Genomic DNA, 140,031 nt, shown 5'->3' with positions numbered 1-140,031 from the left:
TATCTTTTCAAATATCGTAGTTCACTGGTGTAAAGTTAATTATTATTTTGGATGGTTTCCCAGTTGAATACTACTAATATCTTATCTTAAGATGTGGAGTTTGTTTAAGAAGTTCATTTGCATAGCATACTTCACAGGTATGCGGGGAACATCTTGGACATAAAAAAGGTCACGCTAGTCAATGATTAAACAGGAGCAGGTCATAGTGACTACAATAACCATCTTGATTTATTATTTTGTATGTAGGGGAGGATGGGGTGAGTGGGTGGTGGGGGGGAAGGCTGGCAAGGGTAAGTCAAGACCTTGCATTCAGTTTTTTTTTTTTCAGGCAAGACACAGAATCAGAAAATGAAGGCTTCCTGTGTCAGTGTTTAAGCAGCGGAGGGAAGGAGTGTGCCTGACCCTGGACAGTGTGTTCTGGTCAAGATTTCCAGCTCACACCAAACTGGAGCTGCGTGAGCTCTCAAAGCACGCCGTGGTTTTCACACTCCACAGCTTCCCAGGAACACCAAGGCTAGGACAGGGTTACTGCAGCCGTTCTTACATCAGGCCAAACACATTATTTGTCAAATTTGCCAGTGCTTGTTTTCAACACTGTAAGCATTTGGCTCAGACACACACAGGTCACATCTCTCATTCGGGTGTACAGAGGCGTGTGGCAGGGTTCCCAAGTGGAGGACATGTGCATGAAATGCTGCTTCACAAAACAGGTGAAGGGGTTATCCACTAGTGAAACGTGCATTTCATTTTCCTCTGGGGTAAACAGCAGACTTCAGCCTTGGTACACCGAAGACCAGAGTTTAAATTCACTGGGTAAACACAATGCTCCATTTACTACTACTACTATGAAGAAGAAGAAGAAGAAGAAGAAGAAGAAGAAGAAGAAGAAGAAGAAGAAGAAGAAGAAGAAGAAGAAGAAGAAGAAGAAGAAGAAGAAGAAGAAGAAGAAGAAGAAGAAGAAGAAGAAGAAGAAGAAGAAGAAGAAGAAGAAGAAGAAGAAGAAGAAGAAGAAGAAGAAGAAGAAGAAGAAGAAGAAGAAGAAGAAGAAGAAGAAGAAGAAGAAGAAGAAGAAGAAGAAGAAGAAGAAGAAGAAGAAGAAGAAGAAGAAGAAGAAGAAGAAGGCTGCACCACTCTTATGGAGGGTAATGGAACCAGTTTGTTATCAGTTAACACCAGTGTTTATTCAACAAGGGGACACTATTGAGAGACAGCTGTTATCAACTAAGTAATCTATATTTAATAGCCATTTAAATCTGTCCAGAAAGCAGGGCTCCGGCCAACACAACACGGGTGTTGCTTGAGATTACCATGAGATAAGAACCGATCGCTGACCTGTCCCCGGGGAATGACGTGACCTACTGAGTCACTGGCACCTCCTGGATGACCCACATTATTGAATATTGACTGCAGGAATTCCATCCTCATTGACAGAAACAACAGCATCAGCATTGTAACCTGCTGTGCCCCGTGCCTTCCTCCAGAACATTGTTTCCCGAATTGTGCAATGCCGTACTGCATAGCTTGCTCATAATGCTCATTCATCACCGAACCATAGAGGGTAACGGGTTCACGGTGCACCTTTTAAAATGACCTGCTGCCTAGACTATTAATCTTGTTAGCTATGCGGTGTGATGACAGACGAGCACAACGTAGACAACACGAATTCTGTTTTAGTTAAAGGATGCGCTCCTGTTTGTTTTTTTAAAGTCTTTCTCAACAGTAATTCAAATCAGAAGAAAACTGATCATTCTATATCCTTTTAGTGCATGACGTTTTGATCGATTTCGAGGAATAAAACGAGGCGGAAAAAAAAAACTGTATCCGACCCCATAAGAAAGTCTTCAACTTCAGCGAGGTAGCTGTTTCTTACACGGTCTTGTGTTATCACCATTGGTAGAGACACCTTTCAACGCAATATCCAATCGCTTGCTTTACGAATCCAGGACAATTAACATAAAGAAATGTAGATAGTATCAGCTCCATGTCTCCGTTTACGTGCAATTAAATGCACGAGGTTTTCCAGAGATCTATCTATCTATCTATCTGTCAATCTGTCTATCTATCTATCTATCTATCTATCTGTCTATCTGTCTATCTATCTATCTATCTATAGGCTTCACGTAAACAAAAGCACACTCATTTCTGTTTCTAGTTGTATAGTTGTAATAAATTGGATCAATAAAGTAGCTGCTATCAAGATGTGTATCACACCTGCAGTGGTGAAATCTCAGTTAATTAAAGAGCATGAAAATAGCTCAGCTACTTACTGTTTGCAGACTTTAGGGTTAGCAGATGCAAGATACTTGTATTTTGCATAGGTATAGATAGCACCATTACACGTGTTTGTTGAATTATTATTTAAGATAGTTTTCACACTGACACGGATTGCTTCTGCACTAGTGCTCTACACCGCAAGAAGATAATATATGTATATATGAAGATAGTATATGTACAGATATGTATATACGAAGATAGTATATGTACAGATATGTATATACGAAGATAGTATATGTACAGATATGTATATATGAAGATATGTATATGTGGAGTTTGCATGTTCTCCCCGTGTTCGCGTGGTTTTTCTCCGGGTACTCCGGTTTCCTTCCACAGTCCAAAGACATATGCTGTCCAGGTTGATTAGTCACTCTAAATTGCCCTCTGTGTGAGTGAGTGAGTGTGTGGTGGCCTGCGATGGACTGGCGTCCCGTCCAGGGTGTAATCTCGCCTTGCGCCCTGTGTATGCCGGGTTAGGCTCCGCCTCATCGCAACGCTAGGAATAAGCGGTTAATGATAACGGATGGATGGATGATTTGATCTGGGTATGAGTGAGTCGAAACGAACAGAATATAGTCTGTCAAACCAGTCTTGAATAATAGCGTTAAACATACCACCTGCTGGCAAGAACGACACATTGCACACATTGTTCGCAATAACGTGTCCTGTTTTAAATGGATGCTTTTTAAAATGTTTATTTAAATGTGTTTATTATTATTATTATTATTGGTTTATTTACACCAGTTTGGGTCCGCATATATGTTGATGCCATTTTGACTCGCATGCGCACTTCGAATACAATCAAAACACGAACAAACATTTACCTTTCTTTTATGGCACAAAATCTGCTCAAAATATAATAATGCACATAATCTATAATCGAAGAAGAAGAAGAAGAAGAAGAAGAAGAAGAAGAAGAAGAAGAAGAAGAAGAAATACAATTAAGAAATAAGCGATTGCGGGATATGTCTGCATAATCTACAGTGAAAAAACAATGCTGATAGAGTCGCAAAACATTTCAACTGTGCTCTATAAAGAGTTGCGTTGTTAGGTGAGGGGTGTTGAACGAGCCAATGCTATCCAGACTTTTTTTTTTTTTTAACAATTGATTTCCATTCTGCTGTCATATAGCCATTCCTGTATTACTTGTTTGTGTCAGGACATTGTGTGCGTTCAATGGTGTTTACCCGGTATTGCAGGAAGATCCGCATTTGTGGATGTCAGTGACTTGGTTGAAGTGGGTACGCACCGGGACCCCCTGTTATGGACAAAGAATGTCGCGACTAATCCTGACAAAATCCGTATGGTGTTCAATTTTAAGACTTCAATCCTGAAAAAGATTTATACAGTATAACTATATATAACTGTATAAATGTGTTTAATATGTAGCGCAGGCTACAATACACGCTTTTGGTTAAGAGGCTGTTCAGAACTTAGATCCTTTTTTTCAGGATATTGAAGTGCTTGTGTGTGTGTGAGTGAGAGAGAGAGAGAGAGAGAGAGAGAGAGAGAGAGAGAGAGAGAGAGAGAGAGAGTGCGTGTGTGTGTGCGCGCGTGTGTGTGTCTTCGCGCATCTAGTCTGAAACAGTTGTGTTTATAATCTGTTTATAATGTTTCCGTAAAATGTATGTTTCAACTCCTAAACATTTGGTTTCACAATGTAATATACTTCTAAGGATCTATAATCTTTTGTATATATGTCAAGTTGCTGCACAGAGTCTTAACATAGTAGGAACATTCACCTTTAAACTCAAACATGTAAAAGTGTAGCCTATTGCAGGTGCGTTTGCTTGTGCTGCGCCCTCGCTGCTATCCGAGAATCTCAGAGGTGCCCTGCTTACACAGCGACACGCTTTACCCACAAGCTCGGGTGTGTTTATAGAAGTGAAAAGGGCAGGTGATGAAGCTTCTCTTGTTTGCACTCTGTTAATGTCCTCACAGCTCGTGGGGTAATCAGCCAGATAAGAAGCTAGAACTTTGCCCTGCCGTCATTAACCACTGTAGCTGTTAACTTTAATGACTCCTTAAATCAAAATGTCACATATCCTAATCTGTAATACCGTTTGCATATAGTGATCGATGTATATATATATATATATATATATATATATATATATATATATATATATATATATATATATATATATATATAACACGAATAATGTGAATTGTAATTCTAAACATAAATGAACGCACTTTTTCCTTGTTCATGTACAGTATGTTGAATCGAAGGAATACACAAACTTTTATGCCACTCGTGCAGCATATAATTTTATTTTTTTATTTAATTTTAATTTCTTAGCGACAATTAAAATATGACTATCCAGTTCAGTACGTACAGCATGTCTATCTATAATCATCGGCTGCCTGTAGTGTAGTAGATGTACCATTAGGCGCTGTCCAGCGCGACCCAGCTACTGAAGAGAATCAGCAGCGCGGCCCAGCTACTGAAGTGAATCACAGCGTTCTGTACACAAGTCCTCCGTTACTCTGCGCTCCAGCTCCAGCAACAGTGAAAACGGGGTTAATCCGAGCCCACAAGGACTCGTGCAGCGGGTGCTGTCGCTAAAACAAACACATATACTAAACTCTCGCTATTGCAACGGAAATAATCTCTTTACAGGCGCTATCAAATCTTTGCTCTGGTACGAAAATAAAACGCAATTGAAAAAAGGTCCTGTATTGTATTTGATGTATTTGTACACGGACATTAAACAAAGCTGAGGATATTTATCTCTGCTCTCAATCAAAGGTATTTTACATGTTCAAGTACCAATTAAAGAAAAGCGTGAGAAATGAACCCCCATAACCTTAAACCCTGTGAATCACTTCTATTGAGAATCAACCTCTCTGTTTATAATATTTGTCTTCCAGATAAGAACACAATAAAACATATTAAAATTACATCACGATTCCATTACAGACAGTAAGTAGGCGGCCCTATAAACTGTAACTGAACATGTGCGTCATATTAATGACTGAATGTGTAAAAGAAAGACGGGGGATGCATGCTTTAGCACAATGCCATAACCATTACAACATTATTTTAAAAAAGAAAACATCATTAATCAATTACATTTTTATTTATAGATAAACACAGCTGTACTGGCTCAAGCATGCATTCGTTACACGATTTATTTATTTATTTATTTTTGCAAAGTCAATGAAAGCAGTGTCATGAGCATACAGAACATCCAACGCCCAGTCAGGCAGGCAGGGCACAAACCATAACCTTCAGGCAAGCCACAGACTCAGCAACCCTTGCAGTACTAAAATAATACTAATATATTAATAGCTACACACTTCAAGTACCATTTAGACAACTACAGGCTATAATTTATATATATATATATAAAACTGTATCAAAAACAAAACAAAAAGTATCTACCTTTGTAAGGTGCTGCGCCTGGAATGCAATTTTTTCAAACAGCTGCACACCAATGGAACTCCATCTAAAACTTTGCAATGCAGGCATGGAAGTAACTGAGGTCCCCTATTTATACTGCCATCACTATCATTGAATCAGTGATGCCATCTGCTGCTGTTTAGCACCTGCTCAAAAAGTCAACTTAGTCTCCAACCCCTACTTCAAATGAATAATATAAAATCAAAACAACACATACACAGCAGATCACAGCCACATCTCTATCATGTTGAGTTACTGACCATGAAGCCCAGACCAGTTAATGCACTGTGTGACTCATACACAGCTCACCACAGCCACATCTCTCAGTCATATGAAATTACTAACAATGTACTTGGTACAAAACCCACATATAAATGTTTCTAATTATACCTTTTATTAAGTTCATAGAAAGTGAGAGTTCAAGCCATGTATCTTTGAAGAGAATACATTGATTGGACTACACCTTCACATGGGGTCCATGCACGTGTTTCATTGGTGTGTCTGTGAGGTCAGTCGTATTAGTACACTGGCCACTAATGGCTGTGCCCATGATGAAGGACTAATTGACTGGAATGTCCAGGGCAAGCTCTCCTACACTTTAGCTTTGATGTTTTGAAGAACACAGACACGGATCAGAAGCAGCTTTCAAAGTCCCGTCGTGGCTTTGGAAGTGCCAGGACAGGGCTGATTTGTTCTGATTTTTAAGATTTTTATCCTGTTTAGTTCACACGAAGGGTGTGTAGTTACAGATAACATTTTCATACCCTAGGCGAAGGGTTTTAAGTCTGCAGCATTGGGGTGCAATGCTAGGTCTGTTTTTCTTGTTCAGTGATGCTTGAATCAATACCAATTACTTTCAAGGGAATCTTCAAGGGAAAACAAACAGAAAACACAAAAACGGGTCAAATTGACTAATCTGCTTTTAACTTAAACTCTCTATTTAATTCAGATAAACAAACATGGATTGCCCCATGCATGAGTTACCCGACAGACCGTATAGTTCATATGAAATGTTGCGATCTGAGCAGGACGGCTGCAGCGTATCGCCGAGTAGCCTAGTTATTTTTGCACTGTTGTTTGAAAAATGCGACTACATAGCCTACCAGAAAAACAAAACAAAACATTATAACCAGTGGGTGAAACAATATTTTTCACACTCCGTCTTCATTGTTTTTTATCTTGAACAGTAACCTATTTGATTTGTCACCAATACTTTAATGTTTAATGTTCCCTGCGCATTTTTTCCGTGTGCCGTGTCTGTGTGTGCTCTCTGGATAAACAGTAGACTATTGTATTGAAATTGACGTGGCAACTGGTTTTTAAAGGGCGATTGCATTTTAGTTTTTTAAAAGAATGTGATCACATACCATGTGTTGATTCAGTTATGACGTTTCTAAAATAAGCTAAGTAAAAAATAGTACAGCTGACCTTGTTTTTTTTCCTTCCAAAACTGATAAAGTAAACACAATCCGACAACTCGATGAAAAACAGCACAAAACAGACACTGCCTTCCTCACCGATCCTGCGTTCCTGGCAAGATCTCTTGATTCGCTGGAAATAATTGTGAAAGCTTATGATACAGAGCGCACGTTGTTTAATATCATATCAGCGTTCACAAACACACCACAGACCTGTTTTTACTAGGCTATAATATAAAGCCATCCGTTCTTTATTTTATTGCATACATTTGGTCGTGTTAATTGTTTTATTTGTGACCCGCTCATTTAATACTACTACTACTACGACTAATAATAATAATAATAATAATAATAATAATAATAATAATAATAATAATAATAATAATAATAATAATCATTTATTGAATTTATGAAGCGCTTTTCAAAAATCTCAAGGCGCTGTACAACAGTAACAAGAAACCCAACAAAACAAAAACAAAATCAACACCAATACATTTTTTTAATTGTCTGATTTAACGTCTTTTTTCTTTCTTTTTTAATTGCATGCATTGTACTGTTTGTTTTTTATTTCTGTGATGTCTGTATGGTCTTTATATGTTTTATTGTAAAAGAGCTTTGGGGTACTATATTGTAGTTAAAATGGGCAGAAGTGTTAGGCTAATATTGTCCGTTTTCTATGCTTTGGTTTTTATCTGCGCCCTGCGGTTTCATGGTCTTTTTTCTACGGCTTAGCATGCAGCAATCATATTTATTCGATTGGAAGTATACTATTAGTGTGTAGGCTAGATTGTGGTCATTTTGAGGACTTGTCTTATTTGAAAGAACTGAACGAGTTCCTTTGCTGTACTGCATTGTGACTTGACTGTGCTGTGTGAAAGGATAGTGTGTCATTCTGCAGTGTTGATACCAAGCTTTTTCTATTTTGTGGATGGAATATCCTCCACTTTTAAATCATCATTGTCTAGTAATCCTAAACATTTTTAAACATTATAGCAGACATTTAGGGCATGGTTGTCAAAGGGGGCAAAATAAGAACTAGGTCGCAAAGTGATTTTTAAAACTTAATTTGGGTCACTAAACATAAGGGTTGATATAAAATGTGTCATGTATCCACCTGTTGAACCCTTAAAAATATAAATAACTTGAATTAATTACATAAATCAGGTAATGCAAATCATTTTGCGACCTAGATCTTATTTTGCCCCTTTTGAAAATCAGGCCCTTATTGTATGTAATATATATATTTATACATCCGGCATTAACATTTTAGAAAATTCAATACTGCACCGAATATAGCCTTGCAATCAAATAATATTTCTCATGAACAGGCAAGGATAGCCCTCCTAGTTTAGAGAGTGAGAGTCTCCTTTTCTTTATTCTGGGCTGGGAGCCTTCCATAGAAAATCAACCGAACAGAGAGATTGGCAGCATTTTCCAGTTCAGCATCTTCTACTATTAATTTTAATTATTATACTGATTATTGGTGACTTAAAACTTAGTTCCAATCTTCACATAATATAATGATTTACATGTAAATAAATATTCTAACATGATTTATCAAGCAGGTGGGTAATGTATTTACAGGTTCCCTAACAATCCAACGTAGTTTCAGTAAGCTGAAATTGATCAAAATGATTTCCGGACCTCAGTGAGCCAAGAACGCTTGTCCAATCTAGCCATTATATCCATTAAATTTGTATTGGCCAACTCTCTGAACTATGACCATGGCATCAATGACTTTGCATCACTGAAAGTGTGTCAGTCTATCTATCTGTCTGTGTCTATCTGTGTCTGCCTGTCTGTCTGTCAGTCTGCCTGTCTGTCTGTCAGTCTGTCTGTGAGCAGAATTAACCCATTAAGTACCTAATTACTCAAAAAAAATCAGAAAACAAGCTGTATTTATGTAATTTGATACATTTTAAATCAATAAAAAATGAAATCATTCATTTTGTCTTCAAAATGCCACATCCTATTTTGAGGGCAGTCAAGTTAGACGTGCCCGTAATCAGAGCAGTGAAATTTCACGCTGGCTATGAAGCTCAACACAGAAAATTAAGCTTTATCATCACTGTGGGTAGAAAAACACCAAGAAATGTGTTCTTTTTAGGCTTCGGTTTCCTATTATATATTGAGGGGTATTAAAGCATCTAAAGGGCTATATTTGCAGAATTAACAGCTACATTTAGACGTAACTTTTGCAGTTAACAAACTTAGAGTAAGTTATCATAACAATACAGTTAAAGATAACTTTTTTTTTTTTAAGTTGGTTGCCAGTTAAAAATGCTCCAATAAATTATAGAGCTGTTTGTCCTCAAATAAGGACAATGGCACTTAATGGGTTAATACAGTTATCCTAGTGTCAGAGAACATTTTGACAGCATTGAGGTCAATTTGGCTTCAGGCTGGTGATCCCTATTTTTATTTTGAGGGTTGAAACTCTACTGCCCACCATTTATTGGAACAGAGGCAATTACTGAGTTTGAATACACAAAGCACTGACCTTATCTTTAAGAATTAGTGATCAGCATTTGAAAGAAAAGACCTAAATATAAGGCAGTCCTCACCTGACCATGACCTGGTCACAATGCGCATCAGCTATTTTGTCATTGCACACACATTTATTTCGGTACAAACTGGGTGAGGTGAACAGTCTTGAAATCCATCGACTCAGGCATCTACTATAACAGCCATAGAATGTTTTTTCTTTATTTTATTTAGCATGTTGCCAACACTATCTTTATAGGCTTCAAACATCTGATAAGCAAGTGTACACAAAACTGAAGTTACCTTTATTATTATTATTATTATTTATTTTTTTAATTTTTTTTTTTTTTTGCTTTTATGTCCAGGGCAGCGTGTTGTCAATCACAATGTCAGCCCCCTATTATTCCATAAAAGCTGATAACACTGCTGCTTGCAAACATGGACTTTGATTTCCTGCATTCCTACACTCCTTCATTCTGTGCACCTGTCCCTGCTAGATATGCAAACCAGGAAGAAGCATTGAACCTGCCAGCCCTCAAACTCTACTATTTAATCAGAGTCTGTGCAAGCTCTCCACAGCCATGTAGAACATGCTCCACGGTGTGTGTGTGTGTGTGTCTGTACGCTCTTATAAAAGTTTACCCTGGTAAATATCTTTTCAGCCTGCCCATACTTTTCCAATATGTATACTGTGCATTTACAATATTACAATACTGATTTGCTATGTTTTTTTTAATATGCTTCACCATACTGTACCTCTGTTGTTTACAATGCTTACTTATGCTTTACCATGCTTTCACTATGTTTTATTACACTTTGCTGTGTTTTTACTAGGGAACACTTTTCCAAGGGCGTGCCCCTGGTAAATTCATATCTACACAATAAAACAAGTATATCACTAACGTACATGCCACGCCATGCTGTAACTGTAAAACTAGAGCTATCAGTATAATGAATAAGGTGATGACCATAGACTACATAAGCAGCACAGTAGAGTAAAGAATAAGAATTAGGAATGAAGTGTTACATACAGACTGATGAATGAACGGACATAAACTACATCTTTTAAGCATTCAATGCACTTGTCTCAAAGCAAAACTGTAGTTTTAAGACCATAATTGCAGCATTCTAAATTCTGAACATAGTTTCTTAACTGGTGTGTTCTTGTTCTTTGTTTCTTGTTTCAGTCAGCAGTGCTGTTGACTTTTTTAAACTCTTCTGTGACTAGTATTACAGGATTTATCTGCCTTCCTCACTGATCAGTTAACATCCTGCCCAAGTGTATGATCTGCTCCCCCTTGTGGCTGCCGAGTGAACTGGTTCTTTCAACCACTCAGGTGACACCCCTGTGACATCAGCAACGCTCTATGCAGTACCTGCCATTGCATGTAAATCCACCTGTATGACCCTGAGATACTCGAAAGGTCAATGTCATTCTTCCATGTGAAGTTCAACAGGTACAAGAACTTCAGAGCTGAATATCCTTTTTAATATTGCAAAGTTTCTTTCAGATCAAAATGATGTGCAGATAATAAGACTTTCCTTTGGTTTTTAATCAATAGGAGTGAGTGAGGCAGCTGACATTGGAATGGGATTTCCATTGGTTTCCTGCAGTGAGAGAGACACAAGAAGCTGCGAATACACTAGTCATGAAAAGCAGGATCTCATGTCCTGCCAGGGAGATCACTGCAGTCCATTCCTCCACCGGGGAGATTTGGTTTATTAATTACAGGTAATCTGTCTCCTGAGCTCCCCTGGCCTGTCGTGTTGCACATTTTGACATGTGTGATCTTCTCAAACGGAGAGGAGTTTACAAGATCAAATTACAGCACCTGAGATGCAGCGATAAACGGCAAATTATGGGTTTAAGAGGTAGGTGCTGCTCGCGTGTTACTCAACTGTTCCCAAGAATGTGGTTAAACAGGCCTCCCATTGTTCCAGCAATAGACAGGACCTTTCTCTTTTTCACATTATTACCTTCTGAAGGAGCACCAAAAGAGCAAGAGGGCATTGGCAGCCTGTGCTGTTGCTGTAGAAGCATCAGCCCCACAAGCAAAGAGAAGCGTATCCTCAGGTATCAGAGAAGAGTTTACTGCTGGGAGGCACGACAGCAATTCTTAATCAAATTGTAAAACGATTCTGGGCTCGGTGAACGACCAGAGTAAACAGCATGAATAAGTCAGAACTATTACCATTAAGTCAACAGTCAACAGGCCCCAATCTCTCAGCTTAATAACTGCACTGCAGCAGTTTCTGCTTCTGGGTTCTTATCAAGGTGTGTTCTATCATGTTCTAATCTAGACTCCAGACAGCCTTGGTTTATCTTAATAACTGCACTGCAGCAGTTTCTGCTTCTGGGTTCTTATCAAGGTGTGTTCTATCATGTTCTAATCTAGACTCCAGACAGCCTTGGTTTATCTGCAACCCACAGCAGGGGTGTCCCTCCTGGTTTTTGTTCCAACTGTACCCTAAATTACTTAATTGGACCAATGAAGTGCTTATTAGAAGCTTAATTATGGTCAGATTGTAAACAGCCCCCAAAGAATCCCACTTGGCTCCAAGTGTCAGAAACTGAAACATGTTGTGCCTTTTCGGAGACATTTAAATATGGTTTTGAAAGACATTTATCAAGATTTGAATATCTCGCTTAGATTTAAATTAGAGGGGGCTGATTATATTATTTTTGCTACTATGGAGGCAATGAAATGTTTCAGTTGCAGTGCAGAGGGGTATATTGTTAAAAAACTGACCAGAAAAGCACACTGAGACAGGTGGTGAAGAGAGAGGCGAAGGTGAGAGTGAGCGTGGAGAGAAAGAGAAAAAATAGGCAGCCTGGGGTGCAGTCCAGAGACACAAAGGTTGCAAGTAGCAGTGGCCAGGGTGCAATTGCTACTAAAGAATCTGTGGGTAAAGTGCAGCAAAAAGCAGCTGAAGGAATTGATAATCAGATGAAAGCGACAGAGGTAACAAGTGATAAGGCAGATAGTAGTGCTGAAGAGCCGAAAGCTCCATCTGAAGTCATTGATGGAAAAAAGGTGAAAGGCAGCGATCAGCAGAAATGTAAAATAGAGACAGAGGGAGAGTCTGTTGGACCAAAAGGAGAGGTAAAAAAAAGTTTTACAGGCAGAGGAAGGAGAGAAAAAACAAGACAAACCAGATAAAAAAATGAGAATCAGGAAGAGAGAATGGAGGAAGGTGGTAAAGAGAAGGGTTTTGAATTTAAAACACCAAGGAAAAGAAGTCAAAAAAGAAAAGCGACAAATGATAATGTATGTAAAAAGGCAAACTATGCAGAAGATAGTGGAGAGGCACAGACTTGTGTACAGTCCGAAGTGAGTATTGAGAAGCAGTGGAGTGTCAGTGTTGCAAGAACACTGGAGGACAGCTCTGAGATCGAAAGCGAGGAAGAGGGGAGTCTTTCTGACTGCTCTCAGGTCTCAGAGTCTTCTTTCTCAAGTTCTAGAGCAAATCAAGGAATATCTTCAAATGACGAAAGGGAGGAGAGGTATAAATGTTGGAGAGCATTTTTCAAACATTGAAATGTTTTTGCTATCAGCAAAGTACAGCCTACAGAAAGAATCAGGATCCGGGATATCTGAACAAGAGGGGTGGTGTTTAAAAAATCTGATTGCCAGCAAACAGTATAAAAAAATAATAATAAAATGTCTATGTTTTTGTGTTTTCTTTTTTCTGTACTTCGTTTCTCTTTCAATCTAAAATGAATTCTTTAGCATTTGGATCGCTAATTGTTAATGGCTGTAGAGACGAACTGAAAAGAGCAGCGTTATTTGAATATCTTAATCAGAAAAAGCTAAAAGTAGCATTTTTACAAGAAACACATTCTGACATTAGAAACCAGGCAGATCGATTCACAAATTGGAAGGGTGAAATTGTACTCAGTCGTGGATCAAATTTAAGTGTTGGGGTTGCAATTTTATTTTCAGAGTTTTTAAAGCCTGTTTGGATTAATACCACTGAAATAAAAAAAATGTTCTGTCAACAGCATAATGCTAATGTCACAAAGAGGTTAATTGAGACTCTGGAAGAGCTGGAGAAGGACGTGTTAGAGCTTCAGGGAGCTCTGCAGTCTGATCCCAATAGCAGGTCAATTCAAGATCTCAAAAGTAAAAAAGCAGCTCACTGAGCTGCTAAATGTCAAGGTACAGGGGACACTGGTGAGGTCTCGGGTGCACCACAACATAGTGCTCAGCATAAAACCATACACTGCCTGAGAACACCGGCAGAGGAAGAACTAAGGGAGCCCGGAGAGATCCGATGTTGTGCTATGAGTTTTTACTCAGAGCTGTTCACAGCGGAGGCTGGAGGGCAGCCTGAGGAAACCCAACATTTCTTGGATGCTCTGTCAAGGATTCCTGAAGAGGTGAAAGAACCTTTGGAACAACTATTGACGATGCAAAAGCTCTCTGACACTCTAGCTGGGCTGAAAGGAGGAAAGTCTCCTGGTATGGATGGTTTGCCCATTGAGTTTTTTAAAGCTTTTTGGACTGTGTTTGGAACTGACCGGTATACAGTTAATGCTGAAAGCATTGCGAAAGGGAAGCTGCCTCTGAGTTGTAAGGGAGCAGTGATAACTCTGCTCCCTAAAAAAGGTGATTTGTGTGACAAAAACTGGAGGCCGGTGTCCTTGTTAGGCGCCGACTATAAAATCATCTCCAAAGCCCTCGCTAACAGGTTAAGCTCTGTAATTGGTAAGATCATTCACCCAGACCAAACCTATTGTGTGCCAAATAGATGCATTTCTTATAGTATTTTTTTTAATTTGAGACAAATTGGCTGCCTCTGAGCTCTTTGGTTTCCCTGCAGGGCGTATCTCTCTTCATCAGAAGAAAGCCTTTGACAGAGTCAACCACAATTATCTTTGGAAGGTATTTGAAGCCTTTGGGTTTGGCCCGGGATTTATATCCCACATACAGTTCCTGTACTGTGACATTTTCAGTTTGCTAAAGATCAACGGGGGGCTGAGTGCACCTTTCCCAGTCCACCAGGGTATCAGGCAAGGCTGCTCGCTATCGGGTCTATTGAACCCCTTACTAACAGACTTCAGGAGGTTTTAACTGGACTCTCCATTGCAGAGAGCTCTGCTCCAGCAATAAAAGTCTCTGCTTATGCAGATGATGTTTCTGTGCTCATTACAAATCAGACAGATGTAAATAACCTGTATGAAAGCCTAAAACATTTTGAAAAAAATATCCACTGCAAGAGTTAATTGGCAAAAAAGTGAAGCTTTTTTAATAGGAAAAAGGACGGGATCTGGGACCCCAGTTTTACCGGGTGAGGAATGAAAAAAACAGTTAGGAAAAACTGGGAAGGGATTTTAAAAAAGATAAAAGGGAGCTTGAGGAAATGGCAAACTCCAAATGGAGAAGCACAGAGCAGTTGGCTTCAACTCTGGAGATACGATCTGTCAGGATCACTGGGGTGCTGTTTTCTTAGATAAATGCAGCCCTAACCAGTGAGCAAAAGGAAGTTTTAGAAACTGTTTTCTCTGAGCATAATTCTGACTCACCTGAGACCCCTTTCTCCTCTCTATTGATTTCTCCTTCAGTAATTTTGGATGGAGAAGATGATGATTGCCGCTTGTTAAAAACCAAAAAATTGACAGTATGAAATGTGTGTCAAAATAAACATAATGGACAAAAGACTCTCCGGACACACACTGGAGAGAGCGGCTAGAGGTAGAGGAGCTGGCCAGACAGGCCTGGAGGAGCCTCTATAAATCTCCATTTCCTAAGAGGTCAGGAGACCTGCAGTGGCGGCTCTTACACACGATCATTGCTGTTAACTCATATCTGTGCATACTGGATCCTGCACAATCAGATAAATGCCCTTTTTGTGATCAAAGAGATTGTATTCCATGCTTTCGCTTTTTGTAATAGATTCATTCTGTTTTTTTGGTTTAATGAAGAAACTATTTGTGGATTTAGGTTTCAGTTTCTCTGAACAAATTTAGATTTTTAGTTTCCCGTACAGTAAGGGAAGGAATTTTTTTTTATGTCAATTGGCTAATTTTCATAAAACCTGCTATTTTAAAAAGCAGGGAGGCTCAGATTGCTTGCCTTGGTGAAACAGATGCTATTACTGTTTATAGAATGCTGGTTATCAGTAGGATTAAACTGGATTTAAAATATTACAGTATGAACAATTATTTAGAAATGTTTGCTCTGAATTGGTGTATTGGTGATGTACTTTATGAGATAGATGGCGAGATTATAAATATATTTTTGCAATTATTAAAAAAAAATGTATTTATTATTTTAAATATTTGGAAATGTAATTGTGTAACTTGTTTAAATGTTATTTGTCTTTTAAAACTTGTGTGGCATGCAGAAGCCATAGAGGACCGTTTTAAGGGTGTAACATCAATTACAGTATTGTCACTCACTTCATTGTTTTTGGCGGGTGTTTTTTTTTTGTGGTTTTTTTTTTAATATGCATTTCCTTGTCTTGAAAACAAGTGCGTACATTTGTAACCTATTTTAAATCTGAATTCCACTCTTTACAATGCTATGACGTGATTATGAAGTTTAAAGTTCAACTTGAAGGTTGAGGCAGGGTCTATACAGTTCAGTTCTCAGCAGGGTCTACATGGTTCAGTTCTCAGCAGGGGTTCAGTTCTCAGCAGGGGTCTACACAGTTCAGTTCTCAGCAGGGGTCTACACGGTTCATTCTCAGCAGGGGTTCAGTTTCAGCAGGGGTTCAGTTCTCAGCAGGGGTTCAGTTCTCAGCAGGGTCTACACAGTTCAGTCTCAGCAGGGTCTACACAGTTCAGTCTCAGCAGGAGTTCAGTTCTCAGCAGGGTCTACACGGTTCAGTCTCAGCAGGGGTTCAGTTCTCAGCAGGGTCTACACGGTTCAGTCTCAGCAGGGTCTACACGGTTCAGTCTCAGCAGGAGTTCAGTTCTCAGCAGGGTCTACACGGTTCAGTCTCAGCAGGGGTTCAGTTCTCAGCAGGGTCTACACGGTTCAGTTCTCAGCAGGGGTTCAGTTCTCAGCAGGGTCTACACTGTTCAGTTCTCAGCAGGGTCAGACGTTATAAAAGGAATGGTAATGTAAAAGAAAAGCAATTTAAAACATACTGTAATATAACAATGATAAAACAGTAGTCCAGAATAATGAAATTGGTGTAGAAATGTGTGCTATACAGGAGACGACCATGCTAACTCTTTGTTGGGTTAACCAAATTATTCTATATTCTGTACATAAGCTGTATTTATGTAATACCACACATTACATTTAGACTTACATTTTGCAGTTAACAGAATTAATAATATAGTTAAAGAGAAAATTAAAATAACAGGTAGATGCCAGTTAAAAAAATGTTCCCAAAAAATTACTAAGTAGCTTTATATGAGGACAATGGAACTGAATGGGTTGTCAAGATGTTTTTTTTTCTTTTTTCTAGAGTTTGATTTAAGAACACGTTTGAAAAGTGTTCCTATGTGCTGAATTCCTTCCACGCTAGTCATCTTCACCAGCTGGTTTCTGGTAATGATCTGGAATGGATTTATTTGATGTTTTGACCACTTCTGCTGAATGTCTTCTATTGTGTTTGTGTAGTATGCAACATAGGGCATTATTGAAGCTAACCTTTTTTGTGTCTATTTCAGGTTCATATTTTGGGTTTGTTAATGAAAGTGACACATGCACATTGCAGATGTGTTGTAACTGGTTAACACTTAACAAGTGTCATTTGCTGAGTGCCATATAAATCAAAGTTTCATTGACAACTAGTGCATTGCAAATCCATTGTAACCCTGTGACAGCAGCCTGCTTAGTATGTACAGTAATTGCTGTACAAACACAAGGCTTTGCCAGTTTTGTAATACCAGTGAAACACAACACAAACAGATCAGGTTGATTAACAGTGACGGTTATAAATAAGTGGGTAAGCACCACCTGTACACATTAAGTCAGGTGCTGCACTGAGGTTTTCCTTGTATCATTGTTTCCATGGCTTTTTCTTTTTCCTTTTCTGAGGTACTAGGATTCATGCAAGTGAATTCCAACCACACCCGGACTCTGTTTCCATTGCCAATGTACACTGCATTGGCTCAACGTCACCTGCCTGCTGTGTGGGGGCTATTGAACCTGCCCACCTGTCAAAAGGTGAGCCCTGCTTAACATTCCATCACAGTTCAAAAGGACACTTGCAAAATTACAGGATTTAGAACTGGCTGCTTTGTGTAAACACAAGAGAAGCGGTCCGGAGGACTTAACAAAAAAAAACAAAAAAAAAACTGTAATTTATTAGATGCAAACAGGTTAGTTGTTTGTTGTTTGCACAGCATTCTAAATGCAGCACACACAAACTGGAATACAAACAAAACGTTTCAGTACAACAGAGCCCCAAGAGAACACTCTCTGTGGAATCTGCTGCACAGCCCCGATTCTGTGGGTTGTTCTGCATCAGCCTCTATTTCTGTTTCTGCTTACACCACTCTTTTACCAGGTGCCCAAACTATTTCATCGACTGATTGAAAAGCGGTTTCAAATTGTATTTTTTGCTCTTCTGCAACTGTGACTATTGACTACAGTAAATGTAAATTCTGTATACAAAATGAGAGGGAGCAGAGATTACAGCTGCCGCATCTTGTCTTAGTGAGCTGAGTGAAGCCAAGTATATGCCATTAACTAGATTACTGGTCTTCAAACCGGTTTTCAATCCGAGGTAACCTGTCTGAGACCTCTTCAGCAATTACTCACCAGTAATACCCAGGAGAACAATAAACACGTATTTAGAAGGAAGTACTTTCCACCACAATTCAAAACCTAGAATGCATTAAAAACATAAATGAATAACAATCAGCATTACAATGCACATTCCACACCTTCATCTCTGAAGTTTTATTCATTGTTATGGACTATGGAAAGGTCTGGCTTTGCTGCCAAACGCAGCATGCTCTTTGGTAGTCTTTGTATGGAATGTACCTCTCTGTGGTATTGGTACTGAAACCCCTTCACACGGGTACAGAACCTGTCCAGACATTGATCCACTTGCCCCCGACACGCCTGGCTGATTGTGGCTGTCCGTTCTGTATCTAGTTTCAGTTTGTACAGACCCTTTGATGTGGAATGTGGAATTCTTGACCTGCCAGTGCAAATCCAAAATCTGAATGTGTCCCCATCGGTCAAGCACTAATAAATGTGACTACTGCTACTAGATAAAAAAAAAACTGCTACTACTAACACTACAACTACTACGACTACTGGCAGGTCACACTTTTTCAGAGCTCCTCCTGTAGTGCATTAAAAACAATTAAAACAGTTATTTAAATTTTTTATTTTCAACATTTTTATTTTACTTTTTATTTTTTCTAAAGTAGTAGGGCACCTTTTTGGTTAAAAATCTTTTGGTTTTAGTGGTTGGTGTTTTAAAAAAAAACACTGTTTTTTTTTTCTTTTGTTCTCCCTGCACTTGCAGTTTTGGTTTTTAATTAATTTTTAAGAACCCGGAGGGGAAGAACCCGGGAGGGTGGAAGAAGGTGGTGCCCTTGGGGTAGATCCCATCCCCGACACGCAACAGGGCCACGAAACTGGTCCCCACCCCACCACTGAGGGGCCGGTTCTAGTCATGGTCACTGAGGGGGCGCAGGAGGAGCCCCGGAAAAAGCAACTACCTCAGGCTTCCCCCTCTAGTGGTGATGAGGGTCCCGGCTCTAGTGTTGTTGCTGAGGGGGAAACAGCAACATCGCCTGAGGAGGTCCTGGGCTCCGCAGTGATGACGGAGCCCGGTCCGGTGACCGCCACAGAGGGAGGGGAAGAACCCAAGAGGGTGGATCCCCTACCTCCGAGGACCGAGTACAGGCCTGAGACCGTTCCTCAGCCCTCTAAAGAGGGGCCCAGACTGGGGACGGAACCATCATGTTCGGCAGTGTACGCTGAACATCGTGCCAAGCCATCTGTTACACCACCGGATCCAGGACAGAGATGCTATCGTTCACCTCTTGAGCGTGTACGCTCCTTCCACGGGTCTCTGATTTCTCCATGACCCCCCTCCACTCCATGTTGAGAAGAACCCTGTACGCGATGGTGCTCCACACTCTCCATTTCCTGGCTCTTGCTAGACTGGCCATCTACAAGACCAGGAAGCATAAGATCACTGGAGAGGGTCTCTGACTGTGGAGCCATGTTCAGGGCACTGGTCCCGTCCCGGGTTACGTTGGAGCACGCCCATGCGGAGTCCGCTGGTAACATGACATCTTTTGTCGACCAGTGAGCTCTGGGGGGCGTGCTCTGTACCACCTCCCTTTTTGTTATAAAGATTTAATTTACAGTCCTTTTTTGACCGGTTTTTCTGTTTGTTAGTTATTGCCCAGTCTTGTTAGCACCCCTTTATAGAGGTGCTAAACTGAATTTTTTCTCCGGCCGCCTTTGGGCGGCCGGTGCACCGGCTGCCACTGGGCAGTCGGTGTAGTCCGCCCTCTGGGTAATAAATAGGACTACTACTACTACTACTACTACTACTAATAATAATAATTAAGTATGAATGTTTGTGTCACAGCTTTATTATGTGAAAGAGAGACACGTTGTGAGTTTTCATGGTTTACCATGGCTTTACACTGTACATTTTGCATAACACATTAAAAATGGTTTAAGTCTATTAAAACATGTGTGGCATCTTATTCATTGCATGTTAACTGATCATGTTTGTATTAATACTGGATGCATAGCGTCTCATTGTATTTATATATTCCCTTATACAAGCAGATGTGTGTGTTCCTGCATTCCTGACACTCAAATCGCAGGTGCAAGTGTCCTCTTCTGCAGCCAGTCCACGCTCTATTAACGCAGTTCAGTCTGATTACCTGAACAGGGTTTGGATGAGGTTCTGTGCCGTCTGTTGTAATGTGTTAAATCTCCAGCAGGTGGTGCTGTGATATCCTGAATAAAAACTCCAATAACACTATGACAAGTACAGTACAATGAACCAGCACGTTTACCTTTGTTCCACACTGAAATAGCCTGAATTACACCAGACAAGTGTTCTGTAGTTTTACTTTCAGAATCCCTATAACCAAACAGCTCTGCAACGCATCCCATTTTGTGTTCCATTTCAATAAGTGATAAACCTTTATTTTATCAATTAGTACCCTGTACCGGTACATGCTGAGCTAATGCTGCTGCAAATAGCAGCCATGGTTGGCACTGTACGTCAGTCATAGTCCTTGTGAAACACCCCTGGATGCACCTAAATCCAAAGGCATTCCTTTAAAACAAAAAAGGAAAGTACCCATTCCTCCTAAATTCATACTAGTTTCCAGTCATATTTTAAATAAAAAAAATAATATATTGCAGATTCGTCCTACAAAGGCTGTTCCAGTCTACCTGCTAAAGAACACAGCTGCCTCTTTGATTGGATAAGGCAGGCAGGGGAGCAGTGGTGAGTATGTCTCTGAGCTGGGGCCCCGTGTTGCTGGAAGTCTAGTTTAGGTCTCACGTGAGTCCAGCTGATTTCAGTGCCGTAGTTCTTGGTTGTGGAGAGGTGGCTGTGCCACCCCAGCTGTGAGGCTCCACAGCTCAGGCAATGCACCACTTTCTCATTGTCCCGGTAGGTCACACAAACCCTGCAGGACATGCAAGGAGAGGCTCCTCTTCTGGATTTCGTGCTGGAGCTCTGTGTAGGCTTCGATGCGACGCTCGGCCTCGTTTTCTTGCCCGCCTCCTTTCTCGCTGGACGCCGATCCACGCTGATGTCCGAATGGGAGGAGGAGCTGTCTATCAAGCGGACCCCTGCAGCCAAGGTCCTCAAAGGGAGGGCCAGGCGTAGCACCTTCCAGAATTTGGACTGGGGGCTCTTGGATTTCTTCCCCTTCCACTTGATGAAAGCTGTTTGTTTGAGCTGCAGGAGCTCCGTGCAGGGGGTGCCGGCGGGTTTGTAATGGATGACGATGATTTTGGTGTCACCTGTGTTTTGGCAGAGAACCCCGAGTCTGAACTCCAGCATGCTGATGCTCTTTTCATTCACGTAATCTGGACTCAGGATGATCATCAGTCTGCGGCTACGCTGAATAAAACTCAACACTGCCTCTGCCGCATCTAAAGAGACAAGCAGACGAGAAAGCATTCAGAGTCCCCTGCTTTTTCATTCGGGACTCTCTTGGAAGTGATAATAAATAAAAAAACAAATCTGTCTGGAAGAAGCACATATGGTTCTACACAAGCAATGCATATTGGGATGAGAATGGAGAACAGGAGTATGTATGGGTTCTAAAGATCAAGGCTAGGGTTAGGGGAGACTGGTAAAACTCTCATTTTGTGTGCAGAATATCCCTGGTTGGTTCTATCCATTCATAGTACACAGTCGTTTCCACAGTATGTAATGCCTCAGTGAAAAAGTGTAGTACACTCTATATGGAAACCTGATACGCTAACTATTAATTGAAACTCTTTAACATTCTGTAGGTAAAGTCCCTACTGACCTCTTAGTAAATGGAAATGGATCAAAATAATAATACAAAAACAGAGAAAGAAAACATGAAAAAAACAGGTTAAAAATATATACAATTCTTTATTCCCCCCATAAAATTACAAAATGAAAAATATGATACAAAATATGCAAAAAAACAAAAAACAAAACAAAACATATGTATCCAATATGCAAGTAAATATCAACAGAAAAGTTGACAAATGAATCACATTCAATGTGCTGAAATCATAAACAAGTCTTCACATGCATTAAAAATATATATTTTACCCGACATAAAATACAACTACATAAAAATTAAAGTGGCATTTAAAAGAAATGCTGATCTTAACAGCTGCCCTTTCCATGACAACGTGGTCGTAGCTCTTCAGTGTTGTGGACTCCAGCGCCCCCCTAAGGCGCATGGTGGTAGCCACAGAGCAGCGCTACCCATCACTCTGTGCCTCCATCTGCTAAGATTTCTAGCTCTGCAGCGGGTGGACTTAGCACAAGATAAACACTTTCCGCACTGCAGTATTGAAAACCAGCTGATAACAAACAAACAAAACATTCCCAGAGCTTTACACTGACATGTGCCCTTCAGGCTAGAAGGAAGAACCTTTTCTGAGGGGTAGTTTCTCGGGTGAGCTTTCTCTTCACCGGTAGCGCTACGTGGAGCTGCTTCCAGAACCTGCAGCGGAGGTCAGTGGACTTCTCCCCCTTCCATTTAATAACCGTCAGCGCTGCCCGGGCGCGCTTCAGCTCCTTCACCTGGCCAGCAGCTTTCACTGGTCTGAACTGAACCAGTATGACCCGCACGCTGCCAGACTGGGCCATGTTATCAAGCCCAGCCTTGAGCTCCAGCAGAGCCTGGGTACCCTGGCGGAGGTAATTGGGGCTCAGGACAACAATGAGACGCCTGCTTCTCCGGATGAAGCCCAGAGTCTCGTCTGTGATGGCTGAGGAACAAGGCATTGAAAAGTTAGGTTTTGTTTCATGCTTTCAGCCACAGGAACTGTTGCAAGGAAGCGAGGCTCCTGCTCTCGAACTGTAGTGTGTCGGAGTATCATTAAAAGAGAATGGAGAGTGGGCATGTTTTTGAAATTGCTGTTTAAATGTTTTTTTGTGATAGTCTTTGTTTTCCCTGTTGCTTGCCTTCCTGTAACTAAGGAATACACCTCAAGGGTTATCAATACTGTACTGAAAGCATGTGTGACATTAAATGAAATCTCTGATTGAAAAAAGAATTCCAACACTGCATCATTTCAAAACTCAAAATATATTAAAAAAATAAATAAAAGATGCTAATAATGTTTGCAATCGCATCATCACTATGAAGGGGAATGTTTATGTGATTGGCTGGCTGAGGAGCTGCTGTGTACTTACTGCCCCCAGGTAGACTGTCCCTGTCAAAGATGCACACTTTGTAGCCAAACTCGTTTTCCAGAACGGAGCGCAGCGTGAGCAGAACAAACTCCTCCTCTTCTGCGTTCCGTGCGTAAGAAATGTAGATATCATACTCCTTTCCATCTGCCAATGAGAAGCAAGACAGCTGAGAAACACAGGCGCGTTATACACCCGGGGCCAAGGCACCTTTCCAGAGAATACAGCAATTACAGCAGATGGTTTCGTGAATACCACACCCCGGGCTCTATTCACAGATACAGTTGAAGTCAAAAGTTTACATCCCCCCCAATAGAAAATTTATAATTTCTAGAAATTTCTCAAAAACAGATAAATGTTTTGCAGCAAAAGTTTTGCTGTGTGAATGAGGAAAAAAATGTTACAAGAAATTATTTATTTCAGCAAATTTTTTTTTTTTGCAAAACTTCAAAAATGCTAACTCAAAAGTATTCATACCCTTTGATGCTATGACAGTATTGTCTACAAGGTGCTAGAAATTTCAATATGATAATGCAGAACCTAATTCTAGAAAAGTCTAGAAAATGCTGGATTGTAGTTGAACATTCTTAGAGAGGGTTAGGCATAGGATGATTTCTGTCATTACCAATAAGTCAATATGGGAAAAAGTAAAGAGCTATCTGAAGACCTTAGGCAGAAAATTATTTATTGTCATAAAGCTGGAGGAGAGTACAAGAAGAATTCCAAGCATTTGAGTATCCCAATTTCAACTGTTGTTTCTATTATCAAGAAGTACAAGACTCATGGTACTGTCACACCGCTCCCTCGGTCTGGAAGAAAGAAGGTTCTTTCACCAAGAACAAGCAGAAGAATTGTGAGGAAGGTTAATAACAATCCGAGATTGACTGCCAAAGATATTCAAAGTGAATTGGCTACAAGTGGGGCTGGGGTTTCCATTTCAACCACAGGTTGAGTATTGCATGGTGAAGGTCTCAATGGTCGCAGGCCAAGGGAAAAGCTACTCTTAGGAAAACGTCACAAGGACAATCGCTTAAAGTTTGCAAAACAGCATTTGAATGATAGATATGAGTTCTGGTCAAAGGTTTTATGGAGCGATGAAACAAAAATCAAGCTATTTGGTCACGCTGATAGTCGTTACGTTTGGAGAAAGTCTGGTGAGGCGTACAAAGAAAAGAACACCATACCAACTGTCAAGCATGGAGCTGGTAATATCCTTCTATGGGGCTGTTATTCCTCTGATGGCACAGGAAACTGAGTTCCAATACATGGTAAAATGGATTCCATAGCGTACCAAAAGATATTGGCCAATCATCTGAAACCCTCCGCTTCAAAACTTGGTTTAAAACGCAACTGGACGTTCCAACACAACAACGATCCAAAGCACACATCAAAATCTACTTCAGAATGGTCAAAGATGAATAAAATCAAGGTTCTGGAATGGCCTGGTCAAAGTCCCGATCTAAATCCGATTGAGAATCTTTGGTACGAGTTGAAGAAGTCTGTGCACAAGAGAAGTCCTTGGAATTTGAATGAACTGGAACAATTTTTCATTGAAAAATGGTCCAAAAAAGAAATCACTAAACAATCATGCCAAAAGCTCATTGACAAATATCCTAAACGTTTAAAAGAGGTTATTATTGCTAAAGGTGCCTCGACAACTTGTCGGGGTATGAATACTTTTGAATTACCAGTAGCATTTTTTGAGTTTTGCAAAAAGCAATTGCTGAAATAAATCATTGCAGACATCTATTTCTTGTAACCTTTCTTCCACATCCACAGAAGCAAAACTTTTGCTACAAAAGATTTTTCCTAGAATTATTATATACATGCAGTGACTATTAAGGAACAGCAGAGGGCACCACACTCAATGTTTTTTTTCCCCCTCAAACAAGATACTATCGCTGTATACTTAAGGATGGTTAAGAAGCAGGGTCCTTTTCCACCTTTTTAACTGGCACCACAGTTCAACCCTACCTGTGACAGTTTCATCTGTTCCGAAGTGAGCCCGATACAGCAGGACCAGCTCCAGCCAGTACACATGATAGACGATGAAGAGCGAGATCATGAGGAACAGGGTGACCCCCAGACCACAGGCCAGTTCTACTGTGGGTATGGGAGCTGCAATGCAGGAAAGGGATACTGCATTACACAGTACCAACATACTGACCGGTGCAGTCAATACAGAGATCTTAAGTATTAATATACTGTGCTGCTTATTAAGGCACATTTTAATAACATCTTATAATTCTTTTTTATTTATTTTTAATAAATAAAAAATGGCAAACGCATATGTTTTTTTCAAGTTTTCAGATGTATTTATTTAACCAGGACAGAAGCCTGTAAATTATTATTTATTTCTTAGCAGACGCTCTTAGCCAGGGCGACTTACAATTGTTACAATATATCACATTATTTTTACATACAATTACAATATTTTTTACACATTATTTCACATACAATTACCCGTTTATACAGTTGGGTTTTTACTGGAGCAATCTAGGTAAAGTACCTTGCTCAAGGGTACAGCAGCAGGGATTGAACCCACGATCCTCCGGTCAAGAGTCCAGAGCCCTAACCACTACTCCACACTGCTTTAAAATATATATATATATATTTAAACCAACTTGCAGCTACAGAAACAAAGCTATTACAAAGTGTCACAATCCTAATTGCGCATGTTTGAAAATCCTGGCTCAAACCCTGGGGTTCAGTCAGCTCATGTGCACCCCTTACTTGTCAATGTCAAGTTGGCCTGTCTGTTCACTTCTCCGAGGACGTTTCGTGCGAAGCAGGTATAGTTCCGCTTCACATCCTGCAAGCTGAACTCCTTGATTTGCAGAGTCTTTGTTATGGTCTTATCCTCCAGTTCTGTAGACTCAACACTGGAACAAAATTCAAGACAGGCATTTGAAAGGCAATCACTCCTAGCCGTGGCTTCCAATCTACAGCAAAGATGATCCTGGTGACAGCACAAACCTGGCTAGGAAAGAATGCATAGCAATCTGGTCCCTGGCCACAAAACATTCAAAGCAGAACAATGAAACTGCAAGTACATGCTGAGTCATTGTAGGTGTGTAATAATGACATCTCATCATCCAAAGCGTAGCACACCCTAGCAGAATTCTAGAGTTTAACAGGATCTTCATTTTTGAGATTTATGTTTTTAGTGTAGTGTCTCTTAAGCTGAGGGGAACACAAAGACACTTTTTCAGAAACCGTGGCTTGAAATCTGGTTCCAGGAAACATAGTTTGAGCCAACTGTATCAAACCCTGTCTCCCCTGGTGTGCCGTGCAGTGCAGTGGCCTGAAACTACGTCTCCTGAAACCACGTTCCAAGCCGCAAAGTGGCTTTGTGTCCCCCTCAGGTTAACTGATGTTGTTTTGCACAGTCGGAGCTCAGGGGGGGTTTGTATGTACTGCTCTCTTGTGCACTAGCACTCTTCACCTTCTATGTATGACTTGTACAAGGCACATTGTAATCTAAAGGCATGCACAGACCTGGTGTAGATATGAACCCGCGGATCTGTGAAGGCTTCCTCTCTCTTCCCGTCGATGGTCCACCACACCTCAGTCTCGGAGTTCATCAAAAAGTGAAAGAACACCTGGCAGGACAAGTTGGTCAGGGCACCTGAGATTGAACAGAACATCAAACCAACGAGGTATTACTGGCAGGAAATGGGGCAACACGCAGCCTTTTCACCACTCCTTTAACCAAATCCAACTGCTAAGGTGGTCACTCCTCATTAACATCTACTGAAATGTAAGTTACTGGTTGTCACAGGATGTTATTTGCCACAATTACAGTACACGGCTAGTGGGATATTTCTATGAAGGGAGGAAGGATTGTGAACTGGCTTTGAGCTCCATCACTCATAGCTATGCAAATGAAAGAACCACTCTGTCATACAATGGTAAAAACCTGATCCTCTGTGTCATTTAAAGCCAAACACATGACAAGCTTTCATAAGGTTAAAGAGAATAATAAATCATAGATTTTTCTTTTTTTTTTTTTTTTTTTACCCAGTTTCACAATAATATGGCGTTGGTCGTTAGGATTGTGGATGACAGGTTTCTTTTGCAAAACAGATGAGCCTAGAAAAATAAATATGGAAATCAACTTACAAGATCAATAAAACAAACCTAAAGTCAGGATTTTGTCCAAAAAACATTTATCGCTACTTAAATACTTTGGAGGTTGAAAATAATAAATGAACCATCATTGTGTTTCTCCATGCTCGTTAAGACGTATCACTAATGAAAAGTTTCAGGAATACATTATTCCAATATAGAAAAAACTAAAAAAAAAACCTTACTCTTAATAAAATAAAGTCATAAATATTCAGGGATATTAGATCTGTAACTGTAAGGAGGCTGTGTGGTCCAGTGGTTAAAGAAACGGGCTTGTAACCAGGAGGTCCCCGGTTCAAATCCCACCTCAGCCTCTGACTCATTGTGTGACTCTGAGCAAGTCACTTAACCTCCTTGTGCTCCGTCTTTCGGGTGAGATGTAGTTGTAAGTGACTCTGCAGCTGATGCATAGTTCACACACCCTACTCTCTGTAAGTCGCCTTGGATAAAGGCGTCTGCTAAATAAACAAATACTAATAATAAAGTGACTACAACACTAAAAAGGTAACATTATTCACTCTGAATAAATGCAAGCATCATAAAAACGTGACATCTTACCTACTACCTTAACAAATATGGTCCTTGTTAGGGTGGAAGTGGTTCCATTTGCAGTGTAGTTCACAATGCAGGTGTAGTTCCCAGCATGGGTTGTTCTTATTATGTTAAAATGTATTTTGTTGTACACGACTTGCCTCTCACTGTAGGACTCCACTGGTAGACAGTTCTACAGGATCAAAAAAAAAAAGGTTACCAGTTACCAGTTTAATAAAGTTTAGCTTATCATTCTAGGTGCAGCTACACACCTCCCCATCACCCACTGTACTGTACAAAGACACCTGTAATCAGTCTGAATGTGCCTAGTTTTAATGCAGTCCTGCAAGTTTATATAAAAGACCGACTTAAACGTAGTACTGGGATGAACAACAGTGAAAGTTGTGACTGTATATCCTATTGACCCGATTCCCCTTATAAAAGGTAATTCTACACCGCAGTTTTGCTTTTCCCATGGTTATACTATGCATTTGCCCTGGTTTGCCAAGTTTATTAATATGCTTTACCGTACCCCTCTGGACACTACCATGCTTGCGCTGTGCTTGTACACTATGTTATGCTGGGAGTGGCGTTGACCTCCTGTGTAATAAGGTCCTTACTCTGTACCACATGATTGGAGGCTTTTCTTGTGCCGGGTAATACCCTTCAATATCGGGACAGGACAGCTCTTCATCCTGCTCCAGGGGGATCATTATGCTGTCAGGCTGGACGTGTGAGCTGACACAGGAGCCAGGATCCTTCTGAAGGACGATCAGCGGAACAGCGATCTTGTAGCAGTGAGTGTTGTTTCTGAAAGGCAAGAGTGTGACAAAACTCGGGGCATGAAACCAGCTGTGCCCGATTACCTGCACCAGCCCGGACTTCGTTATTAATATTACAACGCTAGTAAGAAACTTGGGTAGCAACCCTCTCATAAAGATCCAGAGCTGTTTATTTCTTGTTGTGAAATATGAATAAAGAACAAAAGGTACCACTGTGTATTTACATTGCAGTTACTGAGTAAATACATACTTACACATAATTACAATGTTATTGTTCTTTATAACAATGTACTTTTATGTGCATTTCTTAGCATGATATAACCCTAATCCTAACCCGAACCCTAAACCTTACCCTAACCCTTTTCTGATACAATTGTGTACTTACATGTATCGTGCAAAAAGATGCACAAGTTAAGTACATTGTAACTATGCATAATAGCATTGTAATTCTGTGTAAGTTACACAGGTATTTGCTAAGTAACTACTATGTAAATACACAGTAATTAGAGACACGATGTTTAGTGAATGAACTCACCTCAGCATGCAGATGTAGGCTCCGGTGTCGTTTACGGAAGTGGGACGGAACCACAGTATGTCCCTTTCTTTGCTGATCCGGTGGTCTTTGAGGCGGAAGTTGATGGGCTCTTCCAGGTCCTGGTTCTGTCTGGTCCAATACCAGACCAGAGTGAGTCCTGTCGCCTGGGCGGCGCTGTAATTATACTTCATGGTGTTGGAGAACAGCGGACAGCTCAGCCTCCCGGTCTCCCCCTCGTACACCTGCATGGTCCCATACGTGCCCCAGTCATAACAGCTGTCTGAGACAGAGGAAGGATGCAATCCAGTAAACACTGACTGCGACCAAGATCACATACATTATTTTACTCTTCTATGCTTTTATTTTGTATTACTGTTGTTATGATTGTTTTTTTGTCCTGTTTGAATTACTTATTGATTTTATAATTTGAATTCAAATAATGAATTACTTTGTTGTGCTAACCAAGGTTTTATGATCCATTTCCTAAACAACACAAGCCAAATTATCTCTGTTGAAGATCTTTTGTTTTTTGCATGTGTTGTAGACTTCCGTATGCAGATATTTCAAAGACAACGCTGAATGATGACAGCTGCTGCTGCTTATTCCTGGTGCCCAATCACTTTGTGTGCTTTTGTTCAAACTCCAATGGCCTCTATGTAATCAGACCATGTGACCTAATGCAGGGATACCAGGATGTAGCAATTTATCTACTTTTGAATGAAATGAAGAACCAAAATGAATTTTAAAGCTTTGGTTGAGCCTCTTTTAATATGCTATGTGTCAGTACTGTACAGTGTTTTCTATGTACAGTCATACACTCGAGGAGCAATCTGAATGACGGGGGCTACTTAAACCCTCGTCGAGGAGCTGGGTTCCTACACTTACCCAAGTGGCTCTGATTAATCATCTGCTGTGGCCGATGGTGTCTGGCTAAGCTGCTTTGTGTCAGATCCCCAATGCCATGATTTATGAATCGCCTGCAGCTCATTTAATTGCTAGCAGACAAGGCAAATTGTTCCAGCAGTCATTGCTAATTACCACAAGACTCCGAAGTGGTTTGCAAACAAATCTATAACCTCGGAATGGATAAGAGGGACAGGGACAGGGATTTGCACTGCATTCAGAAGTGGCTTGATGCACATATGGATTGTGATGGATGAACTCCATTCTGCACACATTCCCTTGAGAACAGGGTGGCTGGTAACCATTTAAATATCAATACTGCAGCGAAACCATTTACTTTCTCCTTGGCTCATGCGCAGTCTGCTTTCTAGATTTGACTGGCTGGTTTTATTAAAGTGCAGTGGGTTATAACATTTATTATTTTCTCATTGTTTAATTTCTTCCCTGCTTGACATCCCATTGTGTGTGTTCTCATTCTCCATTGTTGTTTAAGCTCAGGTGTCTATTTATTCTCCAGGCTATGCAACAAGGGTGTTGCTTCCGAAAAGGGAGCGTGCAACTGTATGTTGCTCCCTTTCCTAGTTAGCTAGTGAATGGAAAGTCTGTGCACAGCAGCACACAATTAGACCCAATGGTTTATAAAGGATGTGTTTTTGCTGTGATAGTTGGTAATCAACAATGTCGAACGATGCAGAACAAACATACAGTAATAGGAGATTAAAAGGTAATGAAAATGTAGATTATATAAATAAACTATTTAAACCGCAATAATAATAATAATAATAATAATAATAATAATAATAATAATAATAATAATAATAATTGCTGAACAATGATGGTCATTGATTTTCATGCCAGTCAAGTTGGTTCTTTTCTAAGGAAGCAGGGTGAGGAGTATGGATGAGATGACATTTCTTGAAATAGTATCTGATATTGTTAACCACCAGAACTGTGCAGAGGAACTGCTTTCAGAATTAGGTCATTGAATATGTCAGAGCGTTCCAGGAAGACACGTACTAAAAACAAACACTGCCCCAGCTGCCTCACCAGCACACTGTATTCAAACACAAAATACTAAACATTCAATTATTAAAACCAGTTTAGAAACGCAAACAAAAGCAATGATACCAAATCAAGTTGATATAGTGCCTACACAGAAAGCACATTTGATTCTATATTTATTCAAAGTCTTTTTAACTATTGTACACATGCATTCTCATAAGAGAGTAACAGTACTCGACTACAGGGCTCCTTGTGATGGCTTTTTCAATCCGTTACATTCCCAATATGTCAAAGTTTAAACATTTTTAACAATAATGTTAAAACGATTAGGGAACTAAAAGGAATCCAACACCCCTAGTCCCAACAGACACATCCTTCACTGCTTAGCTTCGAAACAGCAGTGATGTTCAAACAACGCTGCCCTGAATTAACGGGTGCCTTTTTAGTAAAGATTCCTCTGAGCCCGACAGTGCCTCTCCTCAGGGGCCTGTTAGATTGCTAATTCACCACCTTTACGATCACATGTTCCAGTAAGCACAGGAAAAGCCAGGGCACAGTGGTTACATTAACAACTGCAGTAAAACTAATGGCCTGACCCTGGGACCAATCCAATTCACTTTACTGCTTGACGGAAATCTTAGCTGAGATTCATTAACAGACAGTTCAGAAGTGGAGTGTTATTAACGGCTCAATGAACACAGCGGATCATTCACTGCACAGTTATTCAAGTACAAAGGCAAGCTCGGCATTCACTGTTGATTCACATACTCAAGAACTGACAAGCCCATATGCTCCCCACCGTTCCTTTTTCTTATTTAAAACAACAGCGATAAGATACGTTACCTGACCCATTTTACTATGAGTTTAATAAGACACACCACATGAGCTTGTTACCTATGCACACTGTGACTAATCAAGCTCCTAGTAAAACCTGGAATGAGTGAAACTGTTATGCAATAAGGGTCTTATATCCTTAGCTATGTGTGCATATCTATAGGGAAGCTACTATTCCACAGAACAGCATGTAATTGCATTTCTGGGCTGGTCTGTTTTGCAGGGGTTGCGAGTTCTAGTAATTGCACTGTGCGGAGTCTATAAATTAGCCTTGCTGTTTCAAGCTACACGTGTGTGTGCGGCTGTGCACAATATCATTCCAAATGAATGCCGACTGCAGCTGTCCGTTTCTCAAAGTCATGAAACTTCAAAGGCACAAACAGTCCTTTGTGTTTTATCCTAAAATAGAAGAATATATTTGAAGGTATTTTAATTCCTGATTTAACATATTTAAAAGGTTGTACAATTCGGGTACATTCATGGTTTAATTCCTAGGTGTACTGTAAATGTACACCGTCCTGACAGATAATATTCTATTTATTATCCGATCTGAGCCGTAGACACAGGAAGGATGTTACATAAACCTACCTGCTCAACCACAAAGCTTTATGAAAAAATTGCAACTGGCTCTGCAGATGGGTATAGTGATGTGGAAACCAAAGATAAAGACTCATCTGGTCTAGCTGTATTCAGCAGCATTACTCTCACAGAAACATTTACGATCTCTCATCTCTTCAATAATTTCTATTTGTGCCAAATCCAAAACATGACATGCTTTTAGCCAGCTAATTAAATTATACTTGACAGCTTTTTAAAGAGCCTCCCAACAGTATGGCATCTTAATGCCTTAATAAATGGAGGCAATTGATCACGTTCAACCCATCATGACACTCACTGACCTGCGGGGCGGGGTGCAGTCAGCCCCGCAGCGAGACTGGAACTCCCTGTAGAGGCTCCAGCACACAGCACACACAGCACCAGAACTGAAGACACCCTGTGGAGATAAAGGGGGAGCATATAAGCCATGTTCGCAGTACATGCAATATATATATATATATATATATATATATATATATATATACACACACACACACACATATATATATATACACACACACATATATATATACACACACATATATATATATATATATATATATACACACACACACACACACATACATACACATATTTATATATATATATATATATATATATATATATATATATATATATATATATATATATATTACATACGAGTCTCGAAAGGTACAGCCTGTAACATCTCACAGCCAATCTAGCTCAGTCACTGGAATGGGTTTGATTAGATGGATTAGACTGACAAATTTATGAAGCAGGTCATTGATAAATAACAGCATCCTGTGAAATTAACAGCAACAGCTTTGCTGCTGGGCAGTTTTTTGGTTTTTTTTAAACAGCAATATTTATGAATTTTATAATGTTCTAGGAATTTAAAAAAAATGAATGCAGTATTACAGCTGGTGTCCCTTACAAAAAGGTTAAGAGATTAAGCTTTCTATCATTGCTTAAAGATAGGAATATGACTTACATTTGCAATGCAGGATACAGAATGACACTCCTCTTGTTCTGTGAATGTACCATAGGCAGCACCAAGATATTCAATTTCAATAAGACCGTGGGCTGTTCAGGTGGCAGGCAGCGCTGTGAAGCAAACAAAAACAAGAGGTGTCTGGTAAACTGTGAGGAGCACACATGCCAGGAACGGCTGAATCAGAGAGCTGGAGCAGAAGCAGTTATAAATCACCCAGCTCATTCCCTCTGTGCAGGGCAAAACACCACCATGTGATACGCTTCGTCCAATCAAACAAGCTTAACCCAGCACGACACACTCAGGCAGATAGCCCATAGCCAACACCGACAGAGGTACATTAAACTGAGCAGAGTTACAAGTTTGTATAAGCAGTAACTGCTATTAGCAACGTATTGAGCCCATTCTGCCTATTGCCAAGTTTAAGAAACTGTTTTGCAATGGGAGTCTAACATTAAATATATATATATATATATATACACACACAGCACTTCAAATAAGAGGTACTCAGTTTCTCAAGAGTGAAAGGAGAAAGGAGACAAACCCTTTATTGGAGGGTCTGTTGATACCTTCTTTATAATTTGTTTTGATGCCTGAAATACAGCCCACAATTGAAACGATCCAGATTCACAACTAACAGATCGATATTTAACCGAGGCACGCAAAATAATAATAATGACGAATAAATGCCGATCTGTAATCGATTCATCTATTAATTGTGGTATCTCTAGAATGTGGTCCTAAAATAAGCAGTTATGAAAGAGACACATTGTTATGGCAAATGCATATGTTCATTTTAAACAATGTACCTGGAAACATTGCCAAAGCCCTACAATGTCTTCATGCTTGTGATAAAGCAACCAGTAACAGATCACATGAAAGTAATACACTACTTACATAGCTATGTGTTTCATTCAAAGCTGCACATATGAGATCTGCATAACGGATTGGGGTGCGGATTTGCTGTAACCCCTTTAAGATACTTTGCCAAAAACCAAAATCAACCAAGGCTTGCAACAGTAATCTGTGGGCATCTGTGTCCAAAACGTATTCTGCACAATTTGGAGACAAATGAGATGCCACGGGATGATTTACAAGGTCCTGCAGCAGCACAGGAAACAGATGATTATTAAAACCTGACCAGTGTATCGCTGTAACATGGTTTTATAAACATGATTAATATCTTTCACAGTTCCCCACCCAGCAATAAATATGATAATATTGACGCAATCAATGACCGGATTGAGCAAGTTCAGAAATTCTAGTACAATTACGTGACTGTGGAATAGGAAATCTTGGGGGGGGGGGGCAGCGGGTTCTTAATAATAATAATAATAATAATAATAATAATAATAATAATAATAAATGATTGGCTTTTCATCTCTGGAGTCGAATCTGATCGAGGTTGTTGTGGTCTTTATTGGTCTATAGCGCTGTCTGCATCACAATGCCACGTCGGTCACTCTTTGTGAGAAGTCGACAGAATAGTCGACTAGGGTCTCCCACCACCACCCCTACACAAAAACGAGTTTCTATAGCAACAGCGGAGCGACACATGGTCCCCCAAACACAAATGTGCATTGCATTGCGTATGTTCAAGCGCATTATTAATTATGGTCAAGCACAAGACACTTAGGTTGAAACTGCGATACAACTGACCGTACAGCTTCTCTAATTTAACCGCTGTATATCAGATATGTCCTGCATACTTACGCTTTGTCCGTAGAAACAATGTTCGTTTTTTCAGTTTTCCAAAAAGGTCAGTGTGAAATATTTAAAGCCATTTGCTTCTTTTGTCGTTCAAAGCCGCGCACACAATGTAGATTTTAATAAGCAATCGCTCCTAACTTTGTAGTCCCTTTTCTAACTTTCACTTTGCTCGACATCTCCACCCACGTGATCGGAAATATAGTCTCAGAACAGGACCACCAATTTGCAGGGCTGGTTCGAGAAGACACGGACATAAACTCCACCCAAAAAGATTCGCAAACATTGCACAACATTCACTGTGTGTGCGGTGAGAGCACTACCGGTATATCGTATTACACCAGTAAATACACGCCTCTTTTATTTCCCTCCCCTTGTAATGTTTACTGTGGGTCACTGTAATTCACTTTGCAATCACGGTAAATCATACACACGATTGTGGGAAGGGATTGTTCGGAGCCTGACCACCTACCTGTTACCTTAACCCTAGGAGGAATTTCAGATAATACAAAGTGGCTGGCTGGAGCAGGTGATTGGACACCGACATTAAAGCTCTTACAGACCAGACTGCAATTACAGTCGAAAGCTGAGGGAACACTGAGCCTGAGGCTTGGATTGGAACTTGGTTTCAGGAGACTACCTAGACTCCATGACGTGACACACCAGGGGAAACTTGGGGGTTTGATACAGCAAAGTTGCCTCAAACTGTGTCTCTCGCCCTCCTGGACCCAGGTTTCAAGCCACTTTTCCTGAAAAAGTGACTCCGTGTTCTCTCATTTTAAATATTCCAAAGTATTCGTTCTGCTTAATAATAATATGAAGGAAAAATTCATCACTACGGACAGAGAGAAAGTGCGGATTGATGTGAGCTCTGAGGACTGACAGCTGATTTACTGTGAAGCCTCTGCTAAGGCAATCTGAGCATTGCTCCCAATCCATCAAACTAATGAAGAGCCAGCACAGCGAGACTGCCTGGTCCTTAGCAGTTTGGACTGGGCTGTTGCACTTCCTTTAATACCAATACCATACACATTCACTAAAATGAAATGTGGGAGAGAGAGAAAAAAGACAGCCATAAAGAAACACGTGCTTCAGAGGGTGTGTAATGACATGAACAGAAATGAACTGCACCTCGTCAAACAAATCAGTCATTTCCACGACTGTGTGTGTCAACTTTCGGATTTTACTGGATTGAGTAAGTACGCGATCCTGCCAGCTAAGGGTGAGGCTTATGAAAACCCTGGAATAGAAGCAAACAAGCACAGTGCTACTGTAGCGTTTCTGGAAAGAAAGACATTGCCCTCTAGTGGCTTAGTAGAGTATTGACTTCTCCTTGCAAGCTAAATCTGGCGATGGTTCTGACCTGTGCAATTTATATTTCAATGTCCTTGTTTAGTCTTTGTTTTGCTTTTTTCATATCTATTTAATCATGACAGTAAGTATGTTCTTTAAGCCTGATATCTGTTATTAGCTGTTGTCTAAATTACTGTTTCAGGTTTTTTCACTCCCATCTTTTTCGTATGATTCTGTATGACACACACATCCATAATGTTTAGAATTCACATCCTAGCCCAGTATTTAATGTACTATGCCTGTATGTAATGTATTTGCATTGTTTTTTGCTGTTTGTCTTTCATGTACTATGCCCTCTATCTCACTGTATTTAATGTATTCTGCATTGTTCCTCACTATCTTGTAACGCACTTTGTGATGGTGGTCTACTATGAAAGGCGCTATATCAAATAAATATTGCTTGATTGATTGATAAGTACCCTTTGAATAACAGTACAGAAGTGGCTGTAACTGAAGTTTGGAAATGCATGATTTTTTTTTACAGTATTAGCATGTGTTTCAATATGAAAGCAGGGTCAAATTATACTGTAGGTCAGTTATAATTATCAACAGTCTACTCTCCATTAATTTAAATAGGGACAAACAACCAAAGTTATCAAAATCCTTTCTATAAATCATACATGTAAACCCCCAGCGAGTTTTACAATGATTAAGACTCCAGGCATTGTTAGTCTCTAACAATCCTTATATCATTCTTGTGACCAATATACTATTTGATCTCACAGGAAATCCTTGAAACATGACCCCTCAAGAAATATGAGGCACCAGCGCATCTTTCTTTCTTTCTTTCTTTCTTTCTTTCTTTCTTTCTTTCTTTCTTTCTTTTCTTCTTTGAGTAGCCTGGTGTTTTTTTCATTCTTTCTCCTACTAACAATGCATTCTTCCCAGTGTGAACGCAGGCTTCAGTCTGGTTTTCAATCAGGCTGGGAGTTTTGGGGGTTGGGGGTGGCGGTCTCTTTCTGATTGGTCGGGGGTGTTTTTCAAGCCCACCTCACGTCTCCTGAAGGCTGAAATAGGCAAGTCAGCTTGGCAAAGAAAGTCTCCTTTCACAGTGCTGCTGCAGGCCAGGCTGCTGCTGCTGCTACGTGCCCAATGAAAGGATTTGCTGTGCTGTTATAAATGTTATAAAAGTCTGGTCAACTTGAGATTTTTATACAGCCATGGCTCTACAGGGGTCTCTGCTGCTCTGTGCTGTGGTCGCCACTCTGGAAAGTAAGCAATTTTTTTTTCTTTTTATTTAATAATGTCGTACCTGTACTTAATACAGTAGCGGGGTGTGCTGTAAGGGTTACGAGCGCTACACAATGTTGTAAGGTGCTGAGTCAGTACCCAGTTCTGTACAGCATGTTAGAATGGTACCTTTTAGAACTTAAACACAACAAGGGTTCCATAGCAGGGCTGAAGGAACCATAGAACACCCTGGAACCCTAGCAAGTGGTAAATTCCATTGAGAAAGCCACCCTCACATTGACTGTAAATGTTCTTTTTGTCCAGTAGGTACTTCATTTGCCAGGCTGGAAGACCTGCCTTGTGCTTCCTCGTGCACTGGTTTGTATACCCGCAGCTCAAGAAACTATTTTCAAAGCATTTTTGGTTTGCATCATGTGTAACAACACTGTTTACATCTACAGGTAGCGACAATGTGAGTTACCAGAAAGGATCCAGGTATACTTACAAGTACAGCACGGAGACAAGCGCCTTTCTGCTGGAGAGCCGCTCTGCAAGCACTGGACTGGCCCTCGACAGCCTGGCTGACATCGAGGTTCTTCACAAGTGCCTCATGGTTTTAAAAGTACGCAGGCATGCTTTCTGTGGCAGAGAGATAGCTATACCTACACATCAGCCAAGGCCTTTATCAGACAACACGGTCTGTGTCTAGACTTCTGTCTGGACCTCAGCCTAGTGCCTTAAAGGTTGATGATGGCATGTTTAAATCAATGCTATTTTTCTTTTTATGTATTTATGTATTCCTTTCGTCATGGTACATCTATTGGCTGCACACTGTACTGTATTACTTTGTTGTTAATTCAGGGGACAATGTATTGAGAATGTTAAGCAGGATTTTACTCATTTTGAAATCTCCTCTGTAATCAATTCTCAAATATTATGTCAAATATTATGCTGTCCTGCAGTTCATTAGTAACCTCCATGGTTTCAGTGTAGAGGAGCTCCACCATGTGCAGTGCTGTCAGTTCTGTATTGTTTGTTGTTGCTTTTCTAAACGTTTCTTGTTTCCTCTCCAGCTGAGAAATGTACAGATCAAGAGGACATCAACAAACAAAGAGGATCTGATGCCGAGTCAGGACCGGCTGAGGTAATACTAATGCTGATTCCCAGACAGACAGCAACAAAAACAGCCACCAGCCAGTGCACCACCAGCACTGAGAGATGCACCTCACACACCTCACACACCTCACACACAGCCACAAACAGCCAGGCCATAGCAAGACAGAAAATATATGTTTAAAACAAAAAGCTGTTGTGTAAGACAAGAGCTGCCAAGTCCAATGACTTGCTGGCTGACCCGCTTGGAGTAGGAGCAGCTAATATATGACTGTGCTTCATTTTATAGGGATTAAGAGAGGTGCATGTTTTCAATCAAAGCAGCTTGGAAGCTGACAGTGCAGCTACATAAAAGAAAACCCAAAGAGAGCTGTGAGTAAACAGGAGAGGGCTGTGATCCAGGAGCCCCAGGTGTGCAGACCGGGGGTAATTTACTGGAGTAATTGATGCCTCCTGTCAGTTCACATTTCACTGTTCCCTTCAAATACAAATTGACATTAACTGGCTTACTGCACTGTGCATAATTTGTTTTTACACTGCAGTCACTGAATTATACAGAGTTTGGCTCTTGACTGCTAGTAAATCAAATAAGACACTTTCTCAGTCACAGTGTAAAATAATGATACACCATGGAAAAAATATTCAAGTATTTGGAATTGAAATTGAATGACCTGTCAGATGAGATTTTGCTCAGTTTATTAAAAACACAACATAATCAATCTGACTGTGCTGAGCATGCAAATGTGACTGCTGCTGTTCAGACCAGAAGCATGACTTGGAGTTTGCTGTGCTTTCACTGTGGAGCTGAATGGGCTTCTTTCTACATGTGTGCTCACCATGCATTCATCATTCAGCTCTACTAATTTGTTCTGGGTTTGTGTGTTCTCCATGCTTTCAGTTTTACTGTAAGTTCTATTACCATGTAATTACATAACAGCTACTTTGTCATTACTAATTATTAACCCTTTAGAAAGTACTGTAAACACGTATTAATAAAACATTACAAACTCGTTCATGGCATTAGACCAAAATCTAACATGAATTCATGGTGAGAATGGAAAGGGTTATCAGGAACAGAACAAGGGCCCCTATTAAATCAAATTGTATGCTACTGCTAGTATTTTTTCTTTTTTAGTTCCTGTGTAATTCCGTTGTTATTTCCACAGAGAATCCCTAGAGAAATCCCCATTGCAGTTTTCCTTTCAAGACGGGAAGATTCCTGAGATCTGCCCCTCAGTGGATGAGCCCACCTGGGTGCTGAATATAAAGAGAGGGGTGCTGAGTGTGTTCCAGAGCTCACACGCAGCGAGCAGAGAGGAGACCCTGGAGGAGGTGAGAGAACCCTTGCAAGAGCTTCCATAGTGAATGCATAGCAAAGTGGAATAAAGCACAGCGAAAGCATGGTACAGCACAGGTAAGCAGGGTAAATGCATAGTATAACTGGAAAAATGCAGTGGAAAAATGCAGTGGTAAACCTTTATAAGAGAGGACACATTCTCAATTCAAGGGATGCTATCGTGGCACAAACTGACTAGCAGCAATATATTTTAGCTGCTTCCACCCTGTCATACGTACATCATTCAGCATTCATTTCTGCTCAATGTGTATTTACTGAAACTACACTCTGTAGTGTTTTAAGTTGTGCAGTTTGTTATACAGGCATTCTAGAACGTATCCAAATGCACACAGAAATCAGTGTCAGTTCATTCTAGAACGTATCCAAATGCACACAGAAATCTGTGTCAGTTCATTCTAGAACGTAACCAAATGCACACAGAAATCTGTGTCCGTTCATTCTAGAACGTATCCAAATGCACACAGAAATCTGTGTCCGTTCATTGTAGAACGTATCCAAATGCACACAGAAATCTGTGTCCATTCATTCTAGAACATATCCAAATGCACACAGAAATCTGTGTCAGTTCATTCTAGAACGTATCCAAATGCACACAGAAATCTGTGTCAGTTCATTCTAGAACGTATCCAAATGCACACAGAAATCTGTGTCAGTTCTTTCTTTTTTGTAGGTTAACATCAACAACAAGCACATGTTTTTCCCTCAGCTGTGGCCTGTTAAAAATGGATACGTTCCTTGACAGAGTGTAATTTGATTAGTCGTGCATGTAATCGGTTTGTTTGCCCTCTCTTGCAGACTGACGTATCTGGCAGGTGCTTGACGAGCTATGAATGGAAAGGCCCCTCCCTGGTGAAGACTCGTGATCTGAAGCGCTGTTCTCACCGAGGCCTGGCTGTCACCTCGCTGGACTCCGTCCCCCTGCCAGACAGTGATGTGAGTCAGGACTGCAGCCTGCCCAGGCTCCCTGAGCCTGCACATACAAGCACACTCCCTTGTAACTAGACCATACCAAACATTCGCTCATCCAGTAGTCTTTTTTGGAGTCTTTCACACATACTGTGTTCATAGGTTTAACAAACATTATTACATGTAGACGGACACACACTTGAGTTCAGAACTCTGTGATAGTGGTCTGTTCAGCATACTGTTTCACAAGAAAATGAATCATGATATCATCACCAGCATGCAGCACAGGTAACCCCATTGTTGGACTAGTTTGTTGAATGATGTCACTGCTGTGTCAGCCAGAGTAATGCTGTCACTGCAGTGTCAGTCTGAAATTCAATCACTAACAATGTGACTGTTGTGTCAGCCTGTATGATGATGTCACAGTTGCGTCAGCCTTCAGGATGATGTCACAGTTGTGTTAGCCTATGGAATGATGTCACTGTTGCGTTAGCTCCCTGAATGATATTGCTGTAGTATCATCTGCCATCGTTGTTGTTTCAGGGACAGCTCCTGGACTCCAGTCTGGAGTGTGTGCAGAGCTACAGGGATGGGGTGATGGAAGAGGCCTCCTGCACTGAAGCGAACCTCCTCACTCCCTTTTCCCGGGATGCAGGGGGTGCCCAAACAAAAACACTGTCTACATTTAAACTGCTCCGAGTCCAGGAAGGGATACCAACAAACAGAGGTGAGCAAGGAACAGAAGACACATGTCCCTGATAATAAGAGGTTTCACTTACGTGACAAACTGGGATCTATTCCATTGTTCTAGATCATTTGAACAGAGCACACTGTCACGTTAGTTGGGTAAGCTTCTGTCCCTCTCTCTCTTTCTCCCTGTCTCTCCTCCCCAGATTGCCAAGCAGTCATTAGCATTTGAATTCATCACTAGACTATTTCTATTTCCTGCTGCAGATGCCTGTTTCAGTCTCTGTTACAGACTGCAGGTCTTGGCCCAGGACCACGGGGAGGCAGCTGCAAGCTTTATCCATCCAGGCAACCATCACTTTTTAATTGGAGGCATGTGATAAATGATTCAGTGATTTAAGGTCTAAAAAGAGTAAACAGTTTGATTGTCCTTTCACTCGAAATAAAAAAAACGCAGTTTGGCATAGTCTTTCCCAATATTTTGTGTTGTTTTAAAACCAGAGAGGTTTCGATGTAAGATGCCTGACACAGTGTAACACCAGACAGTTTGTGTGTCTGGAGAAAGTGCAGTGAGAGGGAAAGGGAGAGTCAGTCACCTGGCTGCCATATGTCTCTCCTGGGGTGTCAAAGAGGCCGTGTCGGCTCCTCGGGGGGGGGGGGGGGGGGTCATGCTCTGTTTACCCACATGTCCTGTTTATACTCACTGGACTGCCCAAGCTGCTCAATCTCTTTCCCATACAGAGGGAAACCACAGCCACAGCAGGGCAGCCCGTCTCAAGCCCTGTCCAGCCAGCAAGGACTGGGTTCAGCATCCTGCAAAAGCAATGGAGTTACTGACACAGTCATCCGTATCTTTAAACACTGAGTCATAAGACAGACAGATGTTAGCAAGTTGACTTGTTGTTGAAACGTTTATCTCATTGTATAAATCCATGTGCATAAAGAGGAGTCCATAATGCACACGCTCGCTTCTTGGGTCTCTCATTGAAATATGCTACAGTTGGCACACACCAAAGTTTAATTCTGTAGTAGAAAATAAAACGAACGCAATCATTGAGACTAGCTGAGCTGATTTCTACTTGAGCGGTCTGTCTTGAACTGTTGTTTTGTGGAGGACAGAAGACAGCTTGCTAGCTCTGAGTGCTTTGTGAGAGTGGCCCCTGAGCTCCACTGTCTTTGTTCCTCTCCCAGACGACTCCAGGGAGGTTTATTCGAGCAGTCTGCTGTACGAGAGAGAGGATGGAGGGGAAACAGGGACGAGAGCATCTACAGCAGAGCAGGCTGCCGAGACTGTGAGGAAGCTCTGTGTGACAAAGGGCCTGCATTACGAGGTGAGCTTTAGCACTGTCCACCCTGCAGAGCTGTGTATAGTACCAGTGCAACAAGCTTCCCAATCCAGTATCAAACACGTAATAATCGACAATAATCAACGCACTGAGAGCACTTTATTATTCTGAAGTAATAGCAAAAATACCGATGAAAGAATGCAAATACAATTGAAAACATGAACTAATGTACTGCGAGGTGACAAAAAGGGCACCAGTGCAATTAACTGATATATGTATATATGTATATTAAATAGGGGTAGTGGTACTGTATAAAACGATAGCAATGCTGCACATTATATATCTGTTTGCAATGCATGTGAATGGGATGGAAAGTTTCTGCTCCTTTCCCTTTCTCGTGTGTGGGTTATCCTTAAGTAGCTTGCGCGCTTCCAGACCCAAGCTGGTTTGATATTACCACAGCCTGATCTTTTCAGTGTGAGGCCAAGTGTGTGGTGTAACGCAGCCTGGCTGTTAGCAGGGCTGTTTCACTAACACAGCTAGAGAGGGAATCAAGAGGAGTCCCTGTCGTTCCTGGCACTCCAGCTGGGAAAGTGACTTTTTAATTATAGCACTAAACATGTTATTAGAAGGCCTTTAATGAAGTCAACGGCTGTGCACGAATATTTACTGTATCATCTGTGAATCTGTATTTCACCTTTCCCGATACGATCAATTCCATATGTCTGGGTCCTACCACATTCTGATACCCTTGATGTACAGTAATGTGAAGCCTCAATTTCAGGGTAAAATAAACACGCAGAGACATCTCAGTGGTGTTTAAATATTTCAATTCTGCGTGTTCTGGGCATTAATTGTAACTACAATATCAAAGGGCCCTTTTTTATAGAGATGTCACCCTTTCTCAGATAGACAGGTTAAGAAAGAAATAGCACACGTGAAGCCTAAGAACAGGGTTTTTTAAGTGCGACTTCACGCCTTCAAATGGGTTATATTATTAAAGGCTTTCTCAGTGTCTCATATGCTTGAACTAAGCATCTTCTTGCTTTACTAAAGGGTCAGTCCCATCAGAGGAGTATATATTTTTGTGAGCTCATATACTGTGACATATTGTCAACAAAGTTTGTGAAACAGGTTTCTTTTTTCGCTGCAGATCTGCCTCTCTGTGTGCTGTGTTCCTGTTGTTCTGTTTCTCTTCTCTGTATGCTGTGTTCCTGTTGCTCTGTTTCTCCTCTCTGGATGCTCTGTTTCTCCTCTCTGGATAGTGTGTTCCTGTTGCTCTGTTTCTCCTCTCTGGGTGCTGTGTTCCTGTTGTTCTGTTTCTCCTCTCTGGGTGCTGTGTTCCTGTTGCTCTGTTTCTCCTCTCTGGATGCTGTGTTCCTGTTGCTCTGTTTCTCCTCTCTGGATGCTCTGTTTCTCCTCTCTGTGTGCTGTGTTCCTGTTGTTCTGTTTCTCCTCTCTGGGTGCTGTGTTCCTGTTGCTCTGTTTCTCCTCTCTGGATGCTCTGTTTCTCCTCTCTGGATGCTGTGTTCCTGTTGCTCTGTTTCTCCTCTCTGGATAGTGTGTTCCTGTTGCTCTGTTTCTCCTCTCTGGGTGCTGTGTTCCTGTTCTGTTTCTCCTCTCTGGATGGTGTGTTCCTGTTGTTTCTCTTTTAGCATGCAGATCTCTTCATGAGCCTGGTGTTCCAACTCAGGGCCCTGTCTGCTGAAGCACTCGGTGACCTCTGGCAGCGCGCGTCCTTCAGATGCAGAGACAACTGGTGAGTGTCTCCCCACTCAGAGCTCCCCATTGAGACCGAATTTAACCCTCTAGGTACAAGGGACATATGCGTCCCGCAAATAAAAATGATGCTAACTTTCTTATTTTTGCAAGGAGGTACACAAAACAGGGTTTAAAATGTACTGACATCTTGGATCAGGTTGTAGAGTTTCTTTACTGGAATATGATAACGTGGTGATAGCAAGGGATATACCTTTTAGCGTTAAAATGATCGTTTCTGTGTAAGCATTTTTTAAAACTGTGTTTCATAGAGCCTGTGCCTGGGTTCCAGAGTGCTTTTCGTAGGGTGTGTTGCTCTCTGTATAAGCGCTCCCAGTCAAAGCTGGCTGCCCTGCTGTACAGTAGCAGTCTGTGTGGGGCTTGTTTGAACACATCTGGCTTGCTCACCGCTGGAAACCGTTCAGAGAGCAGCAGCCTGATTGATAGCAAAGTAAATAAGCAGGGTGTGTGTGTGTGTGTGTGTTAGTTCCTTTTGGGTTTCTGGTCACCCCAGCAATAAACTACTGAAGGAATGCCAGTGTGTTGAAAAAACGAGAGCTGGAGAACACAGGTAACCACAGGGACTGGAACCAGTTTGCACAATCTTTTATCAACACAGATTCTCCAGTTTACTAATATTTAGTGCATTTCGTGAGAATCAGTCCAATCCTAGACAACTTAAAAAAAAAAAAAGAAAAAGTATATTGCTATTTTAAAAGTAATAGGTACAGCGTCTGCAGAACGCAGTTTTATAATCTTTTATGAGAGTTTGTTTGATTGGTATCCTGAGATATGACTGCTAGGAAGCAAGGAAGGAAAAACAAGTGCTGGCACATGCGTTCTGATCCTATTGACGAATACATGCAGTTTCTATAACAGCATGATATCTGAGAAGGCTGACGTCTGTAGATAGCTGAGGCGTATAAAGCCTGTGCTTGTTGAGTACAAATCCTGTGCTAGCTGTGTAATACCCTGTCGCTGTGTGTACTCTGTTCCAGGCAGCCCCTGGTGGACGCTCTGCCAGCCTGCAGCTCTGAGGCCTGTGTGTCTCTGATAGCGGAGCTCCTTCTGTCCAGGGAGATGGAGGAGGAGAGAGCCACATCTTTCCTCACGTCACTCACCTTCATTCCACAGCCCACCGCCGGCATGATCGCCACTCTGACTGTGAGAACCTCCGGCACTCCCAATACAGATCATAAATGCTGCCCTGTAGCGTGAACACATGATAGCACATCGTGGTACACTTTGTATACAGATCACCTGGCAGCCACACAGGGTCTTGGCTTGGTCTGTTGCCTGTTTCAGAGATCCATGGAGTGATGTAATAGCTTTGCCTGAGAAGTGGACTACAGTGTCCGGGTACAAAACAGAAGCACATTGTACTTAAGAAAGGGATTGTAGCTAACACAATAAATCCATAAATTGTACCCATTTTGCTATTCCATTAGCGATGTAGGTCTCAAGTGTGAAGCTTTGAAGGACATTTTGCAAACATGGATCTTCATTTTGAAACATTCTGGTATGACACTAGGTTACCATGGAAAGTAACCACAACACACCAAGGAAGAGTTAACCAGAAACATAGAGGTCTGATCAATCAATCAAAACCTTGAAATCACGGCTTGCTATCTGCATCTGATTATCAAACTGCATTCAGACTATGTGTACTTCAGAAATTGTAACGTTTTTATAATGCCCCTTTGAAAATAAAGCATGTTATCAGTAAATATGAATTCACCTTTCACGTTAATCAATCAAACAAACAACACAAAACGTCTCAATAAAGACTACTGTATCTAGAATAAGTAGTCTTGTTTGCAATTTTTTTTTTTTTCAGACACTGCTGCGGTCACCCGAAGCCAGTCGGAGTGTTTTCCTGGGAGTGTCTTCAGTGGTGCACACCTTCTGCTCTGCAGTGCAGCCTGCGTGTGCCAGCGTCCCTGAGGTGCTGGCCCTGATGACAGTGCTTCAGGGGTATCTAGAGGAGGACTGTGGCTCTGGGGCGGACCCTGAACAGCTCTCCCAGGTACACGAGAAGACCCTACTCTCCAGACACTGTATCTGAGGGTTAAAATGCTGTGCTCGGATTCCCGAGCTTCTCCTGTCTGGAATCCTGTGCTCTTGGAAACGGCGCTCACCAGTTAGATATTGCACAGAAATCTCACCTGAAATATTCAACTGGGCTTCTGCTGCTTGATGATAAAGGCTTCATTCACGTGGTAGACAGTCTTGCAACAGGGTGAAATATGTTGAACACTCTACCGCGTTAAAGAAACATACAACATTCAAATGGCTTTTCTCAACAGGTGGAATTGTTTCATAAATAAATGGTGAATTGTGATGATTCAAAGTCCAAGCTACCCAAACAGCTCTGATCTGATCCCCTGACTGTATGTTGTATTAAGCAGAAGATAAGAAGCATATTAAGAGTGTGGTGCTGTTCGGTGACCCGTTGCCTGTGTCGTGTCTGTCTTGCTCTGCAGCTGCAGTCCGTGCTGAAGGCGGTGGGGAATGCAGGTCTGGCGGCTGCAGCTCTCACTCCTGCACTCAGCCTCTGCGCTGAGACCCAGACCGGCCCTGTGGAGCTGAGGCTCGCAGCCCTCGACGCATTCCGACGCATTCCCTGCAACGCTGATGTGAGTTAACATTTCTATACACTTGATATTCTACAAAACAAGCACAGTGACTACAGGGGAATCCTGGGTGTTATCGACAGTGATTTGGATAAAGCACAGCGTTTTCAGAGTGCTGTGTCGTGCCACCAGGCTAAAGGCATATGGAGGCAATAGGACCAGCTTCATTGTATCAAGTAGGGCTGCAATGTTCTTCACTGATGCGGGTCACATGACGTTCTTTAGGACATGGGAGTTTGAGCTGTGTGAGTCTGCATGCTAGAGAGAATTTGGGATTGGTTGTCAAGGACTGTTTTTGGGCTTGTTGGATTTTATTAATATGATAATTAGTTCTTATTCTTTGTAATAATTATTCCATCTTGATATGTTTTATATTCAAATTGATGTGTAAAACTAATACAGCTAAACATATGGTAAAAAGTAATTTAACATTCATCAAATGTTATTAATCTACCACCATAATAACATTATTAGGAGATTATTAAGATTAAACAGTAACATATCAAACAAGGAAGAAGACATTACTTGGTGTTCAAGGTTCATGCTACTTTATTCCAACAGTTAATGTTAATCATATTATGTTGTAGACGGAGCTATAAAATTGCGACAACTTCTAAGCATGTTAGTTTACAGCTGGTTTAGGGGAGCATTAGTCCAGGCACTTCTCTCTCCGACTCCAAATTGAAGTGGCAATTGCACCTTGAATTGATGTTTAGTTCCGACGAGTTCAATGTGTGTCTGAACTCCCAGATGAATGACGGGTCAATGCTTGTGATCCCTGAGTGTAGCGTTCCGTGCTGCTCCGGCTGTACCGCTCACGGGAGGAGGACGTGGAGGTCAGGATCGCTGCCTACCTGCAGGCTATGAGGTGTCCGAACGAGGGGCTGCTGCAGGCCGTGAGCCAGGCTCAGAGAGAGGAGACGTCCAGCCAGGGTCAGTCCACACCGCCTGCAGAGGAGGCCCACCAAACCATACCTTTTACTGAGGCTTTCCTTTGTACTAAAATTGATCGGATGTGAAATCAACAACCCAGCTATTATGTAAGGGATAAACAACGATGAGTCATTAAAAAATAGTTCGCTGTTTTGAGTGCCATTAGCCTCGAGAAACTGTACATTATTTTCTTACCGATTCAACACTTTTGAGTTGTTTATGCCACTTAAAACATTTCTTCCTAATTGATACTTGTATTGTATTGTATTGTATTGTATTGTATTGTATTTTACCAGTATTGTATTGTATTGTGTTATATCGGCAGTTGGTGCCTTTGTGTGGAGCCACCTGTCTCAGCTGATGGAGACAGAGGACCCGCTGAAAAGGGCAGTGAGAGACTCTCTTCCTGATGACATCATCACTAAAGACTTTGACACTGAGGCCTGGAAATTTTCCTCCTACACTGATGCCACCTTCCAGTCAGGTATGGTACAGCAGGGGACCTTGGGCTCTATTTTAATAATATAAACAGCAGCAGGCCTTGTCCCCCGGCTCTATTATTGACCTTGTTCTTGGTGGTCATCACTGCTTAGACCTTTAAAGTGATCTTAGTGCAATACAATGAAGTGTGAGGCAGCTGGATAAAGTCATGTGCATAACAGTCAGCCCACTTTGGATTACATTGCCACTTGGTCTTTGAAACCTGAAGAGCACTGGCCTGGTTTTCACAGCCAATTACAGCCAATAATCTGAACCAGGGTGTGCCTCTCATGTGTCTTCTCGTCTTCCTCAGGCTATGGAGGTGCCAATGTGGAGGCTGCAATGGTCTTCTCCCCCAAGTCATTTCTGCCTCGCTCTGCAATGGGGAACCTGACCGTCCACGTGCTGGGCAGAGCCATCAACCTGCTCGAGGTGTGTCTGTCTGTTGGTACTGTATGTGTGCGTGCCACTAGAGAATAATGGGGAGAACTGAGGGCAGCTGTCACTCTGATGTAAAGGTCTGTGCAGTTCTTTGCCTTCGTGAAGCAATGGCACGTGATGGGGAGCATGTGATGAATGTTTTATGTGTTCTGTAAATTCTCTATTAAACGTTTTTTCTTAGTTTGAACAGTTCTGCTGCAGAAACACTGCAATCTTCATGTTTCTTTTTTTTTTTATGTTTACGCAGGTCAATATCCGTGCTGAAAACATTGAACCACTTGCTCAGAGGGTATTTGGCAATCAGCCATTTGATTTTGGTGGAGATTCTGTAACTGAGGAAGACCAGAGAACAAAAGAAGATCCCACAGAGGCACCTCTGAGAGAGAAGAAAAAGAGAAACTCCGAGAGACACACAGAGGAAGAAGCTGCTGAAACCACACAGGGTCCTGGGAGGACCCGAAACAGGAAAGCAAAGCAGCAGGGGTGTCAGCCTGGGGACTACAGCAAACTGAACCAGATAAAGGACAAGGTACAGTAACAAGTGTCACAGAAACATAAGTAGACTCACCCTACTGGCATCACGGTGTTATAACCCAGCATGGTTTCAACAGCCAGTGCCAGGATACCTTGCATGTTAGATTTAAAAAGATTTAAAAGAGTACTAAAGGACTGATTTGAACATTAATTACATTTTAATACAATATTATAGATTAATGGCTGGTTTCACAGACCCTGGTTAGCACTAGTGCTGTTAGTGCTGATCAGGGTCTGTGAAACTAACCATACATTTGTAAGCTGCTTCTTCCTACTGCCAAATCACTTCCTGTATTGTAGAGTACTCTTTTTTCAATAATGTCGCTCCAATTAGCCCATGTGACCTATAACACAGGAAGTGTTTAGGTAATAGAAAGCAGAGGCTTACATTCTACCAAACAAAAATCTGCATACCTTAAAGTAAAAAAAAAATACAAGAGCAAAGAGCAGAAACAAAAAGGGCAAAACATGTGAAAATGGTTTAGCACACCTTTAGAGTGCTTGAGGTCCACTGTTAGTTAAATTGGCTTCCCTCACTCAGTTCACAGAGGGAGCGGAGAGGAGCGGGGCGCTGCGGTGTGGGGTGAGTGTGAAGATCTTCGGCAATGAGCTGAGCTTCCTCAACTGCGACGATGTGAAGGACCAAGTGAAGCTACTTTCTCTCAGTCTGGCTGAGATTGCGGTCAAACTTTTAAAGGTAAAAAGCTCATTTTAATATTTTTATTGCATTCTTTCGGATGAAATATCAGCATAAACTGACGTCAAAAAATAAAATGCCCTCAAAAATGATTGGGTCAATAAGAAGATACAAAGACGGTTTGTACTGTTTGTATTGCTTAGATAGAAGACTCCTGAGAAAATCCTGTGGTTCAGTAGTCCAAACGTCAACCCCTGTCACCAACAAAATCTATTTAGCATAGTATTATTAAAACTGAACCGTCCTAATAATCACCATTGACTTGAATGAGGAGATCCAGTGCGGTGCTGCAGAGTCCTGCCTCTCTTGTTTGGATCTGATCCTGCCTCTCCCCCTGCTGTAGGGTCAGGAGGTCCAGTATAGCAGGAGACTGAGTCTGGCCACTGAGGAGCTGATTGTCCCATCCCTGTCTGGGCTGCCCATTCGACTGGCTGTCAACGCATCCGCTGCCATTAGCCTCCGAGTTAAAGGAGCAGTCGACTTCAAACAGTGGTCAAACTTCTTCATCAATGGATACATCAAGCCAAGGTAAGCCGTTCATTTGTTTTGACGTCTTTCATTTCAACACTACTAATGCCAATAAAATATCTAAAAATGTTATTGGAAATGTTAACGGGGGGGGGGGAGACTTTAATAACACATTTACTGTGTAGGAGTTTTATAAACCTAACAACTGTGACATGTAACCAGGAATACGAGGCTCAATTGCATGTGCAGTCTTTTGGTTTCCCGGTACTGATCCACATTGTCTCCCGGCAGTGCCCTGGTGCATGTGTCTGCTCGGCTGGGGGTCGAGGGTCAGTGCGGTCAGGCGGGGCTGGAGTGGGTGAGTGGCTTGAAGACCTCCACCAGCCTGGATGGAGGGGTGCAGGTGAAGAGAGGGCAGGATCTGAAGGTGTTCCTCAACACGCCAGAGGAAACCATGGAAATCTTTGACATCAGGTACAGTAGGGAAATACCAAACCGCTGCGGAAGTGTATTGTAAAGTGTGTTCATTCACCAGTCCGTCTGCGGCCCAGGGTATGTGAATAAAAACAGTCAAGCAGACAAACGTCTTGGCTAATGCCTTCATCGGTGTAAAAGACTTACAGCTATATTCAGTGTTACTGGTTGTTCGTATCGAGAAAAGCTCATTCAAGTGAGCACTAACACTGAATAGTTATTCTCATTAGTTTTACCTAATAATTTTGATTGAGTGTTTTTGAAGTTATTGAAACATAGTGATTACAAACATAACAAAGATATTGACATGATACAGCAGGTACATGACAGTAGATAGCAATGACAGTGCTTGTTTAAAATTACAGTTTCCACTCTAATGTTTCCTTATAATATTAAGATGTGTACCTTAAAAGTTACCTCTCGGGTTTCCCTGCTGTTGTAGCTCCAGGCTGTTCTTGTTGAGTGCGGAGGGGAGAGAGGAGCTATCTGGCCCTGCTGACCGCACAGTAACAGCCTCCTGCACTGACCAGGAATGTGAGTATTTAAAAATAATCACTGGGACACTTTTCACTTCACGACAATGAAGCTTTTCAGAGGGGGACCTGTGCGTTAGTATTGCGTTTAATTAGCGTGACTGCCACTCAGAGAAGTGGTCTGTGTGTGTGTGTGTGTGTCTTTGTTTGCGTGTGTGTGTGTCTGTGTTGTGTCATAACTGATGCTCATAGAGACTTTTTGACAGCCTCAGGTACTTTTAGATTGCTATCTAAATTATACATCCAGTCCACCAAAGATTTACTGTGCTCCTGACAGAAAAGCAAATATCTGGGTAGCATTTAGAGAGTTTTTAAAAAATACAGATCTATGCTAAAATCAGGTAGATTTGTTTAGCGTGTAATGGCGTGTAAAGTGTGTGCCTCTAATTGTTCCTGTGCCTCTCTAGTGTTCAGTAGTTCAGGACAAACCCACCGACACAATGGTTTTAGATAAACAAACTTTACTGATGAGGTATGCGAAACAAATGAACATAGAACAACAATTTGGCATAACACCTACTTGGATGAAAGATCCCCTACCTGGCCATCGGACGAGGCAGGAGACCCCCATAGAACTATACGTAGAAATTTAAAGTAGGAGATGGGGCAGGTGGTGGGTTGCGAAAGAACAAATGCAAAATGAAAGGTGAGTACACAGGTTATTTATGCTAGCAGTAATTATTCAGTTTGGATTCATTAAATGATATGATTCAATTAGATGAAGTGATAATTGTGTGGGGGTTTGTCCATCCTCCCGAACCCGAGCTGTAAACTCGGGTTCGGGAGGATGGTGTTTCTTGGTGATGTTCTTAGTGATGTTTCTTGGTTTCAGTGTCCATGCTGATTGGCTGGCAGTTGTGTTGTGAAGCCTCGTACCCCACTGATGCCTCCGCTGGGCCTCGCTTGCTGCCTGGTCCTGTGTCGGTGTCTGCCAGGCTGAGGAAGCTGGACAGAGCTCTGCAGCAGTACCTGTTTGAAGCTGCTTACTCCTTTGTGTCCAAGGTAATGTAGAGATCGGGACTCAGGTCAAACAGCGCTCTTCAAGTCCTGTCTACCCAACCTGTAGGTAAGCTCGGAGGTAGGGAAACAAGTAGCAGTTTATCCTGCTCCGAAACAACAGCCAATATTCCTGGCTAAACGCGTTCCCTGGATCATTACCCTTGTATTATTATTATCTAGTCCTTTGACACTTGTCTCACGCGTCTATTGTATATAAACTCTTCCAGAAGGGCTCCCAAATTCCCAGTGAAGCTGCTGTCCATCTCTTTATGGGCACCCCCAAATCTGACGTCAACAGGGACCTGGCCATTGACGTCCTCTTCCATTACACGCAGAGGAGGCTTTCTGTCAAGCTTGTCCACCCCAAGAAGAACATTCTTATAGAAGGTAACTTTTAAACAAAAATATTATGTTTGTTTTTTTTTAATAGCATGATAGGCTTCTATTTAGCATTTAGTTTGATTTGTTTTTGATCGTCGTTTAGTATGTAATGGAGAATTAACGTAGAGTAAAAAAAAATCATTAACTTTTTTCTCTTTTTCTTCCATTGTAATGCTTCTAAGGAAAAATTGATGAAGTCAAATCTATGCGCAGCGGTAAACTGGAGCTTCTACTTGACGACACAGATCTCTACTACATCAAGGTTGGGCTTTCGAAATCCTCGGCATCACTAGCCAATCAAAGCACTACATTTCCTTCACCTTAGATTATCTTTCTGTATTTATGTATACAGGTGTCATGTCATGATATGAAAGTAAGTGGAGGCATTACCAGTGGTGTTATAACATTTAAAAAAGCACAGCAATGTGTGATAAAACATAATTAAATCATGGCAAAGAATAGGCAAGCAACACACAGCCCTTACAGGTGTGGTAAAGCATATAAAAAACATGGCAAATGGTAATCTATAGTAAAAACTACAAAGGTAAACTTTTATAAAGGACACATTGTATTAGAGGTGTCTATGGCATGAAGTGATCGTTTAACACTATGAACGAGTTTGTAGTTTTCAGTGTTTGTTGTTGCAGGGACGGACTGACTTGCAGACAGTAGCTGGAGAGCAGAGGTACCTGTTCCAGCTAGAAGCGAAACTGACAAAGCGAGGCAACCCCATCATTCTGTCAGGCAATGCCACCAAACTGCTGGGGAAGAAGATGAAGGTCTCAGTGGCACTGACAAATGTGCTCAAAGACACAGCTTCAGTCTCAGGTTAATAATAATAATAATAATAATAATAATAATAATAATAATAATAATAATAATAATTTAAAATAAGGCAACTAAGAAACAGAAGAATATTACAGTATTACACATGTATTAACACATTGAAAACAAATGAAATGTATAATCAGTGCGCTTTTTTTTTCATAAATATGTTCTAAATATAACTATACAGCTGTTGCAACGATTGAGCCACTTTTCCATGTTACAAAATGATTTGCCTTTATGGCTTTATAAAAAATCCTGATGTGTTTTTATCCTCCCTCGCTGTTTTCTTCCTGCTGCCAGTTCTGCTTGAGCGGAAGGTGGATGAGTGGCAGAGGCAGTACTCTCTGGAGGCTGAGGCGATCCTCCCAGGTCTGTTTGGGACCCATGCCATCGGCCTGCTGCAGCAGAAAGGCCCGACCTGGAGCACCGCACTGAGGCTGCGATACGGCCTGCTCGGTAAGAGGCCTGCTGTCTTCATGTTCCAGCTGCAGTCATTCGGCGCTAGATTCTTTCAGCAAGGGGTTGTTTGATTCTGTGCGCTATAATGAGAGGACATGACTTTATCACTCAGCGCTAGACTCTTTCAGGGGTTCTTTGATTCTCTGAGCTATTGTGCTATCATGAGAGGGAGTAGCTGTTTTATTTAGTAAGATGAGCACTATGATGCTATACATGACACATTCTGTAATAATGCCTGATTGTAATTTTCCTTTTACTCTTAAATAACATTGTTTCATTATACTGTGATAGTAAACGAGAAGGCATTTTCAACACATCTTAAAAAGGGGAAGTGGAAAAACCCAAGGCATTATTACTTACAAGGTCAAACTGAAAGGTATATTATGTACAGCAATGTAGGGCCATTTTAAGATTGCTCTGTCTTGCAATCTTAACCTTCACTCTGTTAAAATGTTTTACTCTTCATTTCCTTTTTCCTTTTACACAAGCTTCAGAAATGAGGCCCTAGAGCAGACTAGAGCCTCACAAGTGTTGTCATTTGAGCTCCCTTTACAAAGCTCTGCCTTTACACTACGCTTCAACGGAAGCACCGCGGGCCAGGCCTCTTCTAAACAGGGGTTGCCATTGTGTTGGATTGTGTGGGTTGCTGTCACTTGAGGACTTGACTGATGCCACTAAGAGGTGAAAGGAGTGGTGCATTCACCAAGCTAGCTAGCCTCTTTGTGAATGAATTACCTGTGAGGGGATCGTCATGGTTTTGCAGGCCAGTTCAGATTGCTACAAGAATGATACAGGCTGCTTAAGGGAGAATTATGTAGTGAATGGGCTTGTATATTAGTAAAGTACAGCCAACAGGCTGGGCTTCATGTCGGTGTTCATGCCGGAATAGTTTCTATAGGAGGAGGAAGTGTGTTACAGCTGACTGACAGAGTAAACAGACACACGACTCTCTCTAGTTCCTAATCGCAACATTGTCGAGGGAAGAGGTCACACTCTACACCGAGTGCAGCCTGGAGTTTGTTTTCTTAGCAATTGAAATCAGATGGCTCAGTTCTGGTTCCCTGCAGTAAACTTGTGTTGCACTTCTGTGTATCCCAACGTCCAAAACATCAGGAGAGCAGGAGCTCTTCTTGGGCGTCTTTGTTTCATTTAAATCTCAATCTTTTTATTTATTTTTTAATCTGGTCATCAATAACACTTGCATGCCAAAGATCAGGGGTTAATCAGGGCCATTTAGCCCCTCGCGGATGGGGTCTGCAGTGAGTATGAAAGTAGCATTATTATAAGTTTAGTGTAATAAAGCATAGTGAAAGCATGGTAAAGCATAGGTAAGCATTGCAAGGTAATATGTGTTGCTATTGCAGTGATACACTACCAGAACATGGCTATGAACATGTCCTGTTCTCCCAGGGACAGTGCTGTGTTTGAGAGGGTCTTTGTTGCGTTTGTGCAGGTGATGCAAGGAATCTTCGACACGAGTGCAACATCGCTCAGAAACTCAGGAGGGATGGTGGCTCGGAGGACACATACCTACTGGAGGTGGAGCACGAGCTGTACTGCTCTCACATCACTGCGTACAACCACAAGGTGACGGGTTCAGAGAGCTTCTCAAATCTCTCCTGTGATTCTCTTCTGAAATGTGTTGTCTTCCACAGGACTGATGCCTTTCATTTTAATTTACCAGAAAAGTATTAACATACTGAAGGTATTCTGTGATGTTTTTTTTTACTGGGTAGTATGTTTTTTTTTTTTTTACTGGGTGTGTTGCTGCACTGTGCAGGTCCAGCTGAAGCATGAGGAGAGTGCTGCTCACACCGAGTCCACTCTGCATGTGAGCTATGGGAAGCACTGGGATGAGATCAACAACAAGAGGAGGCTAGTCCTCAGCCAGACCTTCAAGAACCACTCCAAGCCTGCTCTCACTAACTACTTCATGGAGGTATGTGTCACTTCCAGCGTAAAGCATTCAAACACACACATGATCATTTTATCCACTGTGTTTAGTGCAGGGCACTGTGCTTTGCCAGCAAACCCCTGTGCTGTGACTGACTTGCCCTTGTTCCCTGCAGTTCAGCCTGCAGTTACCTGACCGGCAGGTGAGCTACAGGACACAGCTGCAGCACTCCCACCTGCGGCAGGGCCACCTGGAGAGCAGCACCCACCTCAAGGTGCACTACAACGACAAGATGCCCTTCGTGGCCGGGCTGCACTGGAGAGACAGCTCCAAACCCCTGCTCAGGAAATGGGAAGGTAACAGTCTGCACCAAACAGCAGGTCATGTACTTCACTGACGATAGGCTGCTGGATTCTGGGATCAAACCGTTTTTGGTGTTTATATATATATATTTGCGCCGCCCCCTGAGACCTCCCATCCATGGTCAGCAATGGAATAGCCTGGACTCAAACCAGCAATATCCAGGCTATAGGGCGCATCCTGCACTCCACGCGGAGCACCTTTACCCGATGCACCACTCGGGAGCCCCTGTGTTTTTATATTTTTGACCAGCGAATAGTAGCTGTTTTATCTGTCGGTTGTCTCAAGAGGGTTTACTCAGTCGTGTGTAGCTGTACTCTGGTGTGTCCAGATATCCTGAAATCACTTTTCAATGTACCACAGACCGCCAATCAGATGGTGGGATCGAGAATTCAAATGGATTCTTGTCTTTCATTGGTGGAAGCAGTGTATTGAAGATCTTTGTGTTTGTTGGCAGGCTCCTTGAACATGGATACGCCATGGCTGTATTTATACACAGCCCACAAGTTGAACCAGCCCCAGCGGCACACATATCAGTCCATTTCTGAGCTTACTGCAGGCAAGGCCATGTCCATCAAGAACCTGGTGATGGAGACCTTCTATAAGGACAAGGGCAAGGAGAAAGAGGGCCGGATCCATGTGTACACCCCGACCGCCACCTACCTCAAGGTACCAGCGGCGTCACTTACAGGATAGAACGCTACACTTTATTGGGAGGCTGTGTGGTCCAGTGGTTAAAGAAAAAGGGCTTGTAACCAGGAGGTCCCCGGTTCAAATCCCACCTCAGCCACTGACTCATTGTGTGACCCTGAGCAAGTCACTTAACCTCCTTGTGCTCCGTCTTTCAGGTGAGACGTAATTGTAAGTGACTCTGCAGCTGATGCATAGTTCACACACCCTAGTCTCTCTGAGTCGCCTTGGATAAAGGCGTCTGCTAAATAAACAAATAATAATATTTTAACAGTACGAAGAATGGCAGCTCTTAATGCTGTCACCCTAAAAAGTCATAAACGTGAGTGAATGATGTTAAGGAGTCAAAAAATGACCCCTGGGAGATATACGAATGTAAAAGTTGCAGCATTTTGATTCATTGCATGCTATATCACTGTATGCTGTATCACTGCATGCTATCACTGTATGCTGTATTATTGTGTGTTGTATCATGGTGTGCTGTATCATTGTGTGCTGTATCATTGTATGCTGTATCATTGCATGTTGTTTTCTAAGGAAAGCACTGTTCAATGTTCCAGGTGTCCACATCCTTTCACGTTGGGGCAAGTGTTTTCCGGAGTGCTAGTGAAGTGACCTCTCTGTGGAACCAGCTGCTGAAGAATGAAATCTACCTGGAGAACAGTGCCAAGAGCAGATCCCTTCTGTTCAAGCTGAAGAACCCCAAGCAAGAGTTCAACATCACAGCAGCGCTGATGGTGCAGGAGGAGGTGAGAGGATCCACGTTTAAATCTGTTTGTCATTCAGGCCAGAAACACAGCTCCTACCAACCAGTGAGAGCTTTCCAGCAGAAGTGGAGCGAGCCAAGCTATTCATTCAGTCACAGCCTTGGTCAGGTTTGCTGTAAATTACTGAAGAACGGGCAATGCACAGTGACACACTGACCCTAATTCACTGGCTTCCGTATTTGTTTGATGAGAGGAGTCAGGCAGTGAAATAAGAAGGGAGCATTGTTCTTTTTGTATTACCTGAAGTTCGGTTCGTAACCCTGAAGTGTAATCCTCTAGAAACTGAAGAAGAGGAACGTGACGCTGAGGATGGTGCTCGCGGATCACAAGAGTCCCCCTGCGGTGCTGCAGCTGCTGGGCCAGGTCGAGGAGCTGCGCAGAGAGAAGACGCTCTACCAGAAACGAGGAACACTGCACTTCAGGTTCCGTTAGAAACGTCCTGTTCATTGAGAGGGACACCGGTATTCAACCTGCACAGTGGGGTCTGCTATTGTGAGACAGAGCATTCTAAAGTGCAGTTATTCTGTCACATGAAACTGTAACGAGAAGGACAGTCTTATAAGAAATACTAATGATGCTGAGAATGGTTTCTAGTTTGTCATTGAATTATTAAGTTTCTTTTACTATTTCTAAATGTAGAACTATTGAGTGTTAAATAGTTATGAGACAAGTGGGGGAGAGTGGCAACTGGGCTTACTTTATTGGCTTTTGACATACAATATGATGGCTGCCTACAAATACTACTGACAGCAATACAAACTTATGGGACAGCTCTAAGCTTTTACTACAGTTTTACTATCTGGTCTTTTTTTAATGTTTTTTTGCAGGCATCCATTTAAGCTGCTGATCCCTCAGAACATTGTCCTTCATGAGACCTTCACTGTGGACACGGAGAGGAAGCACTATGTGTTGGAGACCAGGGCAGTGCTGGACGAGAATGAAGAGACCGTTCAGACACTCACGCTCGGCTATCAGCCTGACAACCCTTACGTGAGTCTCATCTGTGTGAAACACTACAGGACTGCGTCTTCCTGTTCACTTCACAAAGACCTCACTGATAGCCTGATGCCTCTCTTTTCACAGGTGTGCGCTGGCCTTGTTCACCCTTACAGTGCTGCGATAGTGCCAAAGAATACCGAAGTGTGCATCAGAACCAAGACTGATCAGAATGTGAGTAGATACAACACAACGTTCCATTGGAAGTTATGAGAGCTCCATTATGCACATTGTTCATGAAGCTTTATTTCCTTAACATCAATAGCTTTGCACTATAGTTTTTTTCTGTTTGCGTGATGCCCTTCAATGTGATATTTAACAGATTTAGAAAGACTGAACAAGAATAAATCAATATTTAAGCTGGATCATGCAACTGTACTATTCAATTTGCTTGTATTTTTGTGTTGTGGTTTAAGTCTCACTATCCTGGTGAAGTTCATGTATCAGAATGTAGATTTGTGCTTGCAGAGCCAGTATGAAGCTGAAGCCACAGTGAGAATCAATCAGAAGGACAGCCTGAGTGTCCTGGGCAGGTACCAAAACAGATCCTCCAAGACAGAGACTTGGCATGGGGTGCAGCTGAACATGACTCACCTGTTCCAGGTACGCTGAGCCGCCCTTCACGTATCAATGGGGTGCAGCTCAACATGACTCACCTGTTCCAGGTACGCTGAGCCGCCCTTCACGTATCAATGGGGTGCAGCTCAACATGACTCACCTGTTCCAGGTACGCTGAGCTGCTCATTACATATCAATGGGGTGCAGCTCAACATGACTCACCTGTTCCAGGTACGCTGAGCCGCCCTTCACGTATCAATGGGGTGCAGCTCAACATGACTCACCTGTTCCAGGTACGCTGAGCCGCACTTCACGTATCAATGGGGTGCAGCTCAACATGACTCACCTGTTCCAGGTACGCTGAGCTGCTCATTACATATCAATGGGGTGCAGCTCAACATGACTCACCTGTTCCAGGTACGCTGAGCCGCCCTTCACGTATCAATGGGGTGCAGCTCAACATGACTCACCTGTTCCAGGTACGCTGAGCCGCCCTTCACGTATCAATGGGGTGCAGCTCAACATGACTCACCTGTTCCAGGTACGCTGAGCTGCTCATTACGTATCAATGGGGTGCAGCTCAACATGACTCACCTGTTCCAGGTACGCTGAGCCGCCCTTCACGTATCAATGGGGTGCAGCTCAACATGACTCACCTATTCCAGGTACGCTGAGCCGCCCTTCACGTATCAGTCCTGGTTCTAAATGCTGGAGGACTGAACACGAACTGCGCAGCTGTAACTAAAGATATATAGAGCACTTTGTTTCCTGTCACTTAAGGGCTATAGTTGTTTAGTAGATGCTTAATCGATGCATGCTGTACTGACACAAGTTCTAATACTATTTATGTCTCGATTGTCAACATGGTAACTTTGATATACAGTAACCTTATAGCTGCTATTTTCTCCTACACAGTTAAAATCCCCCCAGGCTTTGAGCCTCGAGAGCGAGCTGTTTTCAAAACCCACTAAGACCCACTGGTTCAGCTATGGAGTCACTGGAAAAGCCATTGTCAATAAACATGATGTGTCTCAGGTGAGAATGGACAAGACTATTGCTACTGGGCTCTTCCAATCAGCTCCATCAGCAGACCTATAGTTCATATTGCAATTCTGTTCATTCAGAGTGAGAAGAGATGAGATCCAATACAAATTGAGTAGACCTATCATTCAGCAATATATGTATTATAATATTTTATCATTTCTGGTGAGACGGGATACTGTGATTGTGCGACATTAAGATATGAATTCACTGAACTGATGATGATGTCCTTTTCCCATAAACAGTTTAACATCCAGCTGAATCACTCGTCAAATGAAGTTGGCCTCTATTCATTGTTCAGTCACCCCTATCAGTCCAAAATCCCTCACGCCCTCCAGGTAGGTGTGTTACATTGCAGAGTATTAACACAGTGAGCATGGTGTCTGTTTAAACATATCCTGTTTGTACTGCATTGTTGTTTGTAGTCTCCTTCACTCTTTCCCCATGTCCCGTCAGAAACCCTATGGTATCTTGTAATGTACTACACTGCAGCATGCTACGGGAAACTACGGTGTTTCTTTATACAGATCTTCTGTCTCTGTGCGTGCAGGCCCATGCCAGAGTGAAGCTCTATGGGGAGAGCAATGCCAACGGCTCCCTTTACCTGCAGAGCAATGGCAAAGACGCGGCCATGCTGGAAGTGGATCTCATGAATGAAAGCAAGAAAAACCTCAGGCTGATTGGAGCCAAACTGAACCTTCATCAGACACTGCTCCCCAGATTTGAGGATGTGTATCTACAGCTAACTGGGAAGGCATCCGCTTCAAGGTGAAAACAAAATAATTCTCCCAATCTTCTTCATTCAGGATTGTTCGTTTCTATAGGGGAGTTGGATTTAACTGTGAGAATCAGCAACTTTGTTAAGAAACTAATTGCTTTATAAATTGCTCAACCAAGTTATGATAGCATCCTTCAGAAATAAGACATGGTGTTTGCATCATAATCTGAAATTCATTATATCAATAGAAATGTGCACTTCTCAATGCCTTCATGTAGATTAAATGGTATATTCTGGGTTATTTAAAGTCCTAGCTCTTGTAAACATTTCAATATGAGTTTCCCAGTCTGTGTGATGATGTATGATGTGCACTACACAAAGAGCAGACCTGCATTCCTGTATTGGCTCCATTACAGGGTGTCCTTGCTCTCCAATGTCCAGCTGGGTGATCAAGCTCTCCAGGTGGATCTGTCCGGGTTCAAGGACCAGAGAGCAGGACTGAGCGCGTCGGTCAGTGGCAGGGTCCAGCACAACATGGACAGCCTGCCATTGCTGCCCCCTGTCCTGGGGCTGGACGGGTCATTGAAACACCAAGACGACCTCAGTGAAGGTCAGAATCAACCAAGATGCTTACATTTAATGACAAGAAGCTCTGGCTGGAGTGTGTCTCTTCCTTTTGAAAACTAGATGTAATTTGATGCAGTAAACCGTTTAGTCCAAATTTGTATAGTGGAGCCAAATGCCGCTGCTCATATAGAGATTTAGATCTGGAGGGACAAGACGTTTAGTGGTGCTGGTGTTGCATGTCAACACTAAAGGGGATTACATTTGATGCTTGAAATTACTGCTGCTTTCATCAAGTCTTGCTCTTGTTAGGCCTAATGTGATTTACCCAGCACATCTTCTTTATTGCAGGTGCCCTGACTGTCAAAGTGAGCGATGCCCTGTATGAAGTGAAGCTGTGGAACCACAATGTGTTTGTGGGCGGCGCCCTGCAGTGTGACGTCTCTGCCTCTCTCAAGCAGAACGGCAGCACGTGGGGGCCGGAGCAGGCCGAGGTGAAGGGGAGGCTGGGGCAGGGGCAGGTGGAGGGCTGGAGCGACGGCAGGCTGTGTGTCCAGGCTGGATCCAGAGCCTTGTGTCTCAACCTCTCCAGCAGCTTGCAGCCGGAGCACACTGGGGTCAAGGCAGAGCTCACACACTCCGTCCCCGAGCTCAACGCGGCCGGTACTACCTATACTGATCTTTGGGATTTTCAAGGGATGAGTTTTGATGCCGCACTGGCCTGACATCTCTATTTATCCACAGGTCAGGGATGGTACAATAAGCAGTGAGAAGTGAAGGCAGGCTACTTTGCAGCATGTTTATCAGTATTTAAACAAGTTTGTAGTTTTAGTTTTAATATTAGTTGTTGGTAGAAGCATGGTTTAGCTTTAATTTTAGTATTTGTGAACAAGTCACTATAATGTATGATATTGCCAATGATGCCTGTATATCTTGTTCAGCACACATGTTTTTAACTGTAGTTTGTGTTTGTGCACTTTACCTGCAGGCCTCCCCTCGGAGGGCACTCTGTCAGTCAGCTACGATCTGGGGGCCCTCAATCGCTCCGGGGCAGTGGAGCTACAGGGAGGGGGGTGCAGTCTGGTGGCTCGGGTGGCGGTGGGGAGAAGGTCGGCCGTGCCCCCCCGATGGCAGCTTCTCTCCAGCCTGAACCACGACAGCGAGGGGCTAAGGAGACAGGGCTTACCCCACTCTGCACAGGGAACCGGCTACTATCAGGTACAGACACTGTACAGAGCACTGCTAGACGTTTACTGTGAAAGCAAATCAAACACCTAGCAATGCAGTTGAGTGCGCTGTGGCATTTGTTTAACTGGCTAGTGCGTGTTTTGCATGCTAGATAATGCTATGTGACATGCAAGGATTGTTACTGAGTGATTTTCAGTAGTGGACGGACGTATTTAGAGCTGTTCTGATCTGATCCTTTTCTTTTCCCCTAGAACGGGGCTGCTGGCCTCCTGGCTGGACTCTCTGTGAGTGTGGAGAAGCAGCACTTCAACCTGGAGCTGGAGAAGAGGAGCAACGACAGTGCAGCACAGATCGCTGTGTCCCTGAACCACCACATGGGGGTGATATCTCAGGTCATACCCACAGCTCTGCAGGTGAGGAGCACACCCTAAGGATAAGTCTAGAACAAGAACAAAGCAGAAAGGCAACCATTTATTGTCATGTATCCCTTTTCACCAACACCTGCTTTTGTCTTCCAGCGCTTGCAGGTGAACTGCTCTGGAGAGGCGACCACAGACAGCCTGGCTGCTCATTGCTCTGGAGCCGCGGCCAGCAGGCCCCTCGAGGTACGAGCTTCTTTCTTAAAGAGATCCCACAGACTCTGCAGCAACCTTGAACTGCAGTACCAGCGAGACTCACTCAGGCTAGAGGGCTGCTACAACAGCAAAAACAAAAGTGACCTGGCAGCCAGTCTGGTTCACACCTCCAGGTATTTACAGTCATTAAACATCCCCGCAGACTCGCGCCTCACGGCATTTCTGAAACAAAAGCCAGACAGGTGCATGGCAGTCTTCAATCTGTCAGTGGGGAACGCTGGACTTTTTACCACCGGAGAATTGTTAGTCAAGCCCAGTTACAAGTGGCGCTGGCTTGTCTCTTACTCAGCACTGAGTAGTTCTGTCCCCCAGGAGACCGCAGAGTTCTGGGGCTTTGTCAGGCCAGAGCGGTGTAATTTCATAGCCGATATCAGGGCCTCTTGTAGTAAGGCAGCTGCCACTTTAAACATCAGCACCAAGTGCAGAAACTCACATAGTGTTCGCGTAAAATGGGCTCACGTTACCGAAAGAACCAAGAAAAAACCTAAACGGTTTTCTATCACATTAGATGCGGAGGCCAAGAAAAATATGTACACAGGTATTGTAGGGGTTGAGAACAAGCAGGATTCCCTGAATAGCAGTGCCTCTTTCTTAATGGTGAAGAACAAAGCTGCCTTAAACTGGACTTTGCAGCACAAGTGGAAAGCACTGGAGAGACTGTCTGTTCCTGGGAGTGTTAGCCTGGGGGGCTCCGTGAAAGAGAGCAACACCTCGCTGGAGGCAGGGATTCAGGCTGCCCTGAACGGGAGGCCAGTCCATGTGGACATGGTGTCTGTCTGGGGAAAGCGGGCTGCGGTCAGGGTGGTGTTCCACCATGCCGTGCCCCTGTGGAGCAAGGCAGGGATACCGGAGGATGGACGGCTGACCATGGCAGCCACGTTTGGACACGGAGATGACCTGAGGCTGGACGTGGTCAGCGCACCCTGCAATGTCTCTGTCCAGGGGTCACTGAGCAGGGGGCTTGTGAAGAAGTGGAGCCTGACAGTCCTCAAGCAGTGCCCCTCCATCCAGGTAGAACTGAAACATGGGCAGAGAGGACACTCCTGGGCATGTTTCACTGCTGCTTCCGCTAGCTCTGCTCCTTCAAGGTTGCCAGCTTTGCCACACATAGGCAGTAGTGCAGCAGTGCATTGTAGCTTTGCCGTCAGCCAAAGCAAATTATCTCCAACAGTATTATCCTATATGCAATTTATATTGGAATATATGGAAATACGAGCAAATCCAACCACTAATGCTTTTGTTAAATGTGTAGGCAACAGAATGAATGTCAACGGTGTGATACAATATAGTTGAGCCTTTGAATGAGTTGTGATGGTAATATAATGAGTCTTGTTTTTGTCAGAAAGCCACAATGGTGATGTTGGTTCTGCATAAAGTCTTCACAACTGAAGACATTTCCTTTCTTCTGTGCTTTTCTCTGTTTATTTGCATCAAACTGTTATTTAGTGTTTCAATTATTAGGGATTACAGAGGAATATACTGTTTACTTTTAAATGATAATATAACATCTCCCTTTAACGGGGCTATTAAACAAAGGGTCATTTTCAACATTAGAAGATGAAGTCTGAATTTACTGAGTGTATTTTCTTGTTTCTTCCACGTTCCAGAACCCGGCACTGACCAGGTTTTCTGTTAACGGGTCGATGCTCAGCAGGGACTGCACGGCCCGCTTCGTGACCCGCTTGGAGACCGATGGAGATCAACACGCGGCTCTGAGCCTGCACGCTGCCTGTGCCCCTCGACACCAGCTGAGTGTGGAGCTGGGGCACTCCCTGCCTCTGCTGCAGGCCTTAGGGGTCCCCACAGAGAACAAGCTGGCCCTCACTGCAGGATCCGGGGCTCTCCTGGACATCACACTGGGACAGTGCAGCTTCAGAGCGAGGGGTGACATCAACGTGAGTGCCAGCGCAGACCTGCAAGCACAGACAGGCTGGGCAGCCAACTGGACCAACACATGCCCTACGCTGCAGGTATATGCATTGGTCCTAAAAGAGCAAGAAGGGTCACTCCCATACTAGTTGGAGAAATCTGGCACTGAGTGGCCTACAGAATACTACATGAACATGATACATAAAACAAGGTAGTAGTGGTGCTGGTAAAGTAGGGAAAGTATGCATTTCATATACTGTGATCTGTCGGCTCCCCTCAGGCTGATTTGTGCTGGTACAGCAGCTGAGAAATAACTAATATAATCTGGGTATCCTGTTTGTTTTGTTTTTCTTTTCCAAAACAGCGGTCTGCCTTCCCCAGTCCTGGGGTGTTTGTTTATTTTTGCCTGCAGGAGGCTCAGGTCATGTATCAGGGCTTGTTTATAAAACCCTCCTCTCTCTGCTCTCTGTTTGGTTCCTCGTCTCAGCGGGCAGGCCTGCCTCACAGCTTGGTGGCAGGGGCCTCCCTCACTGTGGGCAGCTGCCTCTCAAACCTCACCGCGAGCCTGCTGTTCGATGGGAAGGCAGCTAGGCTGCAGCTGGATTCTGCCTGTGAGCCCCGGTACAGCGTGCATGGGGTGTTCAGACACTCCATCCCTCTGCTCAGCCAACAAGGCCTGCCCCAGGACAACCAGCTAACCCTCTCCGCTGCCAGGGGGCCCAGGGCCGGAGGGACGGTGCTGCTGCAGGCAGGGAAGTGCAGGATCAAGGCCAGCGGAGACCTGAAGCCTGGGAAGAGGAGCGAGTGGACATGGGCGACGGAAACGGCATGCCAGCTTATAAAGGTAGTCCCCTTAGAAATGCATTCGCTGCCAATAGTCACTGTTAGATGCCCCAACTGCCACTCTTCTTTACTGCACCAGTTATATGAATGAAGAGCCTTTTTATTCTTGCAGGGTGTCACTCTTCCCGCTCACTCCCAGTTCAATGGCTCGGTGGTGTTAGACGGCTGTCGCGCGGCCCTCCTCGCTGACATGCTGCTAGACGGGGACTCTGCCTCTCTGGAGCTGACGTCAGACTGCAGTCCCCGGCTCAGCCTGGAGGGGGTGTTCAGACACAGCCTGCCCACGTTGCAGGGTGTACCCCTGGAGAACAGGCTCCTGGTCACTGTGGGTAAGCAGACGCTCAGTCACGAGGCCAGCGTGGAGCTGGTGTCAGGGGCCTGTGAACTGCAGGCTAACGGAGACCTCCAGCTTGAAAATAAAATCCAGTGGAAATTCCAGATGGAGAACAAATGCAAGCGACTTCAGGTACCTATTTTCTCTCTATTCCATTCTTAAACCTGTATACAAGTGTACTGCTGACAGTATTAAAGCACTGTAAGGTGTTCACATATGCAAATTCATTGTGTTCACTTTCCTGCGTCTCCATTTATATTGATAATGCAGTTTTCTTTGCTTTATGCACAGGATCTCGGGACCCCAGTGAAAGCAGATGGATCTGGGTTCTTCGTGATAAACAGGGTAAACCTGGATTCACGGATGCTAATTAATATCGATGAGGCCAAATTACAGGGGCATCTGACTCTCAAGGCGATTGATGTACGTATAACGTTGACTACTTTGTCTATTTCAGTAATCCGTTTCAATTCAATTTCCAACCTTCGACAAGCTTGCCAGCACGCCATATATTGAACAAGAAGCACTCACAAATCTGTTTTAACTAATAGATTGGAAACTGAAGCCACCAATATACCTGGATAGCATCCCTGTTTTTTTCTTTTCTGTGAAAAGTGGTCTTCTGAAGGTGTTTTTTCTGGCTCCCTGATAGACTGTTTATTTCACTCCCATGCAGCTTTGTGTGACATACTCACTAGAAAATGCAAACCCTGCAATTTCTCTAAAGTAAAGCCTGTGGTAAAAAGTGCAGTAAAGCACTGTAAAGCACTGAGATATTGTTACAGAAAGACAGGGAGTAAAAGCATACTGTAACAGTCAGGTAAACTCTGTAGATCACTGAACAAATTTGCCATGATAATGTGAAATGAAATTAATACTATCACTGGCATCACTGTTATACGGGTAGGACAGGAGAAGAGACCCCATGTTATCATGGGAGTGTAATGTGTGCATGTGTCTGCCTGACAGTTCAAGCAGGAGCTGGAAGCCATGCTGACACACAATGTCCAGGCTGCGATCGGCATGGGGATTCCAGGCAGCATGGTGTTGAGAGTGACCTCTGAGAGGAGTGGAGACATCTACAAGAGGTTCATCAAGCTCAGCGTGGACAGCAAGCAGGTACTGGAACAGGAGACCTTCATCTCCTGACAGGTACTGGAACAGGAGACCTTCATCTCCTGACAGGTACTGGAACAGGAGACCTTCATCTCCTGACAGGTTCTGAAACAGGAGACCTTCATCTCCTGACAGGTTCTGAAACAGGAGACCTTCATCTCCTGACAGGTTCTGAAACAGGAGACCTTCATCTCCTGACAGGTTCTGAAACAGGAGACCTTCATCTCCTGACAGGTTCTGAAACAGGAGACCTTCATCTCCTGACAGGTACTGGAACAGGAAACCTTCATCTCCTGACAGGTACTGAAACAGGAGACCTTCATCTCCTGACAGGTTCTGAAACAGGAGACCTTCATCTCCTGACAGGTTCTGAAACAGGAGACCTTCATCTCCTGACAGGTACTGGAACAGGAAACCTTCATCTCCTGACAGGTACTGAAACAGGAGACCTTCATCTCCTGACAGGTTCTGAAACAGGAGACCTTCATCTCCTGACAGGTACTGGAACAGGAGACCTTCATCTCCTGACAGGTACTGGAACAGGAAACCTTCATCTCCTGACAGGTACTGAAACAGGAGACCTTCATCCCCTGACAGGTACTGGAACAGGAAACCTTCATCTCCTGACAGGTACTGAAACAGGAGACCTTCATCTCCTGACAGGTACTGAAACAGGAGACCTTCATCTCCTGACAGGTACTGAAACAGGAAACCTTCATCCCCTGACAGGTACTGGAACAGGAGACCTTCATCCCCTGACAGTAGAACTGATGTAAATGAAAGCATATTAACTTTGCTGTGTGTGTTTTGCTCTTTAACAACCACAGATAACCGAAGAGCTGAGTGTTGTCAGGATGCTGGAGCAGGTGACAGCGAGCTACCTGCTGTCCCACAACGTGGACACTCTGCGGATGTGGATGATAGACGACAGGACTGAGCTGCAGGTAGGAAGCCTTCACACAGGAGACTGGGACTGCTGACACATGCATCCCATGTTATTGAATCTGTGAATCTGTGCTCAGGCAAAGCTGGACTGGAAGGAGGTGAAGGTATTCACCCTGCACTCGCAGTGCGGAGTTCGACTCGCCATCCTGAGAGTCCAAGTGAAGGACACGCCCACGAGGAGTGACATCACCACCAGTTTCCGGCACACCTGGCCACACCTCCTGGAGTCTGGGCTGCCAGGCTCTGCTGAGGTATGGTTGACAGGCTGGCATTATAACTGTATTTAAATTTAGGCTCACAGCATGACTCCAGGTTCACTGGGTTACATTAGAACAGATCAGGTTTTTAACCTTGAATAGCAATGCATTGTGGTATTTGTAGTCCTGCATCCTTATAAATTCTAATATAAAAGTCTACAACAATAAAACCATAGCAAAGTGTAATACATCATAGTGAAACCATGGTAAAGCATTGGTTAGCACTGCAAAGCCCATATATTAAAAAGATGTGGCAAACCATGACAAACTATGGTAAATGCACTTCTGTACTCATTACAATGTAATGCATGATTTTGCCCCTGTTCTTATGCCTGTTTCAGGTTCTGTGTTACCTTCAGGGTTCAGTTCCCAACATGGAGTCGTCGGCACACATCACAGTCAGTGAGGACAGGTCCATTTCCTATACCCTGAACATGAGCGCGCCGGGACACCGACGCTTCCATTTCCTCTTCAGAAACACACACAACATCCGGAGCTTACAGGCTGCAGGATACCCAAAGACACTGGAGACTGCGTTCACGCTGCAAAACCAGGGTAAGCCCTTCACTGGGCTATGGTTTTAATGTGCCTGTTACTACTGGTGTAACAAGAGCACAATAACTCACGCTGTTAATTGTCCACTTTGTCGTTACCTGTATATTTGCTATATGTGCGCCTAGATCCTCAAATCAAGACGACGTTGGAGGTGCAGGTTGATGGCAAGCATGTGAAAGTGTGGGTCGGTGCGGTAGGGAGTTTGCAAAGGGACAGCCCCCTGGAGGTCAGCGCTGAGATACAGCACTCTGCACCCCTCCTCAACCAGCTTGGCCTGCCCTTTCACTTGAAGGTACGGGGGAATCCTTACTGTGGCATGTCAGTAAATTGTTGTACCTGATCAGCCCAGTCAATGGAAAGTTACCAAGGTCTGTAAACTTTCTGGCCCATACCAATTGGATAGTAATCCTTCATAATGTTCCATTCATTGGGCTGGTGATTACTGTTCACGAGTTTAAAAGCTGTTACATCATGTGTCACAGCACTGTAGAGTGACTGCAGAATAGACTTTCACAGGACCAGCAGTGAAGGCCTTTAACCTCCTGTGACTTCTCTCCCAGGTGGAGGGATGGGGGCAGGCGAGGGACGCTGATTTAGACGGATCCCTGAAATTGAGCTGTGAACCAAATTCAAGCCTCATCGTGATGGTGGAAGGGAAGAATCGACCGCTAAGGTACTTGTACACGTTAGCTGCATTTCTCACGCAACTATTGCACAAAACATGTAAGGAATTAACCAAAACATTGCATTCCTATGTGAATAAACAGTGCCCTTCAGTAGAAAGGAAAATGTTTATTCTGAAGGTTATATTGACAGTGCTGTGTTCGTGTTGTATCTTTCAGCAAGGTGTTACGAGTGAAGGCAATGCACAACATCCCCATGGTCCGGCACTATCTTCCCCACAGCTTTGATATCAACACAAAGGTACCAGCCATCATTTAAGAGCTGTTTATATCTATAGCATTTACTCTATTGGAAACACTAATAGTAGAACCTATTTCAACTGTACTGGTGCAAAGCCAGTTCCTATATTAATAAATACTATAGTATCTTCCAAAAACACTATTGTTTCCTATAATATGCTATAGTATTTACTGTAGTATACTAGAAAATAGTGTTTTGAACATTGCTGTAGTATGCCTGGCAAATTAACATAAAATCTTTCTAAAAGCTGGCCCTGGTTATTTGATATTATAATCTGCTCCATGTTTCTTCTCCAGTTAAACTACTCCAGCAATGACATCAAGGGGAAAGTGGACCTCATCCTGGACAGAAGGGACTTGCATGTGACTGCTGCTTTAACAATGAGGGAGTCTGGCTATGAGGAAGTCCTGGAGATCTCTCACACATTCCCACAGGTATAGAGCCCCAGCACAGATACAGCACTGGAGATAATCCACACCCTGCTTGCTTTGGAATAATGTAACAATCTCTGGAATTAAACTATTAAACTTGCAGACTTTTCTACCTCGACATATGCATAGATACCAACACCTGGCACCCAATGAATGAATGAAGCTGCTGTATTTACACTGATGTGCAGCTTTAATTGTAACTTGGGCCTTTATTGGGTTCTTTGTTTTTCTGGATTTCTTCTTCCCCTGTCGCAGCTGAAGTTTGTTCCAAAAAGTGTCGAAGTCACAACCTCGTTCCAAAGAAACAACAGCACTCACACTCTGCACCATGTGACGCTGTGGGAAGGCAAGGAACTGAAGCTCATAGCCACGTACGCGGGGCAGTTCCTCAAGGGGTCTGTGGCGCCTGAGCTGCGAGGTACGGTACTGATAGGAGGTTTATTCTGTGCAGCAATGGGATTTTCATAGCTATGCGCGTTGCCTTTTGTACCATGATTGTACATGTGGTCCAGTATTGTCTGGTTGACTGCTGTGGCACTAGTTTTTGATTTGTGTTTGCTTTAGTTGTTGTGCTTGTGGTGTGTTGTGGTGATATTACCTCCAGCTTCCTGTGATGAGGCTTCAGATAGGAATTAACACAAGAAGATGTTTGCAAGTCAGATTGCAAGATTTCATTGACTTTTATATATATTTTTTATCTTTAGTGGAGATCTCCCATCCTTTCTTCATCCCGTGGCCCCATCAGTCCACCCTGCATGTCCACATGGACCATGCTGTCCACTCTCACCTGGACAAGATCATCCTCGGCTGGAGTGGCAAAGATCAGGTACCCAGGACACGTGATCCTGAAGCATTGTAGGCATGGGCAGAAACTAGTGTTCTGGGGGGTCTGCAGATTTCTATTCCGTTAGTATTGTTTGCTATACAGTATGTGTCCGCTAACTGACCAAACAGATCCGCTGATAAAGTTTGCTGATGCAGATGAAAGTTTATGTATGTGATGTTTTTGAAAGTTGAAAAGTTAGCTCACACGTTTGCCCTGGCTAGGTTGTTCTTCTGTGCTCACTGAGCTACGGCAAGGGTCGTGTGGAAAGCAGAGTGACTCTGAGACACCCCTTCAGACTGGCCCTGCGGCACCTGGAGTTCCAGTGTGACTCCGAGGCACAAGCAGGGAGATACACCCACGAGGTAAACGCATGACACACGCTGCACTCTTTTGTGTTGCAAAGTATAAGAAACCACAGTGAAATCATGGTAAGCAAGGTAAATAACATGCAAGTATAGTAAAGCATTGTACAAAAACACTGTTAACCATGGAAAAGCTTGGTGAATACATGGTGTGTATGCGTCGTATAAACATAATGCTAAACTGCTAACTTACTGTGTTGAGAATGTGCTGTCTGTTTAGACGCAGGTTTCCTGGAATGAGGGGCTTCCTGTAGGAGTAAGGATCTCCCTGCAGGATCAGTCAAAGACCAACGCCACAGTGTGGGAGACCTGCGTCACCCTCTCACCTGGACAGGTACAGTCAGGGAGCAGTGCGGCACAGGCACTCCAGTGCTCTTCAGATTCCCGAAAACATCAGAGTTAAAGGAATAGCACTTCGTAAAGGGTCCAAATTGAACATGTTACGATTAACAGGGGGAAACAGGGAATTATTGCTTTAACAGCACACAAAGTCAAAAGCCAGCAAACGTCTGGGCTGAAGTGTTCTCATTTCATTTCAGTCATGGATTATTTTTATAGACTGGCCTGGCTGGTACTGACAGGCTCCTGACACCTGCAGTAATGCTCTCTGTCTCTCAGCTGCTCCTGACCCTTGCAGTAATGTTCTCTGTCTCTCAGCTGCTTCTGACCCTTGCAGTAATGTTCTCTGTCTCTCAGCTGCTCCTGGCCCTTGCATAATGCTCTCTGTCTCTCTCTCAGCTGCTCCTGACCCTTTCAGTAATGCTCTCTCTCTCTCAGCTGCTCCTGACCCTTGCATAATGCTCTCTCTCTCAGCTGCTCCTGACCCTTGCAGTAATGCTCTCTTTCTCAGCTACAGTCTGCCCTGGCCCTGGTTGCACTGCAGGGCTGTGGATCAGTGTCCCGAGGGGAGAGCTCCTTCACTGAGACACTAGAGCTGGACTGGGACACCAAGAAGATCCGCCAGAGCCTCAAACATCAGGTACACCATGAATAACTGAGTCACCACTGCAATGAGAGCTGATTGGGGGAGTAGGGGTTAATGAGGTTGATTTAGATTTGATTGAATTCAGAGCTTTCACTTGAAGAAACAACAACATCTCTATTCACTTGTCTCCTGGGTGTGTTCCCTATGTTTGCTTTTCTGTAGAAGAGCAGCAAAGAAGGAGTCAATAGTCTGCAGCTGGACGTGTTCCTGGAGAACGTTTTCCAGACGTCGTGCTCCACTCAGAGGATTGAGGGGCGAGTGGAGACCAACTACCAGGACCAGCTAGAGCACCACCTCAAGCTGGGACTCTGCCACCCCCACACTGTGAGTCTGCACCCTGTCCCATCACACCCCTTCCCACACACACCAAGTCTGCAGCAACCCGTCTCTGTCAGCCTGGGGCTCCACATCATCGATGCAAGAAATCAGAGGCAATTGGCTGACTTGTCGCCTTGTTGTTTTCTCTGTTGACAGCCGATCACAGTTTCTGGGAAACACCATGTGAGTCGGGGAGAGCTTCTCTTGCGCTCCGAGACCCGAGTGTCAGTGTCCAGCAGCGGACAAGAGGACAGCGACAGTGCCCTCATAGTGACCGCAAGGAACCACGGCTCGCCAGGGGTCAAGAACTACTCCATAGAGGTGGAGGTAACTTTAAGAGCTTCACATACATGTGGTCTACTGCCTTCTGTCAGCTATGGTACACTCTTCTTGCTTAATAACAGGGTTTTTAACACACGCAAATCTGAGGTGAGTGCATCTCGCTCAAAGGGCGTTCAACAAAATTTCAACTGGTATTCAAAAAACTTCTTAAACATCATTTGAATCTAGACCATAGACACAGTTTAACTATGATCTGAAAGAGCAGAAGATCAAGAGAAGCCCTTGCCTTGTTAAACAAATTCTATTGTGTTCTGGTTAGTCACATCGGCATTTTAAAAGAGATGCATGATTGTGTTTACTTTGATGTATTTTTCACATTGGGTATAATACAAATTTTAAAAAATACACATTCCTCCGACTGGGCATTGCCGGTGTGTTTCTGTGAGTCAGGAGGCCTTGATGAGGCTGAGTGGCTGTTATGCCAAGTTGAACTGTGATTCTCAGGCAGATCTTATTGCTAAAACAATACTCCAGCCCCAGTGTGCATGTGTGGTGTTTGTGTTCGCGTTCCAGCTGCAGGGTTGTGCTGATGTGCAGCTGGTCCTGGCAGGAAGGCTGTCCTCCTCACTCCTCCAGAACCACATCCTGCTGGAGGGGAGCCTGGACCACCAGGACAGGGTCACGCTGCGGGCCTCGCAGGGCAGCCGGTGTCTACAGGCATTCGCCGGCTACGCCAACGGTACAGTACAGTCTGAAGCAAATACATTCCCCGTGCATAGCAGCACTGCAGTGTGAATACTGCCTGACTCTGTTTCTCTCTCTGATTGAATCCTGCTTAGCCATTATTTTAACTTTTGCATTATCAGCAAATAAACTGTAAAACGTCTTTCAATTGAACAATCATTATATGCATGGTAAAAATTCTGCACATTTTATAACAGTATTATTCATTGTTTTAAATTACTTCAGTACTTTTCAACTATTAAAAATATCATAGTTCTGAATTACCTGTAACGGTACATCACGTTAGCACAGGCATGATGAGACTATTATAAAAAAAAATTAACCCTATAATGACCCCTAATCCCCCTTTTCCCCAGAACTGTCCCCAGTCACATGACAGATAACTCAAATTCTGTATGTAGTGTTAGAACAGGAATGCTCTTGTGTATTTATACTGTATTTAAGGGGAGCTTCTCTTAAAGGTGTATTACAGCACGTTTCCAATGCTGATAACAATATTCCTGCTACAATGCAGCTATTCATATTTGGCCTGCACTCTTCACTGGGATATTGCATGGTTATGTGTGCAGGTTTGATGCTTTCCTTGTGCACTTACTCTTCTTCTCTGTGCAGGGGAGGTGGGAGAGGACGCCCTGGAGCTGTCTGTCTGTTCAGAGGGACAGCGGCGGTTCAAGGTGGACGTGTCTCGCTGTGTGGATGGGGTGAGACTGGGGACGCTGGGACACGTCTCGCTCAGTCTGGTGAATGGGAGTGTGAACCTGTGGGCACAGGGAAGCAGAGAGGGCCTGCACACAGCCGAGGTAACCGGGAGAGGGTGCTGGAGTTCTCCTAGACACTCAGTAACAATGTAACCCTGAGAGATAATGAAACCATTCCATAAATCTTACCCAACGTGCACTTCCATTCACAGTGTGCTGTGGGGCTCACATGGGCAGTATTGAAAGAACATTCGCTGTGTGCTGTAGGGCTCACACGTGCAGTATTGAAAGAACATTCGCTGTGTGCTGTAGGGCTCACACGTGCAGTATTGAAAGAACATTCGCTGTGTGCTGTAGGGCTCACACGTGCAGTATTGAAAGAACATTCGCTGTGTGCTGTAGGGCTCACATGTGCAGTATTGAAAGAACATTCGCTGTGTGCTGTAGGGCTCACACGTGCAGTATTGAAAGAACATTCGCTGTGTGCTGTAGGGCTCACATGTGCAGTATTGAAAGAACATTCGCTGTTTGCTGTAGGGCTCACATGTGCAGTATTGAAAGAACATTCACTGTGTGCTGTAGGGCTCACATGTGCAGTATTGAAAGAACATTCGCTGTGTGCTGTAGGGCTCACATGTGCAGTATTGAAAGAACATTTGCTGTGTGCTGTAGGGCTCACATGTGCAGTATTGAAAGAACATTTGCTGTGTGCTGTAGGGCTCACATGTGCAGTATTGAAAGAAGCACACATTATTGCATTAAAAAAAATACAAAAGAAATTGAAGAAAGTTTTCAGTTTGTATGCCTTACTTTCAGGTGGTCTATTATACTTGCACTTCCCAGGTCCTGTAACCTCTAGCACAGGAGTGATTTTTGATATTGTCCTTTGAAAACACTTTTCTAAAGCAGGATGTCAATCTTGGGTCTCTTGCAGGCCAGACTTGCTGAGGTTTCTTCCCAGCTGAAGACCAGGCTCCTGGACAAGAGCAGGAAGCTGGAGAGCAAGCTGCTGGAGTTCAGGAGAGACGTGAGTTCATTGTCTACTCTCAAACTGTGTCACTGACCCTCCAGTGCAGAAACTACTTCCATAGGCAGCTCTGTCAAGATGCACACATGATTTATTACAGACATTATAGTTTAGTTCATTAACTATATATATATATTTTTTTATTATTATTTTTAAAATGCAAACTATATTTTGGTTAACATAAACTGCTCTAGTATAATAAATAATATATATATGCAGGTGCAGCACACTGACTTGCTGTTGGAGCTGTCTGGATATCCTCTCCGGCTGACTCAGGCAGCGGGCAGGCTGGTAGAGAACTCGGGCCGGGTCGGCTCACCGGCGTGGGGGCAGAGCTGGCTCAGAGACGCCCTCACACAAGGGCTGCCGCACTACCTCCAGAGGATTCAGAGGACACTGCAGCAGATGCAGGATGAGCTGAAAAGTAAGAGCAACAGCGACACCCGCTGGTCAAAGCTGCAAGCATCAGTGCTGTGGAGCAAACCTGTTTCACAAAGTATTGTGCGTGATGCTCCATTCCTGCTGCAGTCTGGAAATCCTTTGGAATTTCTAGTACTAACAGAATCCAGTATGTAATGGAATAGAACACAGGATAGCAGCTATTCTGAAATTCATTTGGATGGAATAAAACACCATAGAATTCTAATACTTTTGTAGTACCCTTATAAAAATTTCCCATTGTAAAAGCATAACAAAGTGTAATAAAGCACAGTGAAAGCATGGTAAAGCATAGGTAAGCATTGTACAGAATAGTGAGGTATGGTAAAACATATTCATAAGTGTGGCAAACCAGGCTAAACTATGGTAAATGCATAGCATAACCACAGGGAAAAGCATGGGAAAACTGCAAAAATATGGTGCTAAATATCATAGTAAACCTTTATAAGGGCAAGCTAGACAGAGCCATAAGTATGAGGCAACAAACAGGACTGTGGGATGCGTGTTGTGAGTGACTAGTGTGTCTCACAGGGCCGCTGAGCACACTGAAGGACGCCTATCAGGACGTGACTCTGAGGGCCCTGGACGAGGTGTGGAGGGAGCGGGTGCAGGAAGTCCTGGGTGGGCTGGAGTCCCGGCTGCCCACCCTCATCAAGGAGGTGTGGCTGAGGCAGCACATCCACGGAGTACTGCAGCTCCTCACCAGGGGCCTGGACACGGTGAGTCACCAGCAAGCATTCACACACACAGCAACTAGCAACCATTCACACACACAGCAACCAGCAACCATTCACACACACATCAACCAGCAACCATTCACACACACACATCAACCAACAACCATTCACACACACAGCAACCAGCAACCATTCACACACACACATCAACCAACAACCATTCACACACACAGCAACCAGCAACCATTCACACACACACATCAACCAGCAACCATTCACACACACAGCAACCAGCAACCATTCACACACACATCAACCAGCAACCATTCACACACACATCAACCAGCAACCATTCACACACACAGCAACCAGCAACCATTCACACACACATCAACCATACAGTACATCCCCAGTTACACCAAGGGGGACCATATGAGTTCATGTTCATCTGGGACAGGGTTTGTCCCTTGTAAAAGCACAGCAAAGTGTAGCCAAGCATAGGTAAGCATTGCAGAGCACAGAGCAGTATGGTAAAGCATGATAAATGGATAGTATAAGGGTTAACTCTCATCCCAGTGCATTCTGGTATCTTTTTACCAGTCTCTTTTCTTTAAGGAATGCAGGACGACTGGTACCAGAATGCACTGCACTGTGAAAGCATATTCAGTATTTCTATCTCTGCTTGTCTTACTTGTCCTCTCTGTGACAGGCTGCGCAGCAGGTGCTGAAGTGGACCGACACAAAGCTGTCCAGAGCAGTGAGCAGGATCCGGAAACCGCTGGCAGAGCTCTACAGATACACAGCCAGGTAGAGCACGGCAGTGCGTACTCAGTGAGCTGGAGGAAAGCACAGTGAAAGCACGGTGAACACATCGGTGAAGCACAGATGGGAAAGCAGTTTTAGGAACCTGATTAACCACGCAAAGCCAAACACATGCTACAAGCATATTCTTTTGATAAAAGTCAGTTCACGTGTAGCTGACCATGTCCCTTGTGGTATGAGATGTCTTTTTGTTACTGAGACGGCTCTTTGCAGTTCTCTAGCCCAGCTCAAGCACAGCAGACCTGGCTCAGTCTCTATATGTACTTCCCTGTTTCTCAGTAACGGCTCGGTGGCAGTGAGGCTGCCTGTGCTGCCTGGAGAGGATGCTGAGCTGAGCCTGTCCAACATCACTGCCTTCCTGCTGGAGGAGAGGCTGCTGAGACCCCTGAGGGAGCTGGGCAGTCTGAGCCCCGCCGCAGAGTACTACCGACTCAAGAGAAGAATGATGGAGAGCCCCTTTGAACGTGAGTCCCCTCCCCTTGCAACCCATTAGATCCTAAAACAGAGAAGTGCGGACTGAGGGGTTATGAGAAGAGTGAATGTTAATACCAATGTAATTCATAATGTGTCTGAAATAACTCAACATTCGATGGGGCGCTTTGACAAGAGATTTTATATCCTCTATACGTTTATTTGGCTCAAAACAGCCAGCTGCCCAATGTTCGGTATATTTGGCAACAGTGGAGGTATTAGAATATTGATGGCATTGCAACTATTATTTAATGTCGTACTTGTTTAATATCCTGTATGCTTCTCTATCCATGCTTACTTTTCTTCTGCAGACTCCTCAAAATGTTTCAGTGCAATAGTGTGTCTCGACTCCTCACACTCAGAGCTGTGAGCTCCAGTGTAGTAATGCTGATCTGCGTCCTCCAGCACAGCCCCTGTTTGTGTGTTTCAGACCACGCTGTGCTGATAGAGGGCCGCTTCGTGGTGTCGTTCGATGGGAAGGTGTTTGAGGTGGCAGGGAGGTGCAGTGTGGTCCTGGCCCAGGATTTCACTCAGGACAGCTTCACTGTGCTGCTGAGGCAGGAGCCAGGAGGGAGACGATCTCTATACCTGGAGATGAACCAGACTGTCGTCACCATCCTGCCCGGCCCGCGGGTACAGTACACAGCGCAGAGACCCACTAGAGCCCTGTCCAGACCCCTCACATTCAGAGAGCAGTCATGCAATATTACTTTCATTTTTATACTTCAACTGGAACTGAAGCTAAATGTACTGTGCAAATCCGCTTGAATGACTGTTACATGTGTGCATGCATTATACAAACAGATTGAAGGCATTCAGAGAGACTTCTAGTGTCACTGAATGTATTACGGTTCTTTCAGTGTTTCTAAATGAAGCACTATTATCTGTTTATTAGTTATGGATGTAGCTGAACTTGTTGCTTATTGCAAAGCAATCCAGTTTGCTTCTGAAATGGCAAAGAATGGGATACAAATGAATGAAATAAATTACTGATACCGCATTGGGGCTTGAGGTTTAAACGGGGCTGTTCTGTGCGGTGAAGCAGGGCTCTGATTGGGTTTGGTTTTTGATTGCCAGGTGGAGGTGGCCTGTAGCCCAGCTGACTTGCCCCTGGTCAAAAATGGAGTGACTGTCAGAAAGGACGCCAATCAAATCACGATGACCAATCAGAACGGGGTGACCGTCTCATGTGACAAGCACCACAGCTTCTGTACCCTGACTCTGAGTGGCTGGCAGCACGGTCAGTACTGAACTGAAGTAAAGAGACCAGCATAGAGGCCAGCATCCCGGGAACTGGAATGCAGTGTCTCTCCAGTCAGGGATTATACAATGAAATGACAGCGAGGCTTTAAGATCTTATTTCCATGTTGTATGGCTCTACACTCCCCTAATGCACATGCTTCTGCAGCTCCCAGGGATTCAGAATCAGAGCCTTCTTCATTTCAGTTATCAGGAACGGATAATATCCCCTTCAGTTACCATTTTTTATTTTCATTTTTAGAACATTTAAAACAGTTTGTGTGAACTCTATGGAGTTCGTAAAGTTGCCCTGACAAAACAAAAACAAAAAAGCATTTGAAAATAGATACATAGATAGGAAACTTAACAACACAATAGATTTATGCACACAGTGACTGAGTTTTGTAATCCATGTCCCTCCTCTCTGTATCCTGATCAGGTGTCTCGGCTGGCCTCTTCGGGACCAATGACAATGAAGCTGCGAATGAGTTCACTAAGCCTGACCACTCCCACACAGACAGCATCCCACACTTTATCCAGAGCTGGCAGGTACACTGCATCCGACCTCATCCACTAGCCTTGCTTTGAGTTGAACTGAATTGAACTGAACTTATTAGAAACTGCAACCTACAGATCAAAGCTGATTTATTTAAAAAAAAAGAAACCTGTCAAAACCCAGCAGTTTATCAAACAATATCATTTCACAACACAATGGACATTTGCTTGTGTTGCTCAATGTTTTCTTGCTCTTTATGAACATTAGGCTCTGTGGGATGAAAGGTACTGTCCTAGCTGATGCTGTGTGCGGTCTTCTTCTTCAATATCAGTAGAGTCCACAGAGACAGGGCTGGATACCGCTGCTCATCTTCAGACTGCTCTGTCACTTCAGCATTCACAGCAGCCTGTCTTTCCTCAGGTCGGCTCTCAGTGTCGTTCAAACACCAAGAAGCCCAAGAGCTGCCCGGCTGCAGTGAGCCAGCACACCTGCAAAGCTCTCTTCAGAGACGCCTGCTCCCCCATGAGGAACTGCTTCAGAGTGGTGAGCTCCCAGTGCTTCAACACAGTCATGAGACCAGGGTTACGAACGAGAGGCGTGCTCGTCCGGGTCCTAGCAGCTGATCCATCTCAGATCCACCGCAGCCGGGGCTTAACCCATTAAGTGCCATTGTCCTCATTTGAGGACAGGCTACTTTGTCATTTTTTTTAGCCTTTGATGGATTTGATCATTACTGGGTCAAAGATCCCACTGATTGACTCTTAAAACCACTCCTGGACTATTTTGAGAAGGGTGTGATTCTCTTTTGTTTTCTTACTTTCTGTTTTACATTTGTTCTTGCTTCACTTTAGTCTCCTATATATGAGCGAGTGCCAGGCTCCTGTGTTCAGTGCTGAACCCCCTTTCCCTCTCTCTAGTCTCTGGTATATAAGCGAGTGCCAGGCTCCTGTGTTCAGTGCTGAACCCCCTTTCCCTCTCTCTAGTCTCTGGTATATAAGCGAGTGCCAGGCTCCTGTGTTCAGTGCTGAACCCCCTTTCCCTCTCTCTAGTCTCTGGTATATGAGCGAATGCCAGGCTCCTGTGTTCAGTGCTGAACCCCCTTTCCCTCTCTCTAGTCTCTGGTATATGAGCGAGTGCCAGGCTCCTGTGTTCAGTGCTGAACCCCCTTTCTCTCTCTCTAGGTGGACCCGGCTCCATTCTATAAGCTGTGTATGAGCAGCACATGTGGGCCCAACGCAGACAGGACCTCCTGCAGTCTGGCAGCTGCCTTCGTCCATCTCTGCAACAGAAACCTGGTGCCTCTGGACATTCCATCCAAGTGTGGTAAGGAATCAAGCCCCTAATAAAACCTGTGTAGCACATTTTATTTATTTTTTGGGATATGGACACACGCTTGCAGGCACTTTCAGGGATCTCATCTAAACTACAATACAGCCTAACTTGTAAGTATAGTATTTAAACACAAGATGGCAGTGTTTGCACTAAGCGCCTCCAGCTGCAATGCAGATTCAGTGATTTTCCTTCCTGTCTCTCAGTGTTTCCTCAGTGCAGAAAACCAGAATTAAAGTCTTTCCTGTTGTGCTGTGGTGTGAAGTGTTCAATTGTATTTCTGTTATTTCATTGTATATCTTGTTTCAGTGTAGATGCTGCCTGGGGTAGGAGGCTGGGCGAGGGGAAGGGGGGGTCTCTGTCATAATAAAGGGGAGGTACACCTCGACTCCTCCCTCACTAACCCCCGAAGTCTCCTACGAGCTGGACTGAACAACACCGTGCAGAGGCAATGACTGCAGCACAAGCTGTCTGATAAAACCAGGGCTGGGGGTTGAGGCTGGTCTTACATTGAAGATGAGTGTGTGTGTGTGTGTCTGTCTGTCTGTCTGTCTGTGTGTGTGTGTGTGTTTGAAAATACATGTTTGAAAAAGTCCAGGGGTTTATTCCAGCAGGTAACTTTGAAATCTAACTGTGTGCAGTTCATATAGTCTTGTTTGTTGACCAAGAAATACGATCCCTAAAGGTTCTCATTAAAACACCTTTTTAAATACGATCCCTAAAGCTTCTCATTAAACCCTCTTTTTAAAAGTCAAGGCTTGAAAACACAGCACTGTCTAAACCAATCCCTTCTTTCAGCTCAGCAAAGTTGTGCACAAATGAAACCATATCCTGGACTGCATTGTGTTTGTGATCCGACTTCCGTCTGAACTTTTAAACTGGTTCTGTTGTTGTTGTTTAAATGTGTTCTCCAAGCTCCTCTGCCCCCGGGAGTTTGGGGGTTGCCTGTATTAATGGGTGAACAGGGTCTGATTTGACATATACCTCTTCAATCTGTCATGCACTTTCTTTTATCTGTGTTGAACTGAAATAAAAGCTGAAAGTTGTAACTCTCTTCTGGAGTGATTCACTGGCCTGTTTTATGCAATCTTCTATAACACACACACACACACACACACACACACACACACACACACACACACACACACCCCAGCCCCACCCTCTTGCCTCTGTTTCAGCAATGTGGGGTAATCCCTCCTGCCTATGTGTACAGATATCTCCAGTGCCTATCACTTGGGAATAAAGGAGGAAGCCATCAGTGGTGCTCTGAGGTGGTTTTATTGCAAAAGCCAGCAGTGTCTACAGAGCCAGGGGCAGCTCGCTGACAATCCCAGGGACTGGGCTCTCATCCTTAAGGTCCAGCTTCCCTGACGCCTCAGTCCGGTCCTTGGAGTCACACAAGATTACATTGTGATGCATTCAGATCTGTGGCAATCAAATCCAGATTTCAATCCAGATCGTTTCTGATCTGTCCAAACGCAGGTCTATTGCAGGTATGCATAATCACTCCTCATTCAGAAAGCGTGCTAAGAGGCTGTCAGTCAGTTGTGGAAGGCGGAGTCAAGTTGTCAGTTAGATTGAGAAGACAGGATCTATCTGTCAGTCACATTGAGAGGACGGGATCTAGCAAGCAGTCACAGTAAAAGGGGCGAGTTCTAGTCAGGTTGACGGACGGGGTCTATCCATCAGTCACATTGAGAGGGCGGGATCTAGCAAGCAGTCACAGTAAAAGGGGCGTGTTCTAGTCAGTCAGCAAGGTTGACGGACGGGATCTAGCTGTCAGTCACATTGGGAGGGGGGGGCTCAGTGCTGTTCTTCTGATGAGCACAGAGCTGAAAAATACCTGCGAAAAATATATCATAATAATAAAAAGAATCAATAATCATCATCATTAATTATCACTAACAAAAATATTAGAAGAAATGGAGACACACAGGGAAGGACTCAGTGAGAGAAATAGACAGGGGCAGATGGACAGACAGACAGACAGGCAGGCAGACAGACAGGCAGGCAGGCAGGCAGGCAGGCTTACCAGCAGCGAAGGCGAGAATGATTGCCACCCAGCCGAGGATATAGGACCAAGAAAATCTCCAGTCTACAAAGCGCTTCCCAAAGAAATGAACTGTGACACCTGTGTAGATAGAGAGGGCTAGGAGAGCCAGGAACCCTGAGAGAGAGAGAGAGAGAGGAGGGAGAGAATGCACACGACAGCTCTGTGTTGATGATCCTAGTACAATAGTGAAGCACAGAGCACATCGGCATCTGTGTCTTTACCACACCAGACAGTGCCTCCCTCGCCCTCTCCCAGTACTCACCTGACAGTAAGAGCGCTATGCCCCCAGCCTTCACCCTCTTATTCTTCGCCCCGTTGGTAAAGGCGCTGAGCCCCAGGATGACTCCGGTGAAGCAGCTCAGCATCGACAGCAGCATGAAGGCTCGCGTGGCATCCCAGAACGCTGCAGGGACACAGGGAGTTTCACGCCACTGGAATAGAAAGAGCTCCGTGCCGCTCCATGTGGTAACGAAGGTCATGCTGGTTGAGTCAATAAAGCAATGAAAGACAGTGGCACCAGCACACTTCTCATTGCACCAGACAGAGTGGCGTGGGTGTGGTGCTGCCAGTGTGGGACACAGCGCCCCCTGTGGGTTAGTTTGATTTGTGCGGCTGACAGAACGAGGCTCTTGTAGCCCCTTTACTGGGTATCACTGAGTCATAGGTTTGAATCAGATCATCCTGAATGACCTGCTGCTGAGCTTATTTCATTATTGCCTTAGTTATATAAGTTTGTGGTGCACACAATTATTGACAGCCTTTTCATGTGCGTGTCATTACCCTGACAGCAGACAGATAGATACTACAGACAGACTCACCGACAGTGATGGTGTGGGAGTGGCACTTTCGGTTGATGCAGAACCTCCAGAGCCCCTGATTGGCTGAGCTCCCGGAATAGCGGTACTGCATCCAGAAATCAGTTGCCGTGGCAACAATGAGCAGCACCAGGGAGGCCACACCGCAGAGTGCGCCCCCGCCGGCTAGAGTGTACAGCATCGAGGAGCAGAGTGGGATAGCTTAGTCCTCCAACACTCACTACGAGAGGGAGAGGTGGGTGAAAGGAAAGATGGAGTTAGAATGAGGGAAGAGAGGAAGGGGAGCGAGAGAGAAAGAAAGAGAAAGGATGGATAGAGAAGAGCAAAGGCAGGACAGGAATGGGGAGAAGGAGGGAGGGAGAAAGGAGAAAGAAAGAGAACAGCAGAAAAGTGAAATAAAGGGAGAGAGGGAGTTTCTGTGTGAGATGAGAGAGAGAGACTAGCAGAGAGGACAAGACAGGATATCTCTCTGTAGAAGTATGAGGTCCCTCTCAGCCAGGCAGACCATTGCATTCATGAAGATTGCCTTGTCCATGCAAAACCATCAACTGAGAAAAACTCTACGGCTGGCACAACACATTGCCATACTGTAAAACACGGCATTGCCAATGCAGACTTCACTAAAGGAAGTTTAGAGTTGCAGCTGACCCTGGGCTCATCTTCAAATACTGTAACTTCTATTCCTGAAAGGTGAGAATTCCATGCTAATGTTACAAAATGAAAAACCAACACTTATTTTATATATAATCCTGGAAATAGATATTTGTAGACAACATTACAGACAGACAGACATATAAATGGATAGATACCTCTTTTCTCTCTCTCTCTGCAGTCGTTTGCAGTCTGCCTCTGCCTATCCCTTATAAGCCCTCCATTGCGAGACTGCATTGTTTTGACTACAATAGAAAGAAAAATCCAGCTCAGCATGTGAGCAAGAGATTAATCCCTCTCTCTATCACTCTTTTTACCTCTATCCATCCATCTATCACTCTTTCTTACTGTCTGTGCCTATCGATATCTCCATCCCTGACTCTGGATCTTGTACTACCTCTCTCCCACTCAGTCCCCTCCATCCTTCTCTCTCACTGTCTCTCTCTCTCCTTTCTCTCCTCTCTCTCTCTCTCTCTCTCTCTCTCTCTCTCTCTCTCTCTCTCTCTCTCTCTCTGCTTCTCTCCATCAGTGAAAGTCGCTGATCAGCCTTGGCAGTGCTGGGCATCATGGGATCATCTCTTTTGTAATCAGGGACACAACCCTGACTGTGGTAGTAGGCGTGAAAATAAATGAGCAGGCTTTTATTAAAGCTAACTGTGAATCAACAAACAATTAAACACATAACTCCTGGCATTCCACAATCTGTGACAATACACACCGTCCCAACTCTTCAGTAACTACTGCACTTTAATAGGAGAGTTTGCATTGTCTGAGGGAGTTTCTGAGTATCAGATTCCAATACAGTACAAAACAACATAGTTTGATTGGATTAGCATGAACAGAATTCAAAAGGGCCTCACAACGCTGGTTTATTATTTTTTTAATTGTATTGTTCCATCAATGACCTGTCCTGTACAGAGTACTGTCCTTGCATCTGACGTTCTCTCTGGACGCTTACATTATGCACCGTGGCTCCCTCTAGTGTACTATTTGATAAATACACCTCGGAATCAAAGTGTTAAACACCCAACACAGGTGGAGTCTGAGAGACGTTTTGCAACCATTCTCCGGCAGCTCACTGCTTTCACCGACAAACGAAAGGTTGGCGTGTCTCGAGTTTTATTAACTTTTATTGAGGAGTGAAGTTTACTACAAAACTGTGCAGAACATCATATGGAATAACATTTGAATAAAACCCCTCATTCCAAGGTATGCATCCGGTTCAGGGACCGACAACAAATATCCACATTGAGCACGAACGTGCTGTAAAAATAGGCGTCGAAAGCTTTTTATATTTCTAGCATTTTACTTTGTTCGCTTTTAAATAAAGTTGGGTGTTGATATTGACACGCCTGTTGATGACGTTTCCCCCTCAGCGGGTGACGTTGTGCGCAGGTTGTCCCTCATGCTTTAGAACACACGTGTCAATCAGGCGGAGAGTCGGGTTGTGTGGAGCCGATAGATCCTGTAATAATAACAATATTCAGTAAAATATATAATATCCCACTGCCGCGGGAGACATGGGGAAGAAACTGAAAGTAGGAAAGACCAGGAAGGATAAATTTTACCACTTGGCCAAGGAGACGGGTAAGAGAAGTCGATGGTTTTAAATATGTAAAATAAAACCGTGCCTTGCTGCTGGCGAGCGGACTTCATTTTGAGATATTTTGTTACATACAATTAGAGAATTAAAAAAGGCAGCTTGTCTCCATGATTTTATTGATACAACACAGCATGTATCGGTGGGATCATTGCTAAGGATATTATTATACTGCAGTTATCTTTGGTTTTTCTTTTTTCACGTTACATGATTTCTACTGGCACAAACACAGCTGATTCCGCTGCTGGCAGTAGATGCAGCACAACCACACGTTTCTCTAAACTTAGTCAATACAATATAAGTATTTCTCTTTCTTCAGCCGCGATGGTGGTAAACTACTGTCAGCAGTCTTTTTAGGGCTTCTTACTGGTAGTAGAATTTTTACTCAAAATTACTGGTTGTAACCGCTCTGTTTTCCTAACTTTTCGCATTTATGATGCTCCTGAAGTTTGAAACTTCCATAACATTCCTTCCTCATCAGCAATGTGTTATAATAGTAGCATTGTCCGAAGATGATATGTAGTCAACTAGAATGCAGTAACATTGAATAATCACAAACAGGAGCAGTACTGTCTGTACCACCGGCACCTATAGAACATTGTCCTATCAATTGCCCCTTCATGTAGCTAGAGAGAGCTGTCCAGTTGTAAAAAAAAAAAAAAGTTAAGTGGGAAAATTCATATTTACAAATATTTCTGAAACCACAAAAATAATGAACCCAGCCTGTTTCCTGTGCTTTTGTTCCAGGGTCAGTGTTTGATCACATTCCCTGGCTTCTGATTTGTGCAGTGCTGATGTTTCTTGTCTGTTTTTCTCTCTCTCTCTCTCTCTCTGTTCCAGGTTACCGCTCTCGATCCTCCTTCAAGTTGATTCAGCTGAACCGCAAGTTCCAGTTCCTTCAGAAAGCACGAGCTGTGCTGGACCTGTGTGCTGCTCCAGGAGGATGGTGAGTACAGGCACACAGAGACACAAGAAACACATGCACAGAGACACATGTGCAGAGACACACAAGAGACACATGCACAGAGACTCGCAAGAGACAGATGCACAGAGATACACGCACAGTCCTATGGGCTAATGTAATGAACTGTGATGCTATTTCGGTACACTAATGCCATATCTCGTGTAATTTCACATCAACCGATTAAATCTAAAAAGATTGAATATATTTTGGACTGTACATTTGCAGTTCTACGTGATTAGTATGAGTCAAATTCTACAGTTCGTGCTTCTAGTGCTCAATTTCTTTATTGTAGTAGTTTTGCTGCTGCTCTGAATGTCTCCCTCTGTCTGCAGGTTGCAGGTGGCATCCAAGTTCATGCCTGTCTCCAGTCTCGTCATTGGTGAGTCGAGTTTATCCATTCTCATGTTCACTTTCTAGGTTGCTGCCAGTTTAAGCTTATCATGGTCAATTGTACAGTAAGATTCCATATAACAGTGGGATTCATTCTCTCTCTCTCTCTCTCTCTCTCTCTCTCTCTCTCTCAGGAGTGGACCTGGTTCCTATCAAGCCCATTCCCAATGTGGTCACCCTTCAGGAGGACATCACCACAGAGAAATGCCGACAGGTAGGGGGCGCAGGTAGCCCAGCGAGGCAGCTCGACTCTGTGAGCAAGCTGCTGTGCAGTGACTGCAGCTCCCTGCTCTTCCACTGTGTGTAAGAACAGTAATAATAATGTTAATATGAATGTTATTCACATATGAATACATGCTTCCTCCCCCCAGGCCCTGAAGAAGGAGCTGCAGACCTGGAAGGTTGATGTTTGTCTGAATGATGGTGCTCCCAACGTGGGAGCCAACTGGCAATACGACGCCTATTCACAAGGTAGCCTCCGTGACACACTGCGGACCATGAGGGCACAGAGCTCTGTTAACTGGAAAAGGCATTAGTGTTGTTAGTTCATCTCTAAGGTGTTTCAGTATGACTGACTGGTCCTGCCCCGGTGTAACAGACTGGCTTCTCTCTCTTCTGTCTCCCACAGCTCACCTCACCCTCATGGCTCTGAAGCTGGCCACGGAGTTCCTCTCCAAGGGGGGCTGTTTCATCACCAAGGTGTTCCGCTCCAAGGATTACCAGCCCTTGCTCTGGATCTTCCAGCAGTTCTTTAAGAAGGTCCAGGCCACCAAGCCGCAGGCCTCCCGAAACGAGTCCGCTGAGATCTTCGTCGTCTGTCAGGGTAAAGCCTTTCTCTCGATGAGGGTGCTGTACTGCTGGTGTGTTTCTGCACCCTGGTCTCTCTCTCAGGGATGGAAAAAGGACTCCTGCTGTTGCTTAGTCTTTTGTTTGTGTGTTTAAAAGTTTCAGGGTCTTGCTGTAGCTATTCTAATAATGATAATGATGGTGATGGTGTCTCCTCAGGTTACCTGGCTCCAGATAAAATCGATAATAAATTCTTTGACCCAAAACACGCCTTCAAGGAGGTGGAGATGCAAGCCAAAACCATCCGCGATCTGGTGCCGGTCAAGAAAGCAAAGGTCAGCGCTGGCTGTGTGTGTGCGTGTGTGCAGGGGTGGGTTCAGTTCCTTTTAAAAATCAATTCCCAGTCCCATTCCCCATTCTCTTTTAATCAATTCAGATTCCACTTCCAAGGAATTCATTTGAAGGACTTGGAATTTATTTAAAAACGGGACTTGACCCCAGCCCTGTTTGTGTGTCCTGGCACCACTGTGTTTCTGTTTGTGTGCAGTTCACTGTGTTTCTGTTTGTGTACATTGTGTGTGTGCAGTTGTTCACTGTTTTTCTGATTGTGTGTGTGCAGTTGTTCACTGTTTTTCTGATTGTGTGTGTGTGTGTGTATGCCGTTCACTGTGTTTCTGATTGTGTTTGTGTTGCTGTGATCTGTTAACAGTGTGCAGTGATATCTAGTTCTCACGGTTGCTCTGGTGTTTTTTCAGGCTGAGGGATATACAGATGGTGACTTGACTCTTTATCATCGTTTCTCCATCACGGAATTCGTCAAGGCGGAGAATGCAGTGGACTTCCTGAGCAAGGCCAATGAGGTGAGGAGAGAACTCTGCCGGGGGAAGTGAGGGCTCCGGATCTGTGCTGGGGATTTACAAACAGTAGCTGTTTGAAACTGACCAATTTACTGTCTCTCTCTCTCTCAGATTACGTTTGACAGCAAGGACCTGGAGACCCACCCCGCCACCACGGTGGAGATCCGCGAGTGCTGCCGTGACGTCAGGGTGCTCGGGCGCAAGGAGCTCCGGTACGCCCCGGACACGAACCCTCTTTCACAGGAATAGCAGTGCTTGTGTTTCCAGAGCCCTGATGTGACTCCCACATTGTGTTCTCTATTTACAGAGCGCTGCTGAACTGGAGAAGCAAGCTGCGCAAGTTCCTGGCAAAGAGACTGAAAGATCAAGCGAAGGAACTAGACCAGGAGATCAGGTAACTTGTTTAACGCTCCTTGCAGCTGGCCCTGTTTTAGCGCTCTGTCTTGTTTGCATTCTCACACTTCACACGTCATTCTTTTACTCTCCACAGCCTGGGTTCCAGTGATGGAGAGAGTGACATAGAGGAGAAAGACAGCAAGAAGGGGAGGAAGGAGGCTGAGCTAGAGAAGGGGAAAGAAGGGGAGGAGGAGGAGGAAGAAGACGAAGAAGAGATGGAGAAGAGATTGGCAGAGATCAAAGCAGAGGAGGTGGCTGAACTGCGCAGGTGCGGGACAGGGTGTCTGTGTGTCTCTTGTTTAGGAGTGTGTATCTATGTTCTTGAGCAGGAACAGTAAGTGATGTGTGTGTGTGTGTTTTTTTTTTTCTGGCAGGAAGAAGAAGAAGATCCTGAAGGAGCGCAGGAAGCTGCGGGAGCGCGTGGAGCTCAAGATGGACCTGCCAGGCGTCTCCATCGCCGACAGCAGTGAAACAGGAATGTTCTCCCTGAAGACCATCTCCAAGACCAAGGCAAGACACGGAAAGCACCCCTGGACCAGTGCAACAGCATGTCACACAATCCCCCCTTGTGGCATGGACTTGACTGAGGGTCCAGAACTCCTACCCCAACCTCCTGTACACTTAAGCTGCCCACTTAGCTGGAGAAGTAGAACATCTTGGGGTGGGCTAGAGTGGATTAACGGCTGCATTCTCTTTAGGGTCTAATGAGGTTGCTAATGACAGGGTAGCTGCCTGTCTCCCTCTCACACTCTCTCCCTCTTTCAGACTCTCGGTGAGATTGCCCGTGGTGATATGAGGATCGCGGACGCGGTGCTGGTGGAAGGTGGGGCTGGAGAGAAGGATGACATCTACCTGTCTGACCAGGAGGAGGAGGAGGAGATGGAGGATGATCAGGTGTCTCTGGCCAGCGACCTTGACTCTGATGACCTGGATGAGATCCAGGAACGACAGAAAGAGCTGCAGAGGAAGAACGCGCCCCCCAAAAAGTACGAGACCCACCCTGGAGTGCAGATTGGGTTTCCTGCCCTCACCAGAGCAGGGGGCAGAGCTTGGGCCCAGTAGAGTGGGATGAGTTTGTATGAGAGAGTGATGCCTTTTAACTAGATCAGCTGAACATGTAGATACAGTTCACTAGCTTTCCTAGGGAACTGAGGTCAAGAAAATTCCTATTGCAGGTCATCCTGTGAACCTTTCACAAGTCAGTCTTGGAGTTCTTACATTTTGTCTAGACCACCTCTCCAGCAACATGTGTGAGCCAGTCCTGTGTCACATGATCACAACTTCCATTATTTTATTAACTGATCTGTGATCTGTGCTTGACCCTCCCTCCCTGTCTGCTGTGATCTGTGCTGGGCTCCTGTGCCTGACCTTCCCTGTCTGTCTGCTTGTTGTTTGCAGGGTGTCATTTGCAGGGGGGCTGCAGGAGGAGGAGGAGGAGGAGGAGGATGAAAAGAATGAGCTGCTGGTGGAACTGGAGGACAAGAGTGAGAAGAGGGACCGCGAGACCAGCCTGTGGTTCGGGAAGGTACGCCCCCCCCTCCCCAAATCCGACACAGAGTTGCATTTTCCTCGTGTTTTCCATTTCTGTTCAAACTCTTCTCTCTCGTTTCTTTCTCCAGGATATTTTCACAGAGCTTGATCTGGACGCTGACGCTGACATTGAGATCAAACAAACCCAGAAACTGTACAGTGAGAAGGTCTCAGGTCAGGAGGACTTATTAACATTACTGTTACAATTGATATGTGATATTTTTTTAAAACCTCTGCATTGATGGTGATTGACAATTATCACCCATATGTAGGGAAAATACTTGAACGCCAGTTTTATTTTATATAACGGATGGCTTTTACCACCCAGTAATCAAAGAGATGGACTTGAATGAATGTGCATGTTCTCTGATAATGGACTGCTTTCATTTCATACGGATATCTCTCCCGTTGTCATTTCAGGAGAGGATAAGGGGAAGGGGAAGGGGAAGGGGAAAGGTAAAGCCACGCCCACTGATAAGGAAGGGGAGGAGACTAAACAGGACGCTGGAGCAGCATTGCAGGTCAAAGATCAGCAGGAAGGAGGAGAAAGCGACAGCGACTCTGATGGTGACACCAGCAGCAGCGAGGACGAAAGGTCAGAGTTCACATCCTGTTGACAAGCTAGCTTAAGATCTGTGTTTACAACCCAATATACTAACCTCAATATCCAGTGCCTGCTCTACAATATAGTAGCCCTGCTTGAATCTCCGAGTTACATTATATTAACATAATGACAGCGCTAAACAACCAGAATTTGGTCATTGATTGATTTTTGTAACGCGTTGCAAAGCCTTGATGTTATCCGACTGACTCACAGAAGGGAGTACATGTAGATGCGGCTGGTCCGATGGGATCGGAGCTCAGTGTGGTGCCTCTTGTGAAGTGAAGTCCTTCCTGTGTTGTGTGTGCAGTGCGATCCAGGATATGAAGAGGAAGCCGGGCGTGAAAGGAGAGAAGAGAGGCCTGGGGGAGGAGCAGGACTTCGAGGTGGTGCCTGTCGAGAGCACAAGTGAGTGGCTCTAGTGTATTACAACACACTCTCTCCCAATGAGAGTGCTACACTGTGACAGCACGTCTAGAAATGTGCACAATTATTACAAACTGCTCTTCTGTCTTCAAAGACTCAATTATTGGTCTTGGATTCTGTTAGTAGGTCTTTCCATTACATGCGCTTTGTTCTGTGGTTTACATTTTTGTGCTTGATCATTGTGGTTTGAAACAATGTTGTGTTTTTTTTTTTTGTCTTGTCTGTCCACAGGTAAGAAGGCTCGGATCCTGAACCCCGAGGGACTGGCTTTAGGCACCATCATCGCCGCATCCAAGAAGAAACAACGAGACCTCGTTGACCAGTCCTTCAACAGGTAGGGTCAGTTGGGCGATCAGCATTCTCTGGACTCGAGAGCCAGGGGAGCGCTGAGCGACACGTGTATAGAACTTTATTACTACTTTAAAAGGCGTGTGTGTGTGTTTGCGTGTACTTGTGTGTCGAGTCTTTGTGTAATGTGTGTCTGTTCAGTTTGCTGTTTGCCTGTCAAGTTCACGTGTGTGTGATCAGCCAGCTGGTTCTGCGCGTGTCACTTCCACGTGATCTGTGTGTGTTTTGCGTGTCACGTCCATGTTATCTGTGTGTTCTGCGTATAGCGTTCCACATGACGTGCGTGTGCTTTGCGTGGCAGGTACGCGTACAATGAGGAGGTGGACGAGGTCCCTGAATGGTTTCTGGATGACGAGAAGAAGCACCACCAGCAGAAGATCCAGGTCACTAAAGAGCTGGTGGAGGAATACAAGGAGCGCTGGAAAGAGCTCAATGCCCGGCCCATCAAGAAAGTGGCGGAGGCCAAGGCCCGCAAGAAGAGGAGGGTGAGAGAGGGGAGAGCGGGGGGAGGAGAGAGAGGAGCGGAGGGGGGGGGAGGGGAGCGGTCACAAACAACTTGAGTATTAGACACAGGCACCGCTTCCAAACACAAAGGGCATGTTGTTACAAGCTCATAAAGTAGCTAGTGCTAATTTGTTTTCTTTTTATTTGAAATGAATACTTGGATTTTAAGGGTTACAGATCAGGTCATCTTCCAGTAGGAGTGAGGCTTTCCTGATCTCTCATCCCTGCCACTCGCTCTCTCCCTTTCCCTCTCTCAGATGCTGAAGAAGATGGAGCAGGCCAAAAAGAAGGCGGAGGCTGTGGTCAACACGGTGGACATCTCGGAGCGAGAGAAAATGGCTCAGCTGAAAAAGTAACCCCTGCAAATAAGTGTCCATTACATAGGAGAAATACATTTAGTGCCGAGAGCAATAGCAGAAAGTCATTATACCCCTTTCGCTGAAGCAGACCTCTGGTTGTGTCATCTTTCCCATTAAGAGCCTATTTAGATAACCCACGTCTCATCGACAGGTTGTAATACAACTTTGCTAGATGCATTTGTACTGTATTCTGTATTGGCATCTTACTGCTTTCCCCTACACACACTAACTCTGCCTCTCCTCCTGTCTCGCAGTATCTATAAGAAGGCAGGGATCGGTAAGGAGAAGCGAGAGGTCACCTACCTGGTGTCTAAGAAAGGAGCGGGCAGGAAGGTCCGTCGGCCGGCCGGGGTGAAGGGACAGTTCAAGGTGGTGGACGGGAGGATGAAGAAGGACCTGAGGGGGATGAAGAGGAAGGAGCAGAAGGCTGGAAAGGGCAAACGGAGGAAATAGAGGCCAGGAAGAGGAGGAGGAAAATGCAGTCATAAAGTGCATTTCCTTGTGTGACGGACTGGGAGTTTGGTTGACTCTATCCTGGGGGGGGTAGGCGGTGCAGCTGGGATAAGTTTGCTTGAAGACGTGTCTGTTTAGAAGGAGCTGAAAGTCTTCAGGGTGCATCGTTGAGCTCTCCTGGCTGTCTGACAAATAAGGACACTGCAGTACAGACTTCAGGAAATTACAAATAGGCAATACAATATTAGATTGTAAATAATGCATTTATATGTATAAAACAAATTCTCTTCCGATTCAACCCCAGCTTGATCGGCTTTTCTTTTGTTTCCTTGTTTCATTCCTGATAAAAGCCTTGCAACCTGTTGTAAAGCAGTTAGGCACATGTTTTGGTGCCCCATTACCCTCCTCTGGGTAACCCTGATTGTGCACATGTTTTGTGGCCCCATTACCCGCCTATGTAACCCGGATTGTGAAAGGTATACTGTACAATAAAATCTCTTTTTCAAAAACAAAAATTCATGTGGCTGTGCTTCTCTCGCTTTCTGGTTTTGTTCTACCAGACATGTATTACAGGGACAAGGTTGTGTGTATAAATAGTTTATATTGTGTTTTATTCTGTTTCATATGGAATATTCCTGAAAAATATTGTTTTGAAAATAGAGAACATTTGTGGAATTGATAGCAGTACAATGCTGAATTTTGGATGCAGTGTCTTTATCAAGTTTCACTCAATATACCAGAACTACAGAAGGTACTGCTTGTAAATATAATGAAATTATAGTAAAATGTCTGAACTTTTGTCTGACAGAATACTGTATTGTTTATTTATCTTAATGTAAAGAAGTAAAGTGCAGCAAAATATTAATTATCACGACTTGGTATTTCATTAATAGTATATACCTTGTTAAATTGTATGAAAGTTGAATACACTATCGTTTTCAAAGCAGGCAGAGTAAACTTGTGCAGTAATTATTCAACCTTTACTGTAGCGCGTCCCCGCCATTTTTCAATAAGAGTCGGGGACGCGCAGTGACGGGCATTTCAACATGGCGCCTGTGTGGCAACGGGTAGGGTCCGTTTACATTTTAATATCTATTAAAACAAGAACTTGTGTAATTTTTGAGGTTGTAAGTAGATAATAGAATCAGTTATAATGTGTTAGCGTGTGAAACGTACCTTCGTTTGTAAACTGAGGTGGATTTTGGAGTCGGTGTGAGTTGAGGCCTGTAATTCTGTGACCATTGGGTTTGTCGGCTTGTAAATGTTATTGTTGTGGGTACCGTGCTGACGGTGTTTAACATGTGAAGTTTGGGATATTCAATTAAATATTGTATGGCGTTGTTGTATAAATACGTTTTAAAATGTTTGTTATGTAAATTATCTAGCACAGTGGCAGATTCGTGACTGAGTTTTGTCACTGTATTTGCTTTGTTCAAAATGGATACGCGAGCGTCAGAAGCGTGGTTATGATTTGCGTTCCTTCTCTTGCCAGCAGTGTGCTGCTTGTAATATTCATTGAAGGGTTCTTAAATCAAGTTGCAAATGACGTCATTTAAAATGAACCCTTGTTGTTGTTTGTTTTATTGATTATAAATGTCATCTTAATAATGTAGGTCAGATTAATCATTGTCCATCAGCAGCAAAGCCAGGGCCAGCATTCCAATGCATGACACTTGGGACGAGTTAATTGTGTTTCTCTGGCTGGCAGGGAGCAGGATGGTGCGAAAAGACAACTTTACAGCAAAGTGTACACGGAATTGAGTTTACCAATGTGACAAGAAAAAGCATGGTGAACAGTTTGAAATAGGTCAAAGTGAATCATTCTAAGAGGGTAAGATCAAATGATGATGCTGGTGTTTAGAATGAGCAGTTACAATTATAAGAACGTTTTTATAATATTTGTTTAAGTCTTTCATGTTTGTTTTGTTTTTTAACAGCTGAAAACCAGCAAGACTGCAGTACAGTGTTTTCATTGATAAAGGCTTGACGTGGTCTCAAGAGGCTGTCGCCATGAATCGGCTGATAACATTCACACGCGCACAGGAGAAGGCAGACCGCTGGCTGAGCAGAGAGAGGGATGAGAGAAAGGATGGGAGTGTGGAGGGGAGCAGGCTGAGTGGAGAGGAGGCGAAACACTTCTACGAGACTCTGCTGCAGACTGCGGAGGAGAAGGCAGCAGGGCCCAGTAGCTGCAGCGCCACCCAGAGGAAAGCCAGGCCAGGCAAGAGAAAGAGGAGAGAGGAACCCAGGCAGCACTCAAGCACAGCCAACAGAGTGCACCCTGCTGGGGGCCAGGCCGCAGAACGAAACGGGCACCAGATTCTCAAGTGTGCTCAGAATGGGGACTTGAAGAGCCTGAGTGGGCTAGTGGAGAAACAGGGCTGTGATGTGAACTTCCGGGACAGTTATTACTGGACTGCCATGATGTGTGCCGCCTATGCAGGGCACTGCCAGGTGGTGCAGTACCTTCTCCAGCAGGGGGCAGCCTGGGTGGGCGTGGTTGAGACGCAGGGGCGTGATGCCATGGACCTGGCAGAGGAAGCGGGGCACACCGAGGTGGTGAGAGTGCTGCAGGACTTCAGAGCGATATCGGAGGAGCAGACAGCAAACCGCAGGTGAGGCTCGGCACACACAAAATAAAAACCTTTGCCGTTTTTATTAAGGGGTGTTTACAGCTAATTAAACAGTTCCCAAAATCATGCATGTGTTGTACTTCTATTCGCTATGTATGTGTCACAAGAACAGTTTTGAAAGAAGCAAACATGTTATTAATTGTACCCTCATAGTTAATAGAAGCTCTCAGTTCGCATGGCTTGTGCTTCCAAGGTCACTTGACCTCAGCAACCGTGTAACGGCGTCAATCTCTAGGGTGCCAGTTTTGTTTTGATAAATGTTCCTGTTTACACCTCCAACAAAGTACACTAGCCTTGCTCGCCACTGGGGTAACTTGCTGCCCTTTATATACCCTTTCTTTATTACCACCATAGGTCTGGCGCCCTTCAAACTCTGATTGAGCAGCCAGATCCTTCTCAATTTGTCTTCCTAACTGCACAAGCTCCTCTACTGTATTAACTCTACCTCTCAAATGACTAACATATTTAGGATTCATATTCTTTAACCTGAGTTTTACAACCTCCGTCTCTTGAATTGAAGATTTCCACCTTCTACACAAAGCACGAAAACTATATGCATAATTCTGTACCGATTCTGTTGATCCCTGCACTCGAGTTTTCACTCGCTCCTCCAATTCATCTTCATAATCATCTGAAAGAAATGCAGACATAAACTTCTCCTTGAAATCTGCCCAGCTAATAACTTGCTCTCTAGCAATCTCCCACCAATCACGGGCTATGCCATGTTAAACATTGCCTACTGTGGCCAGTATTTCATAATCAGACATAGGACACAGGGCAAGAAAATCACTACATTTGGCTAAATATTTCACAGGATCACTTTCATCATGCACTCTTCCAAAGGACGGAAAATTAATTTTAACAGGCAACTTAGCTGCTGTTACGCCAGTTTCTCCTCTCACTTGTGCACTACTTTCCAATGACAAACCAGCACCACCTTTCTTATGGTTTGCATCCAAAACACTCACACGTTTTGTTAAGATTTCAGAACACTCTTCCAATTGCTTCACTTCCTGTACTGTCCGACAAACCAACAAATCCCGTTCATCTGCCACACGATTCTCAAGCTTATCCTGCGTTTGCAAATTTAAAATCATTTCCTTCACACCTTCTATGTTAGCCCTACATTCTTCCCATAAATGCTTAATTACACCATTGAGACTTTTAGTGACAGCATCAGACAACTCATTCACTGATGTTTCAATAACACATGGTATATATTGCTTTAAACCTTCAATGCTTTCAATAATAAACCCTTGCTCCTGTTTAAGATCAACCAATTCTTTTTCCATAGATAGTTGTTTTCTTGAGTTTTCCTGCACAATGGTTTGCAATTCATTTACCATCTGTCTACTTATTTCCACTGACTGCGCCAACACCCGTATATCTAGATCTCCTGATCGTAAACCCAACGGTGTAGGCAATGGCCTTAAAGGAGGATATTCTTGAGGCGAACAAACACCCTCAGTTTCAAAATCTAGCAAGGACATATCAGCTGCAGGCATTAACTAATCATCACTCAATTCAAAAACATTAGCCATTTTTTCCCCCTCTAAAACAATCGCCCAATTATCAACTCCAATTAATTATATCCCAATTAGTCCAGTACTAATTAGCTCTGTCCCATCTGGGGTGCCACTTATGTAACGGCGTCAAGCTCTAGGGTGCCAGATAGTAATAAATGTCCTATCAAATTATTTAACTTAACCACATTACCAGGACCAGAAAACCCATCATCCTATTCAAGTCCTATATAGTGAACCAGAGTAAAAGGGGACTATTAATTAATTGAATAACCAAACAAGTTGCTTATGAGGTAAAATATATATATATTTAGATGGCTCCAGCTTTAAGTCCATTTACCCATAATAATGAAACCAAATTACAAAAACAAAATAAAAAACCAAGTTTTACAGAATAAAGAAACAAAACATGTACAGAACAAAATATTAATTAACCAAACATAAAAAAAAAATAACAGTTAATTGCTATGGTAGTAACAAACAGTACAAGACAATGAAAAGCTTTTCATCCCTATTGGAAACCTGCTTTAAATATGGTCCTTCCAAGAGACAAACTTAACTTTACCATTGTGTTACCAAAGACACCTCTTAGTAATCAACGCCAGTGGTTGCGGGAATATACCCTCACGAGCCAATTTACACTATTAAACTGCAAGCCGGGTTTCAATAGTCTCAGCGAACACACACAACGCAATATACATACCCAACAATTAATCAACAAAGCAAAAGTTAATTAACAATTTACTAAAATAAAATACAGAAACAAAAAAAACACCAGTATACTATAAAGGAATATTTAAAATTATGTACTGGTTAAAACAAAATAAATAAATAGGGGAAAAATAATAAAGTAAGGAAAATAACACACAAGTCTGTAATACACAAGGATTGGCGGTAATACTATAGCAGTTCTGATAGACAGAGTAATGTTCATTTAATATGCTTCAAGTCAGTTATGTTCGAGTTATTTTCTCTTCCTTACAGGGACTGTATTGGATATTTAACCAGTCACAGAAATGTCAATTTCCCTTTAGCAATCGAAACAACGATGCGGGAATCCTTTCAATGACTTAAAACCAAACTACCCAATTTCAAAGCTGTTAGTTAACCTTGTTTGTTCATCTGGCCTCCGGCACGTAGTTTGTTCCAAATACTTGGCAAGTAGTTTAGTTAACGTTTTCCTCATGCAGCCGCTGATAATATAGAAAACTTTTTTCCTTTCAAATTGTTTTCATTCGAACACACCATCAGTCACAGCCCTCAGCTCCAAACTTCCTGATGACATCACACAATGCCTTCCATCCCAGACTGCATAGCAAACAGGAACCGCCAACCTCCATACAGCACCCATAGTGACCTCCAGCGAGCCTCCTCAACAAGCTAATTGTTCAGCTTTTATACGCAATTGGTTCTCTTTTAAACGTACAGTATCGATATGTCGTGTTTGCCACAACCACTTATTAGCTTGCTTCTTCCAGACTAACATTCTTTCACCACAATGACATTGCTGTGGTCAAATGACCTATGAAGTAAAGCAGACTACTTATTAACACATTCTTTACTAAATGATTGAATGGACCGTGCAGAGCAGTAAGTAGTGTTGATGAGTAACAGTGCGGCGGTCGTGACTCGGTGTGTTTGTTTTGCAGGCGTTCAGCCACAGTGAAGAGGTGGTGTGCCGTGTGTCAGATGGAGTACAGCGAGGACAGTGTGGAGCAACACGAGAGGTCAACTGTGCATCTGTTCAGCCAAGGCAGCACGCCTGCACCCACCTACTACTGCCTGCCAGAGAACAACGTGGGCTTCCGACTGATGGTGCGAGAAGGCTGGGACCCTGAATCCGGGCTGGGGCCTGCTGGGAAGGGCCGCAAGTTCCCAGTGAAGACGGTCCTGAAGCGAGATCAGAAGGGGCTGGGCTTCCAGACCGACCTGAAAGCCAAGGTGACTCACTTCAGCGCTCGAGACACGCAGGCTGTGGAGAGAGCCCCGGGAGGCAAGGCAGGGCGCACAGAGAGGGTGGCCACGGTCAGCAAGAAGGAGGAGAGGAGGAGGGAGGAGAGAGAGAAAGACTGGGAGAGAGACCTCCGCACCTACATGAATCTGAACTGAATCCAGGCTGGCATGCATCTGCATCTGAACTCTGCTTGGCACACCTATGGACCACATGCACTGAATTTTCATATTGAAGGGCACAAGGTGCGCAAAAATGACATTTGTACATTTATACTGGGGATGTGTACAGTGGTGGGTGGGATTTCTTCTTCATTTCTCGATTTCTGCACAATACCTTATGAGCCCTAATGTTGTGATTTTTCTTATGAACATATTCTTGAAACCTGTGCAGAACAGTATGTACAGAGAGAATCTATTTTTCAACCTTAACCCAATAAAAAAAAAAAAAAAAAAAAAACATGTACCTCCATTCATGAATGTTTCACATAACTTTCACACAATGTGCAATGTGTCAAGCTGTTATTTTTGTTATATTACCTATTCAAGTAATGTGCTATTTCCTCAGTTTCGGTATGAATCTTAGTGGTACATTTTGTTTTAAATGAAGATGAATTATGATCAGTTACTTTAGACAATTTACCTTCCAGCTACACTTTGTTCAGATTTTGTTCCACTTGAATTGAACAGAGTGGAAACCTAATATCTTTGCGTTCCGCCTGGAGTTCAGCTTCTGTTGCTCCAGAGCATTGTACCAATTCTGAATCTTTTTTTTCTCTCGGGTGTTATAATGGCATCACTAGTGATATCCAGTAACCTGAATGCTTCAAAACCTTTTTCTAGTATTGGTCATTATCAAACAAAAGCTTTTTTTTTTTTTTTTTTCAGGAACAGGCTTCACCTGATACGAGTACGGTCTAAAAACTATTGAAAACACACATTCTTGGGACAAACCATTCATTGTACTGTGTTCTCAATGCACTGCATTCCTTGGGATGCGTGCTTTTAATTATGATGTTGCTATTGGAAGTAGATGGCTCTTATTTCTGTTTACAGCAATACAGCCAGGGAAATGGTTCCACAAATGCTTCACCAGACACACTAAAGCAATGAGTTCTGCTTTCAGCATGAGCTTTACGGTTGGTTTCACAGACCCCATTAGCACTTACCTAAAGTAACATCGCTCAGGGATCCGTGCTAATCGGGGTCTGTGAAACCAGCCATTTTATTGTTCTCAAGTGCTTTTTGGAAATCTAATAAGTGTTTGTTATTGTTAGGGTTTTCATAACTGCCCACAGATTAGTGTTAAAAAAAATCAATTAAAAAAAAAAGGTAAGTTATGTAGTTTAACTGTAGATTGAGTAATATAACCAATCCAATGTATACATTTGTAAAAAAATATTTAAAAAATAATAAATTTGCGGAAAACAATAACGTTGTGTATTGTTTTGGGTTAAATGAAAATTAATCCAGTAAATACTTTTAAGTGAATTAAAAGTATAACACATTTCCATTATGTAACCAACCATCTTTGAGGATATTAACCCAGAACAGCCAGCGAGGCCCAACAGTAGATACACACTAGCTGAGGAATAAGTAATAAGTAAGCTTCACCTTGCTGTTTTATGCCCTGCCCCCATTGCATACTTGTCCAGATTACCAAAGTTTATTGTGCCAGTGCAAGGTTTGTGGCTGTTAATGTGTTGCTTCACATAAGGAGCTTTAAAGCGCTGTGATCAGGTGAAATATTGCCGGTTCTGTGTTCTTCGCTTTGTCTGCACCTGGGCGGCATCTTTTTAACTCCGCACCCAAAGCCAATTCTGCACAGCACCTGCGCCCGGTATTGAGTGTGCAGCCAGATCGGGTGCGTCAAGTTTTACTCGGCGAGAAGTTTTTATATGTTTTATAAAGAAGCTGAAAAATGCCACCAAAAACTGACTATATTGAAGGACATCGGCAGTTAATAAACAAAGGCGAAGAAAACGAAATGGTAAGAATTTGAATGAATGCATCAGTTACCACGTCTTAGCAACGTTTTAACAGATGTATTTACTTTTTATTTTTACTTTTTTGTTCTTTTAATTGGTAGGGTTGTGGAAAAGTAATATTTTGGCTGATAATTGCTTTTTGAAATACAGTACAAGCTCCTGAAAATGTTATCTTTTAAAAGTTTCATGTTTTTTTTTTTTTTTTTTTATAAGAGTAGATTTGCCAGCAGCAGAAGACTGGTGTTTGTTAATGAACTAGAGTCGTTTTCATCTGTCACGTTTAAATAATGAAATTCGCGGTTCTGAGTGTGCACTATACACTGTTAAAATGAGAAATTACAGAAGAAACTGTTTTTTTTTTTTTTTTAAAAACAGCAGACTTTTTTCATCATAAATGTTATAAAAGAAAGTTTACAAACGAGAGGAGGCCATTCGGCCCATCTTGCTCGTTTGGTTGTTAGTATTGATACAAAACCACCGGCACTGCGGTGCTGGCTATAGGCTTCGATATCCTCTTCAGACGAGAAGTGAAAAATGTAACATAAACAAAGTACATTTTACAAGTGATAAAATAACAATTCTAAACGCAAAATGCAATTACTAAGACATCCTAGGCGACATCCTTGCTCCCAGAGTTTGGTAGTTTGGAACCATCCCGTTTCTTTAGTTTGAGGGCAACATGAGGCAGTTGGCGTGACAAGGGTAAACTGAGGTCGCCGGTACATCTGTGGTTAGTGGTTGCAGCAGTGGGGCAATAGGATTCAAATTGGGCATTTTAAACGGGTCTTGAAAGTTAAGAGAGCTGCATATCGACTTTTTTCTATTTATTTATTTTTTTAATCAACATATAACTGAAAGATTTGCATATCAATTACACACGCAAAATAAAAAAAACAGTTATGCAAGCAAACAGCGTTGAAGAGTCGATGAAGACTGCATTTGAAAATACATCCAGTCACTTCAAGGTGATTCAGAAATTGCTTAAGCACAAGCTATTGAAAAGCCTCACTGAAATGAGTCAGCACATTCTGCCAGTCCTGGCAGTGCGCCCCCTCCTTGGGAGACCCTGCTCTCCAGGACCAGCTGTTACTCCGACTCAAATGATTCAGACAGCTTTTGAAAAGTTTTACAAATCTGTTAACTACTAATAAGAAACCAGGACTTATTTTGAATTGCAAATGTATTTTGCCACAAATGAAATATTTACTAATGGTTTAATGGAACAACTGTAGCATAGGTTGTATATCAGCAGACATTAACTTGTGTATTTCAACATTCATATGTTTTCCATGTGTATTAATTCCCAAGTTATATATAATTAAATTATTTATTTAAGTGACAGTAATAATGACACTTTTTGCGTTTGGCAGCAAACAGAAAGCATGTGTTAAACACAGACCAGCCTAATCTGTTCGTGAACTTTCAGCCTAATCTGTTTAACAGTTGCTGTGGGAACCAGAATATATATTAAAAAAAAAATCAAACATATAACACAAAGGGGTTGAAATGGATTTGGCATGCAGCCTAGCCCACTGAGAATTTAATAAAATAAGGCTTTATTTATTTATTTATTTATTTATTTATTTATTTATTATCAGAATACAGATTGTCCTTTGGGATGTCAATATAGGGCATCCTTGGAGGTAGTAATAGTTACAGTACAAAGTGATTCACTGTACAAGCACAGCATTCAAAATGCAATACCAACACACACACACACACAGTCCACTGCTGCCCAGTGGAATCCATTAAGAGAACACACACAGTGGTGTATTTCGTAAGGCACACCACTTGCTTCCGCTTTTGTTCTGAACTTGCCGTTCAATTGTGATCTGCTTATGGATACGACAAGCTTGCTTCAACAGAAAGTGTTGCAATTCTTGCTAGTTTTATAACTTTAAAATGATTGCATTCCTTTCTGAAAAATAGCTTCATGTAACAAGTGCAGATGCTTATGGAGCAAGTTGCAGATATTCAGTTCTGTATCCATCCCTTCGGATAACTAATACTGTGTCAGTGCACACAAGCGGCAGTCAAGGTTTGGCTAAGCTTCTCTTATTGAGAGCTGCATACCCACTGTGTAGGCTTTCACTGTGCTGCTCCCAAACATACTGAATGTAAAGCTGATAGAATGAGAAGAGCCATCAATCAGAACTTCAGATTTGTGCTTCAAACACTTCTTAATGCACACCCCAGCACGCTAATCTTTTCCAAACACTGCCTTGTATCTAGAACCAGTACCGCCTTTCCCTTTGCCATCTCTCAGCTGTGTTGGAAATGTTTCAGGCCTGCTCGTGATTATAGGTTCTTCTTAAATCGTAATCTCTTGTCGCAGGAAGTGTTTGGCTATAAAACGCAGAGCTGCCGCCAGGCCCTGTGCATTATGGGAGGCTTGCTGACCTGCGGCTTCCTGTTCCTGCTGCTGTACTGGAAGCCTGAGTGGAACGTGTGGACCAACTGCGCCCCCTGCTGTTTGGAGCAGGCTGACGTGGTGCTGCTCCGAACCACTGTGAGTCTCTCTGAGTGAAGGGAATGAAACTGTACACCTGGAATCAGCATGTTAGCTTGTCCTGTACACCGCTCTTCCTGTCCCCTCTGCCTGTGTGGGATTTGAAAACCCCAGAGTTCACAGTAGAACTGTTCTCCATTCTGCATTATCTGCATCTTCTTCTTTTGGATGATAGTAATACCAGATACCAGATAACCTCTTGCTAATGTATTGCATCTGTTATTCTTTGTAATGTACAGTACTGAAAGTCATTAGAAAGTAGAAGTCTTCTCGTGGGTGTTATAGACTAGGTGTCCCCTTCTAGTTTCTGTGCTGCATCTTACAGGATGATTTTCGAAGCTACAGGCGTAAGGCAGTGCTGTGGGTGAGCCTGGCTGCTGGGAGCCGTGAGGGGTCAGGAGGTCACAGTGAGGCCCCTATTCTGTCTGCCCAGATGCATCTCCTCAAAAAAACCATTGTGACCCCCGAGCTAAAGGTGAGGCTGGATCACAAGGGCAGCAACGTAAAGAACGAGAAGCTTTACTCCTACAGATTCAAGTTAGCGGGAGCTCGGTTATATTGTGTTGTGATGGGCTTACTTTTTTTCATTTTTTGTAGGTGATTCTGTAAAGTTCAGTAAGTGCTGTAACGATAAAAAAAAAAAAACCTGTTTTGTTTCCGCAGTTTCGCTTTATCCAGGTTCAGATGGTGAAGTATATCTGGGACCTGACAGGCAAACAGTTTGTCAGAGTGCAGTAGGTGGCGGTTTTGAGATTTTCTTGTGTTCTGTATATTGGGAGCTGTGCTTGAGGGCTGTGTCTCTGACAGGTAATTCCCCCCTTTCTCTCTCTCACGTAGGGGGCTAGATGACAGCTTGTCCGGCCGGGACATCCACTCCTTGTTTGGGGAGGGGTTGTCACAAGAGGAGCAGGAGGTCAGGTGGGTTGAGATCATATCAATAATGTCACAACATTAGACTTATAATACTACAAGAAGATTTGAATAGCAAAGTAAGAGGGCTACTTGTGCTCTGTTCAGGCTGGCAGCAGGCCTGGTGAACGGTGTTTAATTCTTCAATTCATACAGTGCTTTTTCTTTATTCTCTTTACACTGTGAAGCTGCTGAAGCACACAGTAACCAGGAGGCTTTCTGTTTACAGGCGGATAATTGTGGGGCCCAACACCATTGATATTGACATGCCACCCATCTGGAAGCTGCTGTTTAAAGAGGTGAGAGAAAACAAAAACTGGGCCTCTTGGAATTATTTTGTGTATTGATTCTGTATTGATGAGTTTGTATGAACCTGTAGAGGCAGTGTGTCGATTCTGAGTTTGTATGAACCTGTAGAGGCAGTGTGTCGATTCTGAGTTTGTATGAACCTGTAGAGGCAGTGTGTCGATTCTGAGTTTGTATGAACCTGTAGAGGCAGTGTGTCGATTCTGAGTTTGTATGAACCTGTAGAGGCAGTTGTTAAAGCTGTATGAATATGTGTTTACGTTTTCTCACGGTCATTTCCAATTTTAAAATGGCTTATTGTGTTACCCAGTCAGAACCATCGTGCATCCTCTCTTTTCTTCAACAGCACTAGGGTATCACAGTGGCCTGTTTGAATCCATTCCTACTGTACACCTTGCCATGTAAAGTGACCCTGGCTCCTCTCCACACAGGTGCTGAACCCGTTCTATGTGTTCCAGGTGTTCTCTGTGATCCTGTGGTTCACGGAGCAGTATGCCGAGTACGCCCTCACTATTGTAATCATGTCTTTCGTCTCCTTAGCGCTGTCTGTGTACCATGTGAGGCAGGTGAGTCACAAAACACGGCCGTGGGAAAATAACATGTTGTTTGAAGTAACTACTTCCCTTCAACTTTACAAAATAAAAAGGCAAGATAAATGTACAGATCAGCAAAAACGAATGCGGAACTCCCCTACAGCCTCTAAGTGTGAAATGTCTCCCTCCAGTGGTTGTTTTGTGTAGTGACCAGTCAATTCCTATTAGAATGTGTAGCTCACTGTGGTTCTGTGTTCCTGAGCAGGTCTGTGTGAATGCTGACTGTGTCCTGCTTCATTCCACAGCAATCTCTGAAGCTGCACGGCCTGGTTGCCTCTCACAACAACACGCTCGTCACTGTCTGCCGGAAGGATGGAGGTCTCTTTCCCTTTTTTTTATTTTAACATTGCTGCGTGGGGTTTGCGAGTTCAGGAAAGCTGATGTGCGTTGTCTCTTCACAGGCTGGGAGGAGGTGCTGTCCAGTCAGCTCGTACCCGGGGACATGTTCCAGATCTCAGGGAGCAAACAGATTGTGCCGTGCGACGCCATTCTGCTGTCAGGGGGCTGTGTCGTCAACGAGAGCATGCTGACAGGTGAGAGACATTGACAGATCTGCACTGACAGGTGAGAGACATTGACAGATCTGCACTGACAGGTGAGAGGCATTGACAGGCCCACACTGACCGGCAACACTGCCAGGTGCGAGGCACTGACAGGTCTCTCTGTGTCTGTTCCAGGGGAGAGTATCCCGGTGGTGAAGTTGGCCCTGTCTCAGCTGGAGAGCCCAGGCCCCTGGATGTGCGGCGGCCCTGACAGTTATAAGCGGCACATCCTGTTCTGTGGGACTCAGGTGATCCAGACCAGGGCGGATGAGCAGGGAGTGGTCAGAGCAGTGGTGCTGCAGACCGGTCAGTTTCCACAAGGCTCTTCTGTCTCTTGTCCAGCTGATACTGTCCCCTGTCTCTCATGATTTCTGTAAAACGATCTAGATTATAAAACTTGCAGAGGTATCCTCCCAGGTAATCTGCAATCTTCAAACTGTCAGTGCAACAGCAGCAAGAAACACTTTAAACATATAAGCCGTTATCTGTCTTGTGCACACAATGTAACATGTGAGGAATGCAGTTTCCAGTGTGGAGCAGCCCCTCTGTTTGTTAACCTGCCTCCTATCTATCACAGCGGGCCTGTCCGGTTGGTAAGGTTTCTGTTGCCTGTCCCGCAGGGTTCAACACTGCCAAGGGAGAGTTGGTGCGCTCCATCATGTACCCCAAACCCACCGACTTCAAACTGTACCGGGACGCCTCCCAATTCCTCATGTTCCTGATCAGCACCGCGCTCCTTGGGATGGTCTACTCCTTGTGTGTGTGGAGCCTCAACGGGGTGAGTGTGGGAGATCTTGTAGAACGCTAGATCTGTATAACTGAATGCCTGTGTGTGTGAGAGTACCCTCGCCCCCTCTCTCACCCTGGCAGGAGCCTGCAGGCCAGGTGATCAGTAAGGCTCTGGATGTGATCACCATCGCGGTGCCCCCCGCCCTGCCCGCTGCCCTGACAGTGGGGATTCTCTACGCTCAGAGGCGGCTGAGCCACAGCGGCGTGTTCTGTATCAGCCCCAAGAGGATCAACATGTGCGGACAGATGAACCTTGTGTGCTTTGACAAGGTAGGTGGGTGCCGGCGTAGAGAGGGCAGGGTAAAGAACTGCCTGTAATAATATCAAGGCAACCCTGCCTCTGCTGTTCCATTGCTTTGCTAGATTTTGTTCCAGCTAGATCCTTAATGGATAATTAAGAAGGGTTTGGACAAAGCTAGTGCAGTGCGCTTGGAATGGAAGAGACAAAGCTGCCGGTCCCTGATCTTGGGTTGTCTCTCTCTCTCTGTGTCGTTCAGACAGGCACTCTCACGGAGGATGGACTGGATCTGTGGGGTCTCAGCTTGGCAAAGGGCAGCAGGTATAGAGATGCATTGACTATACGTTGAGTGCGGGGAGGACTGCTAGCTTGGGTTAGGGTTAGGGTCCGGGGTCTCTCCCTCTCTCACGCGCTCTCCGTTGCAGTTTTGCTCCGGTGTTCCAGTTCAGCCCTGGCGTTGTCCTCCCCTGGGGTCCCAGCTTCGTTGCCATGGTGACCTGTCACTCCCTGATCCTCATTGACGGGGTGCCGCAGGGGGACCCTCTTGAGCTCAAGATGTTCGAGGCGACGGGCTGGGTAAGCAGGCGCTATGCAGCAGGCTATAAAAACTCCAGCAGCAACTGAACGGAAGCATTTTATCATACCATAAGGGTCGGCTACATGTTCCTTTCCAATCTCAGGAGTGCATTGCTCTGTATTAAGAGGCCTGTGGGCTCCCCTCACAGGTGGTGGATGAAGATGCTGAGAGAGGGACCCAGAGCGTGCTGATGAAGCCCGGACCCCAAGCCAACAAGGTGAGCCACACAGTGCTGTTCAGTTACTGTGCTCAATTGTTTTTACTGCATTTTATATGACAACGCGAAAAAAACTATTCAATAACTAAACAAACCCAGAAAGACAACTGTGAGAAGTGGATTGTAGCATGCACAAAGAACAAAGGAATACATCAAAACCACAGTGGGGATTTAGTAAGGGCTGTGTGTGATGAAGCGTCCGCTGTGTTGCTATGCAGTGTAGCAGTGTTGCTACGCAGTGCAGTGATTCGGACCCCCTTTCCAGGCTCCAGTGGCTGGGGTCCTGGTGCTGCAGCAGTTCCCCTTCTCCTCAGGCCTGCAGAGGATGTCTGTGGTGACCCAAGAGCTTGGCAGTGACAAGCTGGTGGTGTACCTGAAGGGGGCGCCAGAGAGAGTGGCCAGTCTGTGCAGACCGGAGACAGGTAAGAGAGTGAGGGAGATTGAGAGAAGACAGGAGGAGAGGATGTGTTAGAGTGGGGGAAGAAGGGTTAAGAAGAGGAAGGAGGGAGTTGATGTACCTTACGTTTACCAGAGTGGACATATTTTTTTATTTATTTCGACTTGCAACCGCAGAAGAGCCGGCTGACAGAAGACTATAGGACTTGAAACGCTTGTAATATCTGCAAACCCAAGCTCTCTGCTCTCCCCCCTCTCCCCCTCCAGTCCCTGCCTCCTTCCCTGCCCACCTCTCTCTCTACACACAGCAGGGCTTTCGGGTCATTGGCATGGCGTACAGGTCACTGGGGCCAGTGGGGGACCTCTCCAGCATATCCAGGTGAGCAATACACCCTGGGACTATGTGGAACCCTGGTGGCTGAGAAGGGTAGGATGGAACTCAAAGCAATAAAGCAAATAGCTGTGGCATTTCTAAGCCACTGGCATCATATTGATTAGCAGAAGTAAAAGTATTGATTGGAGCTGCATGAGGATGATTGTTGTTGATTGAGTGTTTAGCCTTATCTTATGTTCACATATGCTGTTGGAAATCATGTTGGAACCTCACAGGACTCCTAGGTCCCAATGACCATTCAGGACTGGACAGGTTACGATTCGTAAGGGGCTCTGTGTTTGCAGGGAGGCTGTGGAGTCAGAGCTGACCTTCCTGGGCCTGCTGATCCTGGAGAACCGACCCAAACCAGAGACCAGACCGGTCCTGCAGGAGCTGAGCAGCGCACGCATCCGCAGCGTCATGGTGACAGGTAGGGGCTGAGGCACACAGGAGTGGCTGCACAGTGCACCGCATATTCTGGCATTATTATCAGATCAGTGTGGAAAGCAAGTCAGGTTCTGCGGCTCTGTCTGCAGGCGATAATCTGGAGACGGCAGTGACTGTCGCTAACAATTCTGGAATGGTTCAGAAGACAAGTCGAGTTATCCAGGTGGAGGCAGCCCCGCCCTCGGGGTCAAACCCCACCTCTGTGACCTGGATACTCCTGGAGGAGCTCAAACACAACTGCAGCACCATTGTGAGTCTGGGAGGGGGAGAAGGAGGAGGAGGGGAAGGGGGAGGGTGGAGGAGGGAGGGGGAGAGGGAGGGGGAGGGGAAGGTGTGGAGGAGGGGAAGGGGGAGGGAGGCGGTGGAGGAGGGAGGGGGAGGGGAAGGTGTGGAGGAGGGAGGGAGGGAGGAGGAGGCAAAGGGGAGGAGGAGGAAGAGGAGGGGGAGGAGGAGGAAGAGGAGGAGGAAGGGGAAGGGGAAGGGGAAGGGGAAGGGGAAGGGGGAGGGGGAAGGGGAGGGAGGGGAGGGGGAGGGGAGTGACGGATGTAAGGGAGAGACTGACGCAGCTTGTTATCCTGTGTCATTGCTTCTTTTACGTGTGTGTGCCTCAGGACTCCTGTGTTATTACGGAGCTGGATCAGAACTGTAGTGATTACCATTTCGTCATGACGGGGAAAACCTACGATGCGATCCTGCGACACTTCCACAGCCTGCTGCCCAAGGTAGGCGTGCCAGACAATCCTGGATCTTCAAAAACATCTTGTTCTTCTGACATGCAGTGCAGATCACCCAGCTCTCCCTCACCTGTCTCTGTCTCAGCTGCTGCTCAATGGCACGGTGTTCGCTCGCATGTCTCCTGGACAGAAGACCAGCCTGGTGGAGGAGTTCCAGAGACTTGAGTAAGTGTCAGTAATTGCACAGATCTCTACGGTGGTTATGAAGATGACTAACTGAGCGTGATATTGGTCTGTTGCTGCGGCGCTGGAGAGTTGATGGTTGTCTGTGATCCTCTGCAGGTTCGTTGTGGGGATGTGCGGCGATGGGGCCAACGATTGCGGGGTGAGTGAACTGAGCAATGTACTGGGAGAGGAACCCTTGAGCCACAGATAATTTTCAAGAGCATATGCAGGGATAGCGGGATCAGACACTATGAGGATGATATATTGCTTTGCTTTGAACACCGGCTGTGTTTGGACTGACCAGGGAACAACCATGGAGAACTTCCCTCAAATTAAAATGACATGTCATTGAAATCCACTGAATCTGCATCCATTATTTTAAAGATACCAGTTAAAAAATAGAAGTCATTTAGATTGAGATGTCATTCCTTATATACCGTATTTCTTTGACTTTAAGACGCCCTTGAATTTAAGACGCAGCCCAAATTTCCCACCCTATCAAATAAAGATACAATTACAAAGGTGCATTTGCTCATATAAGAAAATGACGTATGGAGGCAGTTTGCAGTCGTCTGCTATCACATAGAGCATTACTGTTATGCGCTGCTTCTCATTTCCAGTCTGCTGTCACACAGAGCATTACAGTTATGAGCTGCTTCTCATTTCCAGTTGTGATTACTCACACATGTTTTTCTCCCTTTTTTGTGAACTGTGGTATTGCTTGGCATGTAGAAAAATACAGGAGGTCTAACGCTAAACAATAAAATTGAAAAAGCTTATCTTGGAATTCCTCAGGAAGCTAATGATGCTTTGTGACAGGCAGGACCCTGTCGCTGGTTCAGCTGCGCTGCTGCTGTGATAAACAGGAAGGCTTGCCTGGAGCTGAGCTGATCGGGAGGTCCTGATTGGCTGGGGGGCGTGCCCGGGGAGCTGAGCTGATCGGGAGGTCCTGATTGGCTGGGGGGCGTGCCCGGGGAGCTGAGCTGATCGGGAGGTTCTGATTGGCTGGGGGGCGTGCCCGGGGAGCTGAGCTGATCGGGAGGTCCTGATTGGCTGGGGGGCGTACCCAGGGAGCCTGCGCCTGTTTAAGAACTCAGCAGCGCCAGTTCGAGGTTACTGCCCCACGGCCACAGCTACACAGGCAGGCGCTGAGAGAAAGCTTGCTTTGTTTACATCAAGGAGGAGAGTGTCCGCTCTGCAGCATAACTACAACAGAACCCTTCAACTGCCAGTCAGTCACATTGCTGTTTGTGTACTCTGGCTGTCACATCTTTTGTTTGCGATTTTAATACACGCATCACTATACTGTACTCAAATTTAAGATGCAGGCCATTTTTGAGAACAAAAAATGGATTTAAAAAGTGCTTCTTAAATTCCAAGGAATACGGTAGTGTAGTTTTAAAGTAGCGCCCAATATTTGCAGAATTAGGCAGCATTCCCCCTCAAGATGTTATTTAAAATGTTAGTTGCACACTCTTCTAGGGGCATTATGATACCATATTGCTCTTCACAGGCCCTGAAAATGGCCCATGCTGGGATCTCGCTATCAGAACAGGATGCGTCGGTGGCATCCCCATTTACCTCCAAAGTCCCCAACATCGAGTGTGTGCCCCTGCTCATCAGGTGAGTCACTACTCTGAGAGGGCAGGGAGACACAGTTTGGCACTTTCAGTGCTAGCTTCCTGTAAATGTATCTCTTCCACTGGCCCTCTATTGATAGACCGTGTCTCTGTTTGTGTTGCAGAGAAGGCCGTGCAGCCCTGGTCACCTCGTACTGTATGTTCAAATACATGGCTCTGTACAGCATGATCCAGTACCTGGGTGTGCTGCTGCTGTACTGGGTGAGCCTTCCCATACCCTGCTCCCAAACCACTGCCTGTGCAGTCTTCTTTCCATGCAGCTCTGCCCTGACTGGTAACCAGCAATAGCGGCTGGAGCTTGAGATGTTGGTTTGGAGGTGACCCCCATTTTTTCTCCTTTGTTTTTTTGCAGCAACTAAACAGCTTTGGAAATTACCAGTTTCTGTTTGAAGATCTCGCCATTAACACAGTAATTGGATTCACAAGTAAGTGAAGGGAGGGGGGCATCTCTCCATCCTTTCATCTTCCATTCTTTTATCCCTCCATCCATCCAGTCTTTATTGAGCAACTCCCTGGCAAGGCAGAATCCAGACAACACGACAATCTCAGAGTGAAAACACTGATTCGTTCATTCACTCGTCCATTAATACTGCATCTTCAGAAGGTTTGTTTTCTCCCATGCCAGAATAAGTGTACCAGAGTTATGGCATTCCAGAGTGGCAACTCAAACAGCCACCCCACCTTGGCTGGATTCAAAGAGACTTCTTATCTCATAGTCAGTGAGCCACCCTGCCCCATTCCCAAACACCGACTACCTCTCCCTTTTGTCTTTGTTCCAGTGAATCTGAACCATGCCCACCCCAAGCTGGCGCCCCGGTGGCCCCCTGCCCAGCTCATGTCACCTCCGATGCTGCTGTCCGTGGTGCTGAATGTCATCCTCAGCCTGGCTCTGCAAACAGCTGGCTTCCTCGCGGTGCAGCAGCAGGCCTGGTACCTGCCCAATGATATCTACAGGTGAGGATGCACGAATACTGACCTGCGGGTGTACCGGTGAGGGGTGGAGATTGTATCTATATTGAACCCTTCCCATTCCCTCTGTCGTGTCATCCATGGAATGTAAGCAACTGATTTTACCAAGGTGGCTGCTGAAGTGTGATGATGCAAACTCTTTCCTCCCTGATCCTGCTGGATCTCTGAAAGCAGCCAGGATGTTTTATACAGAAAAAGGAAAGGGTGAAAGGTGTTGACTGAGATCAGTGTCTGTTCCCTCAGTGCCTGCGCCCCTGGGAATGCCAGCTCCAGTGCAGGGAATGGGACTCACAACTCCACCCTCAGCGTTCCCGTGCCGGACCCCGGGTTCAAGAGCTATGAGAACACCACCGTCTGGCTGCTGTCCCTCTTCAGCTGCATCACAGTGGCCTTCATCTTCTCCAGGGGGAAGCCCTTCCGCAAGGCAATCTACACCAACTGTGAGTGTCAAGAACCTCTCACCCTGACCAGCCCTGCGCTTAACCCACCCTGTGTGTTCAGCTGCAGCTCTGTGGCTTTAACCTGTGGGATTAAGCCTTTCCCATCTATACAGTACATTGAATAGCCCTAATCCTAACCCTAACCCAAACCCTTAACCTGCCTTTGTGGTGCTCATCCCTTCCAGAACGCAATACACAGCCCCTGCGAGTGCCCTGACCCTGACCATAACGCAGACTCACCCTGCTATCTGTTTGTGTGATGTCGCCCCCTGTAGATCTCTTTGTGTTGGTGCTGCTGTCTCAGTTAGCCGTCTGTCTCTTCTTCCTCTTCGCAGACGTCCCCGGGCTCTATCAGTTCATGGACGTGAGTATAGTTTATAGCTGCACCACAGCTTGCAGCATGTATGTGTAGATTACGAATTTTCAGGGTATTAAAACAGTGTGAATCAATCTCTCTCTCTCTCTCTGCTCAGTTGGTGTGCACCCCGACCGCGTGGCGACTTCACATCCTGGTCATGCTGCTTGTCTACTTTGTTGTTGCTTTGGCAATCGAGGTGAGTGTGTGAGGCTTGCTGCCTCTAGTGTCTTGCACGTTCTCAGGGATTCCTTCAGTGAGAACGTGGCTCTGTGGCTGTGTAGTCTGTGTGTCTTGGTCTTTATTGGCATGACATGTAGCAAATGGACAGAAATATGTTATACGTACGTGTGTGTGTGTGTGTGTGTGTGTGTGTGTATAGGCTAATTTCTGCTAATTTCTTCTTCTCATCCCCTTTCATCAAGAAACCTTGAGAGGATATTTCCAAGAGAATATTTCTCTCAGATTTCCCTGCATATTATACTCTCCCAAGCTGTGACTGTGCAGTCTGTGTGTCTGTCTGTCTCACAGTCTCCGTCTCTCTCAGGAGTTCATCATTGAGAACAGGACCCTGTTGCTGTGTAGTCTGTCTGTGTGTCTGTCTGTCTGTGTGTCTGTCTCAGTCTCTCCGTCTCTCTCAGGAGTTCATCATTGAGAACAGGGCCCTGTGGCTGTGTAGTCTGTGTGTGTGTGTGTGTGTATCACAGTCTCCGTCTCTCTCAGGAGTTCATCATTGAGAACAGGGCCCTGTGGCTGTGTAGTCTGTGTGTGTGTGTGTGTGTGTGTATCACAGTCTCCGTTTCTCTCAGGAGTTCATCATTGAGAACAGGACCCTGTGGCGGTGGCTGAGGCGCTGTGCGGGGGTGCAGTCTCAAAGCTGCTACAGGAAGCTGCAGAGAGTGCTGGAGAAAGAGGCAGGCTGGCCCCCCCTCTCAGGCACACAGTACGCCGGGTGCAGCATGGCCTTTGACAACACGGCCTTTGAGGAGCACAGGGAAACTGGACACTGACATGCACTGCAGCACCAGTGCATGTCAGTGTCCAGTTTCAGATCAGCACCTCGCACGCAGTTAATGCAGTGGCAGTGTGACATGTATTGTATCTGTTTGTAAATACATTCTTTTGCACAAAAGAAGAACCAGCTTCCTAACATTCGGGGGCAATTTCCATACCCGTGCAGTGAATATAAAACACATGATTTAGGTAATTCTATTCAGACACTGGGCAATGTTAAATCAAGCAGTCGCCTCAGCACTCCCTCTTAGATTTAGGTGAACTATGCATTACAGCTGGACACGGGTACATATGAAGGACTAGTATCAGTCTAGTGCAGTCGATTGTTTCTCTTTGTAAAACAGCAGTAAAATTGTTTAGTTTTCCTGTATGTTCTGTGTGCAATTCTACTTGCAACTCCCCTACAAAATAAAACTTGATTAGAACTGAGAAATGTCTCCCTATACAGTGTGTGTGAGAGAGAGAGAGAGAGAGAGAGGTCATCAAAAGTTTGCATACCCCAATGTGTGGAAAAATACATATGCTGGGGATTTAAACTGTTGAAGACAACTTTGTTGTCAACACTTTGTGCTTAAGCATTTGTTTATTTCTTTCTAAATAAAACCCGATTTCTACCTGAATATTTATTCTTTCTTGGTTATATATAAAAAAAATCCAACAGATTTTTTCATTAAATAATTCTACCCGATTTTTAAAAAAGTACTCACCTGAATTTGGAAAAAAATTTCACCCGAAAATCAGACGCCCTAGGTATCAGTTATACTTTTTACAATTCATAGCAATATCTGAAAATCACAATGTTCCAATAAGTCTTTTTGATTAAAAAAATAAAATAAAAACCACTGCAAATTTAAAATCCGTGGTTTTGTTGCATCAGTATTTAGAATAGTTGAGTTCATATGTTAATGTAACAGTCAAGATCTGAGACGGAAAGCAATCAGTGAGTGTTTATTTCAGGAAATAAATGAGATCTTATCATCACATAATAAAAAATACAAACCTGATAAATACACTATTAACCTGCTGAGGCCTGACACACTGGAAGTCCTTCAGTACATCAGCACCAAGTTAAAAAGACAGAATGCCTTTCCAGCAGTAACTTACACTGTGTGACTGTCTTAAGGTGAACCTGGCCTCATTCTGAATAAACCGGTCTCTTTACTCCACGTCCCTTAAGACAGGTCTGTTTACTGGCGCACACTAGGTTCAGGTTTCTGAGGTCGTGCAGGCCAAGGTGCGCCACCAAAAGCACAGGCACATTTACTAAGCTTTTGCAAAGTTTGCCCTGGTTCGTTTCTTAACAAAACAAACTGGCGCTCTGGCATGACAGCTTTAATTAAATCACACACACACACACTCACACACACACAGGTGTGTATTGTACAGACACTGGTTTAATACTGCCTGCACTCTCACTTTAAAACAGCTATGTATATGTTTCACTGCAGACTAGAAGGGACACTTCACATTTGCCTCGTTTAAATGCACAGGAATCTAATTGGATGTTTTCTATCTATATATCCTGCAGTTTTGAGATGGAATTAGGTAGCTGGAAGAGGTTCAGGAGCACCGATTCATTCAAACCTGACTGAGTTTGGCAAGTAAACTCCGAACGTTTGTTTTTGGATGCGAAAACGATCCATTGCAAATGGGTTGATTCCCTGCGCATGTAAACGCAGTACTGGTTTCCAGTGGATTCCAGGAGTGTGTTGTTGAGCTGGTTCCCAGTCCTGAGCTCTGATCACTCTACCCTCACTCCAGTGGGGTCTGCTCCTCTCAGAAGTGCCTCTGTCTGGATCGGTTGTGGAGCAGCCCCAGCAGAGAGACAGCACTGGCAGCCGCTGACGCAAAGCTGATTGCCCCGATCGCCCGTGATGCCTAGGAGGGAAACAGTGACATACCTGAGCTATATATATATATATATATATATATATATATATATATATATATATATATATATATATATACAGTACTGTGCAAAAGTTTTAGGCAGGTGTGAAATAATGCTGTAAAGTAAGAATCCATATTTGGTGTGACCACCCTTTGCCTTCAAAACAGCATCAATTCTTCTAGGTACACTTGCACACAGTTTTTGAAGGAACTCGGCAGGTAGGTTGGCTCAAACATCTTGGAGAACTAACCACAGTTCTTCTGTGGATTTAGGCAGCCTCAGTTGCTTCTCTCTCTTCATGTAATCCCAGACAGACTCGATGATGTTGAGATCAGGGCTCTGTGGGGGCCATACCATCACTTCCAGGACTCCTTGTTCTTCTTTACGCTGAAGATAGTTCTTAATGACTTTCGCTGTATGTTTGGGGTCGTTGTCATGCTGCAGAATAAATTTGGGGCCAATCAGATGCCTCCCTGTTGGTATTGCATGATGGATAAGTATCTGCCTGTACTTCTCAGCATTGAGGAGACCATTAATTCTGACCAAATCCCCAACTCCATTTGCAGAAATGCAGCCCCAAACTTGCAAGGAACCTCCACCATGCTTCACTGTTGCCTGCAGACACTCATTCGTGTACCGCTCTCCAACCTTCGGCGAATAAAGTCGCTTGGCCTTGTTTCCACGTCGGAGATATGGCTTTTTGGCCGCAAGTCTTCCATGAAGGCCACTTCTGACCAGACTTCTCCGGACAGTAGATGGGTGTACCAGGGTCCCACTGTTTTCTGCCAATTCTGAGCTGATGGCACTGCTGGACATCTTCCGATTGCGAAGGGAACTAAGCATGATGTGACTTTCATCTGCTGCAGTAAGTTTCCTTGGCCGACCACTGCGTCTACGGTCCTCAACGTTGCCCGTTTCTTTGTGCTTCTTCAAAAGAGCTTGGACAGCACATCTGGAAACCCCTGTCTGCCTTGAAATTTCTGCCTGGAGAGACCTTGCTGATGCAGTATAACTACCTTGTGTCTTGTTGCTGTGCTCAGTCTTGCCATGGTGTATGACTTTTGACAGTAAACTGTCTTCAGCATCCTCACCTTGTTAGCTGAGTTTGGCTGTTCCTCACTCAGTTTTATTCCTCCTACACAGCTGTTTCTGTTTCAGTTAATGATTGTGTTTCAACCTACATATTGAATTGATGATCATTAGCACCTGTTTGGTATAATTGTTTAATCATACACCTGACTATATGCCTACAAAATCCCTGACTTTGTGCAAGTGTACCTAGAAGAATTGATGCTGTTTTGAAGGCAAAGGGTGGTCACACCAAATATGGATTTCATTTAGATTTTTCTTCTGTTCACTCACTTTGCATTTAGTTAATTGATAAATATAATCTATTAACATGTCTATTTTTGAAAGCATTCTTACTTTACAGCATTTTTTCACACCTGCCTAAAACTTTTGCACAGTACTGTATATATATATATATATATATATATATATATATATATATATATATATATAATCTGGCTCTGCATCGTGGATGGAATACACTTCAACATAATAGGAGCACAACCAACCTGAATGTTCAGTTTGGAATCCTGATACGTCCATCTTAAATCTGGGTCATTGTTCACCTTTTCCACAAATGCATTTGGAGTTGGCAATGTTTGACCCAAACTCAATTTTGGCCAAATTGTGACCTGAGATACTGGAACTGTTAGGGCTACACAAAGAAATGTCATTTTCTACATTTCTCTGAAAGATTCCAGGTGTAAACCATGAATTCACAGCTGGAGAGCTGACAAGCCAATAGGAATGCTAGGTGACTATGGTGCGCCCAGTCAGATGGTCTTTACTTGCCTGGTCAGACACGCCCTCCCCGTAGCGCAGCAGGGTAACGAAGTGCTCGCAGTTGTTGCCGAGCAGGTCATACGACACTTCCTGTCCAATGAGGAACTCCGCCCGGGCGATGATGTCACAGACAGGCAGGGGCGTGTACTTGTCGTCGTACTTGTTGCTGATTTGATACGAGTCACTGCCGACCACTTCCTTGAGGAGCTGCATGCGGACCAGGGCCTTCCTACTGAACACAGACTTGGCGCTGGAGAAAGGGGCAGCCTGGCCTTCATCTACGAGACAGGACGGGAACAAAATAATTCAAGCACATAGTTCAACTTTCTAGATAAACATTTCGACAAGTGTCTTTAACTTTCTATGAATCTGACCTCTGCTTTTCTATCCCGTTACCAACCTGAGAAGTCTCTGCCTGCATTGAGCACCTGACCAGCAGTGGCCAATGGGCATGAGGTGAACTATCTCCAGCTGTCCTTCCTCCCCAAAGAGCAGCACTCGAACCATGCTCGCATGGCTCACTGCAAGACAGTGCTTGAATTTTCAGAGCCAACGCTGCCATTTTATAATTGAGTGTTTAAAGCTCAAGTGTCTAAAAGACCATCCAGGTACTTTTATCTGTAGCCACTCCCACCCCACCTTGCTCTCACTCAGCCTCCACACTCACCCACAGGCGTGATGTTGATGACATAGCCGTCCCCCAGGTACAGTGCCCAGTGCTGATAGGCCGGCCGGAAGATCTCAATCAGGTCCCCGGGCTGGGGGTTCCCAGGGTTCTCAGCAGTGAAGGTATCATTGGAGGCCATCTGCAGTGGAGAGGACAAGAGAATCAGGAAGCGCAGAGAATACACACAGCTCCCACCAGGCTGAGAAGGGAACTGCAGAGTTTGTGGAGCCATGGTTTTCAGTGAAGTTATCGCACAGGAGTGGTATTGGCCGTGGTCTGTGTTACAGAGTGTACAGATTATACTGTAAGAATGCAAGGCTGGTAGGAGAATTGCAGTACCAGGAGCCATTGAACCACTAGAACAGCAAGGCCCAATGAATTGTCTCATGCAAGACTTGCCTTTCTCAACTGAAATCTGGTTTGTATAATGTGTGTATGTAGCTGCATGTGACGGTGGCTGCACAATAGAAGGCCAATTAGAACAAAAAACAGGAGTGCTTTCTTAGTCGTAACCTAAGCAGCTTACAGAACAAATCATTCCACAGCAAAAGGGCAGCAGCCTGGGTGGACAGCTCCCTGGGACTTACAGACAGGAGGCATTCATTCAAGAGCTGGAGCCCCGGCACATACAACGACTGCAGATCCATTGGGCAAGAGAAGCACCGGTAGTTCTTTCCACAAAAAAAAACGCCAGCCTGCTGCTTCAGTCTCTTTCTAAGACAGGTAATACTGTTTCTGTAAGGATCCCTACCCCTGGGTGAGGCCCTCAGTCCCTCTGCCTCTCCGCTCTCCGCAGTCCCAGCTAAATATAGCTAGCCAGTCATTGCCAAAGACTTCAACACACACACATGCACAGGATTTAAAGTGACAACAGTCAACAGGCTAGAAAGAACACTCATTTATGAAGCCAGATTTACTAACCCTAAGCTTCTCACTAAGCTTTTGCTGCAACATAATCCCCCTTTGTTTCTGCAATAAGAACAAACTCAAACTCAGGAAGTGTAGAAAACGAAAGAAAAAAGTGAATTATGCAAAAATGTGAACCATAAACCACATGTGTACATCTTGATTAAATAGTCTCTCTGTTTGTTTGTGTATCTATATCTGAACCAGTAGGACGCCTCTGATCAGTGTGTACCTCTAAATCAATAAAGGGGCGAGGGATTAACAGCAGTACGAGGTTTGTACAGACTCACCGTGGCGATTCCTCTGTCTCTCCTGTGTGCTTCATAAAGCAGTCTCTATGCACAAGCGTGCCGCGCGTCACTCTCTGCAGAAGACAAGCCAACAAGGGGTTATCAGAATTAAGACAAGACGAGGCAGGCAGACACAGACAGACACACGGCCAGACAGGCAGGTTACACAGACAGACACACTGCCAGACACACTGCCAGACAGGCAGGTTACACAGACAGACACACTGCCAGACAGGCAGGTTACACAGACAGACACACTGCCAGACAGACAGGTTACACAGACAGACACACTGCCAGACAGGCAGGTTACACAGACAGACACACTGCCAGACAGACAAGTTACACAGACAGACACACTGCCAGACAGGCAGGTTACACAGACAGACACACTGCCAGACAGGCAGGTTACACAGACAGACACACGGCCAGACAGGCAGGTTACACAGACAGACACACGGCCAGACAGGCAGGTTACACAGACAGACACACGGCCAGACAGGCAGGTTACACAGACAGACAGCCCAAATTTCTAGTAGTGACAAGCAAAATTCTGCGACAGGGCAGGACAGAAACACAGTTCCAGCTGTGTTGTTGGCACCTGATCTTTATTGCAGGGATGCTGCTGGTAGCATATAGACAGCATCCTTGACCCAAATAGTGTACGATCAAGGGCGGCAGTGTTAGGCAGAAAGATTTATAGGGCATTCATTCAAAGTGTAGGATGGGTTCAGATCATTCTCAACACACTGTGTATCAGAGAGAGAGAGAGAGAGAGAGAGAGAGAGAGAGAGAGAGAGAGAGAGAGAGAGAGAGAGAGAGAGAGAGAGAGAGAGAGAGAGAGAGAGAGAGAGAGAGAGAGAGAGAGAGAGAGAGAGAGAGATTGTACCCACAGGTCTGACTACTCCAGGCTGTGAAGTATCTGTCACCAGGACAAACTGTGTATTCTGTAGTGTTAGCGCCTCACCTTCAAGCAGTGTGCAGAGCAGAGTCTCTGAAAGCAGCTGCTCTGTCTGTGTGTTTAAAAGCCCTACCTTCTCATTGAGAGGAACAGACCCTTTATGAAAGGGCCAGTGTTTCCAGAGTTTGCTGGAAAGCTAGAGAGAGAGACAATGCCTGCCTTTTTAATATCAGCAAAAAAAAAGCGAAAAGTGGACCAAGAACCAGACAATAGCACTTAGCACATGCGGAAACTGACAGAACTTCCCTGGAGCTGTGCAGGGGGTCAAAAACAGACGTAGAGGGGACTCCAGACAGATTGTACAGCAAAGCGACAAGGGCTTTATTCTTTATGGTCACCGTGCTGTCACCAGGCCTACTAGACTATACACCATAGAAATCTGGATTTGATACCAGCCAGGTTAGATTATAAAGTGATGAGACAGAGAAAGCACTGACTGTCGGCTAGATTGCAGGTCCTGAAAACCTGTTTCATGATTTATACTGAGAGTGAATGGGTGCTGCTTCTTCTCACTGTGTTGGTATACTGATAAAAATATAGAACTGAACCTAATTGAATATGTTTTGTATGATTTGTAAAATTATTTAGAGAGTGTATTTAGATTTATGAGCTGGCTTGACCAGCTTGTTTGGCTATAACACTCACAGAATGTTGAACCAAATTCAAATAATAATAAGTAATATATATATATATATATATATATATATATATATATATATATATATATATATATATATATATATATATATATACACACAGAGAATTCAGATGCAGACAAACAGAAAGATGAACGGTATTTAACATATGTAGCCCACACACTACGTACCATAAATGAACACAATAATAAAATAAATAGATAACTCATAGTAATAGTACTACAATACTGTTTAAGTAGGTAAAATAAAAATAAGACAAAAACAAACAAACAAAAAAAAAACTAACAAACACGGATTCATTACACATTACGCTGTTTTACGATTCTTTATCGCTAAACACCACAACCTACCCTTTCAACAATAACGATTCCAGTGTGAAGCGTATTGAAAATGATTTAATAACAACCGAATTTTGTATTTAGTGAAACACAATCAGAATGCTTTTGCATTCATATTTTACAAAGGGACAGTCTTTACCGCCACTTAACACAGTGCGGTCCTGTAGTACTTACAACCTGGGAGGTGTGGCCGATTTCTCGCCCTTCATCACCCTGGCATCGGGACAGTTCAACAGGTCCTCCCGATTTGGCAGGAGAGACCACCTTGTGTCAGACTTCTGTGAACAGACCTCGGGTACGATACACCGCGCGATTAATTAATGAATTATTTTCTGCACAGGGGAAAAGGTCAGAACCTGCGAGAGCTAAGCAGATCGACTACTGCCTGTAGTACTGACCAGAGAGGCTTTGTTTGCGAGGACAGTGGGACAGTCAGCTGTGCAAACTACAGTCCAGTTAGTACAAAGGGTGCATACAACACAGGACACAGTTGTACAAAACAGCAAAACCACTTCATCAGCACGACCTGGCTATTGCACTAGCAGCCATCACAAAACACAGCTCCGCTTCATCACCTGAGCAACTTCAAAGCACAGTACCTGCCAAGTGTTGTCACAGCAACCGACGAACAGTTGCTATAGAAACAACACAGCCCTGCTCGGCCTGTCTTCTATCTTTGGACAGACCGAGAAGCCTAGCCCGTTGGTGGTCAAAAATAAATGATGCGATGTAATGATAATTTTAAACATTGTGTTATAGTTTGTTAACAGTGAGGGTGTTGTATTTGTTTATTTTAGTAGAAAGAGAGCCTGTTTCAGTCTAGTCTCGCACCAATGAGTTTCGTTTCGGTACTACATCATTTTGATCATTTTGGGGCAAATCTTCCTAAACTAAAGATAGCGATGGCGGCTTCACTTGTAGACTACACCCGGAAGCAGACGTTGGGCCGCCCGGGGAGAGTTGAGAGGTCAGCGGTTGCCCACGTTGGGAGTTAGCGGTGATTGATAAACTGTTCAGTAGATACTGCACGATTGATATACCATTTATATTGACGACGAGCAGAACTGGGATACAGACGAACTAAGGTACATTCACCAGGACTCGTATTTATTTATTTATGTATTTATTATTTTCCTCTTGTCGAACCCAGCGACAAAGGCAGAGAAAGCGTACGGCACGCCAGTATTTCGGGTTGCATTTTTGACTCAGTAAATCGGTACATATCGATAGCGCGCCGTAAGATGTATGCATTTTGTGTTTTAGATCACATTACACATTCCAGAACGTTTTTAAACGTTGAAATAAGGATTATTTTTGAGGTGTAGTTTATTCAGCACCGTGTGTGTTGTGCTTACGTTGCGCGTTGCTGTGGGACCAGAGAAACAAAACAAAATTAAACTAAAGAAACGCCATGGGGCTGCAGCTTGAGCAAGCCTGCAAGCCTGAGCTTTACAGCTTTATTAAAATATATGTTGTCACCCGGTGTTGGAGGGCAGTCTATGGGCCAGCTCTGTCAGGAGCTTTTCATAAAGAAATGCAATTTGCATCTTTGATCGTGAAAGGAAGCTGGCATTGTGTTGTTTAACTACAGCAGTGTAAGTAACCGTGTTTAATAATAACTGCAGTTTCCACCTCTCCTGAACAAAGTGACTATTCTAGCATTTACTAAATACTGCCGCCTTCTTCTTCATAATATTTTGACAATTCTTTTTTTTAAGTAACTCCAATACCTGTTTTTTCAATTTTATTTTTTAAATACAGTAACCCTTCACTACTTTGAGCTAATAGATATATATATATATAGAGAGAGAGAGATAATAATTATATCCATACATACATATGCTACAGGCCAAAAGCAACACGTGATTTGCTGAACAACTAGGGGTCAGGGATTTTAGAGCAAGCCGTCACACCAGAGCAGTGCTACCCAAAAGACAACCCATTTAGTGCCATTGCTGAGTGACTGGGTTTCCTGAAATGTGACTGCCAGTACTGGTACAGTATTAAATGTAATGTTGTCCTTGGCAGCCCATCACTAGAAACCTATTTTCACGAGTAAAATGAGAAAATGTCACACCCAGACATTCCACATTGGAAGTAAATGGATTATATTATGATTGAAACTGTGTAACCAGGTTCTTCTCTCCACAGACTGAGCGGACATGGCAGGGATCCTGTTTGAGGATATCTTCGACGTGAAGGACATCGACCCAGATGGGATGAAGTTTGAGAGAGGTAAGGGTCGAGGCTGTTTGAGAGAGGTAAGGGTCGAGGCTGTTTGAGAGAGGTGGAAGTCAAGTCTACTGTGCTGAGTGCTGCGCCTCTCTCTCAGTGTTGATAATCAGCTGATTCTGCTTCTCAGTTTCGCGGCTGCACTGTGAAAGCGAATCCTTCAAGATGGACCTGATCCTCGACATCAACATCCAGATCTACCCCGTCGACTTGGGTAAGAGACAGAGGCACAGACCCAAAGACATTTACCTGTTAACCCTAACCCTAACCCTGCCCCGTCGACTTGGGTAAGAGACAGAGGCACAGACCCAAAGACATTTACCTGTTAACCCTAACCCTAACCCTGCCCCGTCGACTTGGGTAAGAGACAGAGGCACTGACCTAAAGACATTTACCTGTTAACCCTAACGCTAACCCTGCCCCGTCGACTTGGGTAAGAGACAGAGGCGCTGTGACCCAAAGACATTTACCTGTTAACCCTAACCCTAACCCTGCCCCGTCGACTTGGGTAAGAGACAGAGGCGCTGTGACCCAAAGACATTTACCTGTTAACCCTAAAAAAAACGTAACAATAAAGATAGTATAAAAAAGCACTTTAATGTAATGGCTTTTACTGGACAAGAATTCTGTTAACACCGCGTCTGTCTCTCAGGTGACAAGTTCCGCCTGGTGATTGCTAGTACCCTTTACGAGGACGGCACCCCTGATGATGGGGAATACAACCCCACTGATGACCGGCCCTCAAGGTACCGCATGAAACTTGAGCTGGGGGACTGGGAGGCAGTGGGACCTAGTGGTTAGATTTGGTTACATAGTCTAAATCCTGCTCTGTGCAACAAAACCATTTCAGTATTTTAATATCGAAAGCAGGTTTGGACTTGTATGATCAGCAATGCACGCTCAGAATAAAACAGTGTTTTGTGGGGATCTGTGTAAATCGTTAATGCTAGACAGTTGTATAACTTTTAATTGGATCTCGAGCGCACTAATCCCGGAGCGTTGTGTTCCGCGTGCAGGGCGGACCAGTTTGACTACGTGATGTATGGGAAGGTGTATAAGATCGAAGGGGACGAGACCTCGACAGAAGCTGCAACACGCCTGTGAGTATCAGCCCCTCTCTCTGCTGCAGAGCCAAAGACAGACACAAAGAATAAAGTGAATGGGTCGGCAGGAGAGTGAAATCCTTTAATTCGGACGTGAACTGCAAATAGGCGCATGGCCTTATACATTGGTTTCACCTGGGGGCTAAGATCTGTGTATTGCTATACTGTACACCAGCAAGTTAAAATGTGATAGCAGCATTGATAAGGACCAGATCTCGTGTATTAGCACATTCCAGTTACAGAAGCGATTGCATCTGTTTGCATAGTCATACATTAACTCTTTGCCAGAAGACACTAGCTTATAAGAGACTGCCCTCAGTGGCTTTCTTGTATTACCTGGGAGTAACAAAAATAGCAATATCTAACTAACAAACACATTTACACACGCATGGATACACATGCTGGCTCTCCTCCTAATAGCCTGAGTGTGTGTCTCTCCTCACAGCTCTGCCTATGTCTCCTATGGGGGTCTCCTGATGCGACTGCAGGGCGATGCCAACAACCTGCATGGGTTCGAGGTGGACTCCCGAGTCTACCTGCTCATGAAGAAACTGGCCTTCTAGAGACTGGCAGTCCCTGCGCGGCCCTGGGTTCAATCAGAGACACACTAGCTCTCTCTCACACACACAATATCTTCGCATGGGGGTGAAGAGAGTGTCTGGGCAGGACCTTTCTTCACACAAGACCTCCTGGAAATGAAACAGAACTGACTAATAGAGGGACGAGGTGAAGCTTTCCGAACAGCTGCCTGGACCCCCTCCGCTCCACCGTCCCCTGATGTTTCTAGGTTGTATGCTGCCACTGAGGTGTAAATAAAAAGACAACTTTTTAAGTATTTCATCCTGGCTTTGTTTTTAATAACACACGAAATGGCTAATCAAAGAAAAAAAAATTAAAACCGGTCTACTGCATTATTATTATTATTATTATTATTATTATTATTATCACAGTTGTATACAAAAAATACATAAAGAATTACAGTACAATTAAGAGCAAAATACAATGAATTCAGTCCTAATAAGAGCAAATATAAAACACAGTACAATTTGATATCGGGGCACTATATGCTATATAGTCCAGAAGGGAAGAGTTGAGTTTTACAGGTGTTGTTTGAAGAGGTGAGTCTTGAGGAGGTGCCGGAAGGTGGTCAGGGACTGGGCAGTCCTGACATCCGTAGGAAGGTCGTTCCACCACTACAGGGCGAGGGAGGCAGGGGAGCATAGTAGAGATACAGCCAGTCTTCTACTGCAGGCAGAGTGGAGCGGTCGGGTGGGGGTGTAGGGAGAGATGAGGGTCTGGAGGTAGCTGGGTGTAGTCTGGTCAAGGCATCGATAGGAGAGGACAAGAGTTTTGAACTGGATGCGAGCGCCAGTGGAATGAGTGGAGTAGTGAAGCAGCGTGGGAGAAGCAAGCAGCAGAGTTCTGGATGAGCTGGAGCAGACGGGTGGCGGACGCAGGGAGGCCAGCCAGGAGGGAGTTGCAGTAGTCTAGGCGGGAGAGTACCAGAGGCCTGGACGAGGAGTTACGTGGAGTAGTTGGTGAGGAAGGGTCGGATTCTTCGTATGTTGCTCAGGAAGAATCGGCAGGTGCGTGCTAGAATGGAGATGTGCTGGGAGTAGGAGAGGCAGGGGGCCAGGATTACTACGAGGTTCTTGGCTGAGGAGGAGAGAGAACGTGGTAGATTCCAGAGGAATGGATGAGGAAGATTTATAAAATGTTGTTTCCCATCTTGAACAAAGATCCATACGCGAGGCTCTGTTCAGAGCTAATCTTATATTCTAGTAGAGCTGTAGTGATGATAGAACCTAATGTGCATTACATGTGAAGAAACTTTGTACAGGTACAGTATGACACACCTTGTAAAGAACTAGACGTGCTGGTGTAAGTTTATGTCAAACAGCCACAAGAAATGCTTTGCAGAATCAATACCCTCGCCATATCAATGCAAAGCATTATCTCTAGTGCAAAGTTTACAGTTTTCTTTGTTAAAAGTATTGCAGAACAAGAAAGTTGCAAAGAAAGTGTGCACGTAGAAGCTGTCAAGTCAAAGTATTGAATGATTCATGTAAAGTGGTGTGACATGCATGCTTTATACTTCAATTAAGTGTGTCTCATGCATAATTATAAGAAGTGCAGGGCAGCCTAAATGAAGCAAATTACAGCAAGAAAAGTTTGTGTTTTACATATACAGCATACGCCTGCTATGTCTTGTAGGGTGTGTGTATATCTTGATTTTTTGCTTTTGCAGCTAAATAGATACGTTAATTTGACATAGCGAGAGTTGGAGAATAATTTAATAGTTTAATATCCAAGTTTAAAAATACAATTTTATTGAAGCTGAATAAATTAAACCACGAAAAACTGTGCGTATCTGCGGCAGACAGAAAAGACGTCACCAGGTCACGCATCCACGGGCTTAAGAGTCTGCACAGCCGCGCAGCTTCTCAAGAGGTACTGCGCTGGAGTAGCCGCGGCTCAAAACAATAGACGAGCGTTGAGATACAATCCTCACTCCATGTGCTACTGCCACCTAGTCAGGGGGTGTGAATCGCCTTCGAGTCATGTCATTTATTATCTAATGAATTACATGCTAGCTAGGCAAAGTAAAACAGAAATAAAGTTTGACACAGTTCAACAATAAAATATATATGCGTGCATGTTTTAGTTGTGTACGTATACATTCTAACTTAATTTCCACGTATTATGTGCATTTGTAAGTATGTTTTACATGTGTATTTTTGTCAAAGCACACATTTAATGTAGATTGGAAACCTGTGTAAAATCATTTGTAAATATGAAAATCTACACAATAAAACTTTTTTTTTTTACAGTTTTAATACAAAGGGAACTTCGATTGCATCCACTACTTCTGCGATTAGAATTTTGGTTCTCAATTTTGGTTCTGCTCAGAACGGTTGTTCATCTGCCAAAGCTGTCAACGCTCCGTCTGCACAGACCATGGCGTTACGCGCAGACTCCCGTCTGCAATTTAGCCGGCAAAAAAGTGGGTGCGTTCACAGAGATCATTCTGCACAGATTCTGTGCAGAATCTGACCAATTTAGCCAATGATCTTCTATGAATTAGTGAGATTCTGCACAGAATTACAGCATTACATTTTTTTTCCAGACAGTGGATTTAAAAGTGACAGGCGATAGAGACACAGAAAATAACGAGTGAATTACCCGATCGCTCTCAATAATATCTACTTCCAAAGATTCATTTTAAAAGCAATAACGTGTGTGTTTTTTTTTTACATATGGTAGCGATGTTAATTACTTAAACTACTTGAAGACGAGCCGGGCTGCATAATCGATACAATCCACTCCACAGGGCACTGCAGCATGTGCAACATAATCTACTCTTTTAACAGTGATGTCAAATCCACTTACCAGCCAATCTACTTCGAATTTCATCACCTAGTACTCTAGCATGCAAAGGACAACACTTACAGCAAAATATGATGCACTGGAATCTACTGTTGTGATCGGCTTCATGATTTAATAATGATATCGTAGGGTTTGTGATACTATACACTTTTTCACTTTGTTCAACCTTTGCACCAATAATCCTGTGTTTGCAATACTGTACACTGGACTACATCCCTGTAAGTAATGCACTATGTCATTAACATGTACACAATTAGAATCCTGTGTTTGCAATACTGTACACCGCACTACATCCTTGTAAGTAATGCACTATGTCATTAACATGTACACAATTAGAATCCTGTGTTTGCAATACTGTACACTGGACTACATCCCTGTAAGTAATGCACTATGTCATTAACATGTACACAGTTATGTGCAGACAGTGCAGGAAACCCATTGCACACAGATGGAGTTTCCTCGCTGTTGTGGCTTGGGCCTGGATCGACAGCAATATCTAAATGTCTGAAGGCTTCAAGGATTAAAGCACTGCAGACGCAGTTTTCTTTTTTGATGCAGCTTTTTCTGTTTCATCCATATCATTTAATAAGCTGCTGGTATGATCAGAGGGGTCAGCAGTGTCTCCTCCCTCACTACAAGAACAGCACCATTGAAACTCTCGCAAGCCTCTCACTCATTCCCCTGACTGAGCAAAGCAGGCGGGTACAGTCACAATCATTGCTAAGATTCCACTGGGATCTCATTGACTACAGCAAATGGGAACAGAAAGCATTTCACAAAGGCAGTGAACAGTGCCTGTACTTAGGAGTAGCAGAGTGGCTGTTATCCTCTCCCATTCCCCCTGCCCTTTAGTTCACCTTGGCATGCAGTGCCCACTGGTGTCAAAAATGGCGTAACTGCTGTCTTTGAATTTGAACTTTCACGGATGAAATCTGTTGATGTAGATCATTATTTTTAGATTTTTTTTTCTTCCAAAACCTGAAGTGAATGTACTTTATACTACGCAGGTCAAGAGCAACTGTGCAATAAAACGAATAAAGCAAGTGTGTTCCTTTTGTAATTATCCAGCAACAGGGGTGCAAGTGTGAGTCAAGTATTTTTCTATCAACATTTGCTTTGAAAGAAATCGCACAGTGTGCAAACGGCCCTGGGTTTCAAAACCTATAAAGCACTCAGAATACTTGTATATTTAAGGGACCCTACAGCACATGCAGCTCAGTTTAACGAGGACCTGTTTAGTATTCATGTAAGATACAAAGCTGCTTCCTTTGCTCTGGTGTGAGAGCAGGTTAGTAATCTGGTTCACTTGTCAAAGTCTGTGCACCCCTTTGCTGAATCGGACTGATACACTAGCACCACCTACTGGAGAGAAATAATAAGTCCCTAAAAATGTGTGCATTTTAAATATTTTACGTTTACTAAAAGTAACACCAGAATGTGTACAGACACAGCTTTAAGTTTTGAGAAAATTACATTTTGAAAAAAATATCTTACTGCAGCACAGGTAAGTGTTGAGTAGCCCTGTATTTCTTGTGATCGCCTCATGGTGGCACTGCTTCCTCGCAGATCACAGTGTGAGGTAGCTCCCTGCAATTCACTCAGTAACCTTACATAAAATACAGTAACACATCTGTGTGTATATCAGCATCATAACATCTTCCATCAAAAAGTAATACACATAACAGCCCTCAAAGCTGTCCTAATCATGAATGGTGCAGTGCTGATGTAATAGCAGTGGAACTGGAGTCATTACCCTCTACTTACTCTCTGTCTCTCACTCCCTGCTTTTATTCCATTTGATACATCTGTAATATAATGCCATTTTATTTTACATTCTATAACTTAGTTAACTGTCACAAGAGAAAAATGATATCGCCCTTGGCCTTTTGAGAAATACACATATGTGCCAAAAAACCTTTGAAGAGCACTGCTCTAGACAGATTGGCTACTTTATCCCAGCACTGACCTCACCAGACTGGAATTGCTATGGTCTGTTTGCCGGATTAATTGGATTCATTTCACAATCTGAAGGAGCATTAATCTAACTGTCCCGAGGTGCATGCCATCCCAACCACACTGGGATCTCTCTCTCTTCTCTCTCTCTCTCTCTCTCTCTCTCTCTCTCTCTCTCTCTCTCTCTCTCTCTCTCTCTCTCTCTCTCTCTCTCTCTCTCTCTCTCTCTCTCTCTCTCTCTCTCTCTCTGTCTGTCTCTGTCTCTGTCTCTGTCTCTGTCTCTGTCTCTGTCTCTGTCTCTGTCTCTCTCTCTCTCTCTCTCTCTCTCTCTCTCTCTCTCTCTCTCTCTCTCTCTCTCTCTCTGTCTCTGTCTCTGTCTCTGTCTCTGGGTTTTTATTGCAAGCGGTTGTGCGTGTCTCCTCTAATCTCCTCACTGTAAGCGAGCGAGCAGACCCCCCATATCTTCAAACAGTCCATCAGAACTAGGGAGACTAAAAGAGCCAAGGCAGACAAACACGAAAATGATCCTCTTGTTTCATACAGTGTGACTGAAGTTCTTCTGTTGGAAGCTGTGGATGAACTCAGATTGCTCTCAACAGGCCAGATGATCCATTTCACAGGGACTGTAATGCATCCCCTTAAAAGGGTGCAGATACCTTCTTACAAAAATATATTAATAGATGTTGGCTCATTGACTGCACTGGGCTCTTGTGGAGTATATCCTGCATTTTTTATTTTTTTTTTACTTTCTTTGCAGTGCGGTTTGGCCTGGAAAGATCACCTGTCGGTGGCTGAATGGTTTGGAAATGTTACTGCACAGCGAGGGAAAGGTCAGCTGTCAAGAAGGAACGCCCTATCTCTCTACCTCTGACACCCCTCTATGGACACCAGGACACAGCAAGCGAACAGGCCTAGAATGAAAAGCAGAGCCCCTTCTCTCGCTGAGTTTGTACTTTACAGACCCTAGCTGATAAATAGCACTTTACTAGAGCCTGCTGTTATCACACTGTGTGTCTCTTTACAGTGCAATATGCAATGTGTTGCTATAGTGCTTTCCATGTCGGGCATTCCAAGCAGAGCATTACAAATGAAACCCAGCAGAGAGATCAGTCCCACCAGCTCTCCAGACACACAATCTGTTTCATTAAAGACTGTACCACCTGATCAGATGGGACCGGTGAAGGCAGACCACTGGTACCAGTTTGACTGCTGATAGCGCTGTAGCAGCCTCGCAGGGACAGGTCTGTCCAGGGCAGGAGGGTTCCTCCATGGTGGTGGGTTTTCAACACATTCTCAATACTCTCCTTTTCTGAAAAGGCTTGCTTTGATCTTCCTGATGGACTTGCTTTATTAGTTTCAGAGCAGCATGCAGTTCAGTATATTATCAGCTCCTGACAAGGGAAACGGGATAGGCATCCTAGCAGTGTCTCCGTGATGATTGGTGCGTGACTGTGTACACTAACGCACTGCCAGTTTAACCAGAGTTCCATGAGTCCGGCACCAACGCCCAACCTCAATCCGCGTGAGAAAGCCTTCCTCCACAGCAGGAAAGAATGAGACTTTGCATTGAGATGGACTTACAGGATCAGCAGCCACAGGCTGGAGCAGCGCACAGCACAGCTGACAGAGGCCATCGCTGGCATAAAGACAATGCATTTAGTTTCACTCTTGTTTTGGGTACGCTCCTCGGTCACAGCTGTAGGATGTAAGCCAGAAGAGAGCAAGCTTTACTTCTTGCACATCTCCAAACAGCTTACATTAATATGCATGTGTGTGTCATGCATGTGTCACACACTACATGTGTCCTGACTAAACGTGTCTGTGATAAAATTCAGTAAAAACAGATACAGTTCAATATTAATTAGCAGACACCCTTATCCAAGGCGACTTACAATTGTTACAAGATATCACAGTATTTTTATATACAATTACATTATTTTTTTTACATACAATTACCCATTTATACAGTTGGGTTTTTACTGGAGCAATCTAGGTGAAGTACCTTGCTCAAGGGTACAGCAGCAGTGTCCCCACCGGGGGATTGAACCCACGACCCTCCAGTCAAGAGTCCAGAGCCCTAACCACTACTCCACACTGCTGCAATATACAGAACTTAGTTAACTGTCACCATTTATTAATATTGATACACAGTTCTGTGATTGTGAGTGCAGAACTCCATGCGTTAGCAATGGACTGACTCAGGTATTTTGTGGATCTTATATTTTTGTTATTAAGTGTTAAATAATGTAACAGAAGTGTGAGGGCAGTGTTGCTACAACGTAGTTTATGCTCCTGTATTTGTAAAACCAGTCCTCACTGTCACCTGCACTGTTTGGTTACCAGTCAGTGAATGTGAGAAAGGGGGGGTTGCTTTTTTCCTGTGAATTCTTGACCACTTGACTTACAGTTTCTTATAGTCGTACATTAGAATTCTGGTTGAGCATTCTGAAGCTATGTGGCCTGTATTCAATTAAAATGATAGCTGGATTGGAATCTTCAAAGAAATCCCAGCAGACTACTGAATGTTATTATTATTTGTTTATTTACCTTTATCCAAGGCGACTTACAGAGACTAGGGTGTGTGAACTATGCATCAGTTGCAGAGTCACTTACAACAACGTCTCACCCGAAAGACGGAGCACAAGGAGGTTAAGTGACTTGCTCAGGGTCACACAATGAGTCAGTGGCGGAGGTGGGATTTGAAGCGGACACCTCCTGGTTACAAGCCCATTGCTTTAACCACTGGACCACACAGCCTCCTGAATGTGTAAAAGAAACCATGCTTACACAATCCACAATCGAACCGAATCGAGGGAATGTGCGATACGTGTAAAACACTGGGTCTATTTCAGCTGCATGGGGATGCTTAAAGATACAGACACAGCTCAGCTGTGATGCTTACCCCCTCCTAACCACTGTGCAGTTACAAGCCATTCCACACATTCATGTACTGCTGTATCAGTAGAGGTACACAGTGTGCAGGAAATGAGTATGCATCAGAATATACAGGTATGAGTACGCATTAGAATGTACAGGTATGAGTACGCATCAGAATGTACAGGTATGAGTACGCATCAGAATGTTCAGGTATGAGTACGCATCAGAATGTACAGGTATGAGTACGCATCAGAATGTTCAGGTATGAGTACGCATCAGAATATACAGGTATGAGTACGCATCAGAATGTACAGGTATGAGTACGCATCAGAATGTTCAGGTATGAGTACGCATCAGAATATACAGGTATGAGTACGCATCAGAATGTACAGGTATGAGTACGCATCAGAATGTACAGTTATGAGTACGCATCAGAATATACAGGTATGAGTACGCATCAGAATATACAGATATGAGTACGCATCAGAATGTACAGGTATGAGTACGCATCAGAATGTTCAGGTATGAGTACGCATCAGAATGTTCAGGTATGAGTACGCATCAGAATATACAGGTATGAGTACGCATCAGAATGTACAGTTATGAGTACGCATCAGAATGTACAGGTATGAGTACGCATCAGAATATACAGGTATGAGTACGCATCAGAATGTACAGGTATGAGTACGCATCAGAATGTACAGGTATGAGTACGCATCAGAATGTACAGGTATGAGTATGCATCAGAATGTACAGGTATGAGTACGCATCAGAATGTACAGGTATGAGTACGCATCAGAATATACAGGTATGAGTACGCATCAGAATATACAGGTATGAGTACGCATCAGAATATACAGGTATGAGTACGCATCAGAATATACAGGTATGAGTACGCATCAGAATGTACAGGTATGAGTACGCATCAGAATATACAGGTATGAGTACGCATCAGAATATACAGGTATGAGTACGCATCAGAATGTACAGGTGCCAGCTCAGGTCAACGAGTCTCCTAGTTCTGATCGTTATTATTACAGTGAGGAGAATGCTATAGAAGTGAGTTATCAAACCTGAAATAATGTGCACGTTGTTATCCTAGCAATCCAAAGCAGGGCAGAGGGTTAAGGAGATTTTTTTTTTAAAGCTCAAGAAGTAGCATGTGCACAAGCTGAGTGACACCTGCAGAAATGAAGACAAACAGCATGTGCTGTGAGTGTGAGAGCAGCGTCCACAATGAGAAATTGAGTTTAGCACATTGCAGAAGTATATGTGGGCTGAAGTGACTGATTAGTAACTAACAGCGAGGGGCCACTGCAGGCTGGAGACAAGAAAACTGAACACAGGCAGACACACTGAGTGACTACTGCTGGCTTATATTTCATTGCAGCTTGTCAATACTACTTCTACCACTTCTACTATGACTAACCGTGTTACCAGAAAGAATACAATGAGGCTGTGTGATACAACATAACAGTTGATTCAAATAAGGCTTGAAACTCCAGGAACTTTTTACAGAAGTTAATTACAGTATGTTTGATAACAGTTTACTTTCATCTAAAATAAATGCACTTATTACTAAATACGGTTTTATATTTTGTTTTTCTGTGTGATTGTGCATAAAACTCAGAGTTCCTCAAGCAAAAAGGAAATGCAATTGCAACCTTTGTCCAACAGGTGTTGCTGTGTGGCAAGGTTAAATCCTATAAGAATTAAAGGATGAGATTAAATAACAAAGAGGAGGAGTCTGTTTGGAGTTCTTCGGTTATGTTGTTGGCGTGTTCACGTGATGGCGCTGCCCTGCCGTTGAACCGTGAGTGAGCGAGCGCGCGCGCGGAGCGGGGCGGGGGGTGTCTGGGGAGCTGTCGCCCCAGGGTGGCCTCCTTGTGACCTCAGAGAGACAGCAGCGGGGTGAAAAGTTTAGGGAGCTGTTTGCTGTAAACATACAGAATCCTGCTGCATCGAGGCGACTTGACCTGTCAGCAGAATTACAACTAAAAACAAGAACTGTGACAAGTCGAAACGTGCGGCTCTTTTTAATACGCAAAATCTCGATTTTCTTTTAGTTTTGTCAAAACCTCATACAGAGTTTTGCAATATGCAATCCTTTTGAAGCCCCAGGTGTAATATTTTGTATTACTAGGGGTTTGAAAGAGGACAAAGCACTGTACTGTGTGTACATGTTGTGTGTCAAAAAAGATTCAGGTTAAAGTATGGGTAAAGAACGATACCAGAGGGCAGGGCAGCATGGGACCATCATGATAAAGCATAGAGAAGCCAGGTCAGCAACAAGGCTGGGTAACCCATTCTATACCCTCACCACTCTCTGTGTGAAGTGTCTCCTTCCTTCTATACTGAGTCTATCTCTGGTCCTGGTTTCTGGTCTCACCAGTGCTTTACACAACCTCATAACTATCTTTGATTTTAATAAAGGTCATCATCACTGTTAAATAAATAGATTAGAAGTAATAATGAAAAAACAACCCTGGTATGTGTGCCCTCTCATTAAAACACGACTGCAGTAACAATACTTGAGCAACAGGTGTTACTGTGAAACAAGCAAAATCCCAAAAGGATTAAGTCTCAGCGGGGTTGACAGTAGCGAGGCAGATCCTTCTCGTTCGGCCCTTCCTCTTGTTGATGTCGCGATCATGTGGTCGAGGAGGGCGGGTCTGTTGGCGATGCCCTGCCGCTGAACCGTGAGTGAGCGAGGGGGCTGGAGAAATGCCAGACGGCGAGGGATGGGGGGGGCTGTGCCCCGGGGGTGGGGGGGGGGAGGTCTCCTTGTGGCCTCAAAAACAAGAAATGAGGTCAAAAGTTTAGGGACCTGTTTGCTGTAAATGTCTAATTGTCTCCCTGGCTTATGAACATGAGGAATAAGAGTCTCTTTCGGGCACATTGTCTACCACAGACTGATGATTTATTCCATAGGCATTGCTTTTCAAGGTTTACTGACTTTTACACAAAACAAGTAATACCAATACCGAGCGGTGAGTGAACACAACAGTGGAGGTTGAACCATATAGATCAGGTTTAAAAGACGAAAACTCCTACAGTGAACCATGCATTTGTGTTTTGTTTTGTAGTGATCAGGAGCATGTTATATAAACAAAGGGGGTGCTTGATGTCTGCCTGCTTCTGAATGTCAGTATGAATCTAACAGAAAACCATGTACTAGTGAATACCGAATAAACAGGCAATGTACCCCTGAAGTTGGTTTTCCTGGGTTAAAAGGGCAGTGCAGTTCTCTCCTTGTTCGGCCCGGGAGCGAGCACTCTCCAGTCAGTGGCAGATATTTCCCCATCTGTGTCAGCAGCATTAAAGCTCGCTAAGCTGATCCTCGCAATGCTCCACTGAACATTGTGCTTGTTAACCCTGATTAACTTGATGTGGGATTAGGACGAAAACTGTGTGAAAATCAAACGTGTGGCATGACCTAGTGGCCTGCTGTTGAACCGTGAGTGCGCAGAGGGCTCGGGCGGGGTGAAGGGAGGTGGGGGAAGGGGGGGGGGGGGGGGGGGTTCTCCACAGCCTGGGCTACTTGCGGCCCCCTCTTCCCTCCATCACTCTCCTGCCATGCAGAGTGACAGAGAGAGAGAGCGAGAGAGACAGCGTAATGAGGGTCAAAAGTTTAGAAACCTTTTTTTTCTGCACTTTTTTCCACTCTCTTGTGCAATCATGAAGCAGGTTTTAAGCTTTTTAAAAAAGGCTTTTGGAATTATAACAGGAAATCTTGTTCAATTCTGCACTGCTGCTATCCTTGTGCTTTTGCATCCCCCCCGATACAGAGAGCGCTAGCTTTACTGTGCACTGGAACAGAGCTTACAGCACACACTGGGATCGAACACGTGAAGCATTTACAACTCACAGAAAACTAAACTTCAATAAATAACGAGCACAGAAACAACTTCACAGCACCTTTAATTCATGAAGTGCTCTTTTTAACATGATAACACTGATCAGCATTGCAAAGCACTCTGGATTAGACTTTCAACTGAACAATTATTAACCTTATCTTGAAAAAAGCAAGTTTGTAAAGAGGAATAAAACATTTCTAACTGTATAAAACTTGCAGTTAACAGCTTGCTTGCAGGAAGCAGTTACAGTTACGGTTCTGAATAATTTCCTGTTAGTTTTATGTAGGTACAATGATTTTATTCCACTCAACTTATTTTCAAAATATTACATATACATGTACCTGCTGTATAAATCTGATCAGTGCAATGCATAAATAACTTTTTGTTATCAACCATCAAGTAATGCCTTCCATTGCATATGAACATATTGGATTGCATACAAGTAAAATGTTACACCGCTCTGTGCTTTAATTAGCATCTTAAACAACTTCTAAAAAGTCTCCTGCATTTTACCATGTGTGATAATGTAAAGCTGAGGGAACAGGGAGCCACTGTGTGGTCTGGAACGTGGCTTGAGGAGACAAGGTTTCAGGCCTCTGCAGGCACACCAGGGGAGACGTGGGGTTTGATACAGCTGGGAGACAGACAGACACACAAGGACAGAGAAGGACAGACAGTGGACTGTATGCAGTTCATTGGGGTCAGCCTAGTGTAAGTGTGGAAGCTCTCCTAGGCTGGATTAAGTGCTGAAGGCAG

At 43.9% G+C, this 140,031-nt stretch overlaps 8 protein-coding genes across 23 annotated transcripts; 5 read left to right on the top strand and 3 right to left on the bottom strand.

The window, feature by feature from the left end:
* Window positions 1–20,119: 20,119 nt before the first annotated feature.
* LOC117416597 (interleukin-1 receptor accessory protein) lies at window positions 20,120–35,710 on the bottom strand. Of its 2 annotated transcripts, none has more exons than XM_034027823.3 (12): window positions 35,387–35,710; window positions 33,674–33,786; window positions 33,003–33,097; window positions 29,365–29,644; window positions 28,668–28,857; window positions 28,075–28,240; window positions 27,409–27,480; window positions 26,887–27,016; window positions 26,122–26,270; window positions 25,363–25,506; window positions 23,392–23,535; window positions 20,120–21,638 (listed from the first exon to the last, which is right to left on the bottom strand). In XM_034027823.3, the coding sequence occupies exons 2-12, from the start codon at window positions 33,724–33,726 to the stop codon at window positions 20,905–20,907; spliced, it is 2,157 nt and encodes a 718-aa protein (XP_033883714.3). In that variant the 5' UTR covers window positions 33,727–33,786; window positions 35,387–35,710; the 3' UTR covers window positions 20,120–20,904. The 2 variants fall into 2 exon arrangements, with proteins under 2 accessions (XP_033883714.3, XP_033883715.3); XM_034027824.3 differs by lacking the exon at window positions 20,120–21,638 and adding an exon at window positions 22,091–22,964 and having other exon boundaries at window positions 35,387–35,702.
* A 2,076-nt stretch (window positions 35,711–37,786) lies between these two features.
* LOC117416563 (uncharacterized) lies at window positions 37,787–83,310 on the top strand. Of its 3 annotated transcripts, none has more exons than XM_034027725.3 (74): window positions 37,787–37,945; window positions 38,228–38,281; window positions 38,365–38,525; window positions 38,977–39,047; window positions 40,183–40,348; window positions 41,169–41,306; window positions 41,823–42,006; window positions 43,158–43,297; window positions 44,908–45,011; window positions 46,009–46,174; window positions 46,848–47,036; window positions 47,494–47,646; window positions 48,432–48,576; window positions 48,902–49,060; window positions 49,370–49,488; window positions 49,745–50,026; window positions 50,573–50,728; window positions 51,072–51,256; window positions 51,488–51,670; window positions 52,113–52,204; window positions 53,036–53,205; window positions 53,430–53,589; window positions 53,766–53,845; window positions 54,231–54,411; window positions 54,712–54,867; window positions 56,324–56,457; window positions 56,651–56,809; window positions 56,940–57,120; window positions 57,582–57,793; window positions 58,375–58,563; window positions 58,861–59,003; window positions 59,409–59,571; window positions 59,665–59,751; window positions 60,046–60,180; window positions 61,051–61,170; window positions 61,422–61,514; window positions 61,727–61,944; window positions 62,311–62,504; window positions 62,810–63,121; window positions 63,447–63,676; window positions 63,898–64,059; window positions 64,165–64,251; window positions 65,889–66,251; window positions 66,638–66,994; window positions 67,106–67,459; window positions 67,619–67,750; window positions 68,297–68,446; window positions 69,271–69,387; window positions 69,466–69,639; window positions 69,987–70,200; window positions 70,326–70,492; window positions 70,761–70,873; window positions 71,043–71,124; window positions 71,421–71,558; window positions 71,811–71,973; window positions 72,260–72,381; window positions 72,603–72,743; window positions 72,964–73,077; window positions 73,600–73,722; window positions 73,891–74,052; window positions 74,203–74,373; window positions 74,902–75,067; window positions 75,685–75,872; window positions 76,705–76,797; window positions 77,017–77,221; window positions 77,767–77,954; window positions 78,622–78,719; window positions 79,014–79,198; window positions 79,636–79,838; window positions 80,283–80,445; window positions 80,884–80,993; window positions 81,361–81,483; window positions 82,122–82,263; window positions 82,584–83,310. In XM_034027725.3, the coding sequence occupies exons 1-74, from the start codon at window positions 37,894–37,896 to the stop codon at window positions 82,634–82,636; spliced, it is 11,739 nt and encodes a 3,912-aa protein (XP_033883616.3). In that variant the 5' UTR covers window positions 37,787–37,893; the 3' UTR covers window positions 82,637–83,310. The 3 variants fall into 3 exon arrangements, with proteins under 3 accessions (XP_033883616.3, XP_033883614.3, XP_033883617.3); XM_034027723.3 differs by having other exon boundaries at window positions 73,594–73,722; XM_034027726.3 differs by having other exon boundaries at window positions 73,594–73,722; window positions 82,579–83,310.
* A 218-nt stretch (window positions 83,311–83,528) lies between these two features.
* Window positions 83,529–85,964, bottom strand: lim2.2 (lens intrinsic membrane protein 2.2). Its single transcript, XM_034027491.3, has 5 exons — window positions 85,947–85,964; window positions 85,141–85,357; window positions 84,585–84,725; window positions 84,302–84,436; window positions 83,529–84,112 (listed from the first exon to the last, which is right to left on the bottom strand). The coding sequence occupies exons 2-5, from the start codon at window positions 85,316–85,318 to the stop codon at window positions 84,042–84,044; spliced, it is 525 nt and encodes a 174-aa protein (XP_033883382.2). The 5' UTR covers window positions 85,319–85,357; window positions 85,947–85,964; the 3' UTR covers window positions 83,529–84,041.
* Window positions 85,965–87,150: 1,186 nt separating this feature from the next.
* Window positions 87,151–95,517, top strand: ftsj3 (FtsJ RNA 2'-O-methyltransferase 3). The gene is made up of 21 exons (XM_034028143.3): window positions 87,151–87,375; window positions 88,229–88,334; window positions 88,685–88,731; window positions 88,877–88,956; window positions 89,114–89,213; window positions 89,371–89,565; window positions 89,748–89,863; window positions 90,284–90,388; window positions 90,497–90,597; window positions 90,693–90,779; window positions 90,876–91,049; window positions 91,156–91,291; window positions 91,547–91,767; window positions 92,180–92,306; window positions 92,401–92,485; window positions 92,732–92,906; window positions 93,223–93,320; window positions 93,570–93,672; window positions 93,988–94,171; window positions 94,448–94,542; window positions 94,804–95,517. Exons 1-21 carry the CDS (start codon window positions 87,309–87,311, stop codon window positions 95,000–95,002), a joined length of 2,601 nt encoding a protein of 866 aa, XP_033884034.3. The 5' UTR covers window positions 87,151–87,308; the 3' UTR covers window positions 95,003–95,517.
* Window positions 95,518–95,985: 468 nt separating this feature from the next.
* gpank1 (G patch domain and ankyrin repeats 1) lies at window positions 95,986–101,916 on the top strand. 3 transcript variants are annotated; one of them, XM_034028270.3, is made up of 3 exons: window positions 95,986–96,069; window positions 96,940–97,617; window positions 100,808–101,916. In XM_034028270.3, the coding sequence occupies exons 2-3, from the start codon at window positions 97,013–97,015 to the stop codon at window positions 101,265–101,267; spliced, it is 1,065 nt and encodes a 354-aa protein (XP_033884161.1). In that variant the 5' UTR covers window positions 95,986–96,069; window positions 96,940–97,012; the 3' UTR covers window positions 101,268–101,916. The 3 variants fall into 3 exon arrangements, with proteins under 3 accessions (XP_033884161.1, XP_033884162.1, XP_033884164.1); XM_034028271.3 differs by having other exon boundaries at window positions 96,018–96,074; XM_034028273.3 differs by lacking the exon at window positions 95,986–96,069 and adding an exon at window positions 96,103–96,833.
* A 139-nt stretch (window positions 101,917–102,055) lies between these two features.
* LOC117416838 (probable cation-transporting ATPase 13A4) lies at window positions 102,056–117,090 on the top strand. 5 transcript variants are annotated; one of them, XM_059034284.1, is made up of 30 exons: window positions 102,056–103,098; window positions 105,432–105,605; window positions 105,931–106,080; window positions 106,269–106,339; window positions 106,443–106,523; window positions 106,744–106,813; window positions 107,252–107,386; window positions 107,659–107,731; window positions 107,815–107,946; window positions 108,091–108,261; window positions 108,576–108,733; window positions 108,826–109,014; window positions 109,242–109,303; window positions 109,408–109,558; window positions 109,708–109,776; window positions 110,042–110,198; window positions 110,440–110,551; window positions 110,851–110,975; window positions 111,082–111,242; window positions 111,604–111,714; window positions 111,812–111,891; window positions 112,009–112,051; window positions 113,405–113,514; window positions 113,636–113,732; window positions 113,884–113,956; window positions 114,311–114,485; window positions 114,744–114,940; window positions 115,276–115,304; window positions 115,414–115,494; window positions 116,105–117,090. In XM_059034284.1, the coding sequence occupies exons 1-30, from the start codon at window positions 103,030–103,032 to the stop codon at window positions 116,303–116,305; spliced, it is 3,507 nt and encodes a 1,168-aa protein (XP_058890267.1). In that variant the 5' UTR covers window positions 102,056–103,029; the 3' UTR covers window positions 116,306–117,090. The 5 variants fall into 5 exon arrangements, with proteins under 5 accessions (XP_058890267.1, XP_033884147.3, XP_058890269.1 ...); XM_034028256.3 differs by having other exon boundaries at window positions 115,216–115,304; XM_059034286.1 differs by lacking the exon at window positions 116,105–117,090 and adding an exon at window positions 115,843–116,084.
* A 209-nt stretch (window positions 117,091–117,299) lies between these two features.
* Window positions 117,300–124,175, bottom strand: plaat1 (phospholipase A and acyltransferase 1). Of its 5 annotated transcripts, none has more exons than XM_059034288.1 (5): window positions 123,879–124,013; window positions 121,915–121,988; window positions 120,719–120,857; window positions 120,061–120,329; window positions 117,301–118,187 (listed from the first exon to the last, which is right to left on the bottom strand). In XM_059034288.1, exons 3-5 carry the CDS (start codon window positions 120,855–120,857, stop codon window positions 118,086–118,088), a joined length of 510 nt encoding a protein of 169 aa, XP_058890271.1. In that variant the 5' UTR covers window positions 121,915–121,988; window positions 123,879–124,013; the 3' UTR covers window positions 117,301–118,085. The 5 variants fall into 5 exon arrangements, with proteins under 5 accessions (XP_033884177.3, XP_058890271.1, XP_058890272.1 ...); XM_059034289.1 differs by lacking the exon at window positions 123,879–124,013 and adding an exon at window positions 122,879–122,908; XM_034028285.3 differs by lacking the exon at window positions 123,879–124,013 and adding an exon at window positions 124,041–124,175 and having other exon boundaries at window positions 117,302–118,187.
* On the top strand, window positions 124,063–128,036 carry LOC117416856 (DNA-directed RNA polymerases I, II, and III subunit RPABC3). Of its 3 annotated transcripts, none has more exons than XM_059034291.1 (6): window positions 124,063–124,161; window positions 126,018–126,101; window positions 126,229–126,312; window positions 126,751–126,844; window positions 127,115–127,198; window positions 127,647–128,036. In XM_059034291.1, exons 2-6 carry the CDS (start codon window positions 126,029–126,031, stop codon window positions 127,762–127,764), a joined length of 453 nt encoding a protein of 150 aa, XP_058890274.1. In that variant the 5' UTR covers window positions 124,063–124,161; window positions 126,018–126,028; the 3' UTR covers window positions 127,765–128,036. The 3 variants fall into 3 exon arrangements, with proteins under 3 accessions (XP_058890274.1, XP_033884178.1, XP_058890273.1); XM_034028287.3 differs by lacking the exon at window positions 124,063–124,161 and adding an exon at window positions 124,735–124,951; XM_059034290.1 differs by lacking the exon at window positions 124,063–124,161 and adding an exon at window positions 125,347–125,461.
* Window positions 128,037–140,031: the final 11,995 nt, after the last annotated feature.

This window comes from Acipenser ruthenus, chromosome 12, assembly GCF_902713425.1.
Source record: "Acipenser ruthenus chromosome 12, fAciRut3.2 maternal haplotype, whole genome shotgun sequence".
Lineage (NCBI taxonomy): Eukaryota > Metazoa > Chordata > Actinopteri > Acipenseriformes > Acipenseridae > Acipenser > Acipenser ruthenus.
Note: the sequence above shows the minus strand (reverse complement) of the source record. Positions and strands in the feature narration are given on the sequence as shown.

Coding starts and splice junctions, on each gene's coding strand:
- LOC117416597 (XM_034027823.3), bottom strand. CDS start 33,726: ATGGTACATTCACAGAACAAGAGGAGTGTCATTCTGTATCCTGCATTG. Junction 33,098..33,673: donor CTGTATCCTGCATTGCAAAT/GTAAGTCATATT, acceptor TTATCTCCACAG/GGTGTCTTCAGTTCTGGTGC. Junction 27,017..27,408: donor CCATATTATTGTGAAACTGG/GTAAAAAAAAAA, acceptor GTTCAATCTCAG/GTGCCCTGACCAACTTGTCC.
- LOC117416563 (XM_034027723.3), top strand. CDS start 37,894: ATGGCTCTACAGGGGTCTCTGCTGCTCTGTGCTGTGGTCGCCACTCTG. Junction 56,458..56,650: donor TCACTGCGTACAACCACAAG/GTGACGGGTTCA, acceptor TGCACTGTGCAG/GTCCAGCTGAAGCATGAGGA. Junction 80,446..80,883: donor TCTGAGTGGCTGGCAGCACG/GTCAGTACTGAA, acceptor TATCCTGATCAG/GTGTCTCGGCTGGCCTCTTC.
- lim2.2 (XM_034027491.3), bottom strand. CDS start 85,318: ATGCTGTACACTCTAGCCGGCGGGGGCGCACTCTGCGGTGTGGCCTCC. Junction 84,437..84,584: donor CATAGCGCTCTTACTGTCAG/GTGAGTACTGGG, acceptor TCTCTCTCTCAG/GGTTCCTGGCTCTCCTAGCC. Junction 84,113..84,301: donor CATTCTCGCCTTCGCTGCTG/GTAAGCCTGCCT, acceptor TATTTTTCGCAG/GTATTTTTCAGCTCTGTGCT.
- ftsj3 (XM_034028143.3), top strand. CDS start 87,309: ATGGGGAAGAAACTGAAAGTAGGAAAGACCAGGAAGGATAAATTTTAC. Junction 89,566..89,747: donor GATCTTCGTCGTCTGTCAGG/GTAAAGCCTTTC, acceptor GTGTCTCCTCAG/GTTACCTGGCTCCAGATAAA. Junction 92,486..92,731: donor GTACAGTGAGAAGGTCTCAG/GTCAGGAGGACT, acceptor TTGTCATTTCAG/GAGAGGATAAGGGGAAGGGG.
- gpank1 (XM_034028270.3), top strand. CDS start 97,013: ATGAATCGGCTGATAACATTCACACGCGCACAGGAGAAGGCAGACCGC. Junction 97,618..100,807: donor GAGCAGACAGCAAACCGCAG/GTGAGGCTCGGC, acceptor TTTGTTTTGCAG/GCGTTCAGCCACAGTGAAGA.
- LOC117416838 (XM_034028256.3), top strand. CDS start 103,030: ATGCCACCAAAAACTGACTATATTGAAGGACATCGGCAGTTAATAAAC. Junction 109,015..109,241: donor ACCTTGTGTGCTTTGACAAG/GTAGGTGGGTGC, acceptor TGTGTCGTTCAG/ACAGGCACTCTCACGGAGGA. Junction 111,892..112,008: donor GAGGAGTTCCAGAGACTTGA/GTAAGTGTCAGT, acceptor GATCCTCTGCAG/GTTCGTTGTGGGGATGTGCG.
- plaat1 (XM_034028284.3), bottom strand. CDS start 121,365: ATGGATCTGCAGTCGTTGTATGTGCCGGGGCTCCAGCTCTTGAATGAA. Junction 120,858..121,305: donor TGAATGAATGCCTCCTGTCT/GTAAGTCCCAGG, acceptor TCTCCACTGCAG/ATGGCCTCCAATGATACCTT. Junction 120,330..120,718: donor CATCAACATCACGCCTGTGG/GTGAGTGTGGAG, acceptor CCTGTCTCGTAG/ATGAAGGCCAGGCTGCCCCT.
- LOC117416856 (XM_059034291.1), top strand. CDS start 126,029: ATGGCAGGGATCCTGTTTGAGGATATCTTCGACGTGAAGGACATCGAC. Junction 126,102..126,228: donor TGGGATGAAGTTTGAGAGAG/GTAAGGGTCGAG, acceptor TCTGCTTCTCAG/TTTCGCGGCTGCACTGTGAA. Junction 127,199..127,646: donor ACAGAAGCTGCAACACGCCT/GTGAGTATCAGC, acceptor CTCTCCTCACAG/CTCTGCCTATGTCTCCTATG.